The following is a 138,971-nucleotide window of genomic DNA, read 5'->3' as shown; positions in this document are numbered from 1 at the left end:
CTGGCGGCTGCTTTACATGGGTGGTTTATGCAGTTTATTGTATGACCAGGATCCCTCCATAAAGCCATTTACATTGTAAACACTCCCCTACCTGAGCAGCTGCCAAGCGCTTTTCAGCAAAGCTCCTCTTACCAAAATCAAGAGATAAGGTGGTGCCAAGAGCTGCACCCTGAAAGGAGTCATCCCTACCAAATGAGAGAAGATTCTAGAACCTCCTAAGTTTTCTAGGAAGGGGCTGAGTGAGGGGATAGAGACGAGCGGGCTGGTTGGCGTGTCCAGGAGCCTTCACTTCCTCTCGGAGCTGTGTCCTCGCCTGTCAGATGGCAGCTTGGGGGAGGTGGCCTCTTCCGTCAGGCCTCAGGGTGTGGTGGGAGTACCCTGTGAGTCTACACTGGGCAAAGCTGGATTTGAATTCTGGTTCCACCACATATGGCTATTGCCTTTGCAGCCCTTCACCTCTTTTAAAAAAATATATGTTTTTATTGAGTTTAGAGAGAGAGAAAGAAGGGGAAAGAGAAACATGTATCAGCTGTCTCCAGCACACCCCCTCCTGGGGATTGAGCCCAAAACCAAGGCATGTGCCTCGACTGGAAATCAAAGCAGCGACCTCTGGATGCATGGGATGGCGCTCAACCACTGAGCTACCCCGCCCAGGGCTAGTCCTTGACCTCTCTGATCCTGGGTGTCCTCCGTCAATGTGGGGAGAGGGGAGATTATGAACCCCTTGCGGACTGTGGGGGGGATTCGTGTATTGATGTAGAAGAGGGTCTGGGCTAGAGTACATACTCAACGTGTTGAGTCCTTCCTTTCCCTCATTCTACTGGGTAGGAATCTCAGTGCACCCGGTCCGATGTGCAGGAAGTCGGATTTTCTCTTTACTTTTCTGGTATTGAGTTTAATTTCTACTTTGAGCCGTCGATTCATTGGAGAGGAGAAATCAATCCATTTGATTGGAGCCTTTCCTCGGAATAACTTCCTGATGGCGGAGGGTTTACGTGGGGCCGTGGTGGCAGTGGGGGGCTGAGCCTCACCCTGGCTGAGGTCTACTCACAGGTCTGGACTGGCCCGTGGGGGCGATCCATGCGGCTCACAGAAGAGTCCTATCTCCTCAACCTCAGGCCTCGGCAGGCCCCACTCTGCTTCCTCCGTGCCCATTCCGGGCAGCGACGGGCACGGAAGGTAGGCGTGGGAGCCCGCCTTCTGGTCTGTGAAGTCCTGCCCGGCATCTCTGAGTGAGGCAGACACTTCATCCTCACCTGGGAGAAAAAGGGCAATTCAAACAATTGAACTCCTCGGGTGGGTGTGAAATCCGGTGGGCTAGAGCTTGTAACAGTCCCGGGAACGGGGTGAGTCTGCAGCAGGTTGGTATGGACTGTGTCATGCTGGCGGGTGGGACCCTGTCTGTCCTGCTGGGCTCTGGGTGCCTCCAGGCTCCACCAGGAAAAGGGGGGCATTCGGTCCTTCTGACCTCCTCTCCCCCAAATGATCTGGGGGTTCCAAAGGATGAGGCCCAGGCCCAGGCCCCATCATGATCTACTCCCTGAAGGCTCCTCTCTCCGGAGAGGCCCAGCTTGGAGCCTGTCCAGTCTTGGGGTGGAGGGTGAGGGCATCTGCCGACAGCACCCAACCCAACAAAAAGCCCTCACGGGGCTCTGGAACCTCCGTGCCGGGGACGGGCTCTGCGGTGGGCATTCTGCCTGACGCGGAACGCCCGTGACACACCACGCACGTGGGCACCCCTGGTTGAATGTGGGGGGCTCCCGGGCACAGTGACAGGCAGGGGGCACCCTTTGCTCACCTCTCCAAATGTTAGCGGCCACCTGGCTCTCTGGGGCCGGCGAGGAGGTGCCTGGTGTCGAGGGGGCGTTGCCAGGAGAAGCCACGCTGGCACCCTGACCCCACAGGTATGAAGCTGGGATGGCCGCTCAGACCTCTGCGCGCGGAGACCAGACCTGCCGAGGCAGCACCCCCTGGAGCGTGGGCTCGGAGAGGGCCCTGCCTGTCTCCAAGGTCCTTTGCCAAGGTCCAGGCTGAGCACAAAGGGCTGAGGAGGAGCCAGGAGTAGAATCTGCCCTGCGCTCCACTTCCTTCTGGGACATGGGACACGAGCTGCTGTAGGGGTGGGTGGGGGTAGGGGGGTGGGGTTGGGGGGGTGGGGGGTGGGTGGGCTTGGAAGATGGGAGCTGGGCAATACTGATGGAAGTGCAATGCCGTTCTGCCACCTGCTGGTGATGTCCTTCTGGGACCTGTTTTGTTACAGTGGCCTGGTAGGTAGGGCACCCCGACTTTTCCTGAAAAGGATGTGTTTAATCCTACGCTGTGTCGTATTGACCACCATTACAGTCTCTATGAAAAATAGAGGATTTGGGTGTAAAGTACATCCTTAAGGTGAATCTCTGAGGTGTCTGATTCTGAAAATATTCATTCAACCTTTGTCTTCCCATCCTCAGGAGCAGTGCTGGGCTCGGGGGGAAATATACACGCAGTCTCTGTTCTAAGCCGTGCCAGAGAATAAGGAGCGTTTTCGTAAATATCTGTGTTACAAGGGCAAAAGAAGCATGCGCCACGTGAGGAGGTCTGGGCCACCAGGGAAGGAAGCTGATGACAGCATGGGCAGCTGGGCAGGTCCAATGAGGGAGGGGGCGTTTGAGCCCAGGAGGGACATGGGTGGGTCCGTGTGGCCGAAAGGGCCCTGGGTGAGCCGTGGAGAGCCGTGACCTTCGAACTTTCCTGACCATGCACCACTAACCCCAACGAGAGCAGAAGCGCGCGTGCCTCTCACTGGGAGCATTGCTTTGTAAGTCATAAGCAGCTGTGGATGAGGCACGGACAGCACAAGGCATGTATTTATTTTTTTAATCCCCACCCGAGGATATTTTTCCATTGGTTTTTAGAGAGGGGAAGAAAGAGGAAAAGACGGAAGGAAACATCGATGTGAGAGAAACACATCCATTGATTGCCTCCTGCACGTGCCCTGACAGGGCCCGGGCCACGGAAGAGCCTGTAACCATGATGCCTGCCCTTGACCAGGATCAAACCCAGGACCACAGGCCAACGCTCTATCCGCTGGACCAAACCGGCTGGGGCAGGCATGTATTAAAAGGGACAGACTCGCCCTAGCCGGTTTGGCTCAGTGGATAGAGTGTCGGCCTGCCAACTGAAGGGCCCCGGGTAGATTCCCAGTCAGGGCTCGATCTCGAGTGGGGGGCATGCAGGAGGCAGCGGACCAACGATTCTCTCTCATTGATGTTTCTGTTTCTCTCTCCCTCTCCCGTCCTCTCTGAAATCGAGAAAAGTATATATATTTTTGAAAAGGGACAGGGTAAACTGGTAAAGAGAGGAGTCCCAGGCCGTCTTCCTGCTCCCATGGGGCTGCCAGGCCCGCCCCACTCTGGTCATCGCTGGTGTAGACACGCATGTGTAGGAAGACGGAGAAAGGGAGGGAGAGACCTGGAGGCCTCAGGACAGCGCAGGCAGGAGGTGAGGGAACTGGGTAAAGTGGACACGGAGGGACCGTGAGGGAGGGGCCGTGTTTTCAGAGACAGAGCGAGAGAATTGCCAGGTGTTTAGGAGACAGAGCTGTTCCAGGGCGTCCTCCGCCGTTTGCTGGAAGAGGATGAATCATTGACTGGAAAAACACAGAAGAGCCCAGCCGGTGTGGCTCAGTGGTTGAGTGTTGACCTATGAACCAGGAGGTCACAGTTCGATTCCTGGTCAGGGCACCTGCCCGGGTTGCGGGCTTGATCCCCAGTGTGGGGCGTGCAGGAGGCAGCCGATTCATGATTCTCCCTCATCATTGACGTTTCTATCTCTCTCTCGCTCTCCCGTCCACTCTGAAATCAATAGAAATATATTTTAAAAAAGAACATAGAAGAAAGGCAGGTTTCAGGAGAAGATAAGGAGCTAGTTTTGTGCATATTGAGCACCAGTGAGAGCTGTTTAGCTTCCACAGGAACCTGGAAGTTTCTGAAGGCCGGAGTGGAGGGGAGCCATCTGACTCAGAGGTGATGCCAAGTGTGGGAGGGGGGAAGTGGCCCGGGAGGGGCTGCGGAGTGAGAAGGAAGCAGAGCCAAGGACAGACTCCCAAGGACGCCAGCTCCAAGGGCGGCTGGGCGTGGGTTCCCTGGGAGACAGACGGAGCTGGGGGGTTGCGGGCAGGTGTACTGGGGCGTGTCTCAGGATCGACAACTGGAAGGCACGAGGGAGCAGGACTGGGTGGAGGGCAGAGGGAGCAGGACTGGGTGGAGGGCAGAGGGAGCAGGACTGGGTGGAGGGCAGAGGGAGCAGGACTGGGTGGAGGGCAGAGGGAGCAGGGCTGTGGTTCCCACGGGTCTCAGCCGATCCCACGGGCGTTCGGAACGGTGGAGGCCCTTGGAGAACTGTCCGTGGCGTGCGGACTGGTTCCTGCCGCTCTGGGGGGGACTGCGTGCCTCTCCTCCCGCCCCTCACTCAGTGACGTCAGCTTGGTCTGGACATTGGCCATGGTGGGAGGTGGAAATCTCCCAACATTACAAAGCAGGGCTTCCCCCCCCCCCCCCCCCCAGAACCAGTTGTAAAATGTTTACCAGGATACACACCTGTGTCCTGGTGAGGTCGAGGGCAGGGCCTTTGGATCTTTGCGGCAACCAATCCTTGGGTGTGGGCTGCCCCTCCCCTCCCCTCCCCCCTCCCCAGAGGGATGTTACCTCGGGTCGGGCAGCTCCCTCAGGTGAGGACCAGCCTGGAAAAGAACACAGTGTGAGCCTCCGGGAGTCAGCAGGTCTGCCCCGGGGAGGCGGGGCCTGGCTGGGAAGAGGGAATTCGGACAGCACTATTACCCCCTCCTGTGCAATGGCTCCACACAGCGCCTTCACCTGGACACAGCTCCTCCGGCTCCGGTTCGTCTCTTTTCTTGGGGAAACTAACAAGAGTACGATTGGTCTCCCTGGCTCCAGGTAGTCTTGAGGCCACTTGCTGTTCTTCAGCTCCCTCTTTTCTCTCCCTTCTAGATTCTCCTCCCCTCAGCCAGCACTCTGCTGGTCTCAGCAGCGCGCCTGGGGGTGACCCCGCCGCTCACCTCCTGGGTTGGAAATGCTGGGTGTCATGTCCTCGAGCTGTGGCTGTTGCATGATGACTGGTCACCATCAGAACCGGGCAGGGGACCACCGGGGGACAGAACTGTGGGTCACCCGTGTGCACATCTCCTCTTTCCTTCATTCTCTCTGTGGAAGGGCAGACCCTGAAGATCAGGGTCAATGGCTCCTGCTGGTCTGATGAATCCCCTTGGGGGCAACTCATCTCTTGACACAAGGATAGACGGAGGAGGCATCCTTCTCTGGGATCCAGGGCCCCTCTCCCCACAGACCCAGGGTCCTCTGCAGTCCACTCATCCAACTCTGGCCCAGTGTTCCATGTGCAACGTTCTTCCGGCTACAGGAAAATGAGTCTGGTTTCCTGGTTGGTGGGAGTTGAACCATTAGGCTGTGGTTTGGACTCAGAACTGGGACACAGCTGCGCTCCTTTTTTTTTTTTTTTTTTTAAATAGGAATTCTTTTCTTTTCTTTATTTTTTTTTTTTATTGATTTCAGAGAAGAAGGGAGAGGGAAAGAGAGACAGAAACATCAATGAGAGAGACTCATTGATCGGCTGCCACTGGGGATCGAGCCCACAACCCGGGCGTGTGCCCTGCCTGGGCATTGAGCTGTGACCTCCTGGTTCACAGGCCCGCAGGCCGGGCACAGCTGCGCTCCTTTTGAAGGACGCCCCTGAGTGTGCTGTAGCGAGTGCGGGTCCTCCTCTCTCACTAACAAGACAGAAGCAGGAAGAAATGCAATTCCTTCTGCCCCAACAGGTCTGGTAAGGAGTAGCTGGGCCATCTCCAAAACCAACACCATCTGCTCGTCAGCATCGGGGGAGGAGCTTTGTATCGGGTCCATTGTCTAACGCTTCCTCTTCCATGAGTAAGCAGAGCATGTTCCCTTAAGTAAACTATCTCACAAGTAGTATGGCATCTTCATCATGCACCCTCTCTGTTCATCATACACCCCACCCTGTTTTAGAGTTTCTAGCCCCAATTTTTTATGAATATATTTTTATTGATTTCAGAGAGGAAGGGAGAGAGAGAGAGAGAGAGAGAGAGAGAGAGATCAATGATGAGAGAGAATCATTGATTGGCTGCCTCCTGTACGCCCCACAATGGGGATCAAGCTCACAACATGGGCATGTGCCCTGACCAGGAATCGAACCGTGACCTCTTGGTTCATAGGTCGAATCTCAACCATTGAACCATGCCAGCTGTGTTCTAGCCTTAATTTTTTTTAGGTAAGTCAAGGTGTCTATCACAGAAATATGGAATTCTCAAAATGAAGTTGATTTTAACTCACTTAAAATGCCACAACCACACAATTATTAAGGATGGAGAAGAGTAGAAAGGGAAGAGGAAGATGTCACCATTCCCAAAATATTAAGAATGATAATAACAGGCTGGATCTTATTCTTTAACTTCTCAGGGGTGTTACTTTTGCCTCCCTAACTAGGTTGTGGATTCTTTGATGCTCTGACTTTCCATTTGCCACAGCTGATGAAGAGTGTTAGAGGGCGGGTGAGAATAAATGCTGGGTTAAATTATTTGATTCTTGCCAGAGAAAGGTTCACTGGATTGGCTTGATTTTCAACTTCACAATGAATAGGCCATAACAGATCATTCTACTGCATGGCCCAATGGTTCATGCGAGGTCACTTTGCCAGACACCTGATCTCACAGCTTCCTCCTGGTATTTATCCCTTGTTCCTCACTCTGTGCTCTGGAAAAATAGTAGACACTCACTCATTGGAATGTTACTTTCTCATCCATTCATTTATCAACTATTTTATTGAATTCCTCTTATATGCATAGTCACCTATGAGTTCAACTGGTACAATACACAGGTACCTTGCTTTATCCAGAATAGGTATGTTCTTCATTGGGTACGTGCCTGGTCTTTATTATTATTGTCACTAGAGGCCCAATGCACGAAAATTTGTGCAAGAGTAAAGAGTAGGCCTTCCGCCGAAACCGGTTTGGCTCAGTGGATAGAGCTTCGGCCTGCGGTCTCAAGGGTCCCAGGTTTGATTCCGGTCAAGGGCATGTACCTTGGTTGCAGGCACATCCCCAGTAGGGGGTGTGCAAGAGGCAGCTGATCGATGTTTCTAACTCTCTATACTTCTCTCTTCCTCTCTGTAAAAAAAAAAATCAATAAAATATATTAAAAAAAAAAAAAAGAGTAGGCCTTCCTTCCCCTGGCTGCTGGCACCAGCTTCCCTCCGGCACCAGCTTCCCTCTGGCACCAGCTTCTCTCAGGCACCTGGGACCCGGGCTTCCCTCCTCCGGCTGCTGGCAGGCACCCGGGACTTGGGCTGGCTTCCCTCTGGCCCCAGCTTCGTCAGGAAGGATGTCCGGAATGATGTCTGGTCTAATTAGCATATTATCCCTTTATTATTATAGACTAGATTATTTAAACAGGTTTATTGGGATATAACTCACATACCACACAATTTGCCTATTTAAAACGTTTTACTATATTCATCACCTCAAAGCTCCTCTCCAGCCCCTCCCCATCCTTAAGCAATCACTAATCTATTTTTTCTATAGATTTCCTTTTTCTAGACATTTCATATAAGTGGAATGATACAATATGTGGCCTTCCGTGTCTGGCTTCTTTCACTTAGCACAATGGTTTCACGCTTCATCCACGTGCTATCATGTGCCAGTATTTCATTCATTTTTAAGGCTGAATAACATTCCATTTTATGAATATACCATAGTTTATTTAGCCAGTTGTTAGTTGATGAAAATTTGGGTTGTTTCCACAAATTGACTATCATGAGTAAAGCTGCTATAAACACGAGTTTTAAAAAATATTTTTAATTGATTTTTAGAGAGAGAGGAGGGGAGATAGAGAGATAGAAACATCGACGAGAGAGAAACACCATAGATTGGTTGCTTTCTGCAAGCACCCTACTAGGGATCGAGTCCGCAACCTGGGCATGTGCCCTGACCAGGAATCAGTGGGTGACTTCTTGGTTCCTGGGACGATGCTCAGCTGCTGAGTCACACCGGCAGAGCAAAACCCGAGTTTTTATGTGGACAACTGTTTTCATTTCTCTTGGGTGTATACCTCAGAGGAAAATGGCTGGGTCCCCGGAAATCATTTTAAAAACTGGCACTGTTTTCCAAAGTGGCGACACCATTTCATAATCCCACGGGGAAGTGTAGGCGGGGTCCAGTTTCCCCACACCCTTGCCGACACCGCTATTATCTCACCTTTTGTTTTCTTAAGGGTGATGCTGACACTAAGCATTTATTTATGTTATTTTTATTGACCTCAGAGAGGAAGGGAGAGATAGAAACATCAATGAGAGAGAAATCATTGATCGGCTGCCTCCTGCACGCCCCCTACTGGGGATCAAGTCCGAAACCCAGGCATGTGCCCTTGACTGGAATCGAACCTGGGACCCTTCAATCTGCAGGCCGAGGCTCTATCCACTGAGCCACACCGGCGAGGACTCACCTCACTGTTTGGTTTTAGCCATTCTAGTGAGTAGGAAATGGTACCTTGCAGTTTTGACTTGCATTTCTCTAATGACTGAGGCCCTTTTCATGAGCTCCGTGGCCATCTGTGTAACTTCCGTGGAGAATGTCTATTCAGATCCTTTGCCCACTTTTTGATTGGGTTATTTGTCTTTTTAAAAATTGAGTTGTAAGAAGGTGCCTGGTCTTTTAGGGGAGCTAATATTTAAAGCAGCAACCCCAGTCCTGGGTCACGTGGTCCTTAGGAGTTTCACATGTGTACCATGTTATTTTTAAACATTTCCACCAAGTGTACATGTACTGATGATGAGGCTTGGCAGAATATTAAACCCCCAGACTCCTTTCCATCACTCAGCCCAGAGGGGTCACACCGAGTAATGTCATACTCATCAGAGGACGATGCCATCCAGTCCTCCAGAGGGAGACCAGTGACCGGTCCCAGTGGACAGGGCCACAGCTCAGGGCCCTGAGCCGGACACATCCAGCATGCCCTCAGCCTCCGATAGGAACACAAAGTGAAGGAAGCAGTTACTGAAGATCGGCCGGCCTCCCTCATCGCCCCTAAACGGTTTTGGGGATGGAAGTCCCTGAGGAGGGAGTGAGACAGCCTGGTAAGCCAGGACAAGGGGAACAGGGAAACGGAGACTGGTAGTTAAATGGCCAAGCAGAAAGTCACAAAATCCCATCTTCCCTAACCAGCACACTTAGGAGTAAAAGGTTTACACGTCTCCTCCCCACCCTGAGGGTAAATAGCTGAAGACTCCGGCAGACAGAGAGCAGCGGTCCAATCAGCGTCCTTTGTGCCACCACGCCCCAGGGCAAGAGAAGGTGAGGGACTCTCCCTTTCACCATCAGCATAATGAATATTCCACGGAGATCCTCCTCTCAGACCTCCCCAGGGCTCCAGCCTTTAAGCCCTCAGAGGAAGGACTGAGGTGGACTCCCTCCCAGGAGCCAGGCCGCACCTCCCCCCTCAGGCATGCTTCTAAGCGCTGAGGGTCCCCACGCAGCGACGGGCAGTGGGCAGCAGCAGCTCACCCCCTGAGCCTGCCTCGAAGGCCCCTTTTCTCTGACTTCCCAGTGAACCGAAGCGGCCCCGCCCCGGCTCCTTCTTTCCTAGAACATTTCTAGAGAGCCAAAGTCCCCGCCCACGCGCGCCTGCTGCTGCTCTGAGCCCTTTCTGTTTTACTGCCCCCGGCTTTAAGGAACGGACTCTCAGAACGAAATGGAGAGCTTGGCCAGCGGTTGAGCGCCCGACCTCTGAACCAGGAGGTCACGGTTCGATTCCCGGTCAGGGCACAAGCCCGGGTTGCAGCCTCGATCCCCAGTGGCAGCCGATCAATGATTCTCTCTCATCATTGATGTTTCTCTCTCTCCTTCTCCCTTCCTCTCTGAAAGCAATAAAAATATACTTAAAAAAATAAAGTAAAATGAAGAAAAAAGAATGTCAAGTGACGCCAAATCTTAGCAGCATTTGCGATCATTTATTCATTCAACAAGCCGATGACATTTTGTTGGTGGCGAACTATGAGAATAATTCGTAAGGCAAATTGTTGACTTCATTTATTGCCTCTGTAAATGCACACTTTCTAAATGGAAAAGAGACCACCTGTATGACCATTACTCTTCAGCATTCTTCAGGCTAAAGATAATCTACTCCATTTTATTTCTTTTTAAAAAAATGTGTTTTTATTGATTTTAAGAGAGAGAGTGGAAGGGAGAGGGCTAGAGAAATAGACACGTCAATGAGAGAGGAACATCACCAATCAGCTGTCTCCTGCACACCTCACACAGGGGATTGAGCCCGCAACCCGGGCATGTGTCCTGACCAGAATGGAACCGTGACCTCCTGGTTCATGGGTCAACGTTCAAGGGCTGAGCGACGCTGGCCGGGTTCCACTTTACCATATTTTGTTATTATTTATCCTGCTCTCTCCAGGGTCTTCTTCAGCAAATCTGCAACTTGCATGGAGCATGGGTTACACTGTGGACACGTGGTCTATTTTAAACCTCACCGGTGGGGGGCAGAGGCCAGCTCCCCAAAGCTCCCCTCCCTCCTCTGAATGGTGCACAGCCCCTCCTTTTCTGATAGGGGAGGACTGTACAGCTGTGGGAATGCCGTTCCCTCTGGACTGCCCACCCCCTCATCCATGTGGCCTTGCCCACTCCCGTCCCAGGACAGCCACTGGTTTTCTCTCCCGGCTGTTCCTCCGTGAGCTGAGCGGTCAGCCAGCCATGCCTAGCCTTCAGCTCCTAGTGCGCTGTCTGGAGTCCTTCCTTATGCTGCGTTGTCGGTTGTCTGCTCATGTGTCCACTTGTTCAGCAAACATTGGGCAGGTGCCCCTGTACGTGGGTCTGTGCGCAGACGAGCGGGGTCACAGTCCCCGCCCCCACGGAGCTCGCCGTCCAGTGGGGCGACACGTCATAAACAAGCAAGTGGCCCTGACCGGTTTGGCTCAGTGGATAGAGCGTCGGCCTACGGACTGAAGGGTCCCGGGTTCGATTCCGGTCAAGGGCGTGTGCCTTGGTTGCGGGCACATCCCCAGTGGGGGGTATGCAGGAGGCGGCTGATGGATGTTTCTCTCTCATCGATGTTTCTAACTCTCTATCCCTCTCCCTTCCTCTCTGTAAAAAATCAATAAAATAAAAAATAAACATAAACAAGCAAGTGGCTCTCGGTGGGAAATGCTGTGGGTGAAAGGGAGGCAGACTGGGCTCCTGGTCCCAGAGGCGAGTGTTGGGCGAAGGGACGAGAGCACTGGGAAATACGTTGCCGGGTGAGCGGGAGGCTGCCACGCCGAGATAAAGGCCACGCTCCTCCATCGACGGGCCTGGCGCAGAAGGAGGACTGCTCTCCCGGGCTCCCCGCGGCTGACAACGCGCCATTTCTGCTGATGGAGACCTTTGTCCGGCCACAGCTCAGTGACCTCCAGTTCGCTGCAGCCTCTTTCAGGGAACTGCTTGGTAACTCGGGGTTCTCTCTAACCGAGCTCCCTCCTCCTCTGTCCCAGGTGGCATCTGGGTTCGGGCTCCCACACCGTCCTGTGGTGGGGAAGGCACTTTGTGGTCCTTGGCCTTCTTGTTCTTCAATTGAAGAAAAAATCCTCATCGGAGGATATTTGTCCCATTAATTTTCAGAGTGGAGACACAGAGAGAGAAACATCGATTGGTTGCCTGCAACCGAGGTACATGCCCTTGGCCGGAATCGAACCCAGGACCCTTCAGTCCACGGCTGATGCTCTCACCACTGAACCCAACTGGCCAGAGCACGGCCTCTGGCTCTCGCTGGCCCCCAGGGAGGCACACTGTCCCTCAAGGCCACCCCACTGGGCCGACTTGGTGGAGCCCCATTCAGGACCCTCAGACCCCTAGGCATCGTGGCCATTCCCTGGTTGCCCCACCCCCTGGGGCCGCTCCAGCCCGCCTGCCTGGGCGCCTGGGCTTTGCTGCCCAACCACTCAGGCCGCCGGCGGGCTCAGGAGCTCTCTCCCGGAGGCGCCGCCTTGGGCACTCGGCCCTGAGAGCCATTTGCCTGGATTCCCTCATCCTGTCTGTCTGTGCTCGCCCATCCCGGGAGCCAGCCCAGCAGGCAGGGTGCTGGGTCCCTTCCTGGACGGAGGCCCCGGCATCTGACCTGTTAAGGACGCTCAATTTTGTTTTCTCACCTGTAGGTGGCGCTCTGCCTTTGGGGTGGGCACTGGCTTTGTGCTTCTCTCCCATTCTGAAGGCAGTGAGCTACCAGAGTCCTGGGAGTACAGCAGGCTCAGCATATTCCACCCGGGGCTTAAAACCGAGTTCCATCCGAGCCAGCCTGCCACAGTGAGCTTTCCCTCCATCTCCCCAGCCCCCAGCCCCGGTGCTCGCCCCCAAGCACCTCGGTCCTCTCTTCTAGGGGCCTTGGCAGTGAGCTGGGCCTCCGACAGCGGAATGGGGAGTCAGGAGGCACTGGTATGAGTTGACTAAAACCAGCTACTCAGCGGGCAACAGGCTGGCGATCCTCAACAAAGGGCAGCGGGAGGCCGCCCCCCTCACCCCCCCCCCCTGCAGACCTGAGGCGGCCTGAGCCTCTCTTGCCTGCTCCCCCAGGGACCCTCCTCTTCCTCTCTGCCTCCTCAGCTCCTGGCATATTTATCTCAGCTCTGGGAGCTACACACGAGCTCTCTAAACCTGCACCCGAACCTTCCCTCTGAGCCCGGTCGACAAGTATTTGCAAACTTGGTTCCCGGTGCAAGTGGGTGACTCAGGCCCCAGGGAGGAGAGGCCCGAGGTCCCTGGAAGGACTTTCAAGTGGGGGTGGGGGTGGAGGTGGGGGTGGGGATGGAGAGCTGAGAGGCATAGTCTCTGGCAAGTGCTTTGAAATCTGATTCTAGAGCCTTCTAAACATTCTAAAACTTCTCAGTGGCTCCCCGGGAGCAGAGAGGAGGGAGGGAGCCCAGGCAGGGGGCTGGAGCGGAGGGTGGCCTGGCCTGGGGGTGGCCCCGGAGACGGAAGGGCTCTCAAGTGGTCTGGGTTGTACCCTTGGCCCCCACTGTGTGGTGTGCCCCTGAGGCCGGGACCTCATTCTATTTCCATGTTTCAGGGACCCTGGGAGACTCGTTGTGCCTGTTCGTGGAATTCACAAACCGCTATTTCAGTCCATTAACCTTTCTCAGCCTTTCGGGGTCATCTTGATTATATTCTTGTTCTGCCAAAGACTAGCCATTCCACATAAATTTTGATTAACGGCAACAACTGGCCAAAGAAAGCAGATGTCTTCTGGAAACGCTCTCAGGACCTATTTTATCTGCAGAAGAGCCAGCTCCTCCGAGGGCCCCTCCAGGAAGGGCCTGCGTGGAAGTGAGGAGACAGGGAGGGAAGCTGTGTAATTAAAGGGGAATGTGCCTTTGCCGTTCCTCCTTGAAAGGTGTCTGGTTTCTCTCTGTCGCCCAAAGCCAGCCAGCTCCAGCCCTCGTTTGGGAAAGTCAGAGTCTGCGGGGCCTTGGCAGAGCCCACGCACGCCGCCGTCTCCCTCGCCCACCAGCAAGGGCAGGCTCGCTGAAGGGATGCCAAGGTCAACGGAGACACACCCCTGGGGCTTGGGTGCCTCCTGCCGAGATTTGCCGTCTCTTTGGGGGCAAGTCGGCCTGGACTCGATTGCACCATCTGCATGGGGTCTGTGGGACAGGAAACCGCGAGGCAATAATCCATATATAATTAGCCCGGCCCACCCAGCCTTTTTAACGTCTGTAACCCCCACAGCATACTCTTGGGAAACAAAAATAGTGTCCGGACTCCCAACGGAACGCGTTTACAAACGCTAGGACTGCTCGGAGCGAAGCCTAGTGCTCAAGGCGGAAAATCAAGTTCGGAGCAAACGGACAGCGAGCACAGCTGGCTGCGGGGGGGGCCCCTCTCTGGAGCCGCAGACTGGCACGGGGCGGGAAGGGGGGGGGCCTTCTTAACCTAACAGGAAGGCGATTCTTCAGCGACAGTGTCCGTGGGCCTGGCTTGTTGTGCCACCACGATGATGAACAGGAGCGCGGGCAGGACCTCCTGAAACAGGCCCATCAGGAAAACGTATCCTGAAGTCAGAGGGCGTCCTCAGCACTGCTGGGGGCAGGGGGGGGGGGGCTTTACAACAACAGGGCGGATGCAGGACAGGGGTTTCTCACGGGCCCGCAAAGGGAGCGCACGGGCACCTAGATCTGGGGCTCCTGAACCTGGTCTCAGGGTGCCTTGGTACTCTTACAAATTATGGACACCCCGAAGCGGTGTGGCTCAGTGGATAGAGCGTCGGCCTTCGGACTCAAGGGTCCCAGGTTCGATTCCGGTCAAGGGCATGTACCTTGGTTGCGGGCACATCCCCAGTGGGGAGTGTGCAGGAGGCAGCTGGTCGATGCTTCTCTCTCATCGATGTTTCTAACTCTCTGTCCCTCTCCCTTCCTCTCTGTAAAAAAATCAATAAAATGTATTTAAAAAAAAAAAAAAGAACAAAAATTATGGAGACCCCGAAGCGGTTTCTTTTTCCTTCTCCTTTAATGTGAGTTCTGTCTGTGGGTATTGACCATATTCAAAATGGAAGCAGACAAGGAAAAGACACAGCGACACTGAGCCCCCGGCCCTCAGCTGAGAGACGGCACCCTCACACCCGGGAAAGCACGTGCGCGCGCGCGTGGAAGAGACGGGGCGCCTGAGCTTTCTTCTGGAACAGCGCGCTGACCTCACAGACACCGCTCGGGCTGTCAGGGCTCCCGGGGTTCCCGGGACCACACTTTGAGAACTGCTGATACAAAGAGCTAGGAATGGCTCCCGGGTCCCTGCTGGACACCACTGAAAACTGATTTCTGTGCACAGGGCGACGCGCAAGTAAAACCTACGCCCAAAGAAAGGGCGCAGCCCCCTGTGGAGCAGGGGGGTCCCTCTCACAGGGGTTACAAGTACAGCCCCCAGCGCCGCAGAGAGCAGCAGAGCGGAAGTCACGTTCACCGCTGCGAATGCCTAGTCTGCTTTCTTATGTGCTCTCAGCCCGCGCCTTTGTCGCTGATTTTTAAAAACCGTGACCACGCCTGTTCCATCCTGAGCACTTCCGTGTCAGGTGCTCTCTGTGCGCGCGTGGCAGTGCTAGGCACTTTAACGCCATTCCTTATTATGCATATTTTACAGGTTAGGAAGTCAAAGTTGAGGGGATTAAGTAAATCTCCAGAATGTAGGAGAGCAGGGTTTCAAACCCAGGATGCCTTTTTGGCAGTACAGACGCTTAACCATAAAACCACAGTGCATCCTATAAACACTTCTATTATTCAAGAGCCTACAGGGAAAGGCTCACACATCCAGATCCACCAGGGAAAGGCTCACACATCCAGATCCACCAGGAGAGGGTCCACACATCCAGATCCTCCAGGGAAAAGCTCACACATCCAGATCCACCAGGAGAAAGCTCACACATCCAGATCCACCAGGGAAAGGTCCACACATCCAGATCCACCAGGGAAAAGCTCACACATCCAGATCCTCCAGGAGAAAGCTCACACATCCAGATCCACCAGGAGAAAGCTCACACATCCAGATCCACCAGGAAAAAGCTAACACATCCAGATCCTCCAGGAAAAAGCTCACACATCCAGATCCACCAGGGAAAAGCTCACACATCCAGATCCTCCAGGAGAGGGTCCACTCATCTAGACCCATGAGGAGAAGACTCACTCATCTAGATATGTGTCACTGGCCAAGCTATCTTGCCAGGTCGATTTGACATCCCCTCAGTGAGTGTGTTGGTGCTTGGTGTTGTATTAGAGCCGTGGAGGGCATAGAAATACTATGTGGGCACCAAACACAGCCCCTGTCTTTGAGTTCACAAGCATAATTGCACAAAGATGGAGTGTGAACTAACAGCACAAGTCAGTATTTGGCAAACGCCACACAAGAAGACCATCCTTGGCATCAGAGCGGAGGCTGCTGGAAGCCAGAGAGAATTGTGGAGGAGGAGGGTTTTGTGCCGGGCTTCAAGGGAAGATGTCAGTTGACGGGGAAGAACATGGACTTGGATTCAGAAACTCGCCTTCAGCTGGAGTCCCAGTCCTCCCATCAATCAGCTGCGTGAACCCGAGCCCTCCCAGAGCTTCCAGGGCTTGGGAGCAGCGTGCGGCGTGGACGTCTCCTGGCACCGATGCCAGCTCCAGCTCACCGGCTGCACCGCCCGGCAGCTTGTCGTCCCTTTTCCTGCACATGCCCACGTGCCGTCCCCGGAGTCCTGCTACCCCCATGTGCAGGCCCCACCCCTGGCGCTGGCCTCGCAGCCCGCGACGCTACTACTCGAAGTCTCACACTTTTCTAAGCTTCTGGCAGCTCACACTTTTCTCAGCGTTTCCCAACTGAGTCATTCTCCCCGAACCTCCTGAGATCCCCCGGACCTCTCTGTGACTCCCGGCCCCCCACTTCCTGCTCTGCAGCCCTCCGCAAGTCGCTTTAACCTCTTGTGAACCTCAACTAGCTCACGCGTAAAACCGGAGACCAAGACGCCTTACTGGGCCGGTGGGGAGGTTAATGATGGTCCTCACCCAGCACCACGCTCCGCAGGGCGCAGGGCAGGCCTTGCTGCATCAGAGCGGCTCCTTCTCAGTGTATTCCCCGTCTCTGTGCACGGCACCTATGACATAGTGGCAGGCGACGCACGTTATGAGATGTCACATTGGATTAATTTATTTCCCTGTTTCAAATTTCAAATCATCAGGAAACTGGGTCATCACGGAAACATAAAAAAAGAAATAGAGAAAAAAAATACTGCCAGTTGCGCTCAGCCTCCCAGGGGGAGAGGAGAGCTGGAGAGTTTAAACTTTCCGTTTTTACTAAATCGCGCACACCCCTCCTTATACCTTCCCCCCACTGGCACCCCTTTCCCACTAGAGAACATGACTTAGGAGGACCAGTGATATCGGTCTGTGATGATTTACTCGGGGACAGAAGCTGTTTCGTGGAAGAAGACCGATTTTTGACTCCAGCCCCACACCCTCAGAGCCGATGCGGCGTTGCTGTTTTCCAGAAGAGCGGGAAAGGGGAGAAGAGGGAGGGCGGGAGCTGCTCGTAGGAAACTTCAGTGCATCACTTTGACAGGCTAATAATTACTGTTGGTTTCCTGCTCCGCGTTTTTTCTTATGTGGGTTGGGAATCTCAAGCTAAAAGAAATAACAGTTTGCAGTTTTAAAAAGTTATTGATGGCGATGGCCAGAGGGAGGGTGCGGGGGCTGGGTGGGGATGAGTAGAGGGGGGATGGGGGAATCTGTAATCGTGTCAGCAATAAGTTTAAAAAACTTACTGAAGAGAAAGGAAGGGCTTTGATTTTCAGTGGAATATGGGTGTCAAAAGGCCTGTGTGGATGGTCAATGTGACTGAGACCCAACGTTGACTTGAGGGAGGGGTTTTTGGTGATTATTTCAATACTAGTGGCCCAGTGCACAAAATTTGTGCATGGTGGGGTGGGGAGGCTCCCTCAGCCCAGCCTGCACCCTCTCCAATCGGGGACACACCCGGCCTAGGCTCCACCATTCATCCCTGCCCACAGGGAGGCCTTTCCCACCAGGCCAGGGCTCCGCCATTAATCCCCGCTCACAGGGAGGCCCTGCCCACCGAGCCTGGGCTCTGCCATGCATCCCTGCCCACAGGAGGCCCTACCCACCCTTCTGAGACTCTGGGATCAATGGCAGAGCAGAGAGAGGCCCTGCCCACTTGGCCGGGGTTCTGATGGTCCGCATCACCACCCACATGGAGGCCCTGTCCACCCTGCCTGGGCTTTGTGATTAATGCTGTGCAGAGGGAGGCCCTACCAACCTGGCCAGGGCTCTGCGATAGGCCCTCCCAGCCTTGGTGGCTTGCCTCGGCTCTCGCAGCCATGGCTTTGTCCAGGAGGATATTCAGAGGGTCATCCGGAATACATCCAGTCTAATTAGCACATTACCCTTTTATTAGTATAGATTACCAATATTCATATTGGCAGAGCTTATTTATTTATTTTAAATGTTTTATTTTTATTTTTAAATATATTTTTTTTATTGATTTCAGAGAGGAAGGGAGGGGAAGAGAGAGATAGAAACATCATTGATGAGAGAGACTCATTGATTGGTTGCCTCCTGTACGCCCCACACTGGAGATTGAGCCCATACCATAACCCGGGCATGTGCCCTGACTGGGAACCGAACCGTGACCTCCTGGTTCATAGGTCGATGCTCAACCTCTGATCCACACCAGCTGGACTATTTTAAATGTTTTAAATCCTCCCCTTTGGAGTGAGGATATTTTTTCCTTTGATTTTAAAAAAAGTATATTTCTTTATTGATTTCAGAGAGGAAGGAAGAAGGAGAAAGAGAGAGAAACATCAATGATGAGAGAGAATCATTGATTGGCTGCCTCCTACACGCCCCCTACTGGGGATCGAACCCAAAACCCAGGCATGTGCCCTTGGCCAGAATCAAACCTGGGACCCTTCAGTCCGCAGGCTAATTCTCTATCCACTGAGCCAAGCTCGCTAGGGCTTCCTTTGATTTTTAGAGAGAGTGGAAAGGGGGGGGGGGGGGGGAGAGGAGAGAGAGAGAGAGAGAGAGAGAGAGAGAGAGAGAGAGAGAGAAACATCGATGAGAGAGACATCTATTGATTGCCTCCCACACGCATCCTGACCAGGGGATGGGGATCAAACCCTCAACCCTGCGGAGCACAGGCCGATGTTCTAACCACTGAGCAACACCAGCCAGGGCTTTTATTTATTCTTCAGTTACCGTTGGCATTCGATACTATATTAGTTTCAGGTGTGCTTTACAATTTACATGCCATGGTGACATTATCCATTAGGATTTCATAACTACCCTTTGAAGGAGGTTTTCACTCAGGATGCTTTTAGCTGAAATAACAGATGACCCAATTCAGAGCTAATAAAGAGAAGTTGGAAGGTGTTGTTTTTTTTTTCAGCTCACATGAAAAGAAGGCTAGAGACACGCTTTTCTCTACCGTCCACGTTGTCGAATAGTTCCTAAAGCTGGTGGGAGAGCTGCTCGTGATGACTGGGCCTCTGAGGTTTCTTGCCCACACCCGGGCCAGCTTTGGGCAGTAGCATTTTCTTAAGAGCAAGGATGCTGACTTCCCAGAAGCCTCCAGGGCGGCCGCATTGGCACGGCATGGCTTGGGCATGCCCACTTCTGAACCAGTAGATAGCTTTGGTTGGCTTGGACTAATGAGCCGGGGTGTAATAGATATTGAACACTGAACCACAATGTCCTCCACATGCGTCCATTTTCTAGATCAGGGGTTGGCAAGCGGTAGCCTGTGCTCCAGGTCTGGCTGCTTGCCTGCTCTTCTGAGTAACACAAAGGCCAACTACACATGCGGTAGCAGCCTGCGTCCATCAGGAGACAGACGCACGGAAAGTTTAATCTAAAGCGTTATTAACGGCCCGACCGGGCGGCTCAGTTGGCTGGAGCACCGTCCTGCATGCCAAAAAGTTTGTGGGTTCGATTCCCAGGCAGGATACATGCCTAGGCTGTGGGTTGGACCCCTGGTCGGAGTGTGTATGGGAGGCAACTGATCAATGTTTCTCTCTCACATTGATGTCTCTCTCCTCTTTCTCTAAAAGAAACAATAAACATTCCCTCAGGTAAGGATTAAAAAAAGAAGTATTAACTATAAGGAACTCTATGTGGTGCCCTAGGGCAGTGGTCGGCAAACTCATTCGTCAACAGAGCCAAATATCAACAGGACAGCGATTGAAATTTCTTTTGAGAGCCAAATTTTTTAAACTTAGACTTCTTCTAACGCCACTTCTTCAAAATAGACGCGCCCAGGCCGTGGTATTTTGTGGAAGAGCCACACTCAAGGGGCCAAAGAGCCGCATGTGGCTCGCGAGCCGCAGTTTGCCGACCACGGTCCTATACTATAGGACCTATAGGATCTTAAAGGGTCACTTAAGAAATTTAGATTTCCTTGGACATAAAGTGAGGAACAATAACAGCTGACAAAACAATGCTGTTAAAGACTCACTAGACGTCCAGAACCATTCTGCGTTCTATCATTGACTCATCAGAGCACACCTATGAGATGGGTGCTTTTACTATTCTCCTTTAAAAGACGAGACCTTTGTGCAGGCATAGAGAAATGAGATACCTTGCCACGGTCATGCAAATAAGGGGCAGAGCTTGGATACGAACTGTACGATCTGGTGCAAAAGCCCATCACTTCAACTCGCAAACTCCTCCTCGCTGAGAGCTGGAGCCCGAGGGAGAGGGGGTCACAGGTAACCCGTCTGGTGGCAGGGAGACCGGGAGCTGCTCAATGACAGTATCTGAGTCAGGGTGACAGAAGAGACTGCAGAAGCCCTTTGTCTTCCCCCCAGAACGGGGTGACTGGCCAAGGGGAGCGCGCAGGCCTGTGGCTTCGGGAACACCTGGGTACCTCGTGACTCCCCGGAGCCGTGGCCTGGGATGGAGGGGGCGGGGAGAGAGGCTTGAGGCCCAGACGGCTGGCTGCCTTCCTGCAGCCATTCCCTCCTCCGCGGGCAAAGCCCCTCCCAACCAAGAGCCTAAAGGTGTGAGGCCCTTGCATCCCAGAGATTTTCCAACCAGAGGGAGGGCACGTGACCCAATCCTGACCATGGGCGTGGATGGGAAGTCTCCTGGGACCCTCTGAGAATGTTTTTATTGACTCCAGAGAGGAAGGGAGAGGGAGGGAGAGAGAGAAACATCAATGACGAGAGAGAACCATTGATTGGCTGCCTCCTGCACGCCCCCTACTGGGGATCGAGCCCAAAACCCGGGCGTGTGCCCTGACCAGGAACCGAACTGTGACCTCCTGGTTCATAGGTTGACGCTCAGCCTTTGAGCCACACTGGCCGGGCAGGAGCACCTCCTTCTGTGTGTGTGAGGTCAGACGGTCAGCTGAGGCACCGGTGGCTGCCCCCGCCCCTGTGACTCGGAGGGGAGAAACGGCCAGCCCTGTGCGAGGAAGATGGAGGCGCCAGGACCTGCGGTGACAGTGTGGACACGTCACCAGAGCCCCAGCACTGGCCGCCAGCCGCCGTTGGCTCCGGGCACAATGAGTCAGCGCACTTGAGCCTCGTGTCTTCGTCAATGAGTTACGGCCTCTCGGCTCCGATGTGCGCTCCGCGATAAACGAGGGCATCTGGTAAGTGCCTCTCCTTCCCGTGAGCGTGCGGTCAGCTTCCCGAGGAGGACGCACTCTGGAGGGACGTCGCGGGGAAGAGTCCCCGGCTGGGTCCAGCACAGCCCGCCACGGGCCGCCGCACCTGCCCCGCGGGCCGGAGGGGGCCTGCTGCCACCAGGGCCCAGGCCAGCTGGCCGCGGCGGGGCTTCTCTGCTACTCGGTGAGCTGACCCGCCTTCGCCAGTGACCCCCTTCCCAGCTGGCCTTCCTGGGTCCTCTCCCTCAGCCTGGGGCCGTGGTCGGCAAACTGTGGCTCGCGAGCCACATGCGGCTCTTTGGCCCCTTGAGTGTGGCTCTTCCACAAAATACCACGGCCTGGGCGAGTCTATGTTGAAGAAGTGGCGTTAGAAGAAGTTTAAGGTTAAAAAATGTGGCTCTCCAAAGAAATTTCCATCATTGTCCTGTTGATACTTGGCTCTGTTGACTAATGAATTTGCCGACCACTGGTCTAGGAGATCAACCAAAGGACTTGTATGCATGCATATAAGCCTAACCAGTGGACACATACAACAGGGGGATGAGGGCATGAGGGGGGGGGGTAGGGGGTGTAATGGGGGAATAAGGACACACATGTAGCACCATAATCAATAAAGAAATTAAAAAAAGAAATATCAATTCTAGCCTATTAAAGAAGAGAAAAAAAAAAAGATCCTATAGGAAATGGCCCTAATAAAATTGTTCCAAACTTATATTAAAATGGACTATGGTCCCTATTAAGCCATGAACTACTTGAGGGAAGGAATACATTGTATAAGGCCAGGATTTAGCACAATCCTTGGCTAGAGTCGTTTCGGTTCCCATATGGTTTTCACTCAAGCAAAGAAGTCTTGTTCCTTACACAGCTTCCGTCCGGCTCTCCCTGAGCCGTGTTCTCCTGTCTACAGTGTCCTTTCTTTTTTTTTTTTTTATTAATACATTTTATTGATTTTTTACAGAGAGGAAGGGAGAGGGATAGAGAGCTAGAAACGTCGATGAGAGAGAAACATCGACCAGCCGCCTGCTGCACACCCCCCACCGGGGATGTGCCCGCAACCAAGGTACATGCCCTTGACCGGAATCGAACCTGGGACCTTTCAGTCCGCAGACCGACGCTCTATCCACTGAGCCACACCGGTTTCGGCTACAGTGTCCTTTCTCTACATCCCCCCACCCCGTCCTTCCACGCTCTACTCAGACAGTCTCCTCCATGATGGCATTTCTTTCCCAACTTTCTCTTAAAAAACGTCAAACCTCCACAGGAGGTGAGAGGCGACTACAAGAGCACCGACCAGGCTTCCCTGCGTTCAGTGGTTGTTAATATTCCGACCTCTGCTTTCTTTCTTTCTTTTTTTATATTAACGTTTTTATTGATTTTTAGAGAGACAGAAACATCAATGAGAAAGGGGCATCACTGATTGGCTGCCTCCTGCAGGCCCCTCCTGGGGATTGGACCTGCAGCCCCGGCGTGGGCCCTGACTGGAACCGAAGAGGCACCTCAGCTTTCTGCCTGTACTCGGAGCCCTGCAGCCTTCCCTTTTCTGGACCATCTGACGCTGCCGATGCTGCGAGACTGCACTCGGCACGCATCGCGCAAGGAGGGCTTTCTACACACTCACAACATCGTCATCTCAGTCAAGAAAGGTGACGTGGATCTGACGACACTACTGACCACACAGGCTTTGTTTTATTTTATTTTATTTTATTTCCTGGGCTGTTCAGAAAAGCGGCGGGAGTTTGCTGCGCCTTCTGCCTGAGAGCCACTGAGCCCCACCGGCTGAACGGGGTGGTTGTACCCCACAGGGGCATCGGTAGCTGGACCTGCACCCTGGCTCCAGACGCCACGCAGGGACGCCCACAGCAGCGGGGACCCCTGTTCTTGCTCTGCCTCCTCCTGAGCTTGTTCCCAACGCCAGGCAAGGGCCCGAGGCAGGGAGACGGAGCCTGCACGCGGGCCGTGGCCGGCGCTGCGGGGTCTGCCCTGTGGGTGCGAGGTGTCTTCCTCCAGCGCTGCCTAAGCAAGTGCCGCTTGGTTCACACAGAAGCTGATGGGCTCACGGTTCTGGAGGCTGGGAGTCCAAGGTGAAGGTGCTGGGAGGGCGTGCGCTCTCTGAAGGTGCTGCGGGCGGGGATACCTGCTCCTCTCCCCGGCCTCTGGTGTTGCGGGCAGTGCTCGCCATCCCCCGGCTCACAGAGGCCACCCCTGCATTCCCACGTGGCCGCCTTCTCCCTCTGTGTCTGCCTCTCCTCTCCTCAGGACCCCAGCCATCCTGACTGACCCTGCCTCCTCCAGTACGATGTGATGCTAGCTAATTGTGTTCTCCAATGAGGTCACATTCTGAAGTAACGGGGGGCTGGGACGTCCACAGATCTTTTTAGGGGACGTAACTCAACCCATAGCATGGGGTCTTGGGCTAACACCTCTGAGTCTCTGTTTTCTTGAAGGTTTGCAGCAACATTTCAATGAAATACAGGAGCATTAGTCCCTATACCATTTGCCTTTAGAGTTTCTAATATACACTTTTCATCCAAGTTTTTCCAATGACCCCCAAGCTTCCCGTATCCCTTCCTTTTCTGGGATCCAGGCTCCAGGCAAGGGTCGTGCATCGTATTTTGTTGTCTTGTCTTATTCCCCTTTAATTCAAGACAGGGTTTCTCAAACCTCCGCGCGTGTGAGAATCCCCCGGAGAGCTTGTTCCAACGCTTTCCAGGGGCCGTCGCCAAAGACGTGGAGGCACTAGGTCAGAGTTTGTGTCACTAGGTCAGAGTGGAGCGCGTGAATGGGCTTTGTTTGTTTGTTTCTGTTTTAATCCTCACCTGAGGATGTGGTTTTCATTGGAGAGAGAGAGAGAGAGGAGAAGAGAGGAGAGGAGAGGAGAGGAGAGGAGAGGAGAGGAGAGGAAGGAAAGAAGGAAGGAGAGACAGAAGGGAGGGGGAGACGGAGGGAGGGAGGAAGGAAGGAAGGAAGGTTGGCTGGTTGCCTCCCACCCTGGCTCAAACCCGACCCTCTGGTGCACAGGATGACGCTGTAACCAACTGAGCCACACCAGCCAGGGCATGGACTGGCACTTGTAACACGCTGCTAGGAAATGCCAAAACTGCTGTGCCCTGGACCACACTTTTGCAAACCGCTGATCTAGGAAAGAGTTACACACCTTTTCTGGAGAGGGCCAGGTGGTGAAATACTTGCTGTTTCGCGGGTTCTGTTGCAACTGAGTGCTGCCATTGTAGACGGGCGCAGCCACAGGACAGCGCAGACACAGAGGGTGTGGCTGTGTGCCAGTGACACTTGACTTTCAACACAGCCTCCTGGCCAGAGCGGGCCCTCAGCCTGCTGACCCAGGACGGGGCTCCCGCTGCTCTCTATTTGGGGGGGTTGGGGCGGGGAGGGAGGATATTTCCAGAGCACTGGCATTTCTGAGTTGTCCAGTTCCGTTCTCTAGTAGAATGCTTCACAGCCTGGATTTGATGGTTTCGTTCTGATTACATTTAGGTTATATGTTGGCGAGAATACCACAGAAGTGGTATTTTGTACTAAAGGCAAACATTGTGAACGGCTTTGAAATGGACCAAATATACTAGTGCTGTTGGGTACCTTGAATGGAGAGCTGGGCATTGTCTAGTGCGCCCTCTGGGTTATCTCATTGGCTGTGGGTCTGTGCCTTCCATGTCTTTGAGCTCTTTTACAGCTCTGTGATTTGTGGACTACTGATGGTATTGTCTCTCTTTTTTAAAAAAAAAATATTTTATTGATTTTTTTACAGAGAGGAAGGGAGAGGGATAGAGAGTTAGAAACATCGATGAGAGAGAAACATCGATCAGCTGCCTCCTGCACAACCCCTACTGGGGATGTGCCCGCAACCAAGGCACATGCCCTTGACCGGAATCGAACCTGGGACCCTTCAGTCCGCAGGCCGATGCTCCATCCACTGAGCCAAACCAGTTAGGGCTGGTATTATCTCTTAATTCTTCTCTTTAGAAATGCAAATGGTGTCCATTAGACCTACCGTTGATTTTTGACCTGTGGATGTTGATCAATCTTCTATTAGGCAACTGAACGTCCGCGTCCTGACTGCCTATATATATAAAATGTTGGGTTCTCTCCGGAATCTACCTTAAACCAGTTGTAACATGTTCCTGGTTCTTCCATTAATTAATGAGTTAAATAATACCTTTGACATGTTCATTTCACATCTGCATCTGAGTCATAATTATGCTCTGGGCTTCAGTATTAACCGTTAGCAGTACTTTTCATCACAGCACTTTAGAGAGCAGGAGGTGCTGGTTCTTTACAAATGTTGGGGACACTAACTTAAACCACTTGATTAAGGTGTTTCTAGCAGAGCCTGCCCTGGTAAAGATGCGTTTTCTCTTTATTAGGAAAAAAACCACTTTGAGACAAAGTGAATATTCCAGTTTGCAACAATGTGTCACCTGGGGGTCTGAGTATCCACTGGAGATCTCGGCCTGTGTCAACCATAACATTGGGATTGAAACACATGACCCTGACAGGGAGCAGAACTCGCCACTCCAAAATGTGCTCCTTGGGCACGTGGGTTATTTTGAACTTGAGGGCAGTCGAGACCCAGGGGACTCAAGAAAATCCTTCACCTCTCCCAGGAGCGCCTAACAGAATTTAGACAGAAGCCTGGCTTAGAAAGAGAGCTATTGCCACAGATGACCTTTTAATCTGAAAGACTTCCCTGCAGCTCGGGGCAAATCTCTGATTATCAAACTCCGGCTCTTCCTGTGGTTCTGGGAATTGTCGTCCTCTCCCGTGAAGCCGCAGGCTTAACTCATCCCATTCCTTCGCCTAGGATGGCATGTAAGCCTCAATTGCCTCACCTTTGGGTCTCCTATTTTTTATGGGGCTTCAATATGGCCGAAATGAAATGTTTTCCTCTTGTTCATCTGCTTTATGCCAATTTAATTAGGAGGCCAGCCAAAGAACCGAGAAGGGTAAAGGACATTTTCCCGCCTGGACAAACCCTTGCCTGATGTCCCCAGTTGGACATCGGAGCCACTCCCTCTGAGCCACGCCAACACCTTCTTTCTCGGCCACAGGCTCTGGGTGGGCCGTCTGGCTTGGGCGCAAACCCTGGCTTGTTCCCTTACCAGCTTCGTGACCTGAAAGTCCCTTAACCTCTTTGTGCCTCCGTTTCCTCAGGTATAAAATGGAGCGATAAAGACACCTTTCCCACAGGACTGCCTTGGGGTTCAAGGAGCTAAATGAAAGCACCAGTATGTTGCAGGGCACACAGTTACCTACTCAGTAACCTGTTCGCTGTGATGGAATCACGGTTATTGTGTGTGCGTTTCCATTCCAGCTTCGCCACCTCTCCAAGTGGCTCTGGGTAAGTTGCTTCACATTCTGTGCCTCCGCCCACCTGTTCCCAGGCGCCCAGCTCAGAGATCTCCGGGTCCGAGCAGCGCTAGCCGGGCCAGGTAGGGAGCAGGCGTGAGAAAAGAGGGCAGGTTTCCCCGAGGGGGCCTGGATGTGGTGTCCGCTGTGGGGAAGGGGGTGGAGTGGGGGGCTTTTTACTTTCCCTCTGCCTGGCCCCAGGCGCTCCCAGGGCGTGGGCGTCTGCCCAGGGGGTGAAGAACGCTTTGTGGAGCGGCACGCGCTCGAGAGTTACACTTTCGCCTCCTCGAGGGGTCGCGGCCCCACGTCTGTGCCCCCTTTTCTCGGGGGGAGTCACGCGCTCAGGGAAGGACGTGCCCACAGGAGGTCGTGGGAGGCTCTCCGGGCAGAGGGTGGGGGGCCCGGCGCGGGGCTGCGCGATCCGGACCCGCGGGGCAGGGCGCGAGGGGACAGCTGTGCGGTGGCATCACGGCTGGGCACCGAGCCCTGCCCCGGCCCGGCCCGGTCCGCCCAGGTTGGGAGACGGCGGCTCCGAGCGGGGAAGCGCCCACGTGCCGGCGGGGCGTTCGCCGGGAGAAACCGAGGCCGCGCCGGGCCGACGGGTCCCCGCCCACACCTGCGCCCGCGCCCCGCCGCGCCGCTTCTCACCCCGCGCGTGGGGCGCCCACGTGACCGGGCCGGGGCGGAGCCGGCGGGCGGGGATCACCTGAACAAGGGAGTCACGTGAGTGGGGCGGGGCGGGGGCGGTGCCGGCGGCGGTCACGTGACGCGGTTCCGGGGCCGCCGCCGCCGCCGCCGCCGCCGCCGAGCCCAGCCGAGCCGCGCGCCCCTCGGCTCTCACTCCGCTCCCGCGCCTCTCGCGCTCCGGTCCGCCTCCACCCTGGCGGCGCCTCCAGGTCCCGGGCGCGGCCCCCGGCCGCCGCGCGCCGCTCACCCCGCGCCCGCCGCGCAGCCCGGGCCCGGCGCGATGGGTGCTGCCGCCGGCCGGAGCGCCCACCTGGGGCCCGCGCCCGCCGGCCGCCCGCTGCGCTCCCTGCTCGCGCTGCAGCTGCTGCTGCTCGTCGGGGCCCCGGGGGCCGCGAGGGCCCAGGGCGCCGAGTTCCCCGAGCTGTGCAGGTGGGTGGCCCGCCCGGCGTGGGCTCCGCTCGCCGTGCCCCGGCGCGCCGCGGGGCTGGGTGGGGGGCGGGGGCGCTCGGGAGGGTCTGGGGTCCCCGAGGCACCGCTCGTCCAGGCTTGGTCCCCCCCGCCCCCCGAGGGAAAGTTGCCCGCGTGGTGGGGAAGGAAGACACGCCGCCGGCGGGGTGGTGCGGCGGGCGGGCGGGCGGGGGCCGGGCCGGCCACTTGTGGCTGTCACCGCGTCCGGGCGGCTTTGTGTGCGGGCGGCGGCCGGCGCGACCCGTGCGGGGGACACGCCGGGGCCCCCCGCGCCCGGCCGGCCCCGCCGCGGAGCGCCCGCGAAAGTTGGAGGCGCAGGAGCCCGGCGCGGCCCCGCTTTGTTCCCGCTCCGAGTTCCCCGGCGCGGCCCGACGCCCCTTCCGTGGGACGCTCGCGCGCACAGATGGCCGTGGAGTGGGTTTTGGTTTCGTTTGCTGGTTGGTTCCCTCCATGTGGGTTTTCCATTTTTCCTTGAAGGGTCCTTTCCACGGGAAGCGACTTTCTTTTTTCTTTCTCTCCCTCTCTCTTTTTGATGTCGGAATGGGGTGTATGGGCTTTCAGGATTTCACCCCTCGCTTCTCCGAGCCTAACTTCCTGTCTAGTTGCTCACATGATGTCATTGTCTCGTGCAGATTATTCTAGCGGAGCCTTTTGCTCTGGGAACCATGATTGTGTAATGCAATCGCTGGTCTGGTCGACGGCTTTGGGTTTTCTGCGATGGCGAGGAGCCCCGGGCGCCGTCCGTGCGCAGAGTTTTCTGACCAGCCGCCTCGGGACGGTTGAGGAGGAAGGAAAATCCAGCGCCCCCCCCCCCCCACCCCTTTGGCACAGAGAAAGCAGATGGGAAGTTGAGGGGGACGGGTGGCCAGCCCGCAGCCCCCCTGGGCACTAGCGAGTTCCTTCCCAGGACAGAGGGAGGCTGAGCCCGCCGTGAGCGGAGCTGCGAGTTCGTGGGGTCTGAGCCTTCCCGTGCGTCCGAGGTGGCCTTCCCGCGCGCCCACCCCCAGGGCAGAACTCGGAGAAGCGTTTTCCCCAGGAGACTGAGGCTGAGCGCACCGGGGGAAAAACTCTTTGGAAAGATCCTCTTTCTTTCCCCTGTATGCGGAGGGGGGAGGGGCCGGGAGGGAGCGCTGGCCGCACCGAGTTTATGGGGCCCGTCGGCCGCCCTGACCCCCACCCGGTCGCTCAGGTGATGAGCGGAGCACGGAGGCCAGGCCTGCGGCGCCAGCGAGGTCGGCGCCCCGGTACCGGCTGCGGTGACCAGCCTTCTCTCCAAGAAATGCGTCCAGCTGGGCGCGTGATGCCCGGGCCTTGCTCTGGTTAGCAAATCGGAATGTATGTCTTCATCGTTAAGGTTAAACTTGGCCTCCAGGGCGGCCCCATACTGCGTGGCTGGCTGGTGTGGGGGAGGGGGGCCTGCTTTTGCTTTGGTTTAGTCACCCCTGCGCCTGGAACCTGCATTCATTAACTTCATCTCCAGGTGGAACGCGGCCTCCTCGCTGTTGGGCAGAAAATGGCCTTTGTATCTTTAAACACTTCTCCCGACTGTTAGAGGTGGGCATGACTTACCACCGGGGAGAGCGCCTGCAGGGCGACATGCGTGGTGCGCTGATAAGCGTGCCCTCTGCGGGTTTTTGGGTTTATGGGTTTATCGGAGGGGATCTTTAAAGTGGGTGTGTTTGGTTTTTCTTAGGACGAAAACCCCTCGGTCCCCTTAGCGGGCTCCTGCACATTCCCCCTTTGTCTGTGGCTGCTCTGTTTCCCAGGGAGACTTCTCCAGAGCCATGCGCGATCTCTCTCTCCACCCAGGACCCGCCAAGGGAAGTTCTTCCATCTGTTTGTTTTACATGGATACCTGGGCCTCGATCCTTGTTTTGAGGCATTTTCTTTGGGGTGTGTGTGTGAGAGAGAGAGAAGAATCGTTGTACGTTTTTGAGATAACACTGGCTAAAAGTTCCTGAACTCCAGCACACACTTACTTGAAGATCGGGAATGTGAGCTGATCTTTTTTTCTTTTTTCTTTTTTTTAAATCCAGTATGAAAAGTTCTATGAAATATCACCAAAGCAGGATGGATTTTCCATCCATTCCTGGGTGTCCATTTGGCTGAAATGTAAACAGCTCTCCACGGTGGCCAGGGGAGTGTGAAAAGTCAGCTTCGGAAGTGTTACTGTTTCTTTGTGCTGCCTGTCTGGAGGCAGGCCCTGGTGGGCGCAGGATCCCACGCCACATGCTTCTCCGTGGGGTGTTTTCTATGGAAATGGTCTCATTCATTGTGGTTTGGTGCCCAGGGCAGTCCCCAGACACCCCTCGCTCCTCCGAGCCACAGGTCTGGAGTGCCCAGACACTGTCCAGGCCTCACTAGATGCCCCCCAATAGTCAGTTCTCATCGCTTCTAAAATGCGGAGTTGGAGTTCTGCGGATACAGCCTCTCTAGCATCCCAGAGGGACGTTCATCTGCAATCCCTTAGGGCCAGCGGGAGGGGAGGCTGGGCCCTCGGATGGGGGGACAAAGCTTCGGGGCGAGGAGTGGCCGTGACCACTCCCGGGGTCAGGGTGGTGGGCAGGGGTGCAGTTCCTGGCGCGGTCTGTGGTTGGAAGGATTTCAGCAGCAGCCTGAGCTGCGCCCGTGCACATGGAGAGAACAGAAAGGCAGGGGCGGCCCGGCAGTCTCCCAGAGTGTGTCTGCTCCACGTGGCACTCACTGAAAGCGCTGGTTCTCTGGGGCGATTCGGTTCTGGTTTCTAGGTGTCAGGAGGACTCCTGTCCGGGTGAGCCCTGGGCCGCCGAAGAAGTTGGCAACTTAACTGCAGAGTCAGCTCTTTGCTGGGAGGTGGTGGCTCCTCGGAGACCTTGTTCCCCGAGGCCAGCGTGAGCGGCTGCGGCACTGAGGCCCCAGGTCTGTTGTGCTGGCGAGGAATGTCTGAGGGTCGCAGGACCAGAGTGGGGGGGGGGGGGGAGGGGGAGAGAGAGAGAGAGAGAGAGAGAGAGAGAGAGCGAGCGAGAGCAAGAGCAAGCAGAGGCCACGCCGTCGCCAGAAGTGACCACCATGCCCTGTAGCTTTCCTCGCTGCGGTGTGAGTCTCACTTTCTAAAAGCGTTATCTTGCACATGTAATAGGTGAGCTCCCACCCTTGATTTAAGGCGTTAACGTCCTTAATGAGTGAGGTCTTAACAGTTTGTACTGGTTATAAACTAACGCATTGGGCTGGCTTGATTTACGTAGTTAACCACTTTAAAATTTATTCAGAACAAGTTTCCCCCCAATTGTTTGGGTATAAATCCTGGAAGTTTTTATTACATCGAGGACAAGAGGATAATGAAGCCAGCTGGGAGTTGAGGTTGGTTTAGTTGCTGTCTCTAGATTTTTTCCCCTGCAATTTTTTTTTTTCTTTCCGAAGGAACAATGCTTATATGCTTAATTTGGGCCACATGTTAAACTTGGACCGCATCCATTTGTGTGTGTACATTTCTTGCAACAATAAGTGTGTAGAAGTCCAAGATGGTTAATTACGGGTACATTAGACAGCATGCATTAATTCTTAGAACAACTTCCGGACAGATTCCCAGGCAATGGATTCCTGATTGGGCTCCACATCTTTTATCATTGTTTCGCAGAGGAATTTTTGAAGGATGGGGTTGAGAAAAAGAATTCCGATGTTCTCATCTTTAGTTTGACCTTGGCACATACAACCGTATTGTGCCGGGCAGAGAGAATTCAGCAGGGTTCCAGGCCTGGGACTAGGGGCAGAGAGTAGCTCATTACTTTGTAGGCCCTGTCCGTTCCTTCCTTTCTACAGCTCGTCCCAGGAATGGAGACTTCTCGGGAATGCCCCCACTGGGTCGTGGATGGTGTGTGAAGGGGATGGAGCTGAGATGGGGTCTACTCACAGGTCCCTTGTTTCCTCACGGCTGGCTCATGGCCAGTGAGGGACAGAGGCCTGAATATATGCCACGAATGTCTCCTCACCTTTAGCCCTGGCAAGGTGACGCAGGACTCGTTTATTCTCCTAGTAGTTCTTAAGCATTTCTTGAGCAGAGGGGAGGACTGGGAGGGGCTGGAGCTGGAATGGAGACATCTCACACGGAATGTCACACTGGGATCCCCAAAGATTGTGTTGGCCTTGGCCTTGACTGCTCTCCCTGGGAGGCAGCGGCCATGAACACCCTCCTCCCCTTATTTTTGTTAGTTTTAAATAATATGTCATCTTAGTCTTGATTTTGTCTTCAATCCAAGAGTCATTTAGATGTTGCTAGTTTCTGGCTGTCATGAATAAAAGCCATTGTGAATATTTGAGTACAAGGTTTTGTACATGCATTCTTTTTTTTTTTTTTTTGGGGGGGGGAGCTTGGAGGGAAGATACTTGAATGGTGAGTGAGCGTTTAACTTTATGGAAGCTGCCAGACTGTATTCAGAAACGGTTGTCCATTTTGTGTTCCCACCAGCAGTCTGTTCCATTTGCTCCCTATCTTCTGCCAACACTTGATGGTATCAATCTTTTCAATTTTAGCAACTCTTGGGGTTTGCAGTTGTATCTGTGTGGCTTCAATGGTCGTGTCCCTGCTGGCTCGTGATGTTGAATATGTTTTTGGTATTTATTGTGATGCCTAATGATGTTGAATGTCTTTCATGAACTCTTGACTATTTGGATGTCTTTTGTAGTTAAAAATCTTTTGTCCCTCACCCCTTAAAATTTTTTTTGGGTCATCTTAGTTTTAAGAATTCTTTTTTTATTCTTTTTCTTTTTATTTTTAAAAAATATTTTTATTGAATTTAGAGAGGAAGGGAGAGAGAGAGAGAAACATCAATGATGAGAGAGAATCATTGATTGTCTGCCTCCTGCACGGCCCCTACTGGGGATCAAACCCGGGACCCTTCAGTCTGCAGGTCGACACTCTATCCACTGAGCCAAACTGGCTAGGGCTTAAGAATTCTTTATGTATTCTGGGTACAAGTCCTTTCTTAGGTATATATAATATGTATTATGAATATTTCCCCCCAGTCTTTGGCTTGCTCCTTTTTATTTCCTTAATATATTCTTTGAAAAATAGATACTTTAAAAAATTTTGATGAACCCCAACTGATGTTTTTTTTGTTTTAAAAGAGTTTTAAATCTTTGCTTACTTTAAGGTTTCTCAGCCTCAGCAGCGTTGATATTTGGGCTAGATAACTCTTTGTGTGGGATCAGCAGCACCCCTGGCCTCCCCACTCTACCCACCGTATGCCAGGAGTACTGCCCCCCAAAACCCCAGTTGTAACAAGCAGAAATGTCTTCACATTTCAAATGACTCCTGGGGTGGAGGACAAAATTACCTCCAACTGAGAACCACTGGTCTACCCTAGGGTCACATAGATTTTTTTCCTGTGGTTGTTTCTAGAAGTTTTATAATTTTAGCTTTATGTTTACCCATATGATAATTTTTTGAGTTAATTAAAAAAATATGTTTTTAATTTATTTTTTTTTTAGATAGAGAGGAAGGGAGAGGTGGGGAGAGAGAAACATCCGTCGTGGGGCTGCCTTTTGCATGCCACCCCGACTGGTTTCGAACCTGAAACCCAGGCATGTGCCCTGACCGGGAGTGGAGCCGGCGACCGTTCGGTGCACGGACGACATTCAGCCAACGGAGCGCCAGCAGCCGGGGCCGAGTTCGTTTTTGTGTGTGATGTGAGGGAAGGGTGAACTTATTCCTCCCATTAATATATCTAGTTCTCTTTGCTCATGCTTCATGTAGGATGCTCGCAGCTGTTTTTAAGGGCGATTGGGCTGTAATTTTCTTTGCTGTGCTGTTCTTGGCTGACTCGAGTATCCAGCATATGTTTGCTTTGTGGAAAGAGCGAGGTAGATGTTGGTGTTTCATAGGCCGTGGGACAGTTTCTGTAGAGGGCCGACATCTTCCCTTTCTTCCATTTCGGTAGAACTCACCAGTGAAACTGTCTGGGGCCTTTCTTTGCGGAGGAGGAGTTTTGCCTATAGTTTCAGTTTTATCTGCTTTATCTATTCAGATTTTCCACTCTTTCTTGAGGCAATTTTGGTAGTCTGTAGTTTTCCTAGAAAGTTTTGTAATTTTAATTAGGTATTCATATATAAATATGTAGCATGCTGCTTTTATGCTTTTGAAAATACTGTTTGTATCTGTAGGTAAATTTAAAAAGTTCCTGCTCTTTATTTATATAAAATTACCCCCTTAGTCCCAGTTCCTAAAGATGTCCCTTTTTTAATCTTTCCAAAAGAAATAGCGTTTCGTTTGGCTCACCATCTCTGTCACCATTTATTTTCCATGCTCTTAATTTCTGCTCTCTCTCACTAGCTCCCACCTCATTCTTCTTTTCCTAGTTTGAGATGAATTTAAAGCTGTATGCTTCTTTGTCCTGAAGATCACACCACTCGTAGGCTTTGATACATAGTTTTTAATCCTTCAGTTCTGAATATTTCCTCCTGGGGCCCAAATGTCCTAACTTTGTCCACTTCCTGAGCTCACCAAGTTTCTAGACGATTTGTCCCCAGGTCAATGGATTTCCCCCCTCATTGTGGCCGGTAAGCGCGGTAGAATTTATTGACCTTTCCCTCGTGGCCTAGCACCTAGTCAGGCCCAGAGTGGTGTGTGTGTTTGGAAACAATGTCCTCTCTCTGAGTCAGAGTTTCAGTAATGGTGCTGGTTCAGCTTTTCCTCAGCCTGGCCCTAGCCTACTTTTTGTCGTGCCCGGTTTGTCTTTTGCATCTGGCTACCACTTTGGCCGGGACTCCGGAGCATGTCTTGTGTCCTGGGTCCCAGCTTAGCAATTCTCCTGTGTTTATAAGCCCTTTAACCTCTCCAGCGTCGTGTGTGTGTGTGTGTGTGTGTGTGTGTGTGTGTGTGTGTGTCAGCAAGGTCTCCGATGGAGGTGTATTTGCCACGGCCTGTTCTTGCTTCATGGACGGCTCTGTGAAGGCTGCTCAGTTCATTCTCGCTCCCTGCGTCCAGCGTCTTTGTTGGCATTTGTAACATGGATTTCGTGGTGCCCTGTGGCCACTGGTGATTCCCGGGAGAGCTCTGTGCAGCCCAGCCCCCTCCGGCCCCCGCTCTGGCCCCCCTCCGGCCCCCCTCCGGCCCCCCCTCCGGCCCCCTCCGGCCCCCTCCGGCCTGCAGCTGCACGGAGTCAGATGGAAGCAGTTGTTGGAGCTTGGCTATAAATTGTTTTTGGGGAGGTCGGGGGATGGGCAGGGCGTTCCTCTGGCTGGTGTGTCTCCGTGGCTTTTCCGCCCTCCCCATGACGACCCCCAGCCTGTTCCTGCCAGGAGACAGCTGCTGGGCCCCTGCGGATGGCCGCTGGCAGGGTGCGGTGCGTCCCGCCCTGCCCGCAGCTGGAGCGGAGAGCTGGATCGCTTCCTTTCTCTGGCCTCAGTTCCCTCCTGCGAGATGGGCCCCACGTTGGGAAGTTGCTGTCCTGGTTTTGAATCCAGACTCTTCCCTTCACTAGTTGTGGGGCCTCAGGCAAGTCAGTGGTCCCGAGGTCTCCCGTCCTCCGCAACCCAGTGGTGCTCTAAGGGCGGGCAGGAGAGCCAGCGGCTTGGAGGCGGCTGGCCCATCTCAGGCTTCCCACACGGTGGGGAGGGGCGGCAGTGACTGCCTTTCTCTGTACGTTGGGGCTGCTGTGTTAGATCAGAGGTATTTTTAGCCCGTCACTCTGTGCCCCCGTTCCCATTGGTGTCTTGGGGCTTCTGCCCCAACCAGAACGCAGTTCTCATTTGTCTGTTTTGTGCATTGGCACCCCGCGTAAGACTCCTCTGGAGAAAGCAACGTTTCCATCTCAAAAGTTCTAAAACCACTGGACTGTGATTCTCGGGGCCCATTTTGCATCCAAACTCCTGTGGTTTCGAGGCATGTACCCTCCAGGATTCCTGCAGCCCCGAGGAGCAGAGAGCCCCCTCGCGTTCCCGCCAACGAGGAGGGGCTCGAGGGCAGGAGGTGTGGGGCTTGGGCCGGTGCCAGGTGCCAAATGTCGGGTGGCCGGGCCCCTTCCTGCCGTTTCCTTGGCCTCGTCCTCCCTTCCTGTTGTGGCTGCCGCACTTCAGTCCGAGTGGAGAAGTCCCAGCCGGCTTCGCCCGGGGGCCGTGGTCAGGGGGGCTCCCGCTCACCAGGTGGGGACGGGGAAGGAGGCCGCGAGCCCACGGGAAGGTCGGGAAAGCGCCTCGGGACGCCGCTGTGCCAGACGAGGGGCCGCTGCTGCTGCCGCTGCGGGCGGGCGTCACGGTGCCCGGAGCCTGCGCCACGGCCTGTTTCTGTCCGGCGGCGGGGAGGCAGGCCCGCGAGGCCTCCGTGCGGGGAAGGCCCTGTGACACTTGCCCCTGCTTTTCTGTGCCACTTGCCCCTCCGATCAGCTCGCGACCTGGGGTGGGGTTTTCCTTTTCCTCGTGTGCGTTCAGATCCCCGGGGGCAGCATCCTTTGGAGAACACGAGGCCCGCTTCCCCAGGCCGGGAGCAGATCCGGCACGCACTCTGTCCGTCTGGCCGGGGAGTTGGAGGGAAGGGAGATGGTGAAAGTATTTAAAAAAATATATATATTTTAAATATATCTTTATTGATTTTAGAGAGGAACGGAGAAGGAAAGGGAGATAGAAATCCCAACGATGAATGATGGGTCGGCGGCCTCCTGCACGCCCCACACCGGGGACCGAGCCTGCCTGCCACACGGGCCTGTGCCCTGACTGGGAATCGAACCGTGACCTCCTGGTTCACAGGTCGACGCTCAGCCACTGAGCCGGGCCGGCCGGGCGGGATTGGGAAAGCCTTCCCGTCAGTGTTGGGAGCACACGGAGGGGCCAGGGCCGGCCAGGGAGCGTGGGGCAGTGGGCGGTGGGCAGCGGGCGGCCGGAGGCACCAGCCGGAGGAGCTCCTGCCGCCGCAGCTTGCGCCCGCGCGGCCCGTGCCCTGCTCTCACGTGTGCGGCTTGGCGCGGAGAGCTGGTCAGGAGCCCGTGGCCCGGGTTCTGACTGTGTGAGGCCCGTGTGTCGCCGTCTCTGCTCTAAAGCGGTTAGATACTCTGAAGCACTGCCTTACCCTGAGAACCAGCAAACACGCCCCAGCAGCCCCTGCTCCTCGCCCCGCCTTCTAAGGAGAAACCCAGACCACCGGCCTGGAAGAGCTGAAGAGCAGGGTTCCTAGAAGTGACGAGGGTGGTCGCACTGAGTCACCCCGGGGCCTCCGGCTCCGCCCCTGCCATCTGCTCTAGAAGAGTGGCCACAGTCAGAGGGAGGAGCCAGCCGCGCGCTCCTGTCCCGTTAGAGGAGGCAGAGGAGGTAGTGGCGTTGGTTGACGTTCTGAGGTGGGGGATGCGGGGGGAATGAGGGTTTGGGCTGCTCTAAGTGGGTGCACCCCCTGGCCTGTCTGTAAGATGGAGTTTCAGCAGAGACCTTCACGAAGGCCATGAGTGAGGGAACCCTGCATCTAGTTGGGGGGATGTCCTCTGGCAGGGGGCGTCGCTGACATGCTTGGGGACTGGCGAAGGGGTCCTCGTGGCTGGAGCAGCGAGTGACCGAGAGGAGGATGGGGGAGAGGACGAGGCAGGCTGCGTGAGCAGGGCCCCGGCCTGTAGGCCATGGCAATGGCTCGGGCTTTCATTGCAAGGGAGGGTTTTGAGCAGAGGAATGACCTGGGGAAGCTGGGATCGTTGACAGACGGGTAAGATGTTGTAGGCTGGACCCAGGGTTGTAGCATTGGTGTGGTGGAAGGTGGTAGGATTCTGGATGTTTTTTTTGTTTAAAATATATTTTATTGATTTTTTACAGAGAGGAAGGGAGAGGGATAGAGAGTTAGAAACATCGATGAGAGAGAAACATCAATCAGCTGCCTCCTGCACACCTCCTACTGGGGATGTGCCCGCAACCAGGGTACGTGCCCTTGACCAGAATCGAACCTGGGACCTTTCAGTCCACAGGCTGATGCTCTAGCCACTGAGCCAAACGGGTGAGGGCGGATTCCGGATGTTGTGAAGATGAAGCCGAGGTAGTTTGCTGATGGTCGGTTGCGGGTGTGAGGAGAGAAAGAAGAGAATTGCTTGGTGCCGGGGAAAGAATGGAGTCGCCACTTTCAGAGATGGGGAGGCTGCGGGAAAAGCACGTCTAGGGGAGAGAAGGAGTCGGCTCGGCCATGTTGGTGTTGAGGTGCCTACTAGACATTCGAGCAGGGAGGTCTGGTGGGCGCTGTGGGCTGGGCACCCCATGATGGAGCTGTACCCCCGACGGGGAGCCTGCGGAGGAGGCTGACCAGGACCTGCCAGGGAGGCACGATGAGAGACTAGGAGAGGGGTGTCACAGCGAGCACCCGGGGCCGAGGGCTGGGTTTGCAGGCGGCGGGCTCTGGTGACAGCGGCCCTGGTTTGGGTGGAAGCTGGGCTGGGTTTGAGGGAGGAGGGAGGACGGGACGTGGAGACGGTGGGTCTGGACCAGGCCTTCCGAGGAGCCCAGGGCGAGCTGTAAAATGGAGGAGGAGGGAGGGGGGAGCGGGGAGGAAGCAGGCAGCCCGGGGGAGTGCCCGAGCCAGGGCTGAGGTGCGGGGACGGGGCGGGGGGGGGGGGCGCGGCTGGCCCTAGTGACCGGAGGGAAGGCAGAGTGGGAGGACCATGCAGGCACCGAGGGAGACGTGGGAGTTTCCAGGTCAGTCCCCCCAGGATCTAGGACGCCAGGTCTCTAAGGCCAGCGATGGAGCACAAGGCCGCTTCCTGTACAAGTTACACCGACGGGGTGAGCCCTGTGAGCAGCTCATTCCCTGAACACGCGGGCATCTCGTTAGTTGCTCAGCGGACGTTCCTCTTAAGTCTTTTAGGATCAGGTGAGACGATGCGGTTCTTCCTAAATGAACGCGTGCGGGCATGTGTGTTTCCTTTCCCCCGCTGAGCCCCAGGTGCCAGTCTTACCTGCACCCCAGCATCTGCAAGCGGAGACGGTTCCTGTGTCACCTCATCAGCCTAGGGAAGAGCCGGCCCCCTTGGGGCATATTAGCATCATGAACTGACCTGCTGAGCTGACTGCCCAGGACCGAGGAGGCACACCTCCCTCCCTCTGAAGGGAGGTCACTGCGTCCGGAGGGGTGTCTGGGGTCGGGGCGACGCCGGGCCGGGGCCTGGGCATTAAGGTTGGTGTTCTCTGCCGTGGGCTGGGTGGCCCGTCAAGGCAGTTGGATTCCGACATCCGTGTAATTAAGGAGGCTTACCCTCTCACCCAGCCCTTCCTCAGGCACATGAGGGACAACGGGTGAGGACATCAGGTGATGACTCTGGTTTTTAAAAACTCCTCCCCGAGCAGGGTTTAGGGTGGACGTGCAGGCTGGCGTCCTGGTGCCCGAGAGCGGAACTGGGCAAAGGCGTGGGGCTGCGAGGCCGGGCCAGTCCTCCGGCAGCTTTGTGCTGGGCGGGTCACGTGCGATCTGTGACACATTCCACACCTGGCCCCGCTGTGAGGCCTCGTTAGGGACAGCGTGTCCTGTCCCCTCCTCCTGCCCCTCTGCTGGCAGTCAGATTCCGCAGGTCTCTGTGCTGGTGCAGGCTCGGGAGGCCCAGCCGGGCTGTCCTGTCCCGAGTGGCCCCAGGAGGCTGCTGGGTGTGTGTGTGTGTGTGTGTGTGTGTGTGTGTGTGTCCGTGTGTCCGTCCTGAGCCTTCCTCTACCCCCATCTCTGTCCTGAGCGCCATCAGCTCGGAGGAGAAGGCCCACGACAAGGTCTTGCCCCCTCCCTTCCTCTCGCCTCTCCGTGCTTGCCCGTGTCAGGTGACATTCCTGTCGGAGGCCCCACACCCACTTCACCGTTCTCTTTGCAGAGTTAATTTTTAGCAGCCTGAGTCCTGTTGAGCCAGATGAAAGCCTTCGATCCTGGGCTCTCAGAAGCTCTACGTTACCGGTCTCCATTTTCTTGGCAGCGACCTTTTGGGGTGACTCAGTTCTGTAGATCAGGAAGCTGGGGCTCAGAGAAACTACGCCTGACTCACAGCTGGCCAGGGCGGGCGGGCGGGCGGGCGCCAGGGCTGGGGCCGGGGCGGGGGCCGGGGCTGTGCGCACGGTTGCCATGCCCCCTTCTGAGTGCAGTCACCTCCCTCTGTCTCAGGTGATCGGTAGGTCAGCCACCTGTGATGCTGGTTTTTAAAGCTTTGCTGGGGCCGGGCCCCTGCTCTGGGGAGGACCAGCGCCTGGCTTCAGCCGGATCTCTCTCGCCGCTGGCTTCCTGCGCCCCGACCTGTGGAACCACCAGGGAAAAAAGACCTCTCCTTTCTTTCTTTCTTTCTTTTCTCTCGTTCTCGCAGGCCCATAGTTTCCCCACAGCTCTGTGGGTTTGTTAGAACAGGAAGTGAAGTGCTTCCTGTATGAGTGTTGGCCACGCTGTGTCAGATGCGCTTGCCCCCCGGCCTTCAGGGTGCAGACTGTCATACTGAACCCCGTCTTCCTCCTCCAGTGTCAGCGGCAGAAGGCGGCGACACTCCGCTGTGACCGGCCGTGTTGGAAGCCCTGCCTCTTGCTGTGCCGTCCCCTTCGCCCGCCTCTCCCCCCTTTACCCTGCCCCGTCTTAGTGTAAAAGGCTTGGAGATTTTTGAAGGGCACGGGGCTGGATGTATGAGCTGAGAAACTCTCTGATCATGATAAGGCGCAGTCATGAGCCAAACAATTGCCTCCATGTTCTGTTAAGGACTTGGATGCGGGCCAAAGTAGGAACCTCCCCCCACTCGATTGATTTTTAGAGAGAGGAAGGAAGGGCGGAGGGGAGGGAGAGAGGAGGAGAGAGGGAAACATCGATTTGTTCTACTTACTGATGCACTCACTGGCTGCTTTTTGTATGTGTCCTGACTGGGGATTGAACCCACGACCTTGGTGTATCGGGACGATGCTCTAACCAACTGAGCTACCTGGCCAAGGCAGGAACATCCTTTTTGATGTTCAGATTGGGAAGACTTTACATTCCCCTCGTCCCCCCAGTTTTAGATTTTCTGCTCACTCCAGATTCAGATTCAGAAAAACAATCCCCTAGCCAGTGGCCATGCTATGGGAATTTAGCTCGGTTGTCTTTTTTTTTTTTAAGGAAACCAAATTATAGATTTATACATGCTTATTCATTTTATTACTGATTCCTCTGTCCTGCTTTACACACCGATAATTGTAGGCCAATAATAAAATGTTTAATCGCTGTGTGACCGTTGCCGCAGCCCCGGGCTCGGGGGCCAGGGGACACAGGTATTTCGGAAGTGTCCGCCCTGTGGCCATGTGAGGCAGGGAGAGAATGAGGGCTCAGGAACTCAGCTTCCCAAGGTTTTGTTTTTTTTTAAGGGTTGGGCACACCATTTTGTAACTGAATTTTATAGATTTTATTTTAGACGTTAGCTGGTTTTAAAATGAAAGAACCCCGGATTCTGTTTTACAAGGTATTGTAGTTTTGCAGCACTCAGTGATGGCATAGGAAAACCTGAGAGGCGTCCAGAAGACACCAGTGTCCAATGCTTTAAAACCATGGTCGAGCCCTAGCCGGTGTGGCTCAGTGGACAGAGCATTGGCCTGCAGACTGGAGGGTCCCAGGTTAGATTCTGGTCAGGGGCACGTACCTCAGTTGCAGGCTCAATCCCTGCCCCTGGTCAGGGCACGTGTGCGAGGCAACCAATCCATATGTTGCTCTCACATCGATATTTTTCTCTCTGTCTCTCCCCCTCCCTTCCACTCTCCCTAAAAATCAATGGGAAAATATCCTCGGGTGAGGATGAACGAAAAATAAATATAAATAAATAAACGCACAAATAAATACATTTAGCTGTTTTTGAAAAGATATCGTCCAGTTGTCCCCCTCTAGCTTTGCCTTTAGAATGTCCCCTTTCTCAGGACACGTTCACAGAGGTGTGTCTGGTGGAGTCTCCGTGAAGCTCCGGGCTCCGGGCGGCTGTGCTGGCAGCTCGGACTGCCCTGGACCAGGGTGGCGCTCAGCGTGGCATTCGCTGGAGCAGCACTGGGGAAGCCCAACGCCTTCCTGTCTCCGCGTTGGTTGACAGTGTGCTACTTGTGTGCTTCCTGCTATTGGTAACCTGCCAGCACCTTTCAGGATATTATGAAATTTAAACCAAATGAGGTTAAAATGGAACCTCTGTGCCATGAACAGATGCGGCCTGAGTGCAGCAGTCCGCGATGGTCTTGGCAGAGGCCGTGGGATCATCGGCAGGGGCGGACCGGCCTCCGCTTTCTGTCGGGGGAGGGCTCGGCCTGTGTGCTCGGCGCGGAGGGTGAAATCAATTGTCCGCGTTCAGGGCGCATTTCCGCCACCCCGATCACTCTCACACCCGAGATCCCTCCCAGTGCTGTGCCTTGGGCATGGCTTCCGCCCCCTCCCGGTCCCTGCTGGATCGGATGGTCTGCTTGTGGCTGTTTTCCGAGTTCCTGATGACCCTTTGTGAAGGGCCGCTCTCTGCACTGAGTGGTCAGGTCCAAGGAGAGAGAGTCCGGCACGAGAACAGCATAGATGTGTCCCTTCTTAGCGGGTCCTCAGCCCGCTGGGCACGGAGTGAGGCGAGTGCCGCGGTGAGAAGGCAATGGTGGCCTTTCTGTGGACACCGGTGGGGCGGAAGCAGAGGTTGCAGAAGGTGCTGCCGCTGGTATTTGGCCATTCAGCGGTGCAAAGGAGAAAGCAGAACTGGGTGGGGGTGCACGGGGCAGACGCTTCGAACTTGGGGAAGAGCTGGAGGCAGCACAAGTGGGTCAGAGTCTCCTGGGACAGCCTGGATCTCCGGTCCCAGCTCAGCCTCAGGTGGACTCCCGAGCTCCAGACATGTTCATGCAACGCCGAACCCGTCACGTCAGTGGCGTTGATGCACGTCACGAGATCGAAACGCTCAAGTTTTGTGGCATGTTTTGCCAGGTTCCGTGTTGTGTTGTCATTGAAACGACACGTTCCCTGAAGAGGTAAAGGAACCTTTTTGAGCTCTGAAAACAAGTAAGGCAGTTTCCTGTCGTGGGCAAGCATTTGCCCCAGGGGCTCGGAGGGACCGGGCGAGTTCCTGGTGATGTTGGACCAGGGGCTTGCCTGATCCTTCTGAGCTTTGGCCTCTGACTCCAAAGCTGGAACCCGGGACAGGTGACTCATGGCAGCAAGTGCCTGGGGGCTCTGCCCTGGAGGTGCTCGCGCCGGAAGACTGCGATGAGGTTGGGGTCCCTGGCAGGTGTCCTTCCTCCCCCGCATCGATTTCTGTGCCCGCCTGTCATTGTCCTGGGCGGGAGGGCCCTCCTGTCCTGCGTGGCGGTGCGGTGGGGTCCCCGAGGTCTGGCCTTACATGGTGGGAGAGGCCAGCGGGGCGGGCGCCAGAGCTGCGGAGCCAGGGGGTGAGCCCGCGCGGTCCAGAGGACGTCTGTCTAGCATCGTCAGGGGTGCTTGGACATGGATGTGGGTTTTTTGAGAGTGGGAGGGCACATCGGCTCAGTACATTTTACACTCTGGAACATGAGGTGTAGAACGACGAGGATTTTGCTTGCCTTTGCTAATTTTCAAAGCCAAGGTTCTTGCACAGGTCGTTCTGTGTCCAGAAGAGCAGTCTGACGGGCTGGGCTGCGCCTTTAAGGATGTTAACTGCCTTTCGCAAGGCTGGGCCAGGGAACAGGGCCCCTGGGTGGTGGCTCTCATGGGCCATCTGCTCCCCCCCGCCCCCCGCCCCCTGGCCTTTGTGGGCCCCACCTCCCTGGGGCCCCTCAGATAAGAGGCAGGACAGCCTGGAGCCCTGGTGACTTTTGAAAGACTTGACCCTGACATTGGGAGTTAGCGTTTCAGGAACACGCCCGCGGGCTCTCTTGCCCACCCGCTGCAGGAGCTGCCTGGAGAGCAGAGAGATTTAAACCATACGTGTGTGCGTCGGAGCACAGATTACATTTCCACACAGCTTGCAAATATTTTCTTCCAGAGGTTTGTTTCTTGCCAAAAATTTAAATTTTAATGTTACAGCTTAGTTTTCATTTTGATCTAATACGCTGGTCTCATTTCTTGCTGTCTGTTTTTTTCCTTGTCTCTCCTTGTGCAAGCCCGAACGGCTTAGTCGAGGGTAGAGACTTTTTTTCTGTGACTCTCAGCTGAGGGGTCTCACCTGGCTGTGACACGGTGGGCGATGTTCTGCTCACTTCAGCTAGCGCACTTTCTAGCACACATGTTTTTGGACAAAATTTTATTATTCCTTAAAGATACCGTTACATTTTATTTAGTGTGTATAATACTTCCATTGTTTCTGAGACCGTTTTCTGATTCTCTGACACGTTCGTGCTGCCTTCAGATGTTCACATCCATGGAGAGGACGGTTTCGGCCTGGGCCCTTGGATATGGCAAGGAGTCTGGGATCATCTGGCCCCAAACACGTAATTTTCTTAAACAGTGCTATCAGATATTTATATGACTTCCAAGCTTATTATGAAATAGTCTTTAAAAGTGTCTGTCACCAGCAGGAGCAGCTCTAGATAATAATTTGATCTAACTAGGGTGCATACCAGAATACACAACCGTTTCTGGAAAACGTTTCCTAAGTTCCCAGATAAATTGTTTCAACTAGAGGATTATTCCCGAGTTCTTTACGATAGAAGGTGCCAGGCGTGTTTTTTGTTTTGTTTTAAAGCAGACATGAGTCCGTTGGACGCAGGATGCGGCAGGCCCTGATGGTCCGCAGGTGCCGGGGTGGCTAGTGGAGAACGCGCCCTGGCCCTCCCCTCCTCTGTAAGTGACCGGGGACTGCGCCCCCGTGCTGCAGGCCGGGCGCGTGAGCGGCATCGAAGGCGCCAGCCCGGAGGGGCCACCCAGTGCGGGTGGCTCGGTCCACCCCCTGGAAAAAGCCGGCACAAGTACTTCCCTAGGACCCTCCCTTCCTGCTCCCATAACCACTTACCCTTTGGGTAAATCTTGACAGAGCAAATACAAAATGCACACACAGAAGAGACGTGTCCGCGAACGGAGCAACCGTTTTCTTTCTAGGGACCCTGATTTCCAGAGGAGCAGGACAGTGTCCCCCATTCCGCTCTTTTTCTTCTCTTTTCTGCTCCCCAAACACCCACTCTTCACAGCTCGCTTATTTAAATGCCATCCCTACAGGAACCACAGTGGGTTTCTGTTGTTAACGAGCCGCTGAGCAGGCTAGGTGCCGTGCGGATTTCCTTAGCGTTTTTTCCTGCCTCTCCACCCTCTCCCGCACCCTCCGGCCGGGAAGCACCGGCGTCCAGTGTCCTGGGGGGACTCGGTCGTGGCCTCCGAACCAGAGGCTAGCCGTTTCCGTGTTAACGCGACTAACAGACACGTTTCACTAACGCTCTGCAAACAGGAACGCTAGCCGCCAGCTTTAAGGAAAGATCCATGGGTCTTCTCTTGGAGGGTCCTTCCCTTGCTCCAAGTACAAAGTCAAAATGGCTTCCTTTAAAAAAACAAAGCAGAACAGTAACAAAACTGCTTCCGTTAATCTGCGGGCCCTGGCGCGGCCCGGGGCCCCATCTCCCTGGCCGCACCACCTGCCATCCGCACCACCTGCTCCGGCCACAAGGCCTCCTTTCTTCCCCATTGGCCTTGCGGCCTCGCCGGGCCAGTCCCTCTGCGGAGTCCTCGTCCCACCACATCTCAGTCGCTGCTCCCTTTTGTTGGTGGCCTCAGGCAAATGCCCTCCGAAGGAGTCCCGTCGGCACGGCTCCTGGGCCGTTTCTGCCCAGGAAGGCGACCGTGCCGGTCCCAGCAGCACATCCTACTCGGTGGAACTGTCCTGTGTGCTTGTCTTCTTGTTTGTTTTCCGTTCTCAACTGGACCGCACCCCACGAGGGCCAGGGCTCTGGCCTGATTTGGTCACTGCCGTCCTCAGCCCCTCTGCAGTCCTGAGGCACGTGAAGAGGTTGACGAAGGTCAAAGGGGACAGGCCTTGGTTGATGACTCTCTGCTGCGGGTGGCACGGCTGTTTTCCCCGGCGGCAGGAGATAGCCGCTCTGTTCCTGTGCGGACGGGGCTCAGAGGCACCTGCGTTCTGTTTTTCAGACTTCGACCGGGGCAGGGGCCGCCGAACTGGGGGAGGGAGAGGCAGTCCCCACCCTGCCTGAACGCTCCTGTGAGCTTCCCTCCCCCCACCCCACCCCCGGGCTTCGTGGCAGGGGTGTGACCAAGCCCCACACCCACGGGCAGGAGAATGCTGGGCTCCTTGCTGCCACCAGCCCCACGGTGGGGTTCCTCCGTCGCTGGGTGGGCTTCTGGGGGGACTCTTCTCGGCTGGAGGGTGTGTTCTGCCAGCCCTGGCCCCGACGCGTGGGGGAGGGCACCTGGGGAGTGGGCCGCGCCCTCTCCGAGGGAGTGCCTGCCATCCAGGGCGCTGTGTGGGGAGCAAACACCGACACAGGTGATCTGACCGCCGGCTCACCCCCTGCCGCCGCCGCTCCCGGGCAGGCCAGCCTGGCGGGTCCCAGGTGCGCGCTCCCTCTCCCCAGTTCTGGTCACAGACTCTGCATTCTGCCGGACGGTCAGCCACATGCCTCCCTTTCTGCCTCCGCCCCGAGGAAATGAGCCCCCGTCTCCCAAACGGACAGAGCATTCTCTCTGTCCCACTGGAGAAGTGAGACTCACTGTTTTGACAGAACTGACAAGCCGTTCTTTTGTCCCAAGCATGCAGATTCATTCATTAACAATTCATTAACTCAAGAGCTACTTGGCCAGAGGTTTGAACATACAATGAGGTGTGTTTTTTTTTTTTTTTTAATTCTCACTCGGGGATATGTTTTTTAAATTGATATTTAGAAAGAGAGACGGGGAGAGAGGTTGAACCTACAGCCTAGGTATGTGCCCTGACTGGGACTCAACCCGCAATCTTTCGGTGTACAGGATGACGCTCCAACCAACGGAGCCACCTGGCCAGGGTGCGCAGTGTGAGTTTCAAATGGGAAATGCTCGTCCCAGTGGGCCCACCTGGGGTACGTCTGATCTTGAATCTGATAGCGGACTCATTACACGACTTCGTCTTGTCAGTTCCGATCTGAGCTGTAGCTGTAAAAGTAAAACCAGAAGTAGAACCGGCTTTCATGCCACAACTAGTTTTTAAGTAAAATAAACAGAGTAGAAAACACTCGTTGGCTTTCCAGCATTCCAGTGTAATTTGAACGGTTCCTGTCTTATACCAACACGATTCTTGAGCAATTACTTATCTGAGTTGATACTCTTAAGTGGATGGTAGAATTTTAAGAATTTTGATGACCGACGAGTCTTGAGGTGGCTTCGGGGCGGGTGGGAGCAGAGCAAGGTGGTGGTTCGTGGTTTCTGCCCTGGCTTCTGGTCAGCGTGGCGCAGCCGCCTTCGGGATCGGGCTGATGGGAGCGCCGCGGTCCTAAAGCACATAAAGCTTGAATGTAAAACTATAGAGAAGGTTAATGATTGGCAGATCACTGACGACGACAAATGGATTTTCTTCCTTTTCAGTTACACTTGGGAAGCTGTTGACACCAAAAACCAGATGCTTTACAAGATCAGCGTCTGTGGGAACGTGGCCATTGCCGCGTGCGGGGCGTCGAGCGCCGTCTGCATGCAGGACCTGAAGACGGGCCGCTACCGCTCCGTGGGTGAGTGAACCGGCCTGGCGTCCCCGGGTGGGCACCGTCCCGGCGTTGCCAGGAAAACTCCGTGGCTGTATAGCTGCCTACACAGTTATGTGTGCTTTGACTACCTAACGGACGGTTTATGTTCGATCATAGTTAAAAGGGGTAACAGTTTAAATGTCCACTGTGAGATCAAATTAGGTGTCTTCCATTTAGTGCAGCGATTTTCAACCGGTGAGCCGCAAGAATGTTGAAAACATGCAATACCTGGCTCTTTCGTCAGGGGCACTGACCTCTCCTTCCTTAGGTTGGCATATACAAAAATGACAATAGCCAACACAACCATAGCTTCCCGGTGGGAATGAATCAAAATTATATCTATTTTTTTTTTTTTTTGGTCAGATTGGCAAAAAAGGTATTTTTTGGTGTGCCGCAGAATTTTAGTAATTCGTGTATGTGTGCTATGAGATGAGAAAGGTTGAAAATCGCTGATCTGGTGGAGTTAATCGTCACAAAGAATTATGCACATTTGTACTTACTGACCTAGGGCAGTGGTCGGCAAACGCATTAGTCAGCAGAGCCATATATCAACAGTACAGCGATTGAAATTTCTTCTGAGAGCCAAATTTTTTAAACTTAAACTTCTTCTAACGCCACTTCTTCAAAATAGACTCACCCAGGCCGTGGTATTTTGTGGAAGAGCCACACTCAAGGGGCCAAAGAGCCGCATGTGGCTTCGCAAGCTGCAGTTTGCCGACCACAGACCCAGAAGGATGTTTCCCACGTGGCTCTGCCATCTCACGCTTTTCTCAAACCCTCTCTTCACTCTTCTCCCTCCCCCCCCCATCTCCTCTAGTGTTGGGCCTTTCCCCATGTATCGTCTGCTTCCTCCTGAGGGTCCTTGGTCCTCAGGCAGTGTGTGTTCACACGGGGTCAGCGATGGCCATGGGTTCTAGGCTCACGTTAACGATTAAGTAGTCCCAAGGGCCGGCATTCCCAGATTAAACGCGCAAACCTTTCTCCTGGGGCCCCCCGTGACCCCTGTCCCTTGGGGAGGAGGGTAAGGGGCAGATGCCTAAATGAAGGGACTCGGGACCGACGTCAGAGCAGCAGGTGCCAGGGTCCTTGCATTTGGCGGCGTGGATGCCCGCGGCGGTTTGGCGGGTGAGGTCTCCTGGGGAGGGGCTTTTTTTCTTTGTCTCCCGTTGAGGAGACGTAGAGTGAAAGCGCAGTGAGAGGGGTTTGCGGCCCAGGATAGAGACCCGAGGAGCGCCAGGTGGTTCTGAACTCTTGGGTCAGGCAGGTTTTTTGTGTGCGATATTCTTACAACACGGGCAAGTGAGATGGCCATTTTCCTGACGGGCATCTTGTGATGATTCATGGAGAGAGGCCACGAGGGGGCCTGTGTGCCAGCGTCACTCAGGTTTTCGGAAAGAGGAAAAGGAGTTTTCCTCTGGACTTGACTGTGATCCTTGACTGGAGTGTTTTGGGCTAATGAAAGTGTGTCCTGTAGGTGGTGGTGGTCTAGTATAGTATAATGTCACCCCAGATGCAGAAAAACCATTGGAGGAGGATTTGTGAGATTGGCACGGTTGGACAAAATTTGAGAAGGACCAAGTTCCATAAGCTTTGGCCCTGGCTGGTGGGCTCAGTGGTTAGAGCTTCAGCCGGCCTGCCGGAGGGTCGCAGGTTCGATTCTGGTCAAGGGCATGCCCATGGTGCAGGTTCCCAGCCAGTCGGGGTGCCTGTGGGAGGCAACCAGTGGAGGTGGCTCGTACATCGATGTTTCTCTCTCTCTCTCTTCCCCCGACTTCCACTCTCTCTAAAGTCAATGGAAAAAATATCCTTTGGTGAGGATTAACCAAAAAAAAAAAAAAAGAAAGAAAGAAAGGAAGAAAAAAGTTCCATAGGCTTTGAGAGCCTGGCAGGAGCGTGGTGACATTCCGGGGTGGGTAGGGATTGTTTGTGATGGTCATGGGGGAGGTCATTTGATGAAATGTGTGTTTAGAAAGCTGGGCCCCGTGGAATAGCAGAGCTTGGTGGAGGGAGAGAGGCTGATGGTAACTAGATGAGTTAACAGCTAAGTTCCAGGTTGACGATGATATAAACCAGCCGTGTTCAATCTCGTTTTGCTCTCCCAGACACATACCACATGCTTTCCCCAGAGCTCCAAACTCCCCAGCTCCCACGGGGAGGAGGTAGGCTAGGTGCTGTGAACTTCTAGCACTCGCAGTTCCTGCCCTGTCCTTCAGCCCAAGGGAGCAAACGGGGGGGGGGGGGGCGGGGGGCGGGGATGAAGGTGATAGTAACATGTAGAGGTAATTCTGAATTAGATCTGATTTTGCTGATATATGTGTCTTACAGTGGCTATAACGAAATTTGCCTTTATAACTTGTTTTATAACTAAGTTTCTCATATACCGTGTGTGAGGTATTATGCTTTTAAGTAAAATAATCTCAATTCATTCAGCAGCGTTTTTGAAGTAGGTGATTTCATTTCCCTCATTTTATAAATGAGGACACGAGAGCCCAAAATAGATAAGCCGCCGGCCAGAGGCTGGTTGCCAGAGGCTGATGGTTGCGAATGTGACGCTGACAGGCCAGCCCGGAGCCTGTACTTATTTGGGGCTGTGTTGTTTGGAGAGTCAGACAGTTGTAGAGCTAAAATGGGAACCATGACGGGAAATCTGAACTCCTGAAAACTAACTTCTTATGAACTTGCTAGAAAAGGGGGGGGGGAGGGGAAATAGTGAATTTTGAGAACAGGCACAAAAACTGGCGTTTCCAATAAACCAGAGGAACGGGAGAATTAGGATGGCAATAGATCCAAATATATATGAGAACTTAAAATGTATAACCAGAATTTTAGGTGTAATTTAGGCATTTATCTCTTAGCACACAGCATCAGACCTCTCCTTCATGTCATGTAACAGGAGTGACAGCTCAGTGAAAATTAAAAAGACAGTGGAACGTTAGGGGAATAGAAATAGAATCCAGAGGAGGCAAGATCTTCTCTTAATAAATAAGACCAACAACCTGGGAGGAAAATGCAGAGTCTCAGGGCAGGCTGCTCCCGAAGGGGAAGTCCTGATGGTCAGGGCAACTTCATTCGTAAGTCAGGTGTAAATGCAAAGCAAAGCAAGAACGAAACCTCACTTTTCTTCCGTCAGGTTGGCGGACGCTGAAAGGGTTGCATCAGACAGTGCTGGCAGGGAGCCTAGTGGCGGGCACATGTGTGTAGTGCCGTGGAAGGGCTGTCTACAGCCCTTCAGGGGAGATAATTGTCGATGCAAGTTTTATAGTGCCCACAGGGCTGTCTTTATACTTAGAAATGAAGAGTGAGGCCTCAGCTTTGGGTTAAATAATAGCACATTATTTTTGATTAAGAAATCAAACATTAGTTCTTCCTTAAGCAAATGATACTGTTGCATATGTAAGTCTAGCAGAGGGGAGCCGCTAGGTTTTATGGGGCCTGCGAACAGCGTTTGGTTCCATTTACAACTTAGATGAGTCATCTTCACTGCATTTTAAAATTACTTTTACGTCTTACATATTTGATTTCCTTTGAAAATGTGATCTGACAAGGAAACCTTAAGCACTGATAATAATAATTCTTAAAAAATGGAACACTTTTAAACTTACAAGTAGGATGAACCTTAAAATTCTTAGTCTAATACAGTTAGTCTAAAGCATTTGCTCATGATAACCTTTGGAGCCATAACATTAAACATGGCAAGTATGGAAAAACACCAGAGGTATCCACGTTCCTCCTAACATCCTAAATATTAATAACGTGGTTTTAATTGAACTCCTCTGAGGTTGAGAAGCTAATATATCCACGACTGAACGCCTGTGACCAGCCCGTTTAACAGGCAACGCTCCCACCAGGGAAGAATGTTAGTTGAGGTTACTCACCATCAGAGCCTGGGACTCGGGCTGCCTTCTTGCTGGGGACTTGGGCAGGACACAGGGAATCCGTCTGGTTGTAGGCGCTGTGTCGTGGCTTCATTTACTCAGGAGCCTGGCTGTGGCTTCAGGCGACACCTATGCTGTGTGGCTCCGGTGTGCAGCCTCAGGAACCTCCCCCCACCCCATGCAGCCCGGACCCTGGGTGGAATTGTGTATCTCTGAAAACATATTCTTTTCCTCTTAAGCCCTATATACATACATATATGTGTGTATATACACACATATTTGGTAAAACCATGTCATTCTATTGGCTATTTAAGATAACTGGTTGAGTTTTAGATATAACTCATGTTTTTATCCCATTTATGGTCTCTCCTGATAGTCTAGCAATTTCTGCTAAATTTTAAAACATATTCCTATAACCTACTTTTGCAAATCTTACCAGTAGAGGAATTAGTACTGTACAGAGATGTTTGTACAGATTTTTTCGTAGTGCTGTGATAAATAGTATGCTGGGGACAGCCTGACTGTATGGGGCAGTTGAATAAATGGTATGCTTTATTCTGATTTACTTGGTTAATTCCCAGACATGTGAATAAAATATTTAAAAACAACTGACACTTAATATTCATTTATTTGAAACACATACTTGAATGAACCAGTCACTAAAACAGACACGAACCCCTTTTTTCATGGAGCTTACACACACAAAACCACAGTGGCTAAGGAGGACACTAGAATGGGACGAATGCTGTAAACACACAGGGAAGGAGAGAGTCAGCGCTGGCAGGCTCAGGGGCACGTCTGTGCTCAGGCATAGTAAGCCGGGTACCTGTTGCCACGAAAGCCACATTTAAGCAAAGACTTGGAGCTGAGGGAGTGAGTCTTGTGCCTCTTGGGGGAACAGCCAGTGAAGGGGACAGAGGGGAGTACCTGGGGGCGGGGGAAACCGGTGGTAGCAAGAATAGAAATCTCTTTTCAAGCGTGTTGTTGCTGTAGAGCAGAACACGGAGGCAGCAGCTTGGAGGGAGAACCAGGGCAGAGAGGGTTCCTTTCCAGTTTGGTGACAGCATGTGAGAGTCCACTTTGAAGGACACGACACAATAAAGATGGGGAGTGGGCAGCTAGGAAGCCTCGCTCGGGGAGCCTCGCTCGAGCACAGCGCAGACTAGCGCGGAGCGGGCTGCGCGCCCGCCTGGCGAGCCCCGCTGGAGGAGTTGGCGGGGCGCCGGGGCCGCCCGCTGGCCGGCCCCGGGGGCGGGATCACGATGCCCAGCAGCCTCAGCGCGGCCGGGTAGCGAGCTCGGCCGGGCTCGGCCGGGGGCGCCTGGGGTTGCAGGCGAGGCCCGCCCTGCTGGGCTCCGGCGAGCGCGGCCTGGCGCGCAGGGTCTGCACGACCCGGCGGGGCCTGGCGTGGAGGGCGTGGCCCGGCCTGGCGGGGACGGGCGAGCGCGGCCTGGCGCGCAGGGTCTGGAGGACTCGGCGAGGCCTGGCTGGCAGAGCGGGGCCCGGCGAGCGCGGCCTGGCGGGCCCCCTGGTGCGCAGGGTCGGGAGGATCTGGCGAGGCCTGGCTGGCAGAGCGTGGCTCGGTCTGGCGGGTCCCGGCGAGCGCGGCCTGGTCTGGCGGGCCCTGGCGAGCGCGGCCTGCAGGGCTCGGGACGGGGAGCGCGGCCTGGCGGATCCAGCGCGCTCGCCTGCACGCTCGGGCGGCCCTGATCTGCTGGAGATCGCCGCCTGGCGGACCTGCCAGGACACGGCGGGGCCTGCGGGCGCGGGCGGGTCTGGCGGGCCCAGGCGAACGCGGCGCGGCCTGGCGGGCTCGGCCGGCGGCGCGCGGTCTGGCGGGCTGGGCGCGCGCATCCTGGTCTGCAGGGCCCGGCCAGGAGAGCGGGGCCTGGAGGAGCCGGAGCGGTCTAGTCTCGGGGGCTCCTGCCAGTGCGGCCTGTTCTGATGAGCCCGGGCGAGCTCGACCTGGTCTGGCGGAGCGGGCCTGGAGATCGCGGTCTGGAGGACACGGCGAGGCCTGGCGGGCCCTGGAGAGCGCGGCCTGGCGGGTCCGGTACGCAGGGTCTGTAGGACCCGACGCGGCCTGGCCTGGAGAGCTCTGGCTGCTCTGGCTGACCCGGCCTGGAGAGCGCCGTCTGCTGGGCCGGGAGCTCGGGATCTGGTGGGGAGCACCCGGCCTGGAGACCGCGGTCTGGAGGACCGGGCGCGCGCGGCCGGGCGCGCTCTGGAGGACCCGGGGCGATCTGGCGGGCCCGGCGAGCGCGGCCTGGTCTGGCGGGCCCAGCGGGCGCGGCCTGCTCTGGTGGGCCCGGTTTGGAGAGCGTGGTGAGGAGGACCTGGCGCCCTCGGTCGAGTGGGCCCGGCGCGGTTCGGCGGGCCCAGCGCGCGGTCTGGCGGGCCCAGCGTGCGGTCTGGCGGACCCAGCGCGCGGTCTGGAGCACCCAGCGCGGTCTGGCGGACCCGGCCTGGCGATCGGGATCTGGAGGACTCGGTGCGGCCCGGCGGGCCTGGGCGAGCGCGGCCTGGCCTGGCGGGCTCGGCCTGGAGACCACCGTGGTCTGGCGGGGCTGGCGCGCGCAGCCTGGGCTGGAGGAAGCGCCCTGGCGAGCGCGGCCTGGAACTCGCGCGCTCCGATCGGCCGGGGCCCCGCCAGTGCGTTCTGGCCTGGCGGAACCGGCCTGGAGAACGTGGCCTGGCGGGCCCTGCGCGAGGTCTGGAGGACCCGGCGCGGTCTGACGGGCCCGGCGAGCGCGACCCAGCCCATTTGGCGCCGTCCTCGGGAGCTGGCCGTGGGCCTGGCGTGCTGGCCGCCGCCCCGCAGTCCTCTCCCGGCTTTCGTCCGGGGAGGATGGCCTGGCTGGCCGGTTGCCGCGGTGGTTTGCCGCGGTTGCGTGCCGCGGATCGGATCGCTGCGGCCTCTCCTCGTGTGCCCTGGTCGGCTGCCGGTGTCGGCCGCCAGGCGGAGCGGGCAGAGGAGGAAGACGAGATGGATGGGCTGGCGCAGTGCCGATGCGGCCTGACGCGGAGGGATGCCGCTGCCTCGCGCCGCGGCGGCAGAGCTCGGCCGGATCCCTCTCGGCCCGAGGCCAGGGCCCTTCTGCTTCCCCTTTCAGGATGGGCCCCGCAGTTACGAGGAGCCCCAGGAGCTCTGGGCACAGGGCCGGAACGGGCTGCGGTATGGGGGGACTGCAGTATGGGGGGAGGGTCTTTAAGCTGCGGGGATGCACGCCCGTGCGCGCCCTCTTGCGGCCGCCGCGCACCGCTTTCCGCCGCCGCCCCCGCGTCTCCTGCAGCGCCGGGCTGCGGGGGCGCCCGGAAGCCCCGCCCCATCGCCCGGTCCCAGACCCGCCCACTGTGGGCGGAGCTTGGGGCGCTGTCCACAGGGCGCTGTCCACGGCGCTGTCCACGGCGCTGTCCGCGGTGCCGGCGCGGCGGCGGGGCTCTGCGCCCTTTCGGCGGAGGGAGAGGAGATTGCAGAGCGCACAGCCCTCCGGCCTCCGGGCCTCCGGCACACGCTGGCGCGCAGGCGGGCGGGTCACGGAACCGCTGTGCCGCCAGCGCGACCGTGACGCAGCTCTGAAACCCATTTCCTCTTCCCCAGTTGGCATCTTAATTTCACCCCCTCTTCTTTTTTTAAAGGCCTCAGCTGTGTGTATTGAATTGGGCCAGTTATACTCCTGAGTTCATGATATGCACGTATCAATCATCCGAAGGCTAACCTTTTAATTTTATTTTATTTAAAAATATTTCTATTGGTTTTAGAGAGGAAGGAAGAGGGAGGGAGAGATAGAAACATCAGCGATGAGAGAGAATCATTGATTGGCGGCCTCCTGCACGCCCCCCACTGGGCCTGCAACCCGTGACCGGAATCGCCCTTCACATCCGCAGGCCGACCCTCTATCCACTGAGCCAAACCGCCAGGGCTCATTTTGTTTTTAATTAATTGTGTTAGATAATGTAATGAATCCTATCTTTAACAAAATGTAGGAGGAACCCGGCAATAACCACTATTGATGTGCCCCCCCCAATTACTGGAAGTGACCATTAGCCCACATCTGTATTTGAAAATGTGTCCCTTCTCTTCCTTCCTTCCTCACCCCCCACCCCCCAATCTGGGTGTGTGTGTATGTGATGTTTTCAACGCTTTGGGGACTCAGGTGGTAACAGTGTTGTGCTGCTGGAAATGAACTCCATTGTCACCTTTCACTGTGGTTTATTCCTTGTCACCCTGTGCAGTGTGGTGTGGCCCTTCCCCATTGAACCTGCTCTTCGGTCGAGGGCCATTCGGTGCTAGTGTGAAACATACCCGTTGTTCTTTCACTTGTCTCCTGCCGGAGTGTGCCTGGTTTGCTCTTAGGCATCTGCCTGAGAGTTGAATAGTTAGGTCATAGGGTACATGAAAATTCAATTTTAGGGCATGATGCCAAACGGACTTAGGAAGTGGTCATGCCAGTTGACACCTCCACGCAGCATAGGAGAGCTCTCCGCCGTCTCTCCTCCCACACTTGGTGTTTAATTTTTGTCCATGGAATTGCTGAAATCGGTATGCCATGTGGTCTCGATTTGCAATTCCTTGTTCACCAGTGATGCTCTACATCCTCATGTGTTTAGTGATGTGTTTCCTTCTGTCTGAAGACGTCCTGTCCATTTTATATTGAGTTATATTGAGTCATATGACTTATTCTCTGTCTAGAAGGCTTAGATTTTCCTCTTCGCTTTTGATATTAAAATTCATCATATCTTGACTAGCTGTGGGTCTTAAAAAACACTCTCCTCTTTTTGTGTTCTCTGTCAGGCTATTCACTTTCCTTTATTTCCTAGGTTTATAATTTCTTTTGGCCTTTGTGAGTTTATATATTCTAGATGCCAGTTCTTTGCCAGCTCTGTGTACTCCCGGTTTACAACTTGTTTCTTTTGTTAAGCTATTTTTGATGAATATAAAATTTTAAATTTAGTAACAAATTTACCAGTTTTTTGTAGTTAATGCTATTTAGTGTTACTTTCTTCCATTAAGATATAAAAGATAACTAACTATATTTTCTACTAATAACTTGAAAGTTTGGTGTTCAATGTTTACATCTTTAACCCATTTAGAGTTTATTTTTGTATGTGGTGGTAGGTAGTGATCCTATTTTATCGTTTTTTTTTCCCCACATGGATTGCCATTTTGTTTCCAATTGCATTTATTGAATATCCTCTTCTTTGCCAACTGATGATATATTGAAGTTTGATTTGCACAAATGCCTCTCCTATGTTCTAGTCTGTCAGTTTATCTGTTTCTATGCCAACTACCATCGTATTAACCAGTTAACTGCCATGTGTCCAAAACGGAAACCATCCCCACACACCATGATATTTTGAATTTAATTTAAAAAATCAGTTTGCAATGAATATTATAAAAATAAATATATGACTCACAATTCGGGTGTTGCTGAATATTTTCAGTTGAAAATTCACACGAAAAATGATTTTAAAGTTGGTCTGTAGACGCTTATGGCAGGCAGATGGTTAATGCTATGTATACTTTTTATTCTTGATTATTACAGCAATGTCCCAGGCAAACTAAGACATGATTACTCGACTTGTGAGCCATTCTAAAGAATTTTGATTTATAGCACATATGATGGGAAGTTATTGAAGAATATCCGTGGCCGAGTTATAGGTTCTAAAATACATTTTTAATGATCACGCTGGTACAAGATGGATGGGGTGGGGGGATGGTGAGGGACAAGACAAGAGTGGAGTTAAGGGGACCAGTTAGGCTAGAGCTAGAGGGCAGGGGAGAGATGAGAGTGGTTTTAGTAGTGACAGAGATGGAGCGCTGTGGGTGGCTTTGAGAAGGAGGTAGAACCAATCGACCTTTCCGATGTGTTGAATATGGTAGAGAGAAAGGTAGGACTCAGTGTAATGTGTTTGGGGCTTGAACAGCTGGGTGGATGGGGTGCCATTCCTGAGATGCAGAATTCTGGGGAAAGGACAGTTTGCAAGCCTATGAACTTTCAGATGAATTATAGCGCCACTGTTAACTTGCTGATGCTTGGAAATAGCTTTACGGCTATGGATATGGTATAGCTTGTTGATGCTCTTTCCTTTCCGAATAGGCGACTCCCTTTTGAAAAGTGCCACCAGAACGCTCCTGGAGTTCAACACCACGGCGGACTGCGACGGGGAGCGCCGCGCTCGCCACAAGATCCAGAGCAGCATCACCTTCCTCTGTGGCAAGACCTTGGTGAGCCCGCAGATCCCTTTGTAACCTCTTGTTAGAAATGTCTGCCCCTGGGGAGGCCTGGCTACAGTGGTGGTTCCAGGGATAAGAAGTGAAAAAGATGGAAAGCACAGCAGATAAAAACCCCAACCGAAATCGCCGTCGCCATTAAGAACCAATAAGTAAAAAATCCGAAGTCTGTAGTTACAGCGTTCGGGTGAAACTCGATCCACATCCTGTGTGGAACTACAAATCGAAGTGATGGATGTGTTTGAACCCGAAGCACAGTGTAATGTTTATTGCAGGCGTCATTTCCCCCCCTTCTTTCTAAAATCTCTTCCCCCAGCATTTTATTTGGATGGTTTTTAGGGCAATGTATTTATTGTTTTAAATGTTTTTCTTTCCTCATTTACATTAAACTGTAGAGACGGAGATCTATGTAGGACAGCTGTTTTCAAATGATGTGCGGCAGAACGTTTAAAACATGCAGTACCTATGCAGTCGGGGCACCGACTTCTTTTTCCCTTAGACTGTCAAATAAAAAAAAATGACAACAGCCAACACAACAATAGCTGTCCGGCGTGAATGAATCAAAAGTATACCAATTTTTTTTGTGTGTCAGATGGACAAAAAAATGTATTTTTTGGTGTGCCGCAGCATGTTAGTAATTTGTTTATGTGCGTGTCATGAGATGAGGGACGTTGAAAATCGCTGATCTAGGAGAAGTTTTTGCTAGCGGGTAGTAGGCTTCCCAACCGTTTTGGGTATTCCTCGTGTTGGAAGGGGACATAATTGTTCAAAGTGTGATTTGTTCTTGCTGTCTCTACATTGCATGGGATTTTTAAAAATTTTAATCTTGAGTGGTTAGTGAGGGACTTGAAGTAAATAATGGCTAGTTTTTAGGAAAAGCAATTGGTATACAGATCCTATGAATGTTCTCTAATCGGAGCAAGAGCCCAAGTATTTAGAAAAATCAGGGTGAGTAAAACTCATGTGGCCACCAGATTGCTTTAAAATATTATTTTAGAATTCGCTGTGACTGCTATATCCTCAGGCCCATAACGTGTCATCTCAAGAATTTTTTAAAGCTAGAACTTACATGTTTCGTTTGGACCAGCCTATCCGGTGCACTGTTGTCCATGTCGAAACCCTGGGAGGACAGGCGGCTTGCCGTTCTGTGAAATATGGAGGCCTGCGTTACTGGATAGGCCAGCTCCTGTTTTAATTTTAACGGATATCCTTCAAGAATTCTGTGTGCACCGTGAGAGAACCAGGATGGTGAACTCCAGATTTGCACATGGGCGTGCAGCGGTGAATTCCCGCCGGGTCAGGCCTCCCCCGGCAGCGCTGTGGCTAAGTTTGGAGTCTCCCCGGGTCGAGGCGTTGGGGGGGGCGGGGGGGGGGCAGTCTGAAGCGAGGCTGGCTAGAACTCAGCCGGGCCTGGGCGGGCCTCCTCCCTCGCTGACAGGAAGCATGAGGTCACATTTTCTGGCTTTGGCTCTGTTGGCATTTGGTGAAGAGAACATTTGGCGTGAGAGGATCAGGGCCCTGAGGACCGCCTCCCAGGAGCTGACTGTACTCGCAGAGCTGGGCCAGTAGAACAGCCTGGCCCGGGCCTCCCCGGATTCCAGCGTGACTTCATGAAGCCTTTGTCTCCGGGCCTTTGGGTTTGGGGACTCGGCGATGACCTTGTCGCACTGAAAACGGTTGCGATGGCTCCTCAGTGTGACGAAGGGAATGGCGTGCGCAGCAGGGTGACCTGTCGCTTTGTCCTCACAGGGCACGCCCGAGTTCGTCGCCGCCGCCGACTGCGTGCACTACTTCGAGTGGAGGACTTCCGCCGCCTGCAAGAAAGACACGTTCAAAGCTAAGAAGGAGGTAGCCTCGAGGTCACGTGCTGGGAAAGTGCATTCGGGCCCTTCCGACTGGAAAGACTGGTTTGGTTGTGACGGTTGTGCTGGGTGGTTCTTCGCTCAGGACAGGGCTCTGCGCAGCCCACAGGCCGTGATGGGAACCGAGCGGCCCACCGGGCAGGCAGGTTCCCTCTGGGTTTCCCGTGCCGGGCGCCTCGGTGCCCGGGGACTCGGCGGAGCGGGGTGTGGTGTGGTGTGCTCCCGTGCCTCCCGGTGCCGCCTGGAGCTGTGCTCCCGGCCAGCTGTCCTGAGCCCTCCAGGTCTTCGCCAGCTCGCCTCGGAGACTGGACGGCTCACCGTTCCCTCCGTTCTTTCTTGGTCAGAGCATTCTTTAAAAAAATTGATTTCAGAGAGGAGGGGAGAGGGAGAGAGAGAGATAGAAACATTAATGGTGAGAGAGAATCATTGACCGGCTGCCTCCTGTTCATCCCCTACTGGGGATGGAGCCCGCAACCCGGGCATGTGCCCTGACTGGGAATTGAACCATGACCTCCTGGTTCATGGATTGATGCTCAACCACTGAGCCACACTGGCCGGTCAGGTCATTCTTGTTGATCCACAAAGTGTCCTGTCCCCTAGATTAGGGCCTCCGAAGGTGGCTCCGCGCGTGGCTTTCCCTGGTCACGGAGGAGAGGAGGGCGGTAGCATCTTTCCGCCTCACTCCTCCCGCCACCCGGGTCGTGCCCGTGGTTTCCTGTGCTCGCCTGGACAGCGGTCTTCGTGGGCCGATTACTCTCACTTTTCGCCATTAGTTTCCTGTCCTGAGGGACCGAGTTCAAAGTCTTAGGAGTGAGGAACGGACCGCGGGAGTTGTTTTCACTGATGGCTAACGCCGTGTCGTTCACGAAGGGCAAAAAGAGATACATTCGCTTTTAAAAAGTAAAGCCAGTGACACGAGGGATGACAGTGGTCACAGGCCTGCACCTACGGCAGTCCGGGAAAGAGGGCGGGGTCACGTGGCGTGGAAGAGGCCACGGCTGCCTCGCCACGGAGGAGCAGCAGGAGGCTCAGGGCGGAAAAGCGTCAAGTGTGGGAGGGAATCAGGCCCGAGGAAATGTCACCGGTCTTTAGGAACGGTGTCGGGTTTACACTTTAAACTGTAAAGCGGAGGGTGAGCTGTTTGCCAGCACCCAGTGTGTGGCAGGCGGAGCCTGTCGGGGCTGCCGGGTAGCTGCCTGCTCCTCCCAGACACCTCCACCGCCCCGGCCCCTCGAGCCCCCGCGGGGCCCCGCCGCCCAGCCTGCCCGCGAGGCTGTGCTCCTGCCTCCTCTCTCGCTCTCCTGAGCTGGCAGCCGCGGCTCCCCCACCTGGGAAAACGCCTTTCCAGATAAGAAAGGGAGAAGAGGCAGTTTGTTGCCCTCCGCCCGGTGCGGCGGGTGGGCAGTCGCACACGGCAGCCGCGGCCCAGCCCCGCCGGGTCTGTGTTTGTGCAGCCCAGAGCGGAGAAGGGCCTGCACGTTTTTATAGGCTGTAAAGAGACAAAGAAGAATGCGGGGCCGAGGCCTACGTGACGCAGGCTGGCATGTTTACTCTGTGGCCTTTGCAGCAGCCGGTGCCCTGCTCTGAATTGTGCTGTGGGGCGGAGCGGGAGGGCCAGCTGTTTTTTCTCAAAACAGTGACATTTAATTTCTCTCCGGCGTGGATCCGAAGGTGCAGGAGAGACGTTGCAGTCTGCTCTCTGCTCGCCTCGGGGGCTGGGCGGCAGCTGGGCTTGATCCCTCTGGTGTCCGGGCTGGGAGGGCCCGTTGGGGGCCTCGTGGGAGGAGTTTCTTGCGTTTTGAAAGGCTTCTTGCTTTCAGGGGCCCGGGGACTAAAGGTCCGGAGGGCGCGTCCCTGCTCACGACCTGCACTCCTTTCTGCCTCCGCGCCGGCACCTTAGAGGGAGGACCGAGGAGCGTGTGGCCGCTCGCGTAGCCTGCTGTCACCGCTCCAGGTCACAGTGCCCCCGGGTCCCCATCGAGGACCTCGCCTTACCCTGTCTCGGGGATGGATTACGCTGACCGGCTGTGGTGCGACTCCAGGAATTGTTAAAACACTCAGCGTTTCTTTTAATTTAAATTCTTCATGGTTGAAAGTATTGCATTTGTCTCCTTTCCCCCCCATGGGCCTCTCCCCGGCCGCTCCCGCCCCCCAGCACCTGCCCTCGCCCCCTCCTCTCTGCATCCACCGGTTGTGCTTATCTGCATGCACACAGCACCCCGCACTTCTCAGGGAGAAACCCACTCAGTCCAGGGTGCTTGCCGCCATGACGTGCACACCTCGCTCACAGTTCCCGGTTTCTTTGTTTGTGTTGCTCTGACGGGCAGGAGTCACAGCAGTTCTCCGCTGCCTTGTGCCACGACCACTCGGGGCCCGGGCAGTGGGCCCGGGGAGGGTTTTTTTAGATTACAATTTCCCTAAAGTGCCACGGACGGACGCCCCCCACCCCGGCACTCCGGGGAACACAGGGGACTCAGACTCCAGCCACACAAGCACAGCTAACATACGGCGTGAACAAGGTCCACTCAGTGTGCGGAGCGGGCCGCCCCTCCCCCGCGGCCGCGTTCCTGCGCTCATGAATGTCTCCATTGCTGTGCTCCGTGGGGCAGGAAGTGGGAGGCCCTTCCCCAGGAGCCCGGCCGTTTTCCGACGCGCACTCCAGTTCTGTGGGCGCAGAGCTGGGCGGGCCCGCAGTTCCTTCCTGGCCCGCGCGCCGGCCAGCGGTGGCTGGCTGCCTGGAGCGGGGGTCTGAGCGCCGGCTCCTCACTGGGATCCCTCGAGCCCGTCCAGAATGGCGAGGCCTTGCACACGTGGTCCGTCTTGCCCCCCCTCCCCCCGCCGGGGCCGCTGCGCCTCGCTTTCCCAGGCTTTCATTTTGCAGCCGGAGAGGCGCCCCGCCTCCCTGCTGACCCTCTCGCCTGGCGTGTCCATGTGAACGTGCCGGGGACGGCACACGTCAGATTCGCAGGGTTCGGGACGCTGTGATTGCGTCCCTGGGCCCAGGGACAGTGTGCAGGGTTAGGGACGCTGTGATTGCGTCCCTGGGCCCAGGGACAGTGCGCAGGGAGACCTTCCCTTTAATTTAGGTGATTCCTGAAGCTGTGGGCCCAGCCTTCCTGCAGGACGTAGCCCGAGGCTTGGCGTCTGGCCCCTGTGAGTCATGTTCTCCCGGGACCAGATGTGCCAGCCCCCGTGGTTATCAGCGGCATCTCCGATCACGGGAGCCTCTGCTGAGGGATCTGGTCGGAATGAGTGCGCGTGTGCCCTGAGGCTGCGAGGAGGTGCAAGTTGTTGGTTCAGTCCATTCGCTCTCCATGAAATCTCGGGGAACGGGGCCGGGGGAGAAGGTTAGTGGGTCAGAGCGATCCTGCAGGCCTGATAGCATCTTTCCAAGAAAGATTTGAAAGCTAAATATTAGGCAGTTAATCTTTGCGAGCAGCCCCGCATGTGAATGGCTTCATTGTGGAAGACTGAGTCTCAAGAACATGGTGTTAGGAAACGATGAAGCGAACTGCTTTGAAGTGATTGCCGAGAACACGAGTCTTCGGAGTGTTTCTTCGCACGGGTGGTGACAGGGATGCCCGGGTGTTGTTTTGGAAATAGACCCACCAGGGGGTTTCAAAGGCAGACCTGGCAGGAGGTGGTGTTATCTGGGTGACCGGGGCCTTGGCGAGTCTCGGCATGTGTCTGGGCGCGATGCTCTGCTTGAGAAGTAGGAGCTGTGAGAGCCCGGAGCTGTGTCAGCTGCAACAGGCTCCGTGACAGTTTGGAAATAAGAGGCCATTGGTTCCCAGAGACGAGGGAGTGAGTGGTCATAACGAGAACCCAGGAAGGACGGGCTCGATGCTCGAAGGAGGACTCTGTCCTTGTCTGCTGCTGAGCAGGGGCTGGTGCAGGCACCGTCCCGAGCCCGTCTTTCAGGGTTTCCACAGGGACAGCCGTGTGGGAGGAAGCGAGCAGGTAACACACACCAGCGCCGTGAAGGGGAGGAAGGCGGGGAGGCACAGAGCGGCGGGGAGCACTGCTTTAGATCAGGGTGTCAGGACGGGCTCCCCGAGCAGGTGACGGTTCATCCGAGACCGGAGGGAGGTGGAGCGAGAGCTGTGTGATCCCGGGGAAGGGCATTCCAGGGAGATGCGAGGGAGTGTCGAGTTCCACGGCCGAGCAGCACCCGGGGGCCCCGAGGCTGCGTCCTCGAGGTTGGAGGGGACTCGCTCTCAGTGTGGATCTGAGCAGAGTGATGTGACCTGGGGCAGCTTGGGCAGGACCGAGCTGGTGGTGGTGGGGCCGTGGGCCGCAGGGCAGGGCGTCTGTAATCTGGAGGCAAGGGCCCGCTAAAAAGGCGGCGGGCCGCAGGCCAGTTGGAAGTGCGTGTTGAAGACTGACGCTCTCCTCTCTTCTAGGTGCCGTGCTACGCATTTGATGGCGAGTTCAAGAAGCACGATCTAAACCCGCTGATCAAGCTCAGTGGCGCTTACTTGGTGGATGACTCGGACCCGGACACGTCTCTGTTCATCAACGTTTGCAGAGACATAGGTCTGGACCTGGGGGGGGGGCGTGGGCGAGGGGTGGGGAAGGGTTGCTTGGAAGGGTCCTTGGCTTTGCTCTCCGCCTGAGTGCCCCTGCCTGGAGCCACGTGGCCGTGAGGCCTCCGAGATAGTGTTTGTCCCCACAGACGTCTCTGTGCACAGCCCCCCCCTTGGCCCAGGAATCCGATCCCTCACACGTTCCCTCCACCCTGCGAGTCCAGCCCCGTGTGCGCTCTCTGCCTGACACTTGGGGTTTCCAGATTCTCCAGTAAATCTTACTTCTAGTGAGATGGGGGCTGTTGGGGGGATGGATTGATATGGTGTGTGGGCGCTGAGCACGGCTGGAGGAAGTGGAGTCCGGAGTTCCTGGCCGGGCTGGGGAAGCCACGTGTGCCCGGCTGTGGGAAGCCACGTGTGCCCGGCTGTGGGAAGCCACGTGTGCCACCTGAGGCCCTTGGCTGTGAGCTGCAGGCTGGGAAAAGGGAGAGAGGGGTGCCCAGGGTCCGCGGGCACTTGGTCATGACCCATATTTCATTCTGGGACGACGTCTTGCCTGGCTGTCCCTGAAGCTGCCAGGACTGGTGTGAGAAGCTTGGGGTCTGCTCAGCCACCTGCAGGCTGTGCCCAGCCTTGATCCAGAGCAGCCTGGGAAGCTGCGCTGAGCCCGGCTGGAGCCGAGCTCGGCGTTTGCTTCAAGGGCTGTGAGTTGTTCGTCCTGTGCTGGCTTTGCTGGTAATTAACAAAAAGTAATTCTCCCCTGTTTCCCTTACATTCTTACTCCTCACATCGTGCTAGTGTATAGGACTTCGGCCTTAGAAACGTTGGGAAAAGTTTTTAAAAAGAAAGCCAGCCCAGGAGAGGACTGTGGGCAGCAGGCACATGAGTGTGAGTGGTGCGTGTTGTTCACACTGTGCGTGGACATCACGTGCCCCTTGGCTCACCACTTCTACGTCGTTCTAAAACGGGAGCCGCTCGGCTCCCCGGGGGCCAGCGCCGGGCAGGTGTGTGGCCGGTTGTTCATGTCATTCTTTTGTGCTCCCAGGACGGCGTCTGTTGTTCTTCTGGAGAAAGGTCGGTAGACAAAGTCTTTATCTGAAAATGGGCCTGTAACTCAAATTTGGTGATCAAGTTGAATTCCGAAATAATATGCGATTATTCAGATTCACTGGATACATTCTTAAAAGAGCTTTTTTTCGTTCCAATTGACTGGCAGTTTGAGTTGGGTTCCGTGACTTGGATTCACACGGGATCACCCACACGGAGTGTCTTTACCCCGACACTCTCCAGCCCAGGAGATTGCTCCGGGCCTCACACCGTGTGAGGAAAGCGACCCTGGAAACCAGGAACCGCGTCGCTTTCCTGCCGGCGGCTCAACCGCACGCCGAGGGCTCGCGCCTCACCTTTGCCTCCAGTCCCCCAAGTGCTCCGTCCCCCGTGGGTCACTGCGGGCACGGGGCCCCGGAGCCGCAGACGCTCAGGCGCACTCACCACCCGGCAGGGAAATCTCATGATGTGGCCTGAGACCGACGGTCCGTGTCCTCCCCATCGTCTGTGACTCCTCCACCCTGTGGGGTGGCTCGGGGCTGGGAGGCTGTGCAGTTAGATCAGAGGTGTCGCAGAGGTCCGTGGTGGATCTAGGACTTGAATCCAGACCGTCTGTGGGTTCTCTCTCGAGTCTCCTCGTCTTCACACAGACCCACGGAGTCCCTGCCTTGGCTAGTCTGTGTATAGATTGGAAGGGGGTCAGGCTGAAGTTCGTGTGTGTCTAGGAGGAGGGGGCACATTCCTCAAGGTCAGCGAACACGAGAGCCCCTGCTTAGCGGGCGCCTCTTACGTGCCAGGTGCGGGGCGAGGGCCCTGCATTCCTTCCCCGACACGTGCCCGCAGCCCTGCGGGTGGGGGCCGCCGCTCTCCCTCCTCCTCACGCAGGCAGGTCACGGATGTCCAAGGTCTCAGAATGGAATGCGGTCCAAGCTTCTCCCTTACGTTACTTATGGAGACTTGGAAAATGTTGATCTTGTTTTTTTTCTTTCAAGGGACCTTGGGCCGAGGGTAAGTGTGGCGACCCTTTGACGCTAATCCACATCCCATGTAATGTTTTACAGACGCTCTACGGGGCCCGAGCCCGCAGCTGCGCGCCTGCCCCCTGGGCACTGCCGCCTGCCTGGTGCGCGGGGGCCAGGCCTTCGACGTGGGCCGGCCCACGGAGGGCCTGAAGCTCGTGAGCAAGGACAGGTCAGTGTGCCGGGCGCTGCCCTCCTCAGCAGGAGCCTGGCTTTGTAGTTTGTTGCAAGATAATGCTTGCAAAACCATGGCTTCCCACATGCTTGCAAAAGCACTAGTCATCGCGGTGAGTCACCGAGGCTGCCTGACTGCTAATCACTTGTCTCCAGGCTGTGAGGACGTGGGCCGGGATGAGCGCACGGGGCTGCCTCATGTGACAGCTCCCTGCAGGTGTGCCTGACGTTGGCCATGGCAGGTCCCCGGTGAAGTTCACCGTGTCCACCCTTATCTGCTCTTCAGAGACACCATCCTGCAGGGAGAGGGCAGGAAGGGCAGTGTGCTGGCTCCCTGCCGGGGCACCGGCCCCCCAGCCCCCCAGCACTCCCCCCAGGCCCGGTGCTTCATTCCTCATGATAAGACGTGCTGCTTGCACGTGCTCTCCCGCCTCTGCGCCTGACTCGGCAGGGAGACGCTTTCCTCGTGGGCACACGTGACCGCGGCTGGCGCTGGGGTGGAGGGTTTGATGGCCCCCCGGTGGCACTTGATGGACACCTCGTGGGCTGCGCTGCGTGGAGCTGTGCTCATCAGCACTGCGATTACAGATCGCCCGCGGAAGGGGAGCACGCCTGAGAGGTGCAATGGCGGGGGGCTTCTCGGCGTGTCTGCCTGCGTGTGCGGGCTGCCGTGAGCCGAGCACCGCCCCGGCGGCCCGCCGCGGAGGCCGTGTGCGCTCAGCTCCCAGGCCGGCAGTCCAGTGCCAGGGCGTTTGTCCCGCGGCCTTTCTCCCTGTGCCCCCTGCTTCCCTCGTCCTGGTCCCCTCCTCTTCTGAGGACACAGTCCTGTCTGATTAGCGCCCACCCCGAGGACCTCGTCCTAATCGCCTCGTTGAATACCTCCGTCCCCAAAGACGGTCACACGCTGAGGGGCTGGGGTTGGGGCTTCCACGGGAACTGGGGGCGGGAGGACGCCATGCAGCCCACAACGTCGTTCTACGTGACAAATGGATTCTTCGGACCCGGGGACTTGGTGGGAAGCGGGCGTTGAACGAACGCCTGAGCGTGTGTTTCCGGCTGTTCTGTGGCCGGCTCACGGGGAGTGCGGGGGAGGCCCCGAGGCGAGAGGCCCCCACCCCCGCGGGAGGCCCTTCCGCTGCGGCCAGCTGGCCAGCACGCTCCGCGATCCTCAGGTGACAAGGACGACCTTGGCTTGCACGTAGACCTCGTTGTTTGGAGAGGAAGCGGTCTTGCGGGCTGTGGCAGCGATGGCTTGACCTGCTCAGCTGTGTTTGTTTGGTTTTGTTAGAGTGTAATGTTTTTTGTTTGACTCAGACAGCTTTTCTTAGTATTTAAATTTACACGTTGCTTGTTTTATTTGTTTTTTGAAGAAAATAGCACTAAATTGAAGTTTGCTTTTAAATTTATTTTCCTTCCCCAAATGGGAATGAATTAAAGTGGACTGCGTATGGCTTCCTTTACATCTTCCTTCAGTTTCCGGTGTCCCCAAGTGAATGCTCAGGGCCCCCGGATTAATTTGAATGCCTTTAATTTGGAAGCGATACTTTGTAACGCTCCTGTCTCTCTGTGGCCTCCAGGCTGGTCCTGACCTACGGGAAAGAAGAGGCAGGGAAGCCAGACTTCTGTGAGGGCCACAGCCCGGCCGTGACCGTTACCTTCGTCTGCCCGTCGGAGCGCCGGGAGGTGAGGCTGGTCTCCCGGGACCACTAGCCGGGCTGCCTGGGAGCAGGGGCTGGGGCCGCGGCGGGCGGACTGTGGGGAGAACGTGCTTCCCGGGATGGCCGCGGGGGCGAGGCTCCCGGAGAACAGCCGGCCGTTTGCTCTCGGCCACCTCGAGGGGCCCCTGGGTGTGCACGTGGGACGGGGTTTTGTGCTGCTCCTGTGGGAGACGATTTTAATTGGTCCGTGGACAGATTTTAAAAAATTTTCGTAGCTATGCTGATTTGAGTGGGTTTTTAAAACCATCCCTACACCCCCAAACCCGTGACTTCACGGCCCTCGTTGTTCGGGGATGAAACCAGGTAGAAGTAGCTAATGGGTCTACGGGAACGTGGTCAGAAATGAGCGGTGCAGATGCTGTGCAGACCTGGGGGGCTCTGTGCAGGGCTTTGGGGGTCCCGCCCAGTGTGGAAGAATCGGCCGCGGGACGGCCCCCTGGGCTCACAGGGGAGCCGTCGCCCTCCCGGCCTCCCCCTCCCCGCCGGCCTCCCCCGGCGGAGCTGCCAGCAGCCTGATTGCTCTGTCCTCTGGCTGTTTACGCAGCGGAGCACAGCTGTAAACTCCGTGAGGGTAGGGCGGTCTGGGTTGTCCTTGGCCGGTGCCCAGTGGTGTTGCGTGCACGTGTGGCTGTGAAGTGTTTTAGCAGATGTGGGTGCCGATGGCCGGGAGACAGCCCGCAGGAAGGGCAGGGCTCCCCCTGATTTATTCCTGTCTCCTCCGAGCGGAGGGAGCGAGGAGGAGGGGAGTGCTTGGGCCAGGGAGCCCTGCTCCCCTCCCCCCAAATAAACGTGGAATGTGCCGTGGCAGCCGGCCAGCTTTGTGCGCTGGGGTATGGGGACAAAGGTTTAGCCCCGACCGGCTTTCCGCGTTGGGTCCCCAGACTCCCAGGGCCCGCGGTGGCAGCTCACAGGGGACCCGCCTGGCCGCCCCAGGCTCGACGTCAGTGCTGAGTGCGAGGTGGAGGGGTCCTGATTTATTCCTTCCGTCCGTGCCTACGCATGGGAATGGAAACCTTCTCAGGCTGCGGAGGCCGTCTCGGGGCCGCGGGCTCACAGGCCCCCCCCCCCCCCCCCCCCCGTTTCACTGCATGCAGTGAGGACCCGTAGGCTCGGAGAGGAGTGGGCGCCCCCTCTCCCGCCCGCCCCTCCCGCCCTCTCCTCCCAGACAGGAGGCACCGCGGTGTCCGTGCAGGGGCTGGTTTGCTGCTGGGAAGGGAAGGGTTCCCGCCCAGCCTCGCTGCTCATGGGGCCGCACTCGGGTTACATGTGGTGCCTTCATTCGCGAAGGTTTACTTAGGCGTTTGCGCTGGCTGAATGCTTTTCGGAGCTGGGAGTTTAGTCAACGTGTCCCTTGTAGATTTCTTTAAAAAAGCTTTAGTGAATGTACAGATGGCAAAAGCCCCCCGTTTTAAGCACAGGAACAGCATTATGCAACCAGTGCCCCCGTCTGATGTTCGGAGGTGCCCATCACCCCGTCAGAGACCTGGCGTGGCCACTGCCGCCCCTGCCCCAGCCTGGCAGCCACAGCCGTGGACGTGCCTTTCTGGGCATCGTGCGCAGTGACCGTCGAGGGCAGTGACCGCCCACTGTGTGCCTTTGTGTCCGACGTCTCCCGCGCGGCCCGGCCGCCGTCGGCACGTGTCCGACCTGCCCGCGCCGAGGGCTGAGAGCACCGGCTTTGAGTCAGACAGACGGAGCCGGACGCGCCACTTCACAGCTTATTCATCACATGACCCGTGTTTGCAAACCAGCCCCGAGGACTGTGCCTGGCACGTAGCGGCGCCGGGTAAACATTTGCAGGGCGGCGGCGCTCAGAGGCGGCAGCCCTGCCTGATGCTGAGCAGCCACACACTCTCCCGGCGATGGTTACGGACGGCACTGCCCGCCGGGAGCAGGGACCTCCGGCCTCCGTCCCTGTCCCACCGCAGGCTCGGCCAGAGCTCCGTCTGCCAGGATGATGTGGGTGAGGCCTGCCCCTGGGGCAGGAGCACATGGAGGCGTGCCCAGGCCCCTGGGGCAGTCAGGAGAGGGGTGCAGGGCCGGCTCCCTAGAGGCTCCCAGGCACAGCGATTCCCACGCAACTTGGGGGCGTCCCTGGCCCGGGCTCCCCAGCTCTTCTGATTGAAAGGTGCTGCCGCCCGCCCTTTGCCTCACTCGCCTGGCTGCCGCCGAGGCCGAGGGTGTCGGGTGACGGGTTCAGGGTGCTCTGGCCGAAGCCCGAGTGTGACCCTGAGGGGGCGGGGGTGCTGGCGCGTCACTGGGGTCGTGGCAAGTCAGGGAATCCAGACATGTCCAGGCCACTGAGGCTGCGGAGCAGGGACCGGAAAACGTAAAAACCCAACCGCCGACTTCCGCGGCTTCAGAAGCGAGGAGAGCCTGTGTTTAAGCTGGATGTTCACAATGGAAGTTTGCACCCTCCCAAACCGTTTCCCATAGGGCACCCTTCCCAAGCTCACGGCCAAGTCCAACTGCCGCTACGAGGTCGAGTGGGTCACCGAGTACGCCTGCCACCGGGATTACCTGGAGAGCAGCAACTGCTCCCTGAGCAGCGCGCAGCACGACATCGCCATCGACCTGTGGCCGCTGCGGCAGACCCGAGGTGAGCGGCGCGGGGCCGGGCCGTGTGCGCGGGCGCGGGGGAGGCCCCGGCCGTGGGCGCGGCGCTGTAGCTCCCGCCGCTGCGGCCGTGGCGCCCGGGGCCTCTGCTCACGTGTCCCCTCCTCTCCAGGCCGTTACTACACTGCCGACGGGAAGGAGTACGTTTTTTATTTGAATGTCTGCGGAGAAGTTGAAGCAGCCCCAAAGGCCTGTAATGAGAAACAGGCTGCGGTTTGCCAAGCAAAGAAGCCTGATTTCACTCAAGTCAAAGTGGCAGGAAAATTCCAGAGCCAGACTCTCCGGTGCGTAAACAGCCTCCCCGCGCTTTCCCAGCGCATTGTGTCTGTTCTTGTAAAACTTACCCCACTTCCCGTGGCCCCTTCCTCCTCCGTCCCGCAAAGCCCGGGAGCCGGGAGGGCGTCCCTCCCTCCGACCTGCCTGGGGCGTGGGCCTGGGTCCCTGGGCACGGCAGCTCTTCCTGGCCGGACAATGAGATGGCTCCTGTAAAAGCGGTTTGCTTTACGAGCCATTGTTCGGAAGGAGCCGCACTGTAGGAAACGCACTTGATTAGTTTACAGTGGAAGCGGCTTTTGTCCTTAAAAACTTATCTCTCCTCGTTTTCCGTTGTCTCTGGCACTTGGAGGGTCTGGAATGCCGTGAGCATAACGTAAAGGCTTTAAACAGCTAAGCAAACACACCCAGCCCCGGTCTCGTGGCCCCTGACCTAGTGGTCCTCGATCCTGGGCGGCAGGAGAAGCCGGTCCCCGGAACGCGCCGTGTGCGGGGCCCGCGGGGAAGGCCGCCCGATGGCGGTGGCGGCAGCGCCGTGCGCTTCACGGCCGTTGTTGGCCTGGTACGAAATCCAAGGAGGGAAGGAGGCGCGTGGAGGAGGGTGCAGGCTCCCGGCGAACCTTCGGCGCTGTCCTGCCGCCGTGACGACTTTGAAGTCCGAGGACGATAGGCCCGCCCATGGGGACTCCTTTCCTCTCGCCGTTTTCCCAGCTGGCGAGCGCGTGCTGTTCCGTGTCAGCACCGAGTTGTCGGGGTGTGCGGGGGGCTTAACGGAGGAAGGTTTGAAAACGCAGGTTCCTCTTGGTTCTGCTAAACACGCGTGCACGTGTGTTCCCACACCCAGGTACTCGGACGGAGACCTCACCCTCGTCTACTTCGGCGGCGACGAGTGCAGCTCGGGCTTCCAGCGCATGAGCGTCATCAACTTCGAGTGCAATGAGACTGCGGGTGAGTGTGCCGGGTGGGTGTGCCCGCGGGTGAGTGTGCCCGCGGGTGGGTGTGCCCGCGGGTGAGTGTGCCCGCGGTGGGTGTGCCCGTGGGTGGGTGTGCCGGGTGGGTGTGCCCGCGGGTGAGTGTGCCGGGTGGGTGTGCCCGCGGGTGAGTGTGCCGGGTGGGTGTGCCCGCGGGTGAGTGTGCCGGGTGGGTGTGCCCGCGGGTGAGTGTGCCCGTGGGTGGGTGTGCCTCGGGTGGGTGTGCCTGTGGGTGGGTGTGCCCGCGGGTGAGTGTGCCCGTGGGTAAGTGCTTGCGCCTGCTCAGGCGCCGGGCACGGGTGTTCCTGAGAGTGGAGTGCTGAATGGGGCAGTCAGGCGTCCTCCCGGCGTGGCACCTCAGCCCCCAGCCAGCGACACGCATCCTGTTTCCACTCCCCCCCTCCCCCTGTTTGCTTTGGGAGTGGGCCCAGCTGGGACGGAGGCTCTGCCTGGGGTTCCACGCTCACCAGCGTGGTTGTGGTTCCTGCAAGGTGGGTCTGCTCACCAACCCCTTTTCTTGTGCAAACTGAGGCTCCAGGGGACCCTTTAAGATGGCGGCCCCGTGATAGCGGCTGGAATTTGGGATCCCAGGAGGTCGCAGGGCCAGTTTGGTTTTTCCGAGCGATTAGGAGACACCTCCTTTTTAAAAAAAGTTCATTTTTGTTGACTTCAGAGATCAAGGGAGAGGGCGAGAGAGAGAGAAGCATCAACGATGAGAGAGAAGCATTGATTGGCTGCCTTCGTGCACCTCCTACTGGGGATCAAGCCTGCAACCAGGGCCTGTGCCCCGACCAGGTTCATAGGCTGATGCTCAACCACCGAGCCCCGCCGCTGGGCAGGAGCAGCTTCCTTGCTGCGGTCACAGTCTCCATCTGCAGAGGTGACGGGATCCCTTGTCATCAGGGAGCGGGCCTGTCTGTTGACCTCCAGGCGGTGACCCCAAGCGTCCTGCAGGCTGGCCCCGCCTCTGCACCTGGTGCTGGTTCCGGAGCCGCCTGCCCACACGCCCACGAGGCCGCCAGTCCCAGCCCTCGGGCCCCGCACGCAGTTTGCTCTGTGTGTTTGTGGCAGCGTCGGCCGTTGGGCCATGGGCAGGTTTCGGCATGGTTCGCTGTGGAGCCCGGGAGAGGCTGCTGTGTGTGACGGGGGTGGGGCCCGAGAGCCGAGCCTGGGGTGCGAAGGAGCTGGGAAGAGGTGGTGAGCAGGACCGAGCTCCCATAAACCGCCCAGCGGGCCCCAAAGAGGGGCCTCGTGCAGCCAGGGGCGGCCTCGCCCACTCGCCCTTCCTCCTGCTCCCCTGCCCCGCTGCCCCTCATGCCCGTCAGCCCGTCCCACACGCACCCTCGCTGACCGTGGAGACGGTGGCCAGCCCTGTGTAACGTCCACGTTCTCCGTGAGCCATTCAGCACGCGTTGTGTTCGTACTCGCTGGTTTGACCTTGTGAGGCGATGGACACGGCCCGCGAGGCGCTTCTGGCCAGGAGCCGAGGGAGAGGGAGCGGCCAGTGTAAGGCAGGCTGACTCGGGGGGCCCCGGGTGAGTGCCGTCACCCAGAACCTCACCAGGAGGGAGGCCCCGGGGCCCGATCTGGGATCTGGGGAGCCCCCAGGATTGAGGCAGTGAAGGAAAGAGGAGGCCCTGCTTGGGGGAGCCGCAGCAGGGCAGGCGTGAGCCAGGCGCAGAGCAGGGAGGCTGTGGGCGCCGTCTGTGGCCGAGGGAACACCTCACCCAGGCCGTGAATGTGGGTCGCGGTGAGCAGCTCCAGGGTGTATACTTAGACTGTGGCTAGAGAGGACCCTGGAAGGGGGAGCGGGCAGGCCCGGGACAAGCGCCTACGTCCTGTGGAGGAGGTGACGTGACCCAGAAGTGAGTGTGGGGCGCAGGGACGCTCGGCAGGTGGGTGACGTGGCTCTACTGGGTGTGGCTCTGGCTGCGCCTCCCATCTGGTTCGCACACCCTCTGCCCTCCCAGGTTCTCTGCCTCCATCGTCCTCCCCTTCCAGCTTCACAGGAGACCCTCTGCGGCCCCCTGCCCCCCCCCCCCCCCGGTCCCCGTCCCTGGGAATGCAGCCTGCTGCTTATCTGTGTCCCGGATTCTCGGGCACTCGGCGTGCCGGCCCCTTCCCCAGCCGGGCCTCCCGGCTCCCCGCTGGCCGCTGCTCGGCTGTGGGTGACTCCTGTGGTCCAAGTCTCCCTCCCTGTGATTACCTCCTGGCCTCGTTCGGGGCGTTTTACAAATGGCTTGGCCGAGGTCTCTGGGAGCGCGCTGATCTCATCCGGGCACGCTGGGAACATGGAGCCGCGATCCAGAGAGATCCCGGCGGAGGGGGCGGAGGCGGAGCGGGGCGCACAGCTGGGGACTCACGGGAAGGGGTGCGGCTGTCGGTGCAGATGAGCCGAGGCGTGAAGAGAAGACCGCAGGCCCCTTTCTCCTCCCTCCTTCACGTTCTCATTATAGAGGTTCCACAAGATGGCACGTTTCATTTCCCCGCCACTCGTGTTTAAGGGTCCTTCACGTTTGCCAGATCTGCTTCATAGAAGCCACACGGCACTGATGGGACGTAGCACCCCACCTTCGGCCTGACGGTTAGCAGGGGCCCCGATGCCAGCAGCTCGGTGTTCCTGGACATTCTCATGGCGACCGTGGCCGGCCAGGAGGTCGCTGGGGAGACGTTGGGCGCTCTGGGCGGGTTTTGGGCCCGCGCTCGGGTCGGCCTTGTGGTATAAAATACGTGAGGCTGCTCGCCCCTCTGCCACCCAGCGCCTCCGCTCCCGTCACGCCGTGCGCGCTGTGACATCGTTTCATTGTCACCGTGTCCACGTCCACGTTGGGAGGTTGGAGAGGAAATCCTGGGTGGGCTCTGTGCTTGCTTACTGGGTAACTGTAACCGTAGAGTTCTGCACGTGAACGGCTGTTAACTGGCTGTGTGTGTAACGTGGCTGTTAATTTAACTTGGATCTCCACGAATTATTTATGCTTACGAATCTACGGCCCATGCACACTCTTCATACGATTATTCTTTTCGCCGTAATGTATTTTGAGCCATTGGTCTCAATAACTGACGTCTAGTTTGCCGTAATGGGATACCGTATTTTTGTCAAATAAGGGCCTTAGATGATTTTTTGGGAGGAGTCATGTATTAGGAGAGGCTAGTAAGAAATCTAAAAACGTAAGCGACTCATCACCTTAAAGGTTTATTTTCTTCAGTGAGTTCACGCCATTGGGGGTCTGGCGGCGTAAGGGCTCCCTCGGGCCTTTGTGCCTCCGTGCTGTGTGGCTGCTGTCTGCAGACGTGGCCCCCGCGGACCCTGCAGGATGGGAGGGAGCAGCAGTTCTTTCTAAGGGGCGCGGGCCACCCTCCATGCAGGGGGCTGGGGGACGTAGCTGAGCTGTGAGCCCCGAGAGGAAAGGAACCCCGGTTGGGGAGGAGCTGCACTGTCTTACCACAGAGGGACGGAGGAGTGGGCACAGCGCCGTGGCTCCCCTGGAAGAACCACTTCCCTCAGCTGGTCACGGAGGCCACATGCTGGGAGCCATGTACATGCCGTGCTGGGAGCCATGTACATGCCGTGCTGGGAGGGGGCCATTGCGGGGTGGGGTGGGGGGGGAGCCAGGACCGTGGGATTGACAGAGCGAAAAGCTCATGCACACGCTCGCCCACTGCACCTCCCAGCAAACAGGAGAGGCTTGGGGGAGGGGCGCGTGGCCGGCTTGTCTCCTAAAAGCGTGTGAGGAGTTAAATGAGAAGACAGACAAGATGCACCCCACCGGCTATACAGGGACCCCCACAGATCCTTAGCGAGCCTCAGATGCAGAACCCGCGCGGCGTGGGGTGGGTGCTGGGAGCCTGGCGGTCGAACGGGAGGTGTGTCAGGGGAGCTGGTGAAGGACACGCAGCGGTTCGAGGAAACAGCGCTGTGTTCCAAGTAGCGGAGTGAGTCACCGGCCGGGCGTGGGCGGGTGAGCGGGCGGCCGCGCTCCCGAGCAGGCGGGTGCGTGTTGTCAGCAAGGAGGGGGCGGCCGTGCTGCTCCAGAGACAAGAGACCGGCTTTCACGCACGTTAAAAAGGGGGACGTGGCCGCCGCAGTGCGAGGCCGCGTTGCTGTGCTAACGAGCGTCTGGATTTGATTCCCGGCTCCTCGCGCCCTAGCTGTGAAACCATAGGCAAATTATTTAGCCGCCCGAATCTAGTAAACGGGGCTAGAATTGTACCTGTGCCATGGGTTCTTAGGATTAAGCATGCCAGGTTTTATAAAGTGCTTAAGTCAGAGCCTGTTCCTACAGCCGGCCCCCACGGCGCCCGCAGGCGCCCGCCCAGGGCCTGGCTCGGGTTGTGCGCAGTGCCGGGGAGCGGCTGGTAGCATGACTGTGCTGTTCGTCATATTAAATGCCTAATAGGAGCTGCAGTGAAACCTCGTTTTCCCTGGGCACAGAAATCACTTCCCTTTCCTGGAGAACACTGCGCACTGTGGGCACACGCCGCAGAGAGGCGGAGCTGGAGGGCGGGGGCGGACTGCTAACCCGGCGGGGGAGGGAGACAGCCCGGTGCCGGCGCCCACCAGCCGGAGGGGCCAGGGGAGGAGTCAGCTCGCCGACCCCCGGCTCCGACCCCCGGCTCCTTGGACCGGGGGCGACCCCCCGGGAGGGGCTGGCTTCCTGGGCAGAGCCGAGCCGTGGGGCTCCTTGTTGGGGAACGGGGGGCTCCCTGATGGGGTGGTCAGCAGACTGCAGATGCGAGCAGGGTGTGGGAGACACGTACACATGCAGTCCCCAGAATGAAGGGTGCTGGCGCCACCTGGAGGCCGGCCTGCAGCTCTGCAAGGTGACGCCCACAGCTGCTGCAGTGGGGGGCTGTAGGAAGGGTCCCTCGTCTGCTTTCGGCCCCAGGGACCTGGTCTTGCCCACAGCGACATCACTAAGCCCGGGGCACTCCTGGGACAGCTCTGGCCGCCGCCGCCCTGTCCGTGGGTCTGGCCTGGCCCAGCGGCGGGCGGAGCTGAGCTGACCTCAGGCCTCGTTAGCACCCTCTCAGGCCCCGTGCAGCGGGGTCAGCAGCCTGTGTCCCACCAAGACGAAAGCGGCGCAGGCTGCTCTGAGGGTCGGGGTGAGCCGAGCCTCTGCTCTAATCTCTGCCCTCTGACCCCGGGCTTTGGGGCTGGGGTTTGTTTATGTTCAGCTGCGTCCGGGTTGCTGGCTGCTGGTGTCCCATTTGCTGTGTTCCCTGTTTCTTCCCTCGCTCCTTTGACACCCTGGGTTTAGGCATAAGTGGAGTGTTTGTTTTTAACATATATTTTCATTGTCAATAGTGTTACAGATCTCTCCCACTTCCCCTCCCCCCTCCTCCCAGCCCCTCCCCCATCCCCCTGGCCTTCACCGCCCTGTTGCCGTGTCCAGGGGCCGTGCAGATAAGTATACAAGTTCTTGGCCTTATCTCTTCTCGTCCCCACATCGCGGTCTGTCAGCCTGTCAGGCCTCCCTGCTTCGGGTCTTATTTTGCTGGTCCGTTCATTGTGTTCGTTGGATTAGTGGAGTGTTTTACTTTCCTTTTCCGATTGCACAGGTAACGGCGGGAGAGGCGCTCCTGTGTTCACCGGGGAGGTGGACTGCACCTACTTCTTCACGTGGGACACGAAGCACGCGTGTGTGAAGGAGAAGGAGGACCTCCTGTGTGGCCTCACCAACGGCAAGCAGCGGTACGACCTGTCCGCTCTGGCCCGGCACGCAGGTAGGCCCCTGTGCCCGCAGGGAGGGCCCTGTGCCCGCAGGTAGGCCCCGTGCCCGCAGGGAGGGCCCTGTGCCCGCAGGTAGGCCCCGTGCCCGCAGGTAGGCCCTGTGCCCGCAGGTAGGCCCCTGTGCCCGCAGGTAGACCCCTGTGCCCTCAGGGAGGGCCCTGTGCCCGCAGGGAGGGCCCTGTGCCCGCAGGTAGGCCCCTGTGCCCGCAGGGAGGGCCCTATGCCCGCAGGGAGGGCCCTGTGCCCGCAGGGAGGGTCCTGTGCCCGCAGGTAGGGCCCTATGCCCACAGGGAGGGTCCTGTGCCCGCAGGGAGGGTCCTGTGCCCGCAGGGAGGGCCCTGTGCCCGCAGGGAGGGTCCTATGCCCTCAGGGAGGGCCCTGTGCCCACAGGGAGGGCCCTGTGCCCGCAGGTAGGGCCCTGTGCCCGCAGGGAGGCCCCTGTGCCCTCAGGGAGGGCCCTGTGTTCACAGGTAGGGCCCCTATGCCCACAGGCAAGTCCCTGTGCCCGCAGGTAAGTCCCTATGCCTGCAGGGAGGGCCCTGTGCCCGCAGGTAGTTTCCCGTGCCCGCAGGGAGGGCCCTGTGCCCGCAGGGAGGGCCCCGTGTTCACAGGTAGGCCCCTATGCCCGCAGGGAGGGCCCCGTGTTTGCAGGTAGGGCCCTGTGCCCGCAGTTAAGTCCCTATGCCCGCAGGGAGGGCCCTGTGCCCGCAGGGAGGGCCCTATGCCCGCAGGGAGGGCCCTATGCCTGCAGGGAGGGCAATGTGCCCACAGGGAGGGTCCTGTGCCCGCAGGTAGGGCCCTATGCCCGCAGGGAGGCCCCTGTGCCCTCAGGGAGGGCCCCGTGCCTGCAGGGAGGGCCCTATGCCTGCAGGGAGGGCAATGTGCCCACAGGGAGGGCCCTGTGCCCACAGGGAGGGTCCTGTGCCCGCAGGTAGGGCCCTATGCCCGCAGGGAGGGTCCTATGCCCTCAGGGAGGGCCCTGTGCCCACAGGGAGGGTCCTGTGCCCGCAGGTAGGGCCCTATGCCCGCAGGGAGGCCCCTGTGCCCTCAGGGAGGGCCCCGTGTTCACAGGTAGGGCCCCTATGCCCGCAGGTAAGTCCCTGTGCCCGCAGGTAAGTCCCTATGCCTGCAGGGAGGGCCCTGTGCCCGCAGGTAGTTTCCCGTGCCCGCAGGGAGGGCCCCGTGTTCACAGGTAGGGCCCTATGCCTGCAGGGAGGGCCCTATGCCCGCAGGGAGGGTCCTATGCCCTCAGGGAGGGCCCCGTGTTCACAGGTAGGGCCCTATGCCTGCAGGGAGGGCCCTATGCCTGCAGGGAGGGCAATGTGCCCACAGGGAGGCCCCTATGCCCGCAGGGAGGGCAATGTGCCCGCAGGGAGGGCCCTGTGCCCGTGTGGGTCTCGGCCTCGTGCGTGTTGGGGCGCATTTTCCTGTCTCCTTCCCCACGAACATTAGGAAGGGCTGTCATTACGTCCATTGCCAGCGCGCCCAGCGTGGCCTCTCCTTCCTCACGTAGCGGTAGGAATGATGAGAGATGGCGCTGACTCACGGAGGGTGTCTGAATCTGAGGTCGGCACCCCTGTTTTCTCCTTGGGGTATTTCGAGCTCATCTTGCCACGTTTCAGTAAAAACTGCCAGCGCCTGCTGTGTGTCAGGCCTTGTGCTTTGTTACTAGAAACTTAAAAAAAAATCCTCACCCGAGGACATTTTTCCCATTGATTTTTAGAGAGTGGAAGGGAGGGAGGGGGTACGAGAGAGAGAGAGAGAGAGAGAGAGAGAGAGAGAGAGAGAGAGAGACATCGATGAGAGAGAGCCACATTGATTGGTTGCCTCCCACATGCTCCCTGACTGGGACCAGGGATTGAACCTGGTTTGCCCTTGACCAGTAATTGGACCCGTGACACTCTAACCACAGAGCAACACTGGCCAGGGCGAAACTTTTTTTTTTTTTTTAACTTAAACTCTGTTGCTAAGAGTAGATCTTGCGAGTTCCCACCGCGTTTGTAACTGGTGAAGGACGTTCCATCAGCTTCCTGTGTCATCTCGCAGCACGTCCACGTAGCACAGCGGTTCTCCACCTTCCTAAGGCCACGACCCTTTGATACAGCTCCTCATGTTGTGGTGACCCCCAACCATAAAATTACTTTCGTTGCTACTTCATAACTGTCATTTTGCTACTGTTAATGACCCACAGGTTGAGAACGGCTAGCAGGGTCGCCTAAGACCATCGGAAGACACAGATATTTACATTACGATTCATTAACCGTAGCAAAACATAGTGACTCACGGGAAACAGTCGCCGCCTCTGACGAAAGAAGCTTCTTTGACTTTATTTTCCCGCAGAACCGGAACGGAACTGGGAGGCCGTGGGTGGCAGCCAGAAGGGAGCCGAGAAGAAGCACTTCTTCATCAACATCTGCCGCCGGCTGCTGCCCGAGGGCCAGGCCCGGGGCTGCCCCGAGGACGCGGCCGTGTGCGCTGTGGGTGAGTGCGGGCGCCGGGCGCGCCCAGGGTGGCGAGTTGGGAAACCGCCCGGGGTGGCCCAGCTCCGCTCTGCGTTCAGCGCCTCGGGCTGGTGAGGACACGGGGGTGATGGCCGCAGCAGCCACGGCGCACCTGGGGCGGAGACGGGCCTGCGGTGGCCGCGGCCTCCTGGTGGCCAGGCCGTGGCCGGAGCGGAGAGAACCTGTTGAAAATCCTTGGTGATCTGTTCGCTCTGTGACCCAAGGAAGCACATGGCTAGTACTCGTGCAAAACGGATTTTGATTATTTTAACAACCCGACTGCTTGGTTTTTCCAACGTTACGGCGGGAGGCGACTGGCGTCCGATCTTGTGGCCTTCGTCTGAGAGCGCTGTCCCCAGGTCCCTTCCGCTGGGCTGGGCTGTCCTACCCGCTGACACGCCTTAGGTGGGCGTGTGTCTGTAGCGTGTTAGTGTCACTTAGGAGTCACCTTGAAAGTGACAGGCAGGGGAGTCACTCGAGTCTGTTACACACGTGGAACAAGGAGTCGTGAGCCCAGGTGGGTGTTGGGGGTCACCCCTCCGCCAGCCCCGCTGGGGACGGACAGGCACCGGGCCGTCCGTAACAGCCCCTCCGTCACCCCCTTTCAGAAGGTGCTGTGTCTTTCCGAGCAGGTCCAAGCGTGGCCTTTATTTAAGGACGTGGCCCAGAGTTTCAGAACTTGATAGTAAAGATCAACCAAACCAGGAATTACGTGGCCACATTCTTGGCTGGCTGCACAGGTTTAGTTACTCTCTAGCCCCCAGGCTGTGCCGTTAAAAGCTCCGTGCCTCGGGCCAGCTGAGGCCCCAGAATGGGGAGCGGTGTTATTTGACGCAGGGGCGGGAACCTTTCTCCTGCCGAGGGCCCCTTGGATATTAATAACAGCATTTGACCAACTTACACATGTTGGCCAAACATTTAATGAACTCCTCAGCCCTGATGCCTTGTCAGGGCCAGACCAAGTGATTGCGGGGGGCCTTCTGTGGCCCACGGGCCGATGTTTCCCACCCCTGCTTTACGGGATGGCCTGGCGGGGGTGTAGCCTTCCCACCTCCTGTGGGTGCAGGGGACTGGCTTATCATTCTCGCACTTTCCTGCTAAGCCTGCAGGTGGCCTTGGGGGTTTTTCCACGTGGCTGCCACCACGCGCACTTGTCACTCAGGAAAAAGTCGTTGGCCATCTGGCCAGGGCAGGCGGCCGAGAAAGGGGCATGGCACACCTGCTGAGATTGGGTACCTCTTTGTGTCATTACCAGTTTTAATCATGTCTTCTGTCTCCCTCACCCCCCTTTTTTTTTTCCAGATAAGACTGGAAAGAAGAGTCTGGGCAAATTTGTTTCTTCTCCCACAAAAGAGAATGGGAACATTCTACTCTCTTATTCAGATGGTGATGTTTGTGGTGATAAGAAGAGAATAAAAACTGACATAATACTTGTGTGCAAGCCAGGTAAAAGTTTAAAAAAGGAAAAGGTAAAACGTATCGGTGGCTGTTGGCAGGGGTGTGCCCACGCTCTTCATTGCTGTTCCTTGTTGGCACTGCCGGGTGATGAGGCCGAAGGGGTGGGGTCAAGCATTTCATGGTCCAGAACCCTTAATGGTGGTCAGTTGGATTTGATCCCCCGCCCGCCCCCCTCCCCCCGCCCCAAACCAGCCCAGAAATGGAGAAACCGTATGGCGCCTGAGGGCATCGTCATAATTTTCCTAAAGAGCTACGTTCTGTGCATGGCTTCTTGCTTAGGACTGATACACAGCGATCACACAGCCGCCTAACTCCGGTGAATGGCTTAAAAAGGCTGTCCGGCCCGGCTGGCGTGGCTCGGTGGTTGAGCTTCGACTTAGGAACCAGGAGGTCATGGTTCAATTCCGGGTCAGGGCACATGCCCGGGTTTCGGGCTCGATCCCCAGTGGGGGCCGTACAGGAGGCAGCCGATCAATGACTCTCTCTCATCATTGATGTTTCTGTCTCTCCCTCTCCCTTCCTCTCTGAAATCAATAAAAATATATTTTAAAAAAGTGCTGTCCTTGGTTTCACCACGGAACACAATGCATTCCTTTTTTTAAAAAAAATATTTTTATTGATTTCAGAGAGGAAAGGAGAGGGGGAGAGAGATAGAAACATCAATGATGAGAATCATTGATTGGCTGCCTCCTCCACGCCCCTACTGGGGATCAAGCCCGCAACCCAGGTATGTGCCCTTGGCTGGAATCGAACCTGGGACCCTTCAGCCCGCAGGCCAACACCGTAACCACTGAGCCAAACCGGCTAGGGCAATGCATTCTTTACTGTCCTTTACTTACACTGTTTTACGGGGTCAAAACCTATAGAGAGAGTCACACATTTTTGTGTTTCTCAAAATGCAGTGTTTTGTGAGTAATTTTTGATGTCACCGTCACATGCATAATGTTCAGGGACTGTCCTGTTGAGAGTGCTGAGAGTTGATCACGGCTCGGTCTTACTGCTAACCGTGCTGTTACATTTCCTCCCCTCCTCCCGTGGAGGTATTTCCTTTAGGTAAATTCTCAGCTGTGGAATAAGCTCAGGGGCTAGGAGTATTTTTCTTTTTAAAAAAATATGTTTTTATTGATTTTTAGAGGGAGAAGGAGGGAGAAGGAGAGAGAAGGAGAGAAAGAAACATCAGTGGGCTGCCGCCTGCACGCCCCCTACTGGCGACAGAGCCTGCACCGTGGGCATGCGCCCTGACCCGGAATCAAACCCGCGACCTTTCGGTGCACCGGTCGGCAGTACCAAGCCACTCAGCCCGGCTAGGACTATTTTTTTGAGCTTTTTACTTACTTTTTTTTTTTTTTTTAAATTATGGCATAATATGCATAATATAAAATGTATGTATTTTTTGAAATTGTAGTAAAATACACATAACATGAACTTCACCATTTTAACCGTTTTAAGTGGGCAGTTCCTTGGCATGAAGCACATTCCCATTGTTGGGCAACAGTTACCACTACCATCTCCAGAACCTTCTCGTCTTCCCACCCTGCCCCCCTGCCCCTCAGTGTCCCCGCCGCCTCCCCTCCCCCCCCTCCGTGGGGCTGGCTCTGGGAGCCTGGGTGGTGGGCTCGCACAGGGTCTGGGGGCCACGTGCACAGCAGGCGGACGGGTGGTGACGGCTCTGCTCCCCACAGGGGAGCTGGAGAGTGCCCCGGTGCTGATGGACGCCCGCGAGGACGGCTGCTTCTACGAGTTCGAGTGGCACACGGCCGCCGCCTGCGTGCTGGCCCGCACCGAGGGCGACAACTGCACCGTCTTCGACGCCCAGGCAGGTGTGTATCCCGCGTGTCCCAGCACCTGGCGGGCAGCGTCCCGGGACCTGCTTGGGCTTTTAAAAAACGTATTTCCCATGAGCGTTTGAGAGGTGACCTGCTTTAGAATGATATTAACGTGTGGGACCAACATCCTGAAATCCTGGTGTTGGAGGTCACGAGAAACCTCCTTAACTTCGTGGTCAAGGGAGGTTTTGCTGAACGCGAAACCCGAGGGTCACAAGGAAATGAGTCGCGTGGAAAAGGCTTTTCACGCGAGTGTCTGGCCAGGAAACGCGCCTGAGAGACTCCACGCAGGCCCCGTGGTACCCATCCCGCGTGGAGCGTCCGGGTTATGTGACCAGCGGTGGTGGGCTTGGCGTGGACCTTCGTGTTTGACAGTGGAAGCGGGGTGGCCGCTTCTGTGCCGAAGGCCGGGCCCTCGTCCGCCGGCGTCTGGGCGGAGCGCCTGCGAGAGGCCGCGCCGCGGTCCCTCTGCCCGGCTGACCGCGCCTGGGCGGCTGCTCTCTCCCGCAGGCTTCTCTTTTGACCTGTCGCCTCTCACCAAGAAAGATGGCTACAAGGTTGAGACGGCCAAGTACGACTTTTACATCAACGTGTGCGCGGCGGTGACCGCGGGCGCCTGCCAGCCGGGCTCGGGGGCCTGCCAGGTGGCGAGAAGGCAAGTCTCCAGTCAGCAGCCCCGCGGTGTCTTGGGTAACAGACGTTGCTTCAGGGACAGGTGCTCTCTGCCTTCAGAGGCGGAGAAAAGGTAGCCTGCGAACCAGGGGATGCTGGGAGTGCTGTTTCCTTGGCAACGAGGAGCGGTTTCCATGAAGCCTGCCTTCGTGTGGCTGGCTCCACTCACTTGTTAGATAGACATTTGGGTGTTTCTCTACTCACTAGTGCAAATGAAGGGGCTGCACCTTCAGCCAGCTGTGGGCTTGGGTTCCCGAGGGGGGGCTGCCCTCTCACCCCCCCCCCCGCCCTCTTGCCCCCCGGGCTTAGCATCCTGGCCGGGGACAGGGTGGTCTGCGCCCTGGTCCCGGCCCCGCTGCCCCCTTCCGGCACGCCGGCCCTCCTCCCGTTCAGCGTCGCAGGCAGCTGGTCTGGGTCTCTCTTCTGAGAGGCGCTTGCTTGTTTCAGCGATGGGAAGGCTTGGAACTTGGGACAGAGCAACGCTAAGCTTTCCTATTACGATGGGATGATCCAGCTGAACTACAGAGACGGCACGCCCTACAATAACAACAGACACACCCCCAGAGCCACGCTGATCACCTTCCTCTGTGACCGGGACGCAGGCGTGGGCGTCCCCGAGTACCAGGTAGGGAGGGGCTGTGGGTCCCCGAGTACCAGGTAGGGAGGGGCTGTGGGTCCCCGAGTACCGGGTAGGGAGGGGCTGTGGGTCCCCGAGTACCAGGTAGGGAGGGGCTGTGGGTCCCCGAGTACCAGGTAGGGAGGGGCTGTGGGTCCCCGAGTACCGGGTAGGGAGGGGCTGTGGGTCCCCGAGTACCAGGTAGGGAGGGGCTGTGGGTCCCCGAGTACCAGGTAGGGAGGGGCTGTGGGTCCCCGAGTACCAGGTAGGGAGGGGCTGTGGGTCCCCGAGTACCGGGTAGGGAGGGGCTGTGGGTCCCCGAGTACCAGGTAGGGAGGGGCTGTGGGTCCCCGAGTACCAGGTAGGGAGGGGCTGTGGGTCCCCGAGTACCAGGTAGGGAGGGGCTGTGGGTCCCCGAGTACCGGGTAGGGAGGGGCTGTGGGTCCCCGAGTACCAGGTAGGGAGGGGCTGTGGGTCCCCGAGTACCAGGTAGGGAGGGGCTGTGGGTCCCCGAGTACCGGGTAGGGAGGGGCTGTGGGTCCCCGAGTACCAGGTAGGGAGGGGCTGTGGGTCCCCGAGTACCAGGTAGGGAGGGGCTGTGGGTCCCCGAGTACCAGGTAGGGAGGGGCTGTGTGTGTCCACGTGGGCCCATGCACGGCGCTGCGAGAGGTGAGACCCGTGAAGACGGTAGGAAAGAAGAAAGTGTCCTCGGGGCTGGTGCCTGTCTGGACTGAGACGAGGCTCTCCCTGTAGGTGGGGTGTGAGCTGGGCGTCCCTGGGATAAATGGCCGCATTGTCTGGCTCCCCAAGAGCGGCACTGAGCCGCCTGCCGTGGCCCTTCACTTAGAGACAGCCTTCAGTGTGGCCTCCTGGCCGCGTTACCGCCTCCTGAGACAGAAGTGGGTCCTGTAGGATTGCCGGGCCCGTAGGCAGTTTCCGTCTCGGAGCTGTCCCTGCCTCAGGCCTTCTGCTCCGATCGCCCGCAGCCCTGCTCGGCGGGTCCCAGACACACAGGCACGGCAGCCATCCCTCCTTCCCACTTAGCCCGGGATTGTCTTAATTTTTTTTAAAAAATACATATTTTATTGATTTTTTACAGAGAGGAAGGGAGAGAGATAGAGAGTTAGAAACATCGATGAGAGAGAAACATCCATCAGCTGCCTCCTGCACACCCCCTACTGGGGATGTGCTCGCAACCGAAGTACATGCCCTTGACCGGAATCGAACCTGGGACCCTTCAGTCCCCAGGCCGACGCTCCATCCACTGAGCCACACCGGTCAGGCTGTCTTAATTTTTTGCTGGACACTCTTCCTGTTGTTCACACGAGGGGACATGACGTGTTTATAGAGCACGTGCCTGTCTTTGTCTTGTTTAACCCTGACTTCCCATGACATTCCCTTCCTCTGTGTCCTCCCTCTCCCGTCGCGACAGGAGGAAGATAACTCGACCTACAACTTCCGGTGGTACACCAGCTACGCCTGCCCCGAGGAGCCGCTGGAGTGCCTGGTGACGGACCCGCTGTCCATGGAGCAGTACGACCTCTCCAGGTGCGGGCAGCCTGCCCTTGGCCTCGCCCTGGCCGGTCCAGTTAGTGCGGAGGTCTCGCATGTAGGCCTCGCCGGGAGCCTGGCGCTGAGCCGGTGGCCGGGCGTGCGCCCTGGGCTGCAGGAGCAGGGTGGGGAGGTGACGCTGAGTAACCGTGGCTGTGGGTCTCTGCACCGCAGCCTCCGTCTTCAGCGGCGTCATTTAGGTCCGTGGCTGTCGGTGCAGAGGGGGGCAGGTCGGGGTGTGCCACGGTCTGCGTTCAGCCACGCCACGCTGCTGGGTGCGTGAGTCACGGTGAGCAGCTCAGCAGTGGGACCGCGAGGGCGTGTTCTCTGCGTTTCTCTAAAGGCTTAGAAATGAGTTGTCAGGCTTCACAAGCACACGCTGCTCTGGCATTTCAGGCTGGCCAAGTCTGAAGACGGCCCCGAAGGAAACTGGTACGCCCTGGACAGCGCCGGAGCCCACAGCGCGTGGCGCAAGTACTACATCAACGTGTGCCGGCCCCTGAGCCCGGTGCCGGGCTGCGACCGCTACGCGTCCGCCTGCCAGATGAGATACGAGAACAAACAGGTGCGCCTGCCTGCCTGCCGGTCGCCTGGTCTCCCTCGGCGTACCTGCCTCCGTGGGCCGCGTGGCGGTTCCTGGGCTCCCAGGTCACCGTCGGGCTGGCCCGGAGGCGGGCCTCTGAGCGGAAGGAGGCCTGCCTGGCGTGCGCTTGTGCAAATCATTGTTCAGATTGAAGCCCTGAGCGAGCCTGGTGGGGCGGGGGGGACGACACGACCTCTGATCACAGTACGGGGCTGAGGAAACTCCGGTCGAGTGTCTAGTCTGAATTCTAAAGTGCCTTCCGGTGGCCGGCAGACACGGGCGAAGAGTGGTTTTTGCTTCCAAGAGCTCTTGCTTCTGGCTAATGAGCGCCACGGGGGGTGAACTAGGTCTGAGCATTTGCTCTCGTCCGGACTCCGAGCTGCCCGACGTCTGTCGTCGGGGAAGTGCGGTTACTGCCAGGGGTTTGGTATGTTCCCTTGAGCTCTTTGCCCGGTGAGTCTTTTCATTTTTTAAAGATATATTTTTATTGGTTTTTAGGGTGAGTCTTTTAATTTTTTAAAGATATATTTTTATTGGTTTTTAGAGAGAGAGAGGAAGGGAAAGGGATAGAGAGATAGAAACATCAATGAGAGAGAAACCACATCGATCGGCTGCCTCCTGCATGCCCCCTACTGGGGATTGAGCCGGCAAACTAGCATGTGCCCTGACTGGGAATCGAACCGGTGACCTCTTGGTTCCTGGGTCGACGCTCAACCACTGAGCCACACCGGCTGGGCCGCGCGGCGAGTTTAAAATAAAGATGGGCGTGTGCTCCTTTAAAACAGCACACCGGGGACGTACTTTCCTGGGTGGGTGTCGAGGTGCCTGGCGTTGCTGTGGCAGTGAGGTGGGTGCCTTTGGGGTTTTGCACACCATCGTGTGCAATACTGGAAGCAGTGGCCTCAGCACAGTCGGCGCTCGATGCCCACGGGTTCCGTATTTGCCGACTCCTCTCCTCGCTCACATTTGTTACCCCCAGATCGATACCCACAGTCACGTGGGACATGGGCACAGTGGCCTGACCAGTACCTTCCCCGCTGAGGTGGGACAAGGGGGCGCCCCCCATCCTTGTCTACTTCCTGCTCTCACACTGGAGGGTGGGGATGTGAGGGGCGGGGTGGGAATCGAGGCCTGTCTCTGATGAGTGTTAGGGGATGGCCGTGGGCAGATCACGGGTCTGAGCGTGGTTTTCCTGTAGTGAAGACAATGGGACGTGTCAGCGGGAGCGCTTGTGAGGGTCTGGGGTCATATTCTGCGTGAGCTTTGTGAGCAGAGAGGTGCAGGGCGCCCCTGCATGGAGGAACGGGCTCCCTGCGCACTCACCCCGTGCTCGCGGGACTTCATGGACCACGGCACTGAGTGACGCGAACCCGCTGCACGAGCGAGGAGCGAGGACGCCGGGGCCCTCACGGACGTGCTGTTCGCAGGGTGTGTTTTCTGAAGTCGTCTCCATCAGCAACCTGGGCGTGGCCAAGTTCGGCCCCTTGGTGGAGGAGAGCGGCAGCCTCCTGCTGGAGTACGAGAACGGCTCGGCCTGCACCACCAGCGACGGCATGCAGACCACCTACACCACCCGGATCCACCTCGTCTGCTCCAGGGGCAGCCTGGTGAGGCGCTCGGCGGGGCGGGGCGTCCTGGGTCTCCTCTGGCCAGCACCGCCGGGTGTGTCTCAACGGGGGCGAGCGAGTCTGGTGGGTAGAGGAGTCAGGTTCTCTTTTCGAAAGCGTGGACTTGGACTCAGACTTGGGTTTGGGTCCCAGTTGCGCCCTTTACTGCCGGCAAGACCTCAGGTAAATGCCTCAGCATCCAAGCCTAAGAGGCGAGGCGATACCGTCAGAGCAGGGACAGTGAGGACGCACCTTGTAATTGGATGACACTCATTGAGCACCCAGCCTGTCCATTGACACCTAGCCCTGAATTTGACCTTCCAGAACACCCACCCGATATTTTCTCTCATCTGGGAGTGTGTGGTCACGTTCCTGTGGAACACGGAGGCCGCCTGTCCCATCCAGATAACGACGGACACAGACCAGGTACGTGTGCCCTCGGGACCTCGGAGCTGCCCTGACATTCCACCCGCTGTCCGGCTCTGCACCCCCCCCTCCCCTTTCTAATCTAACCAGCATCACCATGGAAACACTGACCAGCTGTCATCCCATCATAATGACTTAGTTAACATGTTAACACACGCCCCCTACTGGGGATTGAGCTCGCAACCAGATATGTGCCCTGCGTGGGAATTGAACCGTGATCTCCTGGTTCCTGGGTCAGCGCCCAGCCATGAGCCCCGGCAGGGGGCATGAGGGCTGCTTTCCTCTGGGGCTCCCGTGGGGAGGACATGCAGGCTTGGGAGGCACTGTGTGTGCTGTGCCCTCCAGGACGTGGCTCGAGTGTGTCTCTTCCCGCCTTGTTCCCGCAGGCCTGTGCTATACGGGACCCTAACAGCGGGTACGTGTTTGACCTCAACCCGCTGAACAGTTCCCAAGGCTACGTGGTCTCTGGCATCGGGAAGACTTTTGTGGTAAGAATTCTGTGTGAATCCCAGTTTGCTTTGAAATGCGACAGTGCGCTGAGGTCGCCTGCAGCTGTGTCATTTACAGTAGGTGAGAGTTCACAGTAGATGAGGGTGTAGGTTACAGTAGGTGAGGGGGTAGGTTACAGCAGGCGAGAGTGTAGGTTACAGTAGGTGAGGGTGTAGTTACAATAGGTGAGAATGTAGGTTACAGTGGGTGAGATTATTTACAGTAGATGAGGGTATAGATTACAGTAGGTAAGGGTATAGTTACAGTAGGTGAGAGTGTAGTTACAATGGGAAAGGGTGTAGTTACAATGGGTGAGAGTGTAGGTTACAGTGGGTAAGAGGTCATTTACAGTAGACAAGGGTATAGTTACAATGGGTGAGAGTGTAGTTACAATGGGCGAGGGTGTAGTTACAGTGGGCGAGGGTGTAGTTACAGTGGGCGAGGGTGTACTTAGCTGCCTGTAAGAGTATGAGAGGCAGACGAGAGCCTCGTTGAACCCGTAGAGAACATTCTAGATAACATGAGTCCCTACAGAACATGCTAGAAGTGAAGAGCCCCGATTACTTGGCATTGCACCGACAGGCCATTTCTGAAGTAGGAGATCCTGGTCCTTCAGAAACCCGCTGTTTGTCCATAGTTGTTATCCCACCTGGGCGCCTGTTCTCCTTCATTTTCACGGGATGATGTCAACGTCTTTAAGAAGCCTAGGGTTATCCCATCATATGACTTAGTTAACATGTTAGCTGTCTGTCACTCTCTAGCATGACTGGAAGTACTGTGAAACGGGGGCTTACGTGTGTCCTCTGTCACATGCGGTCATTGTTACCGGAAATGCACCTGAGCGTGTGGAGGTGCAGGGCCTAATAACACGTGCCGCACCTTGGAGGCAGTCCGTGGGCACGCGCCGTGGTCTTTGCCCGAGGTGCCGACTCCAGGACTCTTGCCCAAACGTGGGGCGTTGGTGACCAAGCTGTGGGCATCCGCTGCCCAGCGTGGCTGGGGCAGGGTCGCGGGCTCTCCCCCGTGGCGAGGTGCGCAGCCTGAGGGTGTGGGTTTGGTTCTTACCGTCTGGCCTGCAGTTTAACGTGTGCGGCACGATGCCCGTCTGTGGGACCCTGGACGGAAAGCCGGCTTCCGGCTGCGAGGCGGCGACCCAGACAACGGATCTCAACAACCTGAAGCCAGAGCGGCTGGTTGGACTCGAGAAGACCCTCCAGCTGTCCACGGAGGGTTTCATGACGCTGACCTACAAGGGCCCCTACTCCGACACGAAGGGTGAGCCCCGAGCCATGCTGTTGTGGCCGAACGTGTGCTGGCGGTTCTGTGACTGTCACCTTCCTGAGAGCGTAACGTCAGGGAGTCCCTGCGGTGCCTGAGTCCCCCCGCCTCCGGGCACACGTGCGCCACACTGACGTGCCCTCGTGCTCACCCAGGTCCCGACTGGAGAGGTGGCCGGACCCCTGCTGCCCATCGCCCCTCCTCCCCGCGTCCTTCATCAGTTGTCCCTCTGACGTGGGACCTTGTCACTTTTTTTTTTTTTTAATATATCTTTATTGATTTCAGAGAGGAAGGGAGAGGGAGAGAGAGAAACATCAATGATGAGAGAGAATCATTGATTGGCTGCCTCCTGCACGCCCCCTACTGGGGGTCGAGCCTGCAACCTGGGCACGTGCCCTGACCAGAATTGAACCTGGGACTCTGAGTCCGCAGGCCAATGCTCTGTCCACTGAGCCACATTGGCCAGGGCACGTACAGTTTTGCTGTGTTAAGTTTCTTAACACTTTTACCCTTCCCTGCACCGTGTCGCACGGCAGGAACTTGGTACCGAAGTGCCAGCCCAGGCTGCTGGTGGTCGGGTGCCAGCCACGCTGCCTGTGTCGGGATGCTGAGTGCACGTGGCTGGTCGGTTCTCTCACCCCTCATCGGTGTCACGCCCTTCTGCTTAACCACCTCCGCACTTGATGGGGACGAGGGCCTGGCCCTTGCCCAGGGCAGAGCCAGAGTCAGGGTCCAGATCTTTTGATTCTCATCCTGGCTCTGTCCTCAGACGTCCTGGCTCTGAAACCATCGAGGCACATTCTTGCCCACGCACGCCTTCTGGCCTTGATCCTTGCTGTTCCCCTGCCCCCAACGCTCTTCCCTTAAGATGGCCACGTGGTTCGTTCACTTCCTCACCCTCGTCCGGTATCGGCTCAGGTTCACCTCCGTGAGCCGGGCCACGGCCTTTAACATTGCCGTGTTCTGTGCCACCATTCCTGGGACTTCTGTGCCCATTTCTGCCTTTTCCTTCTTACACTTCTCACTCCTGGCCTGTCCTGGGCTGTGTTTAATTTGCTTATTATCAGGACCACCAGATGGGAGTGGAAGCTCCGTTTTTCTCACTCCTGTGTGTAATGGGAACTTAGTAAATGTTTTTGATTAAATCAATAGAGGAGAGTTATGTTGTTTTCCAATGTTTTCATTGATAAACAGATGTTGCACTTGTATATTTTCTGGAATATAGGGTGTGGCAAAAGTAGGTTTACAGTCGTTTGTATGCGAAATAATATCTATATGTATAAAAGCCTAAGTGGCCGGCAGTAGCTATGCTGCGCACTGACCACCAGGGGGCAGACACTCAACGCAGGAGCTGCTGAGCTACGGTGACTTGGCAGGTGGTTCTCGGGTGACGCACCTGGAACCAGAGAGGAGGGGGCCCGATTCTGGGATGCGTCACCCAAGAACCATCCTCTCGCAATCCGGGACCCTTCGGGGGATGTCGGAGAGTCAGTTTTGGCCCGATCCCCGCAGGCCAGGCAGAGGGACCCCACCGGTGCACGAATCCGGTATCAAAGTGCCAGCCCAGTTTGAGTCCGTGCACCGGGCCTCCATTAATAAGTAATAGTAAAGAATAAACTCTTCCGTGTACTCGCACCCGTAGACCCGCTCTTGCCCTGCCCTGTATGAGGCCAAGACACTAGGTTCACACATCACCCCGTCTGCATGCAGGTCACGGTCGCCATGAATGTGGCCACCCCGGGTCCGCGCAGGCCCCTTGAGCAGACCTGGCGCTGTGAGGTCGCTGTTTCCGAGGCGGCCTCGGGCTGGTTCCAGCGGGAGGGCTGTCGGGGCGGCGCTGTGATGGCTGCTGTTTCTCAAGTCTGTCCTCCTTGTTCCCCAGAGACTGGGAATTCTTTCATCATCCGCTTTGTTTGCAATGATGACGTGTACCCAGGAATCCCCAAATTCCTGCACCAGGACATCGATGCCGGCCTGGGCATCCGAAGCACCTTCATTGAGTTTGAAACGGCACTGGCCTGCGTGCCTTCTCCAGTGGATTGCCAGGTCACAGGTAAGGCCTGGCGGACCAGGAACTCAGAGCCCGGTCAGAAGTGTGCGTGTGCACGTGAGTGAGTCGGTGTGCATGTGAGTGTGTGTGCACGAGTGAGTGCACGGGTGCATGTGTGCACATGAGTGAGTGTGTATGTGGCGTGTTTTACTTGACAGGCAGCATGCCATGTGTGTTTGCGCATTTTCTTAGAAGGATGCCTAGATTTGGAATCTTTCCCTTGAAGGGAATCTGGGATAGTTAATGGTTTTAAGTTACAATTTGGGATCAGAATTATATGCTTAAGGACAGAGAAAGGAATTTGGGGAAAAATAAAATACACTCTCATAGCTTCTTATCTGAGGGAGAAAGACTAAAAAGAGGACCACGTTGTGTAAGATGGGCCCAAGGCTGAGCAGTGTCCCCGGGACCCTCCCCTGTGCCCTCAGGTTGGCCCTCCGCGCGGCAGCTGTGAGGGTCAGAGCGGGCGGCGTTTCTGCAGGGAGCCTCCTGCTGCTGCTGCTGCTGCGTTGGTTTTTCTTCTGATTCTCACCTGAGGATATTTTCCCATTGATTTCTAGAGAGAGTGGGAGGGAGGGAAGAAGGCAGAGAGAGGGGGAACATTGATGTGAGAGACACATCAATCAGTTGCCTCCTGCAGGCACCTCGACCAGGGCCAGATCAAACCTGCAACCCAGGTACGTGCCCTTGACTGGGAATCGTACCCACAACCCTTCAGTGTGCAGCCGGCATTCTAACCACTGGGCACACCGGCCAGGCCCCCTCATCTCTGCAATGAGTGCCAGGGGTGCAGCGTGGGTCTCCGCTGGGTAGGAGGGCCGCGCCCACAGCCGACGAGGAGGCCTTGCTGCCCTGCGTGTTCCATGTTTCAGACCTGGCCGGGAACGAGTACGACTTGAGTGGCCTGAGCAGCGTCCGGAAGCCCTGGGTTGCTGTGGACCCCTCGGCGGACGGACAGAGGAGAACGTTCTACCTGAGCGTGTGCACGCCCCTCCCGTACATCCCTGGGTGCCGAGGTGAGTGTAGGGCCTTGGACTCCAGTTCCTTCTGCCTTCCCCCTCCCCCACCCCCACCCCAAGCGAATCCCCCGGCTCTTGCAGGCAGCGCAGTGGGGTCGTGCCTGGTGTCCGAGGACGACAGCTGGAACCTGGGTGTGGTGCAGATCAGTCCTCAGGCTGCCGGCAACGGGTCCCTGAGCCTCGTCTACGTCAACGGCGACAAGTGCAACGGGAACCAGCGCTTTTCCACCAGGATAACGCTGGAGTGTGCCCAGACATCGGTGAGTGTGCCCAGACGTCGGTGCGTGTGCCCAGACAGCGGTGAGTGTGCCCAGACGTCGGTGAGTGTGCCCAGACGTCGGTGCGTGTGCCCAGACGTCGGTGCGTGTGCCCAGACGGTGGTGCGTGTGCCCAGACGGCGGTGCGTGTGCCCAGACGGCGGTGCGTGTGCCCAGATGGTGGTGCAAGTGTGACAAGCAGTGTGTCTCGTGTGTCCACTCCATTCCCCAGGTCCCTCCCACCTCTGAATCTTCTAACTCACAACTTGCCGGGGTTCCCCTGGGCCCGGCCTTTGTGGGGTTCAGCTGGAGCGTGCTCTCCCGGGGCCATGTGGCTGACAGTGGCTTTCTCTCACGGAGGTGACACGCTGGCTGTTCACGTGGCGGTCCTTTCACTTCCTTCCTTGTTGCAGGGCTCGCCCACGTTCCAGCTGCTGGATGAATGCGAGTACGTGTTCGTCTGGAGGACGGTGGAAGCCTGCCCGGTGGTCAGGGCGGAAGGTAGGCCCGGCTCGCCGACAGCGTGAGGGCAGCAGGGGCCACGCCCTCGCCCGAGCCGCAGATGCGAGACCCTGCGATGACGCACGTGTGTGACCGTGGAACACGCGTGGTGGGCAGATAACTGCTCCCTTCTTCCACTGTCACCTGGGGAGTTCCTCTTCTCAGTTACCATTGACATACATGTCACGTTAGTTCCAGGTGTACAGTGTATGATTAGAATGAACAGATATCTTTTTTTAAAAAATATAACTTGGGTGTGGTGCAGATCAGTCCTCAGGATTTCAGAGAGGAAGGGAGAGGGGGAGAGAGATACAAACATCAATGATGAGAGAGAATCACGCATCAGCTGCCTCCTGCACGCCCCACACTGGGGATCAAGCCTGCAGCCGGGGCCTGTGCCCCGACCGTGACTTGAACCGTGACCTCCTGGTTCAGAGGTCGATGCTCAGCCTCTGAGCCACCCGGCCGGGCTGCACAGATAATCTTTGCCCTGGAGTCATGTTACTCCAGTACGTTGCCGACTTGACCGGCGGTGTTTTCCTCAGGTGCCTGGGTTGATGCTGTGGGCTTCTCACGCGTGAGCACATGAGTAGGGGCACTCACTGTCTGTTTGGCTACGTGGATCCTCACGTGTCCTCGGCTTTTCTAGAAAGTTGTTTGCCAGGCAGTTCCCCGCACGTGTCTGTAGAAACAAGAGGAACGACGCGGGCGTGTGTGATGCCTGCTTCGAGACGGCAGCTGTCTGGCGGGAAGTGGGTAACTTCCTGCTGCCCGTGTGAGTGACCGCGTTGTCGGGGACTCCTCCCGCGCCCCTGCAGGAGACAACTGTGAGGTGCGAGACCCCAGGCACGGCCACCTGTACGACCTGAAGCCCCTCTCCCTGAACGACAGCGTGGTGAACGCCGGGGAGTACACCTACTACTTCCGGGTCTGCGGGAAGCTGTCCTCTGGCGTCTGCTCCAGCGACGACAAGTCCAAGGTGATCTCGTCCTGCCAGGAGAAGCGGGGCCCGCTGGGATTCCACAAAGTGGCAGGTACGGGCGCGCTCTGCTCTCGCTGCACGCAGAGCCTGGGCTGCGGGCCGAAGGGGCCGGGCTGGGGTGCATCTCCTTGGGCAGGAGGGCGGCTGCTGGGTGCCCCCGGGGAGGTGCCTGCTTGCTGACTCCCTTAGCCAGGGTGGGCACGGACGGAGGCCTTCGAGCTTCGTTTATTTTGTTCATACCTAGCAATGCCAGTTACGGATCCTAAGACCTGGTTTTTTATTTATTTTTTTTAAATATGTTTTTATTGATTTCAGAGAGTAAGGGAGAGAGAGAGAAAGAAAGAAAGAAACATCAGTGATGAGAATCATTGATCGGCTGCCTCCTGCAAACTGCCTACTGGGGATCGAGCCCGCAACCCGGGTATGTGCCCTTGGCCAGAATTGAACCCAGGACCCTTTAGTCCACAGGCCGACACTCTATCCACTGAGCCAAGCCGGCGAGGGCAGACTTGTTTCTTTTTTCTGTTGCAACAGTGGGGCCGCTGAACCAGCCAGGGGTGGGTGTTCCGAGGTAGTACTTTCTAGAATCGAGTCGGGGGACCCGTTCAGTAAAGGGTTTGGCTCTGGAACTCAGGCATGCTGTGGGTCACCACGCCGTCTCAGCCGTGGGCAAGTGGTAATAAGTTGAAGGACATTTAAAAACGAAGTCCCGGGAGCGGCTGTGTGAGGGCAGCCCCGGGCCACGCGGAGGCGTGACGGCCGTTGGCTGACCGGCTGAGGAATGGCCGTGTGTCCTGTGGTCAGTCTGGGCTGCTGTGGCCCTGGCTCTGTGCCTCCAGCTGTGATGGGGCAGGAGCAGGGGCACAGCGTGGGCCGGCCCCTCGGTCGCCTGTGGCTCGGGGCGCGTGGTGCCGCGGGTGTGTGGTCAGCGTGGCCCCTGGCACGGCCGAACCGCCCCCGTTAACCAGCCGCCCCTCGCACAGGCCTCCTCACGCAGAAGCTGACGTATGAGAACGGACTGCTGAAGATGAACTACACGGGCGGGGACACCTGCCACAAGGTGTACCAGCGCTCGACCACCATCTTCTTCTACTGCGACCACAGCACGCGGAAGGTGAGCGGGAGCCGGGGGGGGGGGGGGGGGGGCGCCCCGCGTCCGACAGCAGCGCGCTCCCCTCACAGCGGCGCCGAGCTGCGTGCGGACGTTACGGGGCCTGTGTCGATGGATTAGAGCGGGTTTCAGGGGACGTAATCGCCCCGACCACGTCCACCCTTAAAACTCAAGGCGTGAACGCACGGGAGGTTCCGGTGTCACGAGCCTGTCTGTCCCTCTCAGCCCGTGTTCCTCCAGGAGACCTCGGACTGCTCCTACCTGTTCGAGTGGCGCACGCAGTACGCCTGCCGCCCGTTCGACGTGACGGAATGCTCCTTCAAGTGAGTCCCGGCTCGGCGTGCTTCTCGGCCGCCGGCAGCGTGACTTCGTGAAGAGAAAGAGAAACGAATCTCTCGCTGTCCTGATGCCCTCCCCTTGTTGCGTCGCGTTCTCTGCTTGGACTCAGTTTCCTCCTCTCTGTGCGGGGGCTGGCGTAGGCGGCTCCCAGGCTGTTCGCACCCCTCGCTCCTGTCTGACGGGACGCGGAGCTCGCACCAGCGTGCCACCAGCTTCCCGCTGACGGTGGCTGCCGTGCGCCTTCTCCGTGGCCCGAGCTTGGAGAGACCCACTTCTCGGGCTTGGTGTTTGGAGGTTCTTGTTAATATATAATTTAAAAAAATATATATTTTTATTGACTTTAGAGAGGAAGGAGGAGGGGGGAGAGAGAAACATCAATGATGAGAGAGAATCATTGATTGGCCGCCTCCTGCACGCCCCCTACTGGGGATCGAGCCCGCAACCTAGGCATGTGCCCTTGACCGGAATCGAACCCGGGACCCTTCAGTCTGCAGGCCGACGCTCTATCCACTGAGCCACCCCAGCTAGGTCTAGTTTTGTTGAACTCTTTGTGAATTGGAGTTGTCGCTGATCTGACTGTTGGGGGTGTGGTCCAGGCTAAAGTCCTGTCCCTGGGGAGATCGGATGCCCGGACAGCGGGCCAGCTGCCCAGGTGGACACAGCTGACCCTGACCGCATGCTCTCCTCCCTGCAGAGACGGGGCCGGCAACACCTTCGACCTCTCGTCCCTGTCGCGGTACAGCGACAACTGGGAGGCCGTCACCAGCACCGGGGCCCCCGAGCACTACCTCATCAACGTCTGCAAGTCCCTGGCCCCGCAGCCCGGCGCGGGTGAGCACGGCGGGGCTGGTCAGTGTGGGGACGAGGAGCCGGGCTTCTGGGGCGCCGTCTCCCTGTGACACGCACGGCTTCGGCCAGGCAGCGCAGGAGGGTTATTTCAGGGTCTCAGTGACCGGTCCCCGGGGTGCCCAGGCTCTGCTGGGGACGTTACAACCTTTTGGAACATCAGGAGGTGGCGGTGGGTGGAGGTAATCAGGTGGCAGGTGATTCTCAGCAGGGAGGAGGGGGAGGGCGTGGCGCGGAGAGGTGGGTGCCGGCTGTGTCCTGAGAGTGGCGTGGGCGGGCCTTTTCCGAGGCAGGAGCCAGCCGCCCCCCCAAACCTGAGTGTGGAGAAGTCGGCTGTGCGCGTGGGGCCAGGCGCGATCTGCCCTGACGCTGGGCGTTTACACAGCCCGGCCCACGCCGGGGCCCGGGGCCCAGGCTCCGGTTCCTCCTGCAGAGAGCGGTCTTCACCGGGGCCATGGCCCCTTCGCCTTGCTCTGTGCTGGGCAGGCTGGCGACACCGTGGTCTTAACCCACGCAGTGGGGCCGACGGCACAGGCGTAGGGGGCCGAGTCCTCAGTGCCTCTTGCTAAAGGACAGCAGGCGAAGGTAGGGCACGGCCGTGTCCCTTTGGCCTCATCTGGGTACTTTAGCTTCCTCGTTTCGAGGCTCAGAAGGAATTCAGGCTGTTACACCCGGATCCCCGCACCCCGAGCCTCTCCCCGCCGCTCTGTGAGTGAAGACTCGGTGGTGGTGTCTGACTGACGTGAGAGAAGCAGGTTGTTTTAGTGACGTCAGGTGCAGTCTGAGCGTGCCTGGCCTCACTCACTCGCCAGGAGTTAAATTCCAGGTGGAAAGGCCCGAAGGTGACCCCCTGTATCTCCCGCTGCAGAGCCGTGCCCGCCGGAAGCGGCCGCGTGTCTGCTGAACGGCTCCAAGCCCGTGAACCTGGGCAGGGTGCGGGACGGTCCTCGGCAGGAGGACGGCGTCACCGTCCTGAAGTACGTGGATGGCGACCTGTGTCCTGACCGGATTCGGAACAAGTCGACCACCATCCGGTTCACCTGCAGCGAGAACCAAGTGGTAAGTGACCCGGCGTCCTCAGCCCTGGGCTGCGGCCCTGCCGGGGCCGGCGTCTGCCTTCCCTGGAGAGGTGAGTCTCAGAGCTCAGGATGGCAGGCGTGGCAGCGGGCGAGCGGGCAGCGGGCAGCGGGCAGCTGGTGAGCGGGCAGCGGGCAGCGGGCGAGGAGGCAGCATCCCGCCGGCCCTGTGGTCCTGGGCGCTTCTCTCCTCCGGCCCCACCCACGCCAGGCCTGGCCGTTCTGGTTCAGAATTCATTGGGTTGAAGGCTCGCTCAGATCCCCGGGGGCTGTAGGGAACCGATACGTGGCAGCGCGCCCTGGGGCTGGAGGGAGTGGGGGGTGGGGGGAGCGGAAGGTTGGCCGGACCTGGTCAGTGCGGCGCTTCCCCTCCCCCCCGTGGACCTGGTTCACTACCTAACCACACGGAGCGGCCCACCCCGTACTGCCCGGAGCCCCGCTGGCCTGCGGAGGGAAAGGGGGGCGTGCGAGGGGGTGGAGGTGGGCGGGGCCGTGCCCAGAGGCGTGGCCACCGAGCGGATGTGAGCAGCCTGTGGTGGCGGAGAGGTGGAGAGGAGAGGTGGAGGCGGGAGCAGGCTGTGTGGAGGGCAGGGAGTTCCCGGCGGCCTTCTCCGTCGTGTTCCTAACCACGGGTCTCAGTTCACTTGCTTTTTAGAACGTCATCACTTGTTTGCTCCTGTGAGCAGCCCCCTGAGCATCTTTGTCCGCCCTGACCTCCCTCACCCTACATGCCCGAAGCCCCCAGCGTTGCTCTGGATTGAGCTGGCTCTGCTCTTCCTAACCCTGCGCCGTCCTTAGTGCGGGACAGTCTCGTGCTGCAGGGAGGGCCCGCCCGCCCCCCGCCCGCCCCCCGCCCCCCGCCCCTGCAAGGTACGCGATTCCAAACACAGACCTGCCGTCAGCAGCCTCTGTCCCGCCCTAGAACGCCAGGCCCATGTTCATCAGCGCCGTGGAGGACTGCGAGTTCACCTTCGCCTGGCCCACGCCGGCCGCCTGCCCCGTGCGGAGCAACGTGCACGGCGACTGCAAAGTGACCAACCCCGCCACGGGTGAGACGTCACCAGCCCACCTCAGGGAGGGACCTGCCAGTCACGGGGCCCACGGCCGCTGTGCGTGGGCACAGGGGCGGTGGGCCCCGCGCCTCGCCCGCCGGGGCTGTGCCTGGCGGCAGCTCGCCTGTGGCGGAGTTGGTGACGGTCTCTGCCCTCGGCAGGACACCTGTTCGACCTGAGCTCTCTGGGCGGCAAAGACGGACACACGGCCGCCTACAGCGAGAAGGGGCTCGTCTTCCTCAGCATCTGCGGGGAGAACGAAAACTGCGCCCCCGGCGTGGGTGAGTGCGGCCCGCGGTCTCGCCCCTGAGGCCGTCCCAGCCTCCGTCCCTCCGGCCAGAGGGCCGAGGACAGCGCGGGCCACACGCCCTCTCCCGCCGCGGCGGCTGGCGGCGCGGCCTCGTGGTGGGATGGTGCGTGGGTGGCATTTGCTCGGACCATCGTGGACCCTCCGAACCACGGTGTCGGCGTGAACGCGAGAGCCCGCGTTTGCGGGAAGAGCTCAGAGGACACCGGCCTGTGCATCGTAACCGTGTGTCTCCCCTCCCCTCCCGGCGCAGGGGCCTGCTTCGGGCAGACCAGGATCAGCGTGGGCAAGGCCAGCAAGAGGCTCACCTACGTGGACCAGGTCTTGCAGCTGGTGTACGAGGACGGCTCCCCCTGTCCCTCCAAGTCCGGCCTGCGGTACAAGAGCGTCATCAGCTTCGTGTGCAGGCCGGAGGCCGGGCCCACCAACAGGCCCATGCTCATCTCCCTGGACAAGCGGACGTGCACGCTCTTCTTCTCCTGGCACACGCCGCTGGCCTGCGAGCAGGTGGTGAGTCCGGGCTGCACGCGGACCCGAGGAGGAAGGCCTGGGGGCCCCGGGGGTCCTCCCAGCAGGGGCCTGGGTCTCTCGTCCCCTCCGATGGCCCAGTGATCATCGGTTCGGCGTGCTCAGTGTTCGGTAGCCGAGCGTGTGGGGCCCCGAGCCCGCCCTTCGTGCTTTTTTGGTGGTGAACGCGTGTGGGTGTTCAACGCGTGTGGGTGTTCAACGCGTGTGGGTGTTCAACGCGTGTGGGCGAGGTGCAAGGACTCGGAACGCCCTGCCGACCCCAGCGGCCTGCCTCTCTCTCAGACGGAATGCTCCGTGAGGAATGGCAGCTCCATCATCGACCTGTCCCCCCTCATCCACCAAACGGGGGGCTACGAGGCGTACGACGAGAGTGAGGACGAGTCCTCCGACACCAACCCCGACTACTACATCAACATCTGCCAGCCGCTGAACCCCATGCACGGGCTGGCCTGTCCCGCCGGGGCCGCCGTGTGCAAGGTGCCCGTGGACGGGGCCCCCATAGTAAGTGTGGGGAATGCAGGGGGGAGACCATGCCTGCAGGTTTTCGACAACACGCCTGTGCGCCGTGCTGCTTGCTTTCCCCGGGGAATTCCTCCAGCGGAAGGCGTGGAGACGGACCGGACCATGTTCCGGGAGCATGGCGACGAGCAGCGTGGCGTTCTGCGTCAGGCCACCCGCCGATGGGGTGGCCAGGTCTCTGAGCTGTGGACGGAGATGTGAACACGTGTAGCTACACGCTTGTGTCATGGGAGGAGTCGTGGGCGGAGCAATATTTGTGTAAAGAGCAAGAAAGAACATGGAGAGCTTGGCTCCTGTGGATGCACACCTTGTGTCGTTAGCGTTCTTCTGAAACGCAGGCGCTTTCTTTATTTAAAATGTATTTTTATTGATTTCAGAAAGGAAGGGAGAGGGAGAGAGAAAGGGGGAGAGGGAGAGAGAGAGAGAAACATCAAAGATGAGAATCACGGACCGGCTGCCTCCTGTAGGCCCCCCACTGGGGATCGAGCCCACAACCTGGGCCTGTGTCCTGACCAGAGTCGAACCCTGACCTCCTGGCTCACAGGTGGGCGCCCAACCACTGAGCCACGCCGGCCGGGCCACGGGCTTTCTTTAGGAAACCAGGGACCGTGAAGGGCTGACGCAGCGTTAACAGCGACACCTTCTGCCTCAGAAGTTGGGGTTTTATACTCGCGTTTTCAGTGCAGGTCTGCATCTCCAGAACCTGTCTTCACGAGTTACACGCATGTTCTGTCAAACCCTCGGTGGGTGGCGGTATTTAAAATGCACCTCCAAAGTGGAGTGTTTCTCTGTGTTTGAGGAGCGAGCTCCTGTGCTCACATGCCTTCCCTTCATGTGACAGGCGAGCGTGTCTGCAGCCTCGTCAGGAGTAGGCCGGGGAGTTGCTCGAGGGACTGGCAGAGCCGCCGCCCTGTGGGCGGGAGGGGGGTGAGCCCGGCCTCGGTGGGAGCCCGTTGGGGTCCTGCCCACAGTGCAGGGTGGGGTCCTCGCTCGGTCACTGTCTGAGACGCCCCATATGCTGTATTATTGCCCAGCGACCCTTTTTCAGATTCTAAAAACTGGTCATTTCTCTAACCGGAGAGGGTGTTGCAGTGTTGTGGTCTGAACATGCCCCACGGTGATCAACGAAGTGTTACAGCTTCATTTTCACACTCATTGTGCACACACACACATTCTCTATCTCACACACACACATTCTCTATCTCACACACATTCTCTATCTCACATACACACATTCTCTATCTCACACACACACATTTTCTATCTCACACACATTCTCTATCTCACACACACACACACTCTACCACACACACACAGTCTCTATCTCACACACACACATTCTCTATCACACACACACCCTCTCTACCACACACACACATTCTCTATCTCACACACACACTATCACATACACATTCTATATCACACACACACACATTCTCTATCTCACACACACATTCTCTATCACACACACACACCCACTCTACTACACACACACATTCTCTGTCACACACACACACTCTACCACACACACACATTCTCTATCTCACACACACACCCACTCTACTACACACACACATTCTCTATCACACACACACACTCTACCACACACACACATTCTCTATCTCACACACACACACTCTACCACACACACACATTCTCTTTCACACACACACACATTCTCTATCACACACACACACATTCTCTATCTCACACACACACTCTACCACACACACACATTCTCTATCACACACACACACACTCTACCACACACACACATTCTCTATCTCACATACACACACATTATCTCACACACATACACATTCTCTATCACACACACACATTCTCTATCACACACACACACATTATCTCACACACATACACATTCTATATCTCACACACACATTCTATCACACACACACATTCTCTATCACACACACACATTCTCTATCTCACACACACATTATCTCACACACATTCTCTATCACATACACACTTTATCACACACACACATTCTATATCTCACACACACATTCTCTATCTCACACACATTCTCTATCACATACACACTTTATCACACACACACATTCTCTATCACACACACACTTTATCACACACACACATTCTATATCTCACACACACATTCTCTATCTCACACACACACACATTATCTCACACACACATTACCTCACACACACATTCTCTATCACACATACACATTCTCTATCACACACACACATTCTCTATCACACACACACACATTATCTCACACACACACATTCTCTATCACACATGCACATTCTCTATCACACACACACACATTATCTCACACACACACACATTCTCTATCACACATGCACATTCTCTATCACACACACACATTATCTCACACACACACATTCTCTATCACACACACACATTCTGTATCACACACACACATTTTCTATCATACACACATACTATCACACACACATACACTCTGTCACACACAATCACACACAATCACACACACTATCACACTATCACACACAATCATACATTCTCTATCACACACACATTCTTTATCACACACACACTATCACACACACGCACATGCGCACACACAATCTCACACACACACACATGCGCACGCGCGCGCACACATACACACGCACACACACACTATCTCACACACACTCACCCAGTCCTGTGCTCACATGCCTTTCCTTCATGTGTTCATTTACTCCAGAATCCCTCCTGAGCAGCCCGTGTGCTGGGTGCCTGCCGAGCTGAGTGTGAGAGGTGGCGGGGAGCAGGGCTGTGCCCTCCCGGGGGCACCTCCTGGTGAGCGGGCGGTCGCAGTGCAGTGCTGGGCGTGAGGCGGTCAGCGTGGGGCACTGACGGCGGTTCCTGCCTCTCACCGCCGGGTCCCGGATTCTCGGGGTGACGGAGTCTCTGAACATTCCAGGGGCAGATGGGCCACTATTTCTAATCGTGGGGTCCAAGCCGATGGCCCCTGAAGCACTGCATTGTCCGTGTCGCAGCCGAGGGCCAGGACCTGCCGAGTGAGCTGCTACAACCAGCTTTCCTAGACGCCGCTCTTCCTCCAAACAGACGAGGAGTGAGCTTGGCCGTTTTGTATTAACCTGGGCCCAGGGACTGTCCTGAAGTGCTGTTTGCGTTCTTCTTTGTGTAGGACATTGGCCGCGTCTCGGGACCTCCGATTCTCAACCCTGTGGCTAACGAGGTCTACTTGAACTTTGAGAGCAGTACCCCTTGCTTAGCCGACAAGCATTTCAACTACACCTCACTGATCTCCTTCCACTGCAAGAGGGGCGTGAGCATGGTGAGTGTGCCCGTGAGCGTGGCGCGTGGGCCACGTGGGGACAGCGGCGGCTGCTGTGTGCGGGGAGGCTGAGCTGGAGCCGCGAGGCCTGTTTCAGATCCAGGGTGCCGAGCTCACGGTCTCCCTGGGGTCCCACGTTCGGCTGGCGTGCAGCTGCCTAACTTAGGGAGTGAGCTCAGCCGTGAACGGGCACCGTGAGTTACAGGGCGGGTGCACAGGGGCTGCTGTAACCTAAACACACGGACGGCCGCGTGCAGGAGTGGCATTCAGCTCCGCCTCGCAGCGGGTGCCAGGGTCATGACTTGGTTTAGACCCTGGCGTTGGTGGCCGATTCTGGTTGGGAGTCTGGCAGACTTTCGGCTGCCTTTTCCCCCTCGAATTCATAAGTGAGCGAAAAAGGAGACCCCTGGAGTCAGCACAGGCCCAACAAAGTCGCACACTGACTCCTAAGGAGGTTATTGATTCCTGTTCCAGGTGCATTTAAAAAGTGATATTTTGTTACTGAGCCTTTGCGTGTCCGTTTCTCTCGGTCACCCCCTCCACCCCCCGAATAAAAGATAAACTGTGATGATGGCCCCGTTTCTCTGTGGGCAGAACCGCCAGGGGCGTGCCTGTGCCCACAGCTCGGCCGCCGGTCCCTGCCCCCTGCCCGGCGTGCTTTTAGCCACGAGGGCTCTCCCGCTGAATGCTCATTCCAGTTTTGGAGAGACTTTTAGGCAGCTTTCCTCCCTCTGGTTTGTATCTTTAGTTGAAATGCTTTTTCCACGTGAGTTTCTAGGGAAATAGATTCTCGGCAGAAGCAAAAAATAAAATCCCCGACCAGTCCCGCATCTGCTCTGGGGCTGGTGCTGAGCGAGGCAGTAAAGGCAGGATCGAGGCCTGCGCTGTGCGTGCCGGGTTATCGCCTCGTACGTGTCCCGTGTCTAGAAGGGCGGGCGCTGCCTGGGAGCGCGTCGAAGTGCTTGCTCCCCTCCTCGCCGGGTCTGTCGTGACGGACAGGCCTCCCCCTTTCTCAGCAGGTCACCCCGGGACCTGGTGGTCTGCGGCCAGCTCCTGTTCCCTGGGTGCGGGGAGGGTGCCGCAGCCCCAGGGCCCGGTCTCGGCCCGGGCGGGGTTGTGAGCAGCGGGAGGCGCCCGGCCTAACCCACGAGGCTTGTGCTCTTCCCCACAGGGGACCCCGGAGCTGCTGAGGGTTAGCGACTGTGACTTCGTGTTCGAGTGGGAGACGCCGCTGGTCTGTCCGGACGAGGTGAGGACGGAGGGCTGCTCCCTGATGGACGAGCAGCTCGACTACAGCTTCAACCTGTCCAGCTTGTCCAGGAGCACCTTCAAGGTAAGTCCCGCCCTCAGCTCTGCGCGGGCATGTGCCCCGGGCGGGCATGGGGTGGCGCACTGAGCCGCCACCTGGGGCATGGATGGGCAGCCTGTGGGCGTCCTTGGGGCATGGACGGGCAGCCTGTGGGGGTGCTGGGGGCATGGCCGGGCAGCCCGTGGGGGTGCTGGGGGCATGGCCGGGCAGCCCGTGGGGGTGCTGGGGGCATGGCCGGGCAGCCCGTGGGGGTGCTGGGGGCATGGCCGGGCAGCCCGTGGGGGTGCTGGGGGCATGGACGGGCAGCCCGTGGGGGTGCTGGGGGCATGGCCGGGCAGCCCGTGGGGGTGCTGGGGGCATGGACGGGGAGCCTGTGGGGGTCCTGGGGGCATGGCCGGGCAGCCTGTGGGGGTGCTTGGGGCATGGATGGGAGCCTGTGGGGGTGCTGGGGGCATGGCCGGGCAGCCTGTGGGGGTGCTGGGGGCATGGATGGGAGCCTGTGGGGGTACTGGGGGCATGGCCGGGCAGTCTGTGGGGGTGCTGGGGGCATGGACGGGGAGCCTGTGGGGGTGCTGGGGGCATGGCCGGGCAGCCTGTGGGGGTGCTGGGGGCATGGCCGGGCAGCCTGTGGGGGTGCTGGGGGCATGGCCGGGCAGCCTGTGGGGGTGCTGGGGGCATGGATGGGAGCCTGTGGGGGTGCTGGGGGCATGGACGGGCAGCCTGTGGGGGTGCTGGGCCGTGTGGCTAACCAGCACGCTGACCCAGCTGTGCTCCTGGGTCGGAGCTCTCACTCCATCGGGCCTGTGAGGACTCAGTGACCCTGTGGGGCCACCGGTGAGGAACAGGTGGCTCGGGACGTGCTTGGGATCACGTACCCCAGGGGCAGGGCCAGGTCTCTGGTGGCTGGCGGAGGCCGTGGGGAATGCCACGCTTGCCCAGCTGACTCTAGGAAAGAGGCGCTTTCTCACTGGTCACAGGGGCGGGTGCAGGGCGGTGGAGGCCCCCGACCGGGGCACCTGGAGCTGGGGTGGGCTCCATCCGCTCCAGCCTGCGTCACACGGACGGTTTGCTGTGGCGATGAGGCCACGGGCAGCTCAGGTTCCTGGTGGTTGGGGGCCCTAGGCCTCCAGGCCTGTGATCTGGGTGTGACTGAGTCACGCAGCTGTGGGCCACGCCTACAAGACCCGCGCCTCCTGGGGGAGGGCACGCCCTGGACCCTGTAAACGGAGATCTGGCCCAGGCCCTCGCACCAGGTGTGCCGTGCAGTAGGTGGAGTGTGCAAAGGGCGGGCAAGCCAGGAAGGGAAGGTGCACGCTTACTCAGGGAGCGCCCACTCTGCGCGTTAGCGTAGGCCTCACCACCCCCGGTCCCGGGGAGGGAGACGGGCTCCAGGAGTGGGCTGAGCGGCCTGAGGTCTCACAGCTGCTCTCTATCCCAGGCCCAGCTGCAGGGGAGGCCGGCAGGTGCTGCCCCAGGAGGCAGGGGGAGAAGCAGGCTGGGCCGGGTGGGGAAGGTGGGGGGGGGGCAGGAGGAGGAAGCAGGCTGGGCCGGGTGGGGAAGGTGGGGGGGCAGGGGGAGAAGCAGGCTGGGCCGGGTGGGGAAGGTGGGGTCCTTTCCATGCCCCGGGGAGGTGCCCAGCGAGCAGGCAGAAGGCCGGGACGTGGGCAGGCGGCGAGCCCGAGGCTGATGAACATGTGGGTGCAGCCCTGTCCCCTGCCTCCTGCCCCCGCTGCCTCCCTGCAGGGGCGGCCCACTCACAGCCCCCGTGGTGTCCCCCGTCCAGGTGACTCGAGACTCGCGCACCTACAGCGTGGGCGTGTGCACGGCGGCCGCGGGCCCGGAGGAAGGCGGCTGCAAGGACGGAGGCGTCTGTCTGCTCTCCGGGAGCAAGGGCGTGTCTTTCGGGCGGCTGGCGTCCATGCGGCTGGACTACCGGCACCAGGACGAGGCGGTCATTCTAAGTTACGCCAACGGGGATACCTGCCCTCCAGGTAAAGCTTGGCGGCGGGCATCTGCGTTCCTATGAACGTGGCGTTAGACCTGGCAGTGGGAGGAAACGGGAGGGAAGCGCCCCCTGTGAGCGCCAAGGCAGCGGATGGGACCCGGGGCGTCGCGTCCCCACAACCCTGGGAGCGGAGCTCAGGCTGGAGACACAGGCCGGGGCCTGCTGGCCACGCCGGGCGGGAGGCCTGGGGTCGAGGGGTGCAGGGGGACTCTCTTACAGGGGGTCCTCCATGGGCAGCTCGAGGTCATCCATCGTCGCGCCGCCGGCACAGTGATGCTGTGTTGGCCACCGGGCTAGGCCGCTGTCCTTCTTTCCAGAAACCGAGGAGGGCGACCCCTGTGTGTTCCCCTTCACCTTCAACGGGAAGAGCTACGAGGAGTGCGTGCTGGAGAACCGGGTGCGGCTGTGGTGCGCCACCACGGCCAACTATGACCGCGACCGCGAGTGGGGCTTCTGCAGGCAGTGTGAGTACCGGGGACCGCGAGTGTGAATACCGGGGACCGTGAGTGTGAGTACCGGGGACCATGAGTGTGAGTACCGGGGACCGTGAGTGTGAGTACCGGGGACCGTGAGTGTGAATACCGGGGACCATGAGTGTGAGTACCGGGGACCATGAGTGTGAGTACCAGGGACCATGAGGTGTGAGTACCGGGGACCATGAGTGTGAGTACCGGGGACCGTGAGTGTGAGTACCGGGGACCATGAGTGTGAATACCGGGGACCATGAGTGTGAGTACCGGGGACCGTGAGTGTGAGTACCGGGGACCGTGAGTGTGAATACCGGGGACCATGAGTGTGAGTACCGGGGACCATGAGTGTGAGTACCAGGGACCATGAGGTGTGAGTACCAAGGACCGCGAGGGGGGCTCCTGCAGGCGGAGTGAGTACCAGGGACCATGAGGGGGGATTCTGCAGGCGGAGTGAGTACCAGGGACCATGAGGGGGGATTCTGCAGGCGGAGTGAGTACCAGGGACCATGAGGGGGGATTCTGCAGGCGGAGTGAGTACCAGGGACCGCGAGGGGGGCTCCTGCAGGCGGAGTGAGTACCAGGGACCATGAGGGGGGATTCTGCAGGCGGAGTGAGTACCACAGACCATGAGGGGGGATCCTGCAGGCGGTGTGAGTACCGGGGACCATGAGTGTGAGTACCGGGGACCATGAGTGTGAGTACCGGGGACCATGAGTGTGAGTACCGGGGACCATGAGTGTGAGTACCAGGGACCATGAGTGTGAGTACCGGGGACCATGAGTGTGAGTACCGGGGACCAGAGGGGGGATCCTGCAGGCGGAGTGAGTACCGTGTGGACACAGCCGGCCGACGGTGCACAGGGGCAGTCAGCCGAGCGGTCAGCGGGCTCGCCCACCAGCTTAGAGGCTGAGACCCACACAGTGTCCAGCTCTGGTCATTTCCTGCCTCAGCGGAGTGACTGCTTGTCACGGGCCTGCAGGGTGGCAGGTGAGTGACGGGAAAGCCTCCTCCGTAGACTTTCTGCCATGTGACAGGCCTGCCGGGCGGGATGAGCAGCGAGCCCCACTCGTGTGGGGCAGTCTGACTGCGCTCCCGAGGAGAAACACGTCAAGAATGACTTAGTTCTTTGGCCGCGGGGAAGAGTGTGTCTGTGAGGAGCGGACGCGTTGGCTCTGCCGGGCCTGCTGCCGCTCGGTCTGAGGCTCCTGGGCCGGCACTTTCCCCCCGGCCCGGCGACACGGACATGTGCTCAGGGCCTGCCAGGCTCTCACGGTTACTAGCACTTCGCTTGTTGTTGTCCTTGGCGCCTTGGACAAGCTGGACCCTGCCCTTGGGGAGTTTAGCGCCAGGGATGTTACAACAGTGAGAGACGCGGTCTGGTAGGGGTGAGATGTTGTGAATGACAGCACGATCTGCGGGGGCAGCGTGGGGCGGGCCAGGGGCAGCGTCGGGGGAGCATGGGGGGGGCCGGGGGCAGCGTGGAGGCCAAGGGAAGCGTCGGGGGAACATGGGGGGCGGGGCCAGGGGCAGCATGGGGGCCAGGGGCAGCGTCAGGGGAGCATGGGGTGGCCGGGGGCAGCGTAGTGGGGACGGGGGCAGCGTAGTGGGGGGCAGGGGCAGTTTGAGGACAGCGTGAGACACGGCCGTGTGTGGTCTGACGGTCCCCCCGCCGCTCCCCAGCCAACAGCCACCGTACGTCCGCCATCATCTTTAAGTGCGACGAGGAGGCCGACATCGGGAGGCCACAGGTCTTCAGCGAGACGCGTGGGTGCGAGGTGACGTTCGAGTGGAAAACCAAAGTGGTCTGCCCTCCCAAGAAGATGGAGTGCAAGTTCATCCACGGGCACAAGACCTACGACCTGCGGCTGCTGTCCTCCCTCACCGGGTCCTGGTTCTTCGACCACGAGGGAGCCTCGTGAGTACCCCCGCCCGCCGAGGCGACCTGTGGCGGAAGTGGGCCGTCTGAAAAGCTGTGTTCGCTGCACGCAGGCTGCGGGCGCCTTCCTTGTCACGCATGGCCTTTTCTTTTTCTTTTTTTTGGGACATTTTAAAAATTGATTTCTGAGAGGGGGAGAGAGAAACATCAATGATGCGAGCCCTAGCTGGTTTGGCTCAGTGGATAGAGCATCAGCCTGTGGATTGAAGGGTCCCAGGTTTGATTCCAGTCAAGGGCACATGTCCAAGTTGTGGGTTCTATCCCCAGTAGAGGGCGTGGAAGAGGCAGCCGATCAGTGATTCTCGCTCATCATTGATGTTTCTATCTCTCCCTCCCTCTCCCTTCCTCTCTGAAGTCAATGAGAATATAAAATAAATTTTTAAAAAAGAAAGGAAGACCTATGCATTAAAAACAAACAAACATTAGTGATGAGAATCATTGATCGGCTGCCTCCTGCTCATCCCCTATTGGGGATCGAGCCCGCAACCCGGGCACATGCCCTTGATCGAACCCAGGACCCTTCAGTCTGCAGCTGACGCTCTGTCCACTGAGCCAAACCAGCTAGAGCAGGCCTGGCCTTTCCTAAGAGCCACGGAGAGAGCTGCTCCGGTGAGGGGCGGAGGCTGACCGCCCTCTGGTCTCACAGGTACTACATCAACTTGTGCCAGAAAATAAACAAGGGGCCCCTGGACTGCTCGGACAGGGCCAGCGTCTGCAGGAAGAGCGCCTCTGGGGACGTGCAGGTGCTGGGGCTGGTGCACACGCAGAAGCTGGACGTCAGCGGTACGGCCGGGGCCTCGTGGCTCGGGCGGGGGGAGGCGGGGGCGGGGGCGGGAGGCGGGGGCGGGGGGCGGTGGCTTCTCCAGTGCCCGGCAGGGTCCGTGCAGACCGGGTGGAACTCGCAGGCGCTGTTCCCAGGACCATGTCTCAGGCCTCCTGGCGACTCCTGGGCAGGGAAGGCGGGCCGCCTGGCAGCGTGCTGAGAGCGGCTGTTAGTGAGGTCCGCCTCCGGTTTGTGTTCCTGTCACACGGAGGCCACGGCTAGTCACGCAGCGGGTGGCAGGAGGCGGGGATCGGACCCCGGTCTCTGCGGGCAGCGGGCGGCCCCGGTGCCGATGACCCGGCCATGAGTTTCCAGAAAGCCGGCGTTTTTTCTGTCCTGGTCCTTGGTGCCGATTTTGATTCCTGAGTTGGAAGGTTTTCATGATACATGAGAACGAACGGCTTTTCCATCTCTGTTTCAGATGACAAGATCACTGTGACGTACTCAAAGGGCGACGCGTGTGGTGAAAACAAGACTGCGTCTACCGTCATAGAGCTGACCTGTGCGAAGACTGTGGGCAGGCCTGCCTTCAGGAGGTGAGGGGGCTCCCCGTGGGGCGTGGCGGGGCTCGCCAGCATTTCTCTCTGGTTTTCCCGGCTTGTGGATGTGAGAGCAGAAAGAGGATTGGATGTGAGAGCGGGAAGAGGATTGGACGTGAGAGCGGGAAGAGGATTGGATGTGTGAGCAGGAAGAGGGTTGGGTGTGTGAGCGGGAAGAGGGTTGGGTGTGTGAGCGGGAAGAGGATTGGGTGTGTGAGCGGGAGGAGGGTTGGGTGTGTGAGCGGGAAGAGGGTTGGATGTGTGAGCGGGAAGAGGGTTGGGTGTGTGAGCGGGAAGAGGATTGGGTGTGTGAGCGGGAAGAGGATTGGGTGTGTGAGCGGGAGGAGGGTTGGATGTGTGAGCGGGAAGAGGGTTGGGTGTGTGAGCGGGAAGAGGGTTGGGTGTGTGAGCGGGAAGAGGGTTGGGTGTGTGAGCGGGAGGAGGGTTGGGTGTGTGAGCGGGAGGAGGGTTGGGTGTGTGAGCGGGAAGAGGGTTGGATGTGTGAGCGGTAAGAGGATGCTGGTGGCCATGCCCGGGAGGGGCTGGTGCTGAGACTTAGGGCCTGGGCTCGGGGGGCAGGGCTGCTCCCCACAAGGAAACTGCGGGGGAGACGCAGTGACTAGACGAAAGCTACCACGTGAGGCGGCATGTAACTGCCTTCCGTCTTTGGAAGTCATAGAGCCAAAGGGGCGTTGATGGGTGCCAGCCAAGGCCGGTGTTCAAGTGCGGGGCCCACGGGCAGGTGGGTGGCACCTGGGAGGCTCTTGGAATTTACTAGAATTCTCCAGGCAGTTCTGCATCTGGTGTGAGGGGAGGTGTGGCCAGCAGAGGGAGCATGTGAGCTGCTGTTTGTGAACAAAGGATTCCCTCCAGAGCTGAGCTCGCCAGAGGGAAGACCCAGGAATGGTCCATTGTATGAGTCGAAAACACTTGTCAAGTAAAAATTAAAAAGCCCAGGAGCAGTTTTTTCCAGCTTTTCGAGGCTGCACGGTTTCCGAGTTTAAGAAATTGTATTAAACTGTTACCTCCCTTTTCGCGTGGCTGACATACTGGCTGGTCCCCTTTCCTGATACGGTTTTGAGGAAAGTGAACAAAAGAGCGTCTTAGCCAGAGCTGCCTGCCCATCCCAGGGAGGCGGGAGGCCCGGGAGCCTGAAGGCGGGGGCGGCGGGTGGGGGGGGGGGATGCCTGCGGCTGTGTGCCATCTCCTGGCGAAGCCCGCCTGGCCCCGGCGTGACCGTCCTGCCCCCTCCAGGTTCGACAGGGACACCTGCACCTACCACTTCAGCTGGGACTCGCGGGCTGCCTGCGCCGTGAAGCCCCAGGAGGTGCAGATGGTGAACGGGACCATCACCAACCCCGTCAATGGCAAGAGCGTCAGCCTCGGAGACATTTACTTTAAGTAAGTGAGCCTTCCCGCCGAGCACTGCGTTCCAGATGGACTCGGCGGCAGCTCGGGCCTCTGCCTGGTGGGAGCACCACCCGGTGAACAGGCCGTGTGCCGAGTTCCTGCTCCTAGGCTGTCGGCACAGCCTGCTTCAGCCAAGGGAAACCGCTCCGCTCTCCGGTTTTAACTCCAAAGACGTGAATTCTCTCGAGTGTGAACATAAAGGCGCCCCGCCCCCCTCACTTGATGATGAGCCCAGGGTCAAGCCTAGGCTTTCGGAAACAACTTTTGATCAGGGATCTGTGGGCTTTCCAGCTTCTGCATAAATAGTCAGCATCTTGGCAGCGTCCCTGGGAGCTTCCTGTGGTCCGGTGGCCGGGTGTCCGGCAGGGCTGGGGCCGGCGAGGCGGGCGTGTGCTCGGCCATTCGAAGAAGGCGCACTGTGCAGCGTGCAGGGTGGTGGGGACGGAAGTCTGCCCACCCGGTGTCCTCGAGGGCCTGGGAGAATGGGGCGTCCTGCAGTCTGCACTCGCTCCCAGGACTTCGGGTCTATAGTAAACAGCTTCCTTTTTAAAAATACATTTTTGTTGATTTCAGCGGGGGGGATGGGGGTGGGGAGAACTAGAAACATCAATGATGAGAATCATCAATCAGCTGCCTCCTGCACGCCCTGCACTGGGGATCCAGCCTGCAACCTGGGCACGTGCCCTGACCGGGAATGGAACTGTGACCTCCTGGTTCATAGGTTGACACTTAACCACTGAGCCACACTGGCCAGGTGTAAACAGCTTTTTTAAAGGACTGCCCGAGTCACGGCTGCCTTTTCTGTCCCTCCAGGCAGTTCAGTGCCTCCGGGGACATCCGAACAAACGGGGACAAGTACCTGTATGAGATCCAGCTTTCTTCCATCACAAGCTCCAACAATCCGGCGTGCTACGGAGCCAGTGTCTGCCAAGTTAAATCCAACAACCAGCAGTTCAGCAGGAAAGTGGGCACTTCTGATAAAACCAAATACTACATTCAAGGTAATTGCGTTTTCCCATTGTTCCATTTTACTTCCTCGAAGGAAGAGCTTTAAAATATTCACGAAGTCCCTTCAGTTGAAATCTCAGATCCTTTTTTTATTTTTTATTTTAATGTCTTGATTTTAAAATAAAAAAATAAAAAAATCTAAGCCCTGATACTATTCTTGCCTTGTGTGCAGCCATCCCAGTGGGTTGAACAGCCTGAGTCCCAGGGCTCCCCTCTCTGATCTGTCTGCCTCACACACTAACCTCCCGGCCTCCCCGCTGTGGCTGGCTGAACCGTTCCAATTGCCTACAGAGTGGGGAGTAGACTGAATCCGCACAAGGCTCCCTTGCTTCTAACACCAACGGCTAGTTTGGGGGGCTCCCATCACCAGCCTCAGCTTTGATCATTCCCTGGAAGGGCTCTGAGACTCACTGAGAGCTGTTAGTCCCGGGTGTAGTTTGTTACAGCGAAAGGATGTAGATTAAAGTCCACCAAAGGCAGAGGCACGAGGGCAGGGTCAGGGGGAGCCAGGCCCTGCTGTTCTCTCCCTGCATTCCCAGGTCAGTGCAACATAGTGCGCCCAGTATTGCCAACCAGGGAGTTCACTGCCCCCTGGGGGCCAGGGCTTTTATTGAGGCTCCATTAGGTAGGTTTGGTTGGTTGGTTAATTGGTTGATTAGCTGTTTGGATGGTTGATTGGCTGGTTGGTTAGTTGATTGGCTGGTTGGTTGGTTGATTGGCTGGTTGGTTGGTTGATTGGCTGGTTGGTTGATTAACTGGCTGATTGGTTGATTGGTTAATTGAATGGTTGACTGGCTGATTGGTTAATTCGTTGATTGGCTGGCTGGTTGGTTGGTTGGTTGGCTGGCTGGTTGGTTGGTTGGTTGGCTGGCTGGCTGGTTGGTTGGTTGGTTGGCTGGCTGGTTGGTTGGTAGGCTGGCTGATTGGTTTATAAGCTGGCTGGTTGATTGGTTGATTTGTCTGGCTGGCTGTTCATTGATTAGTCTGCTGGTTTGGTGACTTGCTGGTTGTATGGTTGGCTGATTGTTGGCTGGTTGGTTGATTGGCTGGTTGATTGGTTGATTAGCTGGCTGATTGGTCAATTGGCTGGCCGGTTGGTTGGTTGCTCACTTGGTTTATTCTAGCCTCCAGGTAGGCCAATACCACTGAGCCAGCTGCCACTCAGATCCTATTGTTACCTGAGGACAAAGCCAGCCCTCTCTCAGTCAGGGCCCAGGCTGCCTTGCACACGGACTTAGGGAAGAGACTCACGTGTGTGCCAGGTGGCCTGTGAGGAGAGCACACGTGGGATGTTTGATGGGAGACCCTTCTGCGTGGTTTTAAGTCTCTGCAAACTTTGTATAAGCTTTGAGAAGAAGAGCTGTTATTGAATAACAGTGATGATGACATTGCTGTGTTGTGTGCTCGCCTTCCATTCTGGCAGATGGGGATCTGGATGTGGTGTTTTCCTCGACCTCCAAATGTGGGAAAGATAAGACAAAAACGGTCTCTTCCACCATCTTCTTCCACTGTGACCCTTCGGTGAAGGAGGGGATCCCCGAGTTCAACCACGAGACCGCCGACTGCCAGTACCTCTTCTCCTGGTACACCTCCGCCGTGTGTCCGCTGGGGTAAGTGCGGCGTCCGGCACTGGTGGGAGCCTGCTCTCGGTCACGTTTCTCTCTGGATGGACACTTACCAACTTCACCCCCACCTCCTCGCTCAAAACGCAGCTGCAGCATTAGTGTGTGTGTGTGCGCGCGCGTGCGTGTGTGTGTGTGTGTGTGTGTGTGTGTGTGTGTGTGTGTGTGTGTTTTCCGCTCAGTGTTTTATTGTGGAAACAATTCAAACATGAACAAGTCCAGAGAAGTGGTAGAGGTAAACCCTACTAGCCAGCACCTGGCTCCAGCAGTTGTCCATGTCCTGTCTCCTTGGTCCACTCCTTGTCACTGCGCGCGCTCCCCCGGCCACTCCCGGCAGCATCGGCGAGAGCGCTCCCCCTGCCACTCCCGGCAGTATCGGTGCGCGTGCACCTTGGGCCCCGAGTGCCTCTCTTTTCATGTCTTCTTCCAGCAACGTGTCCCCCTTGGTGGTCCCTGGGAGGCGGCAGCTTTAGCCCATCTTTGTTCCCAGCTAATCTTTTGTTTTCTAGTACAAACTACTAGATTGGCTGGTTGAAAGCTGGTTGTGAGTTAACGTCACTTTAACTCGAGGGAAGTATTTTCTGCCCGAGTGAGTGAACGTTTATTCTACAAATCTTGGAAATCCGCCGGTTTTCATGGGAAAATCACGTTTCTGCCCCGAGAGCTTCTCGGTGCGCGAAGGGAGGTGGCAGCCTCCGTGGCCTCGGGAACCTGCCTCTCGCGTGCCCACCCTGCTTCCCTGGCCCGGCCACGGTGCCAGGTGTAGGGCCTCATCCGAAGCAAAGCGCGTCGTGGCTCTCCCCTTCGATGTGCTCTCTTTCTGTTTCTCCCGTTACCGCGTCCCGGCTTTGTGCTCTCTGCCCTGAGACAAGGCCGGGAGAGACGGAGCTCTGGCCTGGTGACTGCTCGGAGAAGGACCCGCGGTCAGCAGGGAACGGTGGCAGGGACCCTGCCGGGAGAGCCAGGCCCCACCTTCGAGATCTGAAATCTTACCTTGGTTTTGATTTTTACTTTCTACGGGCGCTAGTCCAGCAAAAAAAAAAAAAAAAAAAAAAAAGGAATAAAAAGTCAGCCTTGTCCTAACTGTCCCAGGAGCAGGGTGTAAAGCAAGACTCGACAAGTCTCCGTACGCTGGCGCCGTCTAAACGGCACGCCTGTGCGTTCCGTGAGGGATGGTGACAGGACAGTCACCGAGGAGGGGAAATACATTTGGAAACTGAGTCACACTTCTAAGTCCTCATGGGTCACAGGAGGAACCAGAAGCAGAAACCAAATTACACGGGGCCTGGGGGACGGGGAACACCCGACGTCGGCCCAGGGGCGTGGGGGTGTCCCCGGCGCCGGCTGGTCCTGGCTCGGGGGGGCCTCTGGCTCTGAGGGCAGAGTCTTCAGAGCATCTCCCAGGTCCCTCCAACTCCTGGCTTCTGGGCCCCGAGGCCCTACCGAGGGACAGGCCAGGGCCGAGGAGTGCGTCCCTCAGAGCTCAGCTTTCTCATTTCCTCTGTCCCCGTGGCTCCAGGCTGGTGTTCAGCCTGTTTCCCGAAGCCTCTGCCTGGACTCGTAATCAAGACAGTTTCGAGTTGGGGTTTGGTGTCTGGTAGAACTCGTGTTGAGGTGTGACGTGTGGTGTGGCGATCAGAGCCACTCCCGAGGTGGGGCCTGCTGGTCCCCGCTGGGGCGGCAGGGCCCCCGAGTGACGTGCCTTCCTTCCAGGGCGGGCTTCGACAGCGAGGACGCTGGAGCGGGCGCACCGGCGCACACCGGGCTCTCGGAGCGGAGCCAGGCGGTGGGCGCGGTGCTCAGCCTGCTGCTGGTGGCGCTCACGGGCTGCCTGCTGACCCTGCTGCTCTACAAAAAGGAAAGGCGGTAAGGAGAGGGGGGTGGGCAGTGGGCAGGATCGCATCTGGGGTTCAGTGTTTTGGGGGACCCAGCAGCACCCAGAGCCCCAAGTTAGAACCGGAGGGCGGCTTCCAGTTGCGTTTTATAAACGTCTGTGTTTCTGTGATGAGGTGTCCCGGTGCCCAGAGCCGTGACCCTGTCCCGGGTGCTCTGCCCTCGTTGCCCATGGCCGCGCCCTGGCCTGGCCAGCCAGTTCCCGGGACGCCTGGATGTGCAAAGAGGGACAGCAAGCTGAACCCCTGCCACGAGCAGACTTCCCCCGATCTGTCTCCCTCCCTCCCTCTGTCCCTCGTGAAGTAATCGCTTAGAGGCACCTGCTGCGGGCAAGGGCTGGTCACTCATCCGTGTGCCTTTCCATCGGGTTTGCACGTCACACGTGACTGAGGCGTGCAGCTGGGAGCCCTGTGGTGGCAGCCCTGGCCCGGGCAGAGGAGCAGGCCAGCTCGGGGCTCCCTGTCCTCTCATCTGCGTGAGCCAGAGGCAAGCAGAGGGCTTGGGCGCGAGCCGCCCGGGGTTAGTCCCCACGCAGTGGCCCACGCAGCCTCGGTGCAGCCTTGGGTTCAGGAAGGTGTCTCATCGTTCACGCGTGGAACAGCGGAAGCACCCACGTTCGATAGCTTGCTCCAGGCCTAGCTGGACCGCCAAGCGGTGGGGCAGGATTTGAATCCACCTCTGTCTGATCCCGTGGCGTTCTGGCCGCTGTCCTGGGTTTGGTGCGCCTGTGTGAGGAGAGGCATGGGTGGGGGCGCACCCGCTCTGTTAGGCTGGGAACCCTGCTGGGTCCACCTGGAGTAACTGGTCTCTTGCAGGGAAACGGTGCTGAGTAAGCTCACCAGCTGCTGTAGAGGAAGTGCAAACGTGTCCTACAAATACTCCAAGGTACGTCCTGCCCCCGCCCCCGCCCCCGCCCCCGCCCGGGAGCTGTGGGTGGGGCGCCGCGCTGTCCGTGGGCGCGGAAGCTCGTCCTCACCAGCAGCTGGAGGGAGAAAGGGAGAGCCCTCGGTGGCGGTTGGCCCGGACACAAGTCCGTCTCACTCCTTTATCCGCCCCGGGAGGCGGCTGGTTTCCGAGCGCCGCGCCTCGCGTTCGGTGGCCCCTGCTTTCGGGCTGTCCTGAACCCGTGTTCACGGTGGCGTCAGCTTTGTCCTCTGGCGTTTGGATGATTTCCTTCAAGATGCGCTTTCAGAAAAGGGGCATCGTTTAGACCAAAGGGCATAATGTGCTCACGGCTCCTGATGCCACCGCCAAGCTGCCTGCTAAAGGCTTATCTCAGCTGGACCCGACTCACGTCCTTCCCCCCGCCCGCCCCGCCCGCCCCGCCCTGGGCGCCGGGCTCCTGATGAGCCGCGGGGGAGCCGGACTCACCGCTGCATTCCTGCCCCTGTGACCCCGCTGCCTGGCTGGGCCGCGCGGCTGAGGGGGCGGAACGGGGGGCCCTGACCTGGGGGGTGGGAAGGAGGGAGTGCGGGAGCGGACCCGGCTGCAGGCGGGCTCCACGGGCTCGGTTTTGTCCCCAGCAGGTCAACAAGGAGGAGGAGGTGGACGAGAACGAAACGGAGTGGCTGATGGAAGAGATCCAGGCGCCGGCCCCGCGGCCCGGGAAGGACGGGCAGGAGAACGGCCACGTCACCACCAAGCCCGTGGAGGCCGCGGCCCTCGCCTCCCTGCACGGGGACGACCAGGACAGCGAGGACGAGGTCCTGACCATCCCAGAGGTGCGCGTGCACGCGGGCAGAGGGACTGGGGCCGCAGGCACCCACCCAATGCGCCACCCGCCGAGGAAGACGCTGCGCGACACCCGGGTGGGGCTGGTGGGCGGCGAGAAGGCCAGGCGGGGGCCGCCCCGGGCCGCGGCCCTGAAGCCCGGCCCCCCCGGCGGCCTGCGGTCCTTCCACGACGACAGCGACGAGGACCTCCTGAACATCTGAGTCCGGGCCGGGCCGGGGCCGCCGCCCGCCGGGCACGTCAACCAAATAAGACTCCAGCTCGATGATGCTTCTGTCATTTTTGCCTTTAACAAAAACTGGTTCAAAAGGGAATGATTTTTGTGAAGGGGGAGAGAGAGGGTGAGCAGGTCGGGCACCCCTCATCCGTGGGGGTCACGGCCCGGGATGAGGCCTTGGTCCGGTTGGAGAGGGTGGTGCTGGGGCCCGGGTCTGTCCCGAGTCCTCATTTAAGTGCGTGGTGCCGGGCCAGACGCACTGGGGACAGAGGGCTCGGAGAGAACCCTTGCTGCTGTAGCCCTGTAGGTGTTTGACCGTTATATTTAGCAGTTACCTCTCTCTTCCTATTTATTGACTCTGACAATTACTCAGGTTTGTGAAAAAAACAAAAAAAACAAAAAACAAACAAAAAAAACACACAAAAAAACAAAAACAAAAAAAAACCAAACCTCCCCCTCACTTCCTTCCTGCGGAGGGGTGCGCGGCCACCCGTGGTCCCGGGAAGCTGTCTGCGGGGCTGGTTTCATACGCGATTTTGAACTTGTCGACATGTATCCTCTAAGTTAGAATACTCGTCTGTCTCCTTTCCTCTTGGCTGTCTGTTTCCTGCGGGCACACGCACACGCGTGGCCTCTGAGTGCCTGGGCTTCGAGGGCCGCCCGCCCCACGCCTGGCGTCGGTACCGGCTCCGCCTCTGTGGGACGCCTGAGGCCTCGGCGCGCGGGTCAGTGTTCCTCTCTGGCCGGTGCCCCCGACGCCCCGCCCAGAGGTTGACTTTTGCGAGTCGAGATGTCAGAGGAGGTGGCGGGCTAGGTCTCGCCTCTTCCGGTTCTCTGACGCCACCATTACTGTGCTTATTTTTTTAAGAAAAAAAGTGTTTATCAACCATCCGACCTATAAGAAGCCTTAAATTGCACAGTGTGTGACTTGCAGAATTGCATGCAGGCTGGCGGGTGGTGTCCGGGTGGGGGCGGCCGAGGCCGGGCCCCCCGCCGCGGGCGGGGCGGGGCGGGGTGACTGCGCTCTCCCCGCTGCTGGCTCTTCTCGAAGTGTTTAACGGACGGCTTTCCTCTTACTCTAGAGTTGTACGTAGCGTAGTCGCCTGCTGAAAGGCAGACCGCCTCCGGGCTCATGGGTTTGTACTCAGTTTGGCTGATTTGATTTCAACTTGAGTATTTTTTAAAATTGATTTCTTTCCTCACTTTTTTTTTTCCAATCAAATTTACTGTAACGTAAAGTATTCAACGATTTCAATAAAAGATAAATTATTAACTGGGTGTCACTGCTTTTTCCCCGGGAGAGCGGGACGTTGCCCGCCTGCCCTCGCGTGCGGGTCCCGGGGCCGCGCTCGGGCTCGGCTGCAGTGGGCGGGTGACCCCTCACGCAGCACCTCGTCCTCTCTGGGGCCGTCCCCACGTGCGGGACGGACGGGGTCCGCCGTGCTCCTCCGCGTCACCCACGTCTGGGTCGGGCCTCTTTCCGAGAAGGCAGACTCGGGGGTCCCCGTTCACCAAAGCAACCCCGTGGGTGGGTCCCACGGTCCCGGGAGGCGGCCTGGGTGCAGCCCTCTCGGCGTGGCTTCTCCTGCACACACCCGTCTTCCCTCGGGTCACTGACCAGAGCGCCTAGGTGCTCACGGGAAGCAGACAAAGCCCTCAAAGCAGGCTTCTCGGAGTCAGCAGCCTCCCCTTCATCCCGTTTTCTCGTGCTCCGATGGGCGCGAGTTCCTTATTATTTTTCTTAGGGTTCCACAATGTTGAAGTACCAGAACCACTGGAACGGTGCTTCTGACCCATTCCTCCTTTTTTTTAAAATTAAATATATTTTTATTGATTTCAGAGAGGAAGGGAGAGGGAGGGAGACAGAAACATCAGTGATGAGAGCGAATCATTGATGGGCTGCCTTCTGCACGCCCCCTGCTGGGGATCGAGCCCACAGCCTGGGCATGTGCCTTTGACCGGAATCAAACCCGGGACCCTTCCGTCCACAGGCCGACGCTCTATCCAACTGAGCCAAACTGGCTAGGGCTCCTTCCTTCCTTTCTCCTCCTCATCCGAGTGCTGGCATGTTGGGGTTGCTGAAGCCAACCCCAGAACGTGACCTTACGCAGAGATAGGGTCCTTATGCCGATGAGACGTTGCCGCGAGGTCGGCGGGTGGGCCCTAACCCGCCATGACTGGTGTCCTTGCAGAATGGAGACACGCAGACACAGACACACACAGAGGGAAGCGGATGTGAAGACACGGGGGGAAGACGGTCAAGTGCAAGCCAAGGCGAGCAGCCTGGAGAGCCCGGCCCTCAGCCGCAGGAGGAGCCCGCCCTGCCCACACCGTGATCTTGGACTTCTGGCCAAAGCGGTGAGGCGGTAACCCTCTGTTTCAGCCTCCCAGCCCATGGTGCTATGTTACGGCAGCCCGAAGAGGTGCACCCAGACACTACAGGCCCGGCCCCGGCTTCCTCGCGGGGCCCGGCAGTGACGACACACACGGACGGCGACCACGGCAGTGCCGCGCCCAAGAGCTCGGCACCCATCTCGGCCGCCGTCCCGTGCCCGTCCCACACGCCCCCCCCCCCTTTTTATTCTTGGCATTTATAGAAAACATGATGCAGAAAATCCACGTGCTTCCTTGTCTGTTCATTCATTCACGGAGATGGTCTGTGTCAGGCCGGGCGTCCCGGCACAGGGCGGAGCCGTGTCTAAGGCCCACGGTCCCCCGTCTCTCCCCTGAACGGCTTGGAGTTTGCATCAGAGGCCAGTCTGGGGAGCGCTTTCATTCCCGGATGGGGGACTGAGCGGGCCCCAGGGGGACACAATCGCTGTGACACGGCTGCTGGTTGGCTTTGAGCCTGAGCCCCGGCCTGCGCTCTGAGCCCATCCTCTGCCGGGGCCCCATCACCCCCTCTGGTTCGGTCCGCACGCTCAGGGCAAGCTTCGCATTTGTAAGTGGCCGAGGAGACAACGGCAGGGTGGGATTGCATGACACACGAGAGTCGGAGGAGTGAAATCGCGGGTCCCTAGTGAAGCGTCCGTGGGAGCCCCACCCTCGCTCCCTCGCATGTCCTCGGGGATGCTCTGGCACCAGGACCGCACGCGTGATGCGGGCAAGGGGCCGACCCTGAGCCTTGGTTTCTCGTGTCTGGTGTGTGGGTAACTCGGGTGCTGGCAAGGGTCACATGACGTGCTCGGTGAGCACCTGGCCGTCCTCCAAACTCGGGCCGATGGCACCGGCCGGGCCCTTCGCGACGGGCCGTGGCCGCAGTCCTTGGCGGCTTCTCCCCTTTGCCGTTAGGATCGCCTGGAGCAGGGCTGGGCGAGGGGGCGAGGGAGTGAAGCAGGGCAAGGTGAGGGTCCCCCAGTCGCTGGTGGGGGTGGGGCAGCTGCTTTCTCCATGGAAGAAAGTGAGTGGTGGGGTTCAGGTCAGGTCTGGTCTGGCCTGGCCGCTGGGGAGGTGGGGGTGGGGGTGGGGAGGAATCCCGCTTTCTCCCCGTGATGCGTGGAGAGCAGGACCTTCAGGCTTTGGCCACTCCCCACGCAGAGGACCCACGTCCGGGGAGCTGGCACCCCCGTCGTCCTCTTCCTGTGTCACGCTGGGTTATCCCCCCAAAGCAGTTCTCTGACACCACGTTAACCTGGTCCGACACCGTGTGCCTGGAGAGCGTCAGGCCCCACAGCTCAGGCCCCCCTGCAGGTGCCCATCAGAGGCAGGGGGCCCCAGCTCCCCCAGTTCCGCCTGATCTGGCTGCACACGGGGTTCCCATGGCCCCCTCCCTCTGGGATTCCGTTATTTGCTGGGGCAGCTGGCAGGTCTCCGGGTGGCGCTGAGTTGACGGCGTAGCGAAGGGCACGGTGAAGGATGCAGGTGAGCGGCCAGGTGAGGGAAGCACCGGGTGAGACCTGAGGGTCCGAGCCCGGAGCCTCTGTCCCTGCGGAGCCGGGGCCCCCCTCCCCCCTCCTTCCGCCCCTGCCCCGTGTGACCGTGTCCTGGACCTGGGCGCTCTGAGCCTGCACACGGGTTCTCACGGAGGCTTCCTCGAGGGGCAGGGTCCGCGGCTAGCCCACGAGGACGGGGGTGGGCTTTCCTGTGGCCAGGAGCCATGGAGGCGCCCACCAGAGTCCCCCGTTAGAACAAAGCCACTCCTCACCCGGGGCTCCTGAGGCAGACAGGCACCCAGACAGACTGCACTTCCTGCCTCTCCCGGGCCGCGCTCAGTGTCCTGGGGACCCCCCACCTCCCTGGGTTCCCCCTCTGGCCACATGCGAGGGGATCTCGGAGCTGCAGTCCCCCAGGAGGGGCCGTGCTTGCTACCAAACCGCCGGGCTGGAGGCAGCTCCGGTGCCCAGGGGCGCGCGTCCCAGGAACGTAGGGCACCCCCTGTGCACCTGTCCCTCCTGGGCGCCTGGAGGGCCCCCCAATGTCGCGAGTCCTGGGGCTCCTGCCAGCAGCCCTGGCCTGGGCCACGGGGCTTCACCGCTGAGGCCAGAGGCCCTGGGTCGTGTCCCGGGTCAGGCTGTTTCGGGGCAGCTGGGAGCCTGCCCGGGAGACGGCGACGCTGGTGGGGGCCCGGGAGACCCAGCCGTGCTGCGTCGGGCGAGGACGGCGGGAGATGGGTCTATCTGGGGAGCTGGGCCCCGCACCCCGTTCCGCCCCACGGCCCCGGCCAGAGGACACTTACCTGCAAAACCAGAGCTGTTTCCGGTGCGGCGGTGCTGCGGCCGACCCAGCGCCACACCGGCTGCTGCCCAGGCCCCACCGTCCCGCCTGGGCTCCGCGTGTGATGTGCAGGGACGGATGGGGAGGCTCTGCCTGTTTGGGGGTGGAGGCCGGAGGGCCCCATGGCCGGCTCCCAGTTCCGCCCCGCGGGGAGCAGGCCCTGAGGAGGGCAGGGTGGTCCGGGATGAAGGCCTGGAGCCTGGGGGCCCGGCCCGGCCCCGTGTGTGCTCGGCGTCATCTGGGCCACTTGGCCGGCCGCCTCACTCCTCCTGCTTCACCGCCTGCCGACCCCCCTACACCCTGCCGACAGCGTGTGAGGCCGAGGGCCGGGTGGGGGCTCCCTCTGCCCTCTGCCCGCTGCTGTCCCTTGGGGAGTCCGCCCCGGGGACAGTGAGCAGGTGGAGTTAGGACGGCCCATCCCTGTGTCCGGAGCCCGGCACCACCTGCCGCGTGCAGGGACCTGGCGAGTATTTGTTGAGTCAACAAATGAACGTGAGCCAGAGGCGGCTCCCCTGGCCGGAGCGCTCCCTGGCAGCCGGCAGGTTCCGTGGAGAGGGAACTTGGGGCGTTGCTGCCTCCCCGCCTGCTCCCCCAGGAGCGGATGGGGCAGCCACCCCCCTGTGCGCAGGGGCCGGGGGAGGGCGAGGTCCTCTCCAGCTGGGTGGCGCAGGAGCCTCATGCTCAGGCGGCAGCTCGATCGCAGACCCGCCCGCTGCAAGGAGCCCACGGACCACTGACCTGGCCACTGCCGTGGCGGGCTGCTCCGTGATGCGGGCGTGGCCGCCGTGCCCACGTGGAAGACGCGCACGTCGGGGAGTTCGACTTCTTCCAGAAGCAAACGTTTCTCCTCCTCGCCCTGCTCTCGGCGGCGTTCCCCCCCATCTACGTGGGCATCGTGTTCCTGGGCTTCACCCCCGAGCACCGCTGCCGGAGCCCGGGCGTGGCCCTGCTGAGCCGGCGCTGCGGCTGGAGCCCGGCTGAGGAGCTGAACTTCACGGTGCCGGGCCCGGGGCCCGCGGGCGAGGCCTTCCCCCGCCAGTGCCTCAGCTACGAGGTGGACTGGAACCGGAGCGACCTGGGCTGCGTGGACCCGCTGGCCGGCCTGGCCGCCAACAGGAGCCTCCTGCCGCTGGGCCCCTGCGGGCACGGCTGGGCGTACGACACGCCCGGCTCCTCCATCGTGACCGAGGTGAGCGCAGGCCCTGCGTGCTGGGGAGCGTGTGGGTTTCAGGGAAGAAACGGACACCAAATTCTCAGGTTTGGTTTCACGGCAAGACAGAGGGCGGGGTTCTGTGCAGCGAACAGTGGGCGCGGGTCAGGCTGCACCGGGCGCCCTGCGCCACCCTTTGGAGCTGCTGCAGGGACGGGTGTGGCCTTGGGAGGGCACCGGGTCGGCCAGCACCCGGGCAGCGGCTCTGTGTGAGCCGAGGCCGGTCTGGACGGGGCCACCGCCTCCCGGAAACGAGAGGCTACGGGGTGTCAGGGTCACCACTTTGGGGCTGGTCCCCTCCCCCTGCCTGGCCAGCACGCTGTCCGGGGGGCGGGGAGGAGGAGGGGGCCGAGGGGCAGGTGCTGGGGCCACTTGCTTTTTGTGCTCAAGGCGTCCTCCACAGCGGCGGTCGCCCACCTTTTGGACCTCCAGGGCCACCAGGGGCCGCGGACCCCCGCTTGGCGACCGCTGCTCCGAAGACAGCCCGTAAGGGGCCTGGCCGCCCAGGGACACGGACTGGGTGCCGCCGGGACTCGGAGCAGCCCCAGGCGGCCGCTGGGTTCGGTGCTGACACACTCTGCCTGTCACGGCCCAGGCGGGCCCCTCCTGTCCTGTGGTCCGCTCCGAGCTGCCCCCGCTCGGGCACTGGGTGCGGTGGGTGCGGTGCTGGGCGGGGCACGGAGAGCAGAGCCATGAGGGTCCCGCCGGTCAGCAGTGGGGAGGGGGGGCGCGGTGGTTGGTGAGAGTAAGACCCCATGTGGGCCGATGCAGAGGGCGTGGGCTCTGAGGGGGTCACAGCGGCTGAGCTGCTCCGGCTTCTTCCGGAAGGAGGGGAGGGGCGTGGGATGGAGCTGCGAGGAGAGGGCACAGCAAGGGGAGGGAGCGGGGCTGTTGGACTGGTTCCGTTTCACGGTTCGGCAGAGCAGTCTTGGGGGACAGCGGGGTGCTCTCCCACCTTCGGGCCAGGACACCCAGCTGAGTGAGACTTCAGATCCACAATGCACCTTTTCAGGGTATTGTCCCAGGCGCCAGGCCATCTGTTCCTGATAACGAGGCTGGGATACGAGTGCTGCGTGGGGCGTGCTTATACGGAAAGGAAGTGTCCCCCGGATTCAAGTGCAGCTGCACCTGACGTTTTTCTGCGAAGCCCGGCAGCCTGCCTTTGTGCCAGACAAAGGGGTTTGGTCTTAGGAGGCGGTGGAGGGAGAGGGCCACACAGCAGAGGGGTGGGGCCTCCGGAGGCAGGGAGGCTGTGAGGAGGCTGTGAGGAGGCAGGGAGGCTGTGAGGAGGCAGGGAGGCTGTGAGGAGGCAGGGAGGCTGTGAGGAGGCTGTGAGGAGGCAGGGAGGCTGTGAGGAGGCTGGGAGGCTGTGAGGAGGCTGGGAAGGAGCCCCAGCGAGCAGTGCCAACCACCATGGTTGTCGCAGGGACAGAGGGAAGAAGCGGCTTAAGAGACACAGCCTGGCCTGGGCTGGAGGAGGAGGGACCCACTCTGCTCCAGGGTCTGGCTTGGGGGGAAGGGCGAATGGAGCCACTGGCTGTGTATGGGGGGGAGGCTGGTGAGGGGTGGCCTGGCTGGAGGGGGAGGCTGGTGAGGGGTGGTCTGGCTGGAGGGGGGCTGCAGGGGGAGGCTGGTGAGGGGTGGTCTGGCTGGAGGGGGGGAGGAGGTTGGTGAGGGGTGGCCTGGCTGGAGGGGGGCTGCAGGGGGAGGTTGGTGAGGGGTGGCCTGGCGGGAGGGGGGCTAAAGGGGGAGGTTGGTGAGGGGTGGCCTGGCGGGAGGGGGGGAGGAGGTTGGTGAGGGGTGGCCTGGCAGGAGGGGGCTCTCCTGGAGAGGAGGGTCAGATGTCAGAGGACAGAAGGACCTTTAGAACGGGTCACTGTGGCTTCCGAGTGCCCGAGGTCTAGATGACCCGAACCCTGAACGATTCCTGGAAGTCTGGACAGAGCCAGAGGGGAGGCGGCTGCAGGAGAAAGCGTTCCCGCGGTGCAAGCGGGGCGGGGCGGGGGCGGGGGACACGTGCCGTGTGAGACGCCCCTGGAGCTGATGCAGGTGGTCGGACACTGGGTGGGGCTCGAGGTCAGGAGGTCAGGAGAGGCTCCTGGCAGCGATGGGTCTCCCTGCCCCTGCTGCCTGCCCTCCGCTCCCCGCCCTCCGCGGGCCTGTCCCTGGGAACTCCCCATGGCCTCTCACTTCTGCAGAACGAATCTGCAGCACGGCCTGGCCTGGACCTTGGAACTTGCTGGAGGGCGGACAGTGAGCTCCCGTGTTTGAATGCCCAGCGTCACCTGCTGGGGGATGGGCAGGGGTCAGTTGGGGGGGGGACATGTAGTTTCTGCCTTTGACACCCCCAGGAGGCCCTGCCCCCTCGGCCACACACCAGCCACAGCCCCACCCAGCCTAGGGGAGCCCTGACCTGGAGCACGAGCCCCGCTGAGAGCAGAGCAGTTTCCAAACTCGCCCGACCCTGGTCACCTGGCTTCCCGCCCGTCACCTGCTGAGGCAGGTCCACGGCATCAGCTCCGGCAGGGACTCGGGTGGCGCTGGTGACTGGGCAGCCCTGGCGCTGGCCCTCCCGCTGAGCGGTGACCGGCCGGGAGCCCCAGGCTGCAGCGGGGACTCGGGAGGCAGGGGGCATGCGGGTGTGTGGGCCCGCAGGTGACCTAGACAACCCTCCGGGAGGGGGGCCGCGCTCCCTGGGGAGGCGTGTTGGCGGTGAGCTGCCCGTCTCCAGCTCTGGGCGCCCGGCTTCCGCACAGGGGGCAGGGCGGGGCGGGGCAGGGCGGGCCAGGACGGTTCCGTGGCAGCGGGCTCACGTCCAGGGCGTAAGCGCCAGGCAGACGGATCGCCAGGCTGGCTGAGGGCAGTGCCCAGGGGCTCGTCACGATGGACCCCTGAGGCCGGGACAAGGACGAGGTCAAAGGGCATCTTGGAGAGGGGAGGGGGGAATAAAACCTCAGTGTAGACGTTGAATGGTTATTACTCTCCCGGAGTCTTCATGGGATTTCTCCCCTCAGTGCTCACGGTGGGTCCGTGAGGGGCACAGGACAGGGAAATGGAGGCCCATCGTTGCTAGGTAACGGCCCTGCTGTCACCCCACGGGGATGTCTGGCCGGTGGGGACATGAATCCGAGTAAGTAAGGTGGTGCAGAGACAGGGAGGAAAGGAAGGAGGTGGCCCTGGGCACCCCCCAAATAGGGTGGGGCCGGCTGTGCCCCTCCAGATCCCCTCGTTCCCCAGAGCGCCATCCTTCTCTCGGACCCTCCGAGCTCTAAAGAGGAGATGGGGCTCCCACATTTGGGCCTTCCGGTCCCAGGTGCGTGCGGCCTCACCCGAGTTTGTGCCGGACACGTGGGGCCTCCTCCAGACCCCCACAGGGCCAAGCCGCCCCCAGGCGGGCCTCGACACCCCCCCCCCCCGGCTCGGGCCCCCTGGCCCCCCGAGTGTCCCCCAGGCCGCTCCCTCCCGGGCCCCTCCCGCGCTCAGAGCGGGAGCGCCTGCCGCCCAATCCGCCCGCCTCCTGGGCTCTGTCCGCTCTTCCCGGGCTGCCTCTCACAGCGCATCGCTCACACAGCATTAGCCTGAGTCTCGATGGCGTTGACATGAAACATAAGCCGTCCACAAGGACTCACTTCAGGGCTTTGGCCCATTCTGGAAAACACGTTCCTTCCGCTGCCTCTCTGCTTTGGGTAAGTGCTCTGCTCTGCTTCTTGGGGACGATCTGTTGGCCATGTCCTGTGATGACCCCTGTCAGCGCAGAGCACGGACTCCTGGACCCATAGTGTCCAGCGAGGCTCCCGATGGCACTGACCGCGGCCCGGAAACCGAGCGAGCCTAAAGGAGCCGCCGGGGGGAGGGCGTGAGGCCCCCGGGGAAGGGCGTGAGGCCCGGCGTGCTGCGCCTGGCTCTGCTGGCTGAGGGGCTGGACGGCGGAGTTGGATGAGAAACGGCCTGGTGTGTGGGCCCTGCAGTCTGGCCTGGTGCGGGAGGGCGCGTGGAAGGTGGGCCTGGCTCCTTCCTGGACAGGCACGCAGAGGCCGGCCCGCCTGCACGCAGCGCCAGCGCCTCGAGGAGCGTGGCTTCCGGGGACGGCGACCGAAGACATGGCCCGTGGGAAGCTCTCACCGAAGGGGACAGAGACGAGGTGGCAGCCAGGGCTTTGCATGCCTGTGGGGAGCGAGGCGGAGAAGGGTGGGGTTCAGGGTGGATTCCAGAGGTCAAACTGCATGCGGGGTGCATAGATGGGGCTGGGAGAAGGGGGCACAAGGCTTATGCCTCCAGCAAGCGGGGGCGGGGCCCTTGTGTGAGATGGGACCGCGTGGGCAGGAGCAGACCTTGTTGTAGCTGTTGGCGGGAGAGGGTGGGGCTGTGAAGAGCCACCCGTGAGGCCTGGGCGGGCGGCCCCGTTGGGTGGAGCATGTCTCTGTGCACTGGTTCCCGGTCAGGGCACACACCCGGGTTGTGGGTTCGATCCCCAGTTGGGGCGCATGCAGGACGCAACCAATCGATGTTTCTCTCTCTCTCTCTCTCTCCCCCCCTTTCTCTATAAAAAATATCAATAAAAAGCCCCCACATGTTCTCAGGAGCGGATTAAAAAAAAATTACAAAACAACAACAGCAAAGAGTATCCTGTGGCCCTAACGGGTTTGGCTCAGTGGATGGAGCATCGGCCTTCGGACTGAAGCTTCCGGTCAAGGGCATGTACTTCGGTTGTGGGCACGTCCCCAGTGGGGGGTGTGCAGGAGGCAGCTGATGGATGTTTCTCTCTCATTGATGTTTCTAACTCTCTATCCCTCTCCCTTCCTCTCTGTAAAAATCAATAAAATATATTAAAAAAAAAAAGTGTCCTGTGAGAGAGGAGGGATGTCAGGCAGGCGGTTGGACGTATGACTTGTGCTCAGAAGAGAGCTTTGGGCTGGAGTTGCAGGTTGGGACCGGGCCCCGTAACTGGCAGTTAAAGCCGTAACCGTGTTGGAGATGGGCCAGGCGCGGGCAGAGAGAGGACGTGGAGGGTGTGGGGCGGGGCTGCTGGGGAAGGGAGTTTAGAAGAAATGGCAGGAGGCGGAAGGGCAGCTGCCTGCCGGGCTGGTGTGATGCTACGGGATCGAGAGAGCAGACCGGCCCGGGGAGGAGCCGCCGCGAGTCCCCAGGGCGAGGACGAGTCAGCGGGAGGCGAAGGGAAATGAGAGACAAGGAGGGGCGTTCACGTGTGTGGACACTCTGGACGCCGAGCTGGGCGTGAGGGACAGCGGGGACGGGGAAGGACCAGAGGGGGCAGGTCTGGGCGAGATGACGCCCCGCGGGAGCGAGGGCCGGGGCGCAGGAGGGGCTGGGCCTGGTGCAGGGTGGAGGGGCTTTGGTGGGTGACACGGGGGAAGGTGGAGGCGGTGGACGCAGTGCCCTGGGGTCTGAAGGCTCTGGGTGAGCGGATGCGGCTTCTGCCCGAGCAGTTTCTCTGTTAGCGAAGGGGGAGGAGGGCCGTGGGCTGGTGAGGGTGGCAGGGGGAAGGGGCGGGACACGTGGAGTCTAGGAAGGAGGAAGGCGGGGGGTGGGGTGGGGGGGCGGGGGGACAAGCCGAGAACCTGCCAGGCCAGGGGAGACCCCGCGTGCGGCGAGGCCCTGTCACCCCGTCGGCGCGGTCCCTTGCTCCCGTCTCACCCCGTGAGGGTGACGGCCACATGGCCCGGGAGCGTGGCAAGCGCCTCCTGCCGGCTTCCAGGGGACACGCTGGCCGGGGCTTCTCGTGGGCTGGGCTGTGGCTTAGAAAGCACGGGGGGGGGGCTGCCTGGGGGAGCAGGGCGCTGGCGGGGTTGGGGGGATGGGTACGGAGTGCAGTCGCAGGGACCTCCCAGGGCCCCCCGCTCGGCAGGGGTCCGCGTGCCCCGAGGGGCGGAGAGGCTGAGCCCCTGGCTCGCTGACCGGCTCCGCTCGCCGTCAGGGGCGCACCTGGTCCTCATGTTCCCGTGGTTGGAGCCCCGGGTGCGAGTCACGGGACCCAGGGGCAGGGTGGAGACGGGGAGCGTGGAGAGGAATTCCAGGGGGTTTTCTGGGGTCGGGGCTCTGAGACAGACGTCCTTATTTCTTCCCGAGGCCCGACCTCACGTTAGGAGCGAGGTCCTGACCTCTGAGCGCTCCACAGTGAGCCGAGGAGAAGGAAGGCGGGTCCCCACCGTGGCCTCAAAGCCCTCACGTCTCACCGCTGGGAGCAGCGCGTCCTGGCTCAGCATGGAGCTCAGAGCTGCGGGACCCTGCTCAGAGCTGCGTCCTCCGCGGGTGAGGGGACTCCCCCACACGTGGGCCCTCACCCACTCAGCTGCCCGGCACCAGGGCCTTCTCAGCACCGAGGTGGGTCCAGGTGCTTCCCACCTGGCCGAGCAGCCAGACCTGGGTCCTCCCCTCAGCCACCTGCTGCCTGTCCACTCGTTTGCATTTTCACGTGAGGTTTGTTGGAACTGAGGGCCTGAACTAATAGGGAGGTGCCTGGCACATAGAAGACCCCTGTTGCTGAAGGGTGACTCAGTTTCCTCATCAGTCTATCTAATCTAATAATAGACAAATATGCAAATTGACCGCACCTTTGCTATGCCCAAGCCACGCCCACCAGCCAAGCCACGCCCACCAACCAATCAGGACGAATATGCAAATTATCCCAACAAAGATGGCGGCTAATTTGCATATCGTGACAGCGTAGAAAGAAGCCAAGAGCTGCAGAAGGGAGCAAAGCTGCAGAGAAGCAAGCAAGCCGGGGGGCGGGGGGGGGGGGAGGAGAAGGGAGGAGCGGAGGCGGGGCCGGGGGAGAAGGAAGTTGAGCAGGCGGGGCCGGGGAGAAGGGGCGTGGCCGTGGGAGAAGGGAGGAGCAGAGGCGGGGCCAGGGGAGAAGGGAGGAGCGGAGGCGGGGCCAGGGGAGAAGGGAGGAGCAGAGGCGGGGTCAGGGGAGAAGGGAGGAGCGGAGGCGGGGCCAGGGGAGAAGGGAGGAGCGGAGGCGGGGCCAGGGGAGAAGGGAGGAGCGGAGGCGGGACCAGGGGAGAAGGGAGGAGCGGAGGCGGGGCCAGAGGAGAAGGGAGGAGCGGAGGCGGGGCCAGGGGAGAAGGAAGGTGAGCGGGCTGGCGGAGAAGTTAGAAAAGCAGGGGGGCTGGTGGAGAAGGCGGGGCGAGGGAGAAGGGAGGAGCGGAGGCGGGGCCGGGGGAGAAGGGAAGAGTGGAGGTGGGCCAGGGGAGAAGGGAAAAGCAGGCGGGCTGGCAGAGAAGGCACGCCGGGGGAGAAGGGAGGAGCGGAGGCGGGGCCGGGGGAGAAGGGAGGAGCGGAGGCGGGGCCAGGGAAGAAGGAAGGAGAGCGGGCTGGCGGAGAAGTTAGAAAAGCAGGGGGGCTGGCGAAGATCGCGGGGCGGGGGACAAGGGAGGAGAGCAGGCAGGGTGGGGTAGAGTGCAGCAGGAAACCCTATTGCAGGATTTTTCCTGCAACGGGAACGCTAGTCTTATATAATAAAAGGCTAATGTGCAAATTGACTGAATGGCAGAATGGCCGGCCGTTATGACACGCACTGACCACCAGGGGGCAGACACTCAACGCAGGAGCTGCCCCCTGGTGCTCCCACAGGGGGAGCGCTGGTCAGCCAGAAGCCCTGCGCCAGGCTCATGGCTGGCGAGCGCAGCGGCTCCGCGGCAGCGCTAAGGATGTCTGACTGTCGGCTTGGGAGCGGGCCTCAGCCGTCAGTCGGACATTCCCCGAGGGCTCCTGGACTGCGAGAGGGTGCAGGCCGGGCTGAGGGACCCCCCGAGTGAACGAATTTTGTACACCGGGCCTCGAGTAGGTTAATAATAGTACCTGTCTCATAGCCCCGTTGGGAGAATGAATGAGATGATAATGTGTGTAAAAGACTGAGATACAGGAAATGCTAGTTGTTATTTTAATGTGCAATTCGTGCGGCCTGCCAGAAGGTGGCAGCCCTGCACACTCGGGACAGGAACATCCAGGTTCCACTTGCCTTTCTCTCACATTATCTCTTCGTGGGGAACAGGTGGCTGTCCCCATTTTACTGGCTAACGTGCCCGGAGGGGGCACCCCGCTTGGCTGACTTCCTTCTTTTTCTCCGGACACTTGTCCAGGACGGGAAGCAGAGGCACCCCTGTGCTTGTCGGGGCACAGCGGGTGTACCCCGAGGGGCCTCGGCCATAGGCAGCTTGCCCGCTGGGAGGAGACAGTAACTCCTGAGCAACGGAAACCGCTCCGCCCGGTGCGAACGCCGACACCATTGCGGTGTCCCGGCCTCCCAAGTCCCGTTGTTTTCTAGAAGTGACACACGCAGTCTCTGATGTCCCCCGGGAATGGCTTCGTGGGCCCCTGTCTGCGTGCCACGTTCCGTACGTGGCTCTTCTGTTCTCGCACACGGATGGAGGGGCCCGGTGGGGCCCAGTGGGGAGAGGGTGTGTGGCTGGGGCTCGTTAAAGACAGGGCGTGCTGGAGGGAGCAGCAGCGCACGTGGGGAGACGTGGCTGGCGTCCCTGCCTCGTCCGTCTGGGGCCTGGATCTTGGGAAGAGGACAGTGACGGCAGCCGTCACAGCTCACTTCGCCCAGGGCTTGCTCTGTGCCAGGCACGCCACGAGGGACTGCGGTCCGTGAGCTTCACGGAGCCGCAGACTAGCCAGTGTGGAGGGACCAGCATCGCCAGCTCCCCCACAGGGGAATGGAGGCCCCACAGCTTGTACCGCAGGCAGCTTCCTGAGCCGGCTCACTCGCCCTGCCCCCTGCTGGCCCCGGAGGCCTGGGCAGCGCTCGGCCAGGGCCGGCACCTGGCTGTGCCTGGAGGCTGAGCAGCAGCAATCTCCGTGGCCCCCTCCATTCAGGCAACGAGGGGGCGTTCTGTGAGTCACTCTCACGTGAACCGGGAAAGGAAGTGCTCGTTAAGGCCTTCCAGGCCCCCTCTCTGATTTTCACGCCCCTCTAGTGCCCTAGCCCCGTGGTCGGCAAACGGCGGCTCGCGAGCCACATGCGGCTCTTTGGCCCCTTGAGTGTGGCTCTTCCACAAAATACCACGGCCTGGGCGAGTCTATTTTGAAGAAGTGGCGTTAGAAGAAGTTTAAGTTTAAAAAAATGTGGCTCTCCAAAGAAATTTCCATCGTTGTCCTGTTGATGTTTGGCTCTGTTGACGAATGAGTTTGCCGACCAGGGCTTTAGACAACGAGGGCTCATCATTAAAAACAACAAAACGCTCGCCCCCCGTGCTGCTCGCAGCCCCGAGAGGGAGCAGGTGTGTGGGTGTGGGCGAGGCCTCAGGTGTTTGCAGGAAGCGCAGCGGGCGGGTCTCGGTGCTGTTGGTCGGACCGTGGGGTGCGTGCCTCAGAACAGCGGGGCTCACGCAGGACACACGTTTCTTCCTCACAGTCAAGGAGTTGGAGGATGCCCCCCCCCCCCCGACCAGTGGGGGTGCCTAGAGCCTGGCCCAGGGGCACTGTCTCATTGCCGGGCCGGCAGGGAGTCCCTCCTCAGGTCCCAGTGGCTGTTGGGGCCTGCCCGTCACATGACCCGCATGCAGGAGGCCAGGCGGTGGGGATGGGGCGTGCACCCCCTTTAGGACACGCCCCGATTGCAGGGTCTGCACCTCCCTGGCCAGCACACCTGGAGGAAGCGGGACTGGGGCTCCATTCCTGAGGAGGCAGGTGAGTGGATATGAGGGGTCAACCAGCTGTCTGTGCTCTGGTTGGTGGGATGCTGACCCTCCCAAACCAACGTGAGGGTCTGGGAGCAGAGGGACCTGCCCGGGGGACCGGGGGGCCTGAAGCGTGGATGGCGGAAGGGCCCCTCAGCAGAGGGACAGGAGCAGCTTCTGGGGTCCTGGTGCCGTGTGTGCGTGTGCGCGTGCGTGTGTGTGCGTGTGTGTGCGTGTGTGCGTGTGTGTGCGTGTGTGTGTGTATGTGTGTGTATGTGTGTGTATGTGTGTGTAGCAGTGGGCTCTCCACCGGGAGGGAGTGGTGTGCTGGGACACAGGGCCGCCACCGTGGGGTGAAGGGCCCCCATCAACCGCTGGTGTGTGGGCCCCAACGTGGAGCCCACGGACCACCCTCTGCAGTCCCTGGAGGCCCAGCCCTCTCCGCGTGTTGGGAGAACGTCTTTCCCGCTCCAGGATCCCGGTCCCCGTCATCAGCATGAGTCACGCCGTCTTTGCTTCGTCACCGAGGCTCTGTGAACGCTTGCTGGTTGAGCTGTGGGAGGCCGGGCTTCCGTGGCCTGATCTTGGTCCCCGTCCACACCTGGCTTGTGGGTCAAGTGTCTTGAAAACGTTCATGCTCCCAGCGCCTCCGCTCTCCCTGCCGCCAGAGCCCTGGGGCCCTCTCGGGTGCACCCCAGGCGCCCCGGTTTTAGTCTCTCGTGTGCAATTGGCTGAAAAAAAAAGTTAAGATTCCCAGAAGGGTTGCTGTGCGCGGGGACCTGGGAACAAGCGACGCTGGAAACCCGAGAAGCCCCCCACACGCTTCCATTCTCGAAGGAACACCAGGTGCCACCGCTCGGACAGAACACGCGATCAGAGAACGAGGCCTGTCCGGCCCCCCGCGCTGCTCCCAGGACAAGGCGCCTCGATGCGGAGGGCGCCGGGGCCGGGAACGACCTCGGTATTGTAGAACAGTAGTCACAGTCGCTGGAATAGGCGAGGCTGTAAAAGAGTCCGTGATGGGGCTCAGAGGGAGCGAGGCGGAGGGATCGTGCCAGGGAAAAGGCACACGCGTTCCCAATCAAGTTTACAAGGTGTTCTGCTAAGTGTTCGACACGACTCCTGGGCGTGCTCCGTCCGGGCCCCGCGGCGAACAGCTCAGATCGGAAACAGATGTGCAGGGAGGACGCCGGGCCTCAGTGTGGGATGTTCAGGGCTTGGTCACTTTATTTTATTTATTTTATTCGGGGGGGTGGGGTGGTCATTTTAAAGGAAAGTGTGTTGGCCCTCCAGGATGGAAGTGACCTAGAAGCCGAGGTCAAGTCTTCCAGGAGTTCAATCCCAGTTGAAGACGATGGTTGGGAATAGAGGATTGCGACTTGCTCGGTCCCCCTGGGAAAGGATGAGCCGGGCGGGGTGGAGGGTGGGCAGGTGGGCCTCCAGGCAGGGGGAAGCCCATGGGCGCGGCCCCAACCAGGACTCAGAATGCCAGCCCCGAGCTGCTGCTGTGGGCCCATCTGCCACATATGAGTGAGCTTTAAGCACTGGCCCGGCTGTGTGTCTTCTAGGCTTCCCAGGACCTAAGTCCATCGGAAATGACCATCCATGTCTTTCCAGATGTTTTGTTTACAGTGTCTTTCTCCAAGGAGAGCAAAGCCTCAAGCCTTGGATGCCGTGATAGCCAAAGGCAGGCTGTATTGATTTTGATTGATCCCCAAAGGGCGCCATGGTGTTGGGGTTCCCCACAGGCCTGTAGTGGAGCAGAGTTTGTGTCCCCCGGTGCATTTCTCTTACTTTGCTCTTGTCGCTGCCCGTCTGACCCCGTTCTGACCAGCGCTCACTCTCACAGCCACAGACCACCCTGCAGTGCGTCCCTGTGGCTCTGACCCCAGGGTCAGCCGTCAGCATGCTGACCAGTTCAGTTCATCAAAGCTGGCCATTGCACACTGTTGGCCAAGCTCCCTGGTTATCATTGCCGATGTTAGGGAGGAGCGCTCTTGTCTTGCGTAATCTCCTTGACCGGGTTAGGTTGCAACATAGCCGAGCGAGAGTGCCGTCCCCTCCTAAACACTAGGACCGTGGTTTCTTAAGAGTATGCCAGAAAAAGAAGATATGTTACTCTACGGCCCATTTTCACGTAATTAGTACCAGATTTTTATTATCATCACCATCATCTGGTTTGAATAAATAAAAACAAATAGTTCATTTAATCCGATTACTTTCCAATATATATTTTTTAAGGATTAATTGGGAATTAGCATTGTTTCCTCACACGTCAGGAGAGCCTGACTTTTCAGTGACCAAAGGAACCCCAAGTACACTCATGTGTCCGTTTTCGGATAAACATTTACTAAGTTACTATAGTTCACTTGCTTCATAGAAAAGGAACTTGTGAGATCTTCCCTTGACGGCTAGCTGCCTTGGTTAGTCATTACGCTGTATTTTGTCTTGGTTAGGAAAGTACGTTTAGCTACTTGCTGCAGTGACTGGATCAAACAGATGGCCAGGAAAGACTCAGAATTATGTATAAACTAGAGGCCCGGTGCATAAAATTCGTGCACGGGTGCAGTTTCTAGGCCTGGCCAGTGATCGAAGTGTGAGCGTCTGGCATGGAAGGGCAGGTCCCAGGTGACCTCTGGGTCCTGGGCAGCACCTGTGCCCCATGCACCCCCTCTTTGCCTGAGTCATTGGGCCCCTGCCCGGCTCCCCCAGCGCCTAGGAGCCAGGCAGTGGCCCCGTGGCCCCCCCCCCCCCCCACTGCCACCAGTCACTATCTGTGGGGCGATTGGCAGGACGATCAGGCCTCACTCACACCCGCCTTGGCCTGGCGCCGCCCGCTCACCTGCTCCACCGTCCTGCCACAGTCCCGCTTTCGTCGGGGCCCATTGGGGCCGGCAGCGCCTTCACTGCCACCCACTACCAGCGCCGTGTCACTGACGTCCACCATATTCCGTGCCCGCCATGTTCTGTGCCGCTCCCTGGTAGACAGCGCACATCATAGCGAGCAGTCAAACTCCTGGTGGAACTTCCAGTCCAGGTGACAATTTGCATATTAGGCTTTTATTATATAGGATACGATGACATGTGAGCTACAAAGTGTGTAACCTGAAAAATAGTGCTTCAGAGAGTCAAAACCCCAAGTGACGAGTTACAATGGAAAGACAGATTTTGCAAGTAATAGAAATGTTAAGTTAAAAACCAAATCTTCCCCTTTAAGTGTTTCTGAGCGCAAGTAAATGGTACACCCAAAACTTCCACGTTGGGTACTTGGGACAGAGAACTAGAAAAAGAACTGCAGAATAAGCCCTGAGTAAGAAAAAGGGAAATCAAGGTAAGAGAAGAAACAATGAGATAGAAAACAGTGGTGAAAAATTAGAGCTGCACACGTGTGTGTGTGTGTGTGTGTGTGTGCGTGTGTGCCCACGCGTGTGCGTGCCCACATGATAAACATTAAAGGAAATGAGATGAAACCTGGAATAGTTGTTCTGTTTGGTGTGATGGGGATGGACCAGGGGTGGGTTAAGGAGAGAAGGGTGACCCACATACCTTATATGTGCTTTTTTGTGTATCAAATATGCATAACAAATATGTATATTTAAATACATGCATCACAGGAAATTGGGGAAATGCCAAAATTATGAAGAAGAAAATTAGAACTTAACGTCTCAATCTTAACTCTGTCTCTCCTTTAGTCATTTTGGGTGAAGCTGTTCTACAGTGTCTTAGTTTTTTCCTTGCTTTCTGAAAGCGTGCTTGTACCCGAACCCGTTTCTGTGATTCCTGGTTCTCTGTGCACAAAAATGATGGCCTGTGCTCCACGGTGCCCAGAGCCCACAGACCCTTCCGCCAGGACCTGTGCCTCTGTGACGCCTCCGGCTGCTGGGCGTGTTTCTGGTTTGTCTGGTCTCTGTCAGATTGTTTTGGGGTAATTTGCACGGCCACTTCTCTGAAATTCCTGGTGTCACCTCTGGCTCCATGTCTAATTAGCCGGCTTTCCCCTCCCTCAATCTCTCTCTCATCTACCCGGCTCAGGGCCTCCAGCCCTTGGCTGCCCGCTGTCCCCAATCTCTAGCTCCTGCGCCCACACCTCACCCCCAGGGGCCCCGCCTGCACACAGCACACTCTCCTTTATCCGCCGCAATTCCTGCTGATCCTTGGAATTGTAGCCACGTGCCGGCTCCCGGGACACTGTCCCCGCTCAGC

General features: G+C 58.4%; 2 protein-coding genes across 4 annotated transcripts; both read left to right on the top strand.

Annotated features, from left to right (window-relative positions):
- Positions 1–27,358: 27,358 nt before the first annotated feature.
- On the top strand, positions 27,359–121,820 carry IGF2R (insulin like growth factor 2 receptor). Of its 3 annotated transcripts, XM_079781039.1 has the most exons (49): positions 27,359–27,679; positions 47,121–47,260; positions 57,252–57,379; positions 59,135–59,233; positions 63,651–63,783; positions 65,882–66,011; positions 67,591–67,696; positions 70,168–70,330; positions 70,460–70,631; positions 71,465–71,568; positions 77,151–77,315; positions 79,663–79,803; positions 81,126–81,269; positions 82,964–83,101; positions 83,618–83,762; positions 84,227–84,404; positions 85,828–85,943; positions 86,343–86,511; positions 87,957–88,136; positions 88,461–88,562; positions 88,949–89,050; positions 90,131–90,326; positions 92,212–92,382; positions 93,252–93,395; positions 93,480–93,658; positions 94,069–94,156; positions 94,975–95,190; positions 96,122–96,252; positions 96,475–96,572; positions 97,283–97,419; positions 98,303–98,493; positions 99,433–99,559; positions 99,724–99,843; positions 100,123–100,379; positions 100,680–100,898; positions 104,089–104,238; positions 105,410–105,571; positions 107,331–107,538; positions 107,870–108,016; positions 109,703–109,937; positions 110,605–110,741; positions 111,203–111,317; positions 112,575–112,721; positions 113,544–113,731; positions 115,162–115,348; positions 117,074–117,226; positions 118,069–118,138; positions 118,777–118,974; positions 121,394–121,820. In XM_079781039.1, exons 1-49 carry the CDS (start codon positions 27,531–27,533, stop codon positions 121,535–121,537), a joined length of 7,419 nt encoding a protein of 2,472 aa, XP_079637165.1. In that variant the 5' UTR covers positions 27,359–27,530; the 3' UTR covers positions 121,538–121,820. The 3 variants fall into 3 exon arrangements, with proteins under 3 accessions (XP_079637165.1, XP_079637164.1, XP_079637163.1); XM_079781038.1 differs by lacking the exon at positions 121,394–121,820 and having other exon boundaries at positions 118,780–121,171; XM_079781037.1 differs by lacking the exon at positions 121,394–121,820 and having other exon boundaries at positions 118,777–121,171.
- Positions 121,821–122,376: 556 nt separating this feature from the next.
- Positions 122,377–126,276, top strand: LOC307105397 (solute carrier family 22 member 2-like; the record flags this gene model as incomplete). Its single annotated transcript, XM_079781150.1, has 4 exons — positions 122,377–122,388; positions 122,493–122,544; positions 124,715–125,103; positions 126,137–126,276. The coding sequence occupies 4 exons, from the start codon at positions 122,377–122,379 to the stop codon at positions 126,254–126,256; spliced, it is 573 nt and encodes a 190-aa protein (XP_079637276.1). The 3' UTR covers positions 126,257–126,276.
- Positions 126,277–138,971: the final 12,695 nt, after the last annotated feature.

The sequence above is a fragment of the Cnephaeus nilssonii genome (assembly GCF_951640355.1).
Source record: "Cnephaeus nilssonii genome assembly, chromosome: 9".
Classification (NCBI taxonomy): domain Eukaryota; kingdom Metazoa; phylum Chordata; class Mammalia; order Chiroptera; family Vespertilionidae; genus Cnephaeus; species Cnephaeus nilssonii.
The sequence above is the reverse complement of the archived record's forward strand: the minus strand, read 5'-3'. Positions and strand labels throughout refer to the sequence as shown.

Bases quoted from the DNA above. Each gene is read 5' to 3' on its own strand.
- IGF2R (XM_079781037.1), top strand. From the start codon at position 27,531: ATGGGTGCTGCCGCCGGCCGGAGCGCCCACCTGGGGCCCGCGCCCGCC. The intron at 100,380-100,679 runs GTGAGTCCGGGC...CCTCTCTCTCAG, and splicing joins CGCTGGCCTGCGAGCAGGTG to ACGGAATGCTCCGTGAGGAA. The intron at 117,227-118,068 runs GTAAGGAGAGGG...GGTCTCTTGCAG, and splicing joins CTCTACAAAAAGGAAAGGCG to GGAAACGGTGCTGAGTAAGC.